We start from the raw sequence: 141,162 nt of genomic DNA on the forward strand, positions 1-141,162 counted from the left end.
ATACAATTATTGCATATTAATATTCATAAAATAGCTAAAAATACTGAAAGTGCCAATTGAAGCAATGTAGAGGTTCAGGCCATTTCTCTTTGATCACTGACACTGTATTCAGTGATGCAAATCATTTGCAATGACTTGTCATAACAGCTGTTTACCTTAAAAAAACATAGGCATTTATCTGTAAACAAAAGGGTAAACAAAAATTTTAATGTCTGTGTGACAGGACATAGAACACAAAACAAACTCCTATTCACAGAATCAACTATTTCCCATTCTTCCACTTGCTTGCAGACATGTCCCAAACTGGTCACAAACAGATTGACTCCTTGTGTTTTCAGTATACTTGAACTTCCCCCGCTGCTAGCCCTGAAGCATCCTCTGTCTTCATCCTCTGGGTGCTCCAGCTGCTCTCTAGTGCCAGTATCCACATCCCTTTGTAATCGTTTATTTCCCTTCCCAGTCAAGTTTTCTCTAGCTTGCTCTCCCTCTCATAGCCTCAGTCTTTCAGCTGTTTTTTGCTTATATTTTCTATATTTGTTAACTTCTCAATAACTTGAGGCCCACAGCTGCTCCTCATGAATATCCCCAGAATCCTTCCTTTCCCATTTCAGGCCATCACCCCCTATTTATTTTCGGAAGGCGGGGAAAAAAAAAAAAAAAAAAAGCAGCCATGTTATTCATTGTTCCAGCAGTTCATTTGAGAGAATCATATAGAAATAATTTTTACCTCAAAATCCCTGAATCAGCCTTTGAATTCTTCAGAGAGGCACTGAAAACATATCTGTTAAAAGCTTTCAAACTCAACTTACCCATGCAGAAACTTTTCCTCAATACTGCACTCTTCATAAGTGTTCATTCCACATAATAGTATCTCCTGAATGTAGGATAAAAAGATGCCACCACAACTAATGAATTACTCACCAATTGCACTGGTGCTTTCCAAAACTCTTTGTATTTCCAGACTAACAATTTACTATTTTGATTCAGTAAGTTCAGTGAATAGAAACTAAGCAAAACAACAGCAACAAAACAGCATTTTACTATGTTGCAGACTAACTTGTATGTTGATATGAAGCATGCAAGTTTCTTTACCAGTTTTCAACAATATGTAGAACCCAGAAATGAATATGAAAAAGAATTTTCTTGGAAACTATCAAAAAGTAACTAATGAAAGACATTTTAATCCAGCAGTAGCTCATCTCTACTACAAAGAAAAATTACTACTAACTCCAGTACTCATCATATTCATCCTTGTTAACTACCTAATTATGAGTCAACAAAAATCTGAACACTCAGTTATGCATAGCAAATGTCAGAGCAGATTCATATGAGCAGATTCATATTAGCATTACAGAAAGACTTGCAGCTGACTAACAGATGAGCATATACAGAAAATCTTAGGGGAAAATGCAAGACAGAACTTGTTTCAGAGAAACACAGTGTTATTTAAGAATGAATTTTCAGTTACAAACTTCAGGCAGTTACTCCAGATGATTTCTTATTTTCTGGGGGAGAAGGGGATGCTGAAGTTAAGACTAAGTTGTACATAAAATACTAGCTACAATTAAAATTCATAAGTCCTGAAATATTAATTATAGCGGTTTCATTGAATAAACAGAAAATCTCCTGAGTAGGCAAATCTAGATTTCTATAAGTTGTTTTCAAAATTAAGCAACACCAGCATTTGCACAAACATTTTTAAATGAATTATATGGGACATAACTGAACCAGGAGTAGAAGTGGATTTGCCTAGTCAGTAGGGAATAAAATGATGAAATTTCTTTTTTATTTTTTTTCTTTTGAATATGAAGGAGAAACATCTAGAACAAGTTGTTATGTCTGGCAAGATTTTCTTTGTATTTTCAGTTCCAACTTCCAAAATACAACTTCATCTCTTATATAACATAGGTAACAACTCTCTGGTTAAATTTCATCTTCGACTGCTTTCTTACTTACAGTCTAAATTTTATGCCTGCATATCACTTAGGGCTTTTGCCAAGCTAATGCAGCATGTCTGATACAGACCAAAAAAGCATCTGAGACTGCTACTAGATCTTGTATGGTGTCATGAAACAAGCTGAACAATATTTTACCACTTTTCTTGTCACATGGAATTATCCTAAGGCACTGAGAAGGACAGTAGCACTGAAATATTCTTGGCTGTTTTTAAAAGAGTCACTTAAATTTGCACACTTCTTAATTACTATTCATATAAACCACATTGATTTTTTGTCTAGTCACCCTGACATACCCTCCCAAAATCATATTTGCCATCATATAGCAGACTTGACCACAAGGTGTAATTTTTACTTTAGCAACCCTATACTTTTCAGACAATTAACTCAGTGATCAATTACGTAAGCTCCATACAATTCCATCTCCCTTTCTTAAGATCTGCCATCCAGACAAATACAATAGTCTGTCAGTAAATGCGTATCAACTATTCCCTTGTGATACAGCAGATGTTAACTACATGTTTTAGAATTTCAGCTACTAAATAATTGTTCAGTTAGAGCGATATAATAGTCCTAATGGTTTTAGTAGAATTTCAATTGCCTTGTGCTTTTACCAGTAAGAAATGTTCAAGATAATTGAATTTCATTGAATTTTTATGTATATTACTTCAATAAAATTAGTGTTTCAGCTCCTAAGACATGCTTACCATGCCTTGATTTCTTCTGCAAACATTATAAACACACAAGACAGGTCTGAATTTGAAATGTAGCTGACTGGGGTCAGAACTTAGATGTAAAGTGGTTCTCTTTCTCTTGAGGACATAATTTTTCTGTGCTAGATGTGGTTCTTCTGACAATGGGCATAATTTATAAGTCTCACATTTTGCTATGACAATATTTTCATTTTCAAATTTCAGTTTGGTAATGTTAAAAATCCTGTTTTAATATCAAAGGAACTAATAATTGCACATTTTATTTTCTGAACAATAGATTACATTTGGCATATATTTATTCTGTTATTGATAATTACAAAGAAACATTTTAGGCAAAGTCTAGTTTTATGCAAGTCTGCTATCAAAAAGAATTTCTCTACTCAACTCTTTTTCAAATTTATTTTTGTTTCACTGAAGAAATCTTTAAGAATAGAAAAGCAATCAGGTTCGGCCTACAAATGGATGTATCCACAAGGCTACACGATCCCTTATAGTCAGTATTTCTGAGCTCAGTTTAAATTTTTTTGATGCATTAGTGATCTGTCAGTATCAAAGAGCTCCAGAAAAGATACTACTGCTAAAATTTCACATCTTTGTGAACAGACAGACACATCAGCACATCATTCTTACCAGAGGACAAGATTTCTTGCTCTTTTTTCCAGAGTAATGATTTTACTGAAGGTAGACAAAAAAAATTATTTTCAAATGCATAAAAAGATTCAAGGGTGTGTTACAAAATAACATTGCATGACAATACTACCTGTGCCAACAAAACTGAGCAGAATTAAATTTCCCATGAATTTCACAGGGGACAGGAAAGAAAGACATGGCTGTTATGAATTCTAGTCTCAAAGCTCAAGGTACCTAACAATGAGGCAAGGCAGGATTTTCTGCTGGCCATTCTTGTTTCATGCATGTTCCAGATAAGGCAAGAGATAACAACATGTTGGGAAGAATTCTACTGTTCCTTCACCTTCAAAGTAATAAATCAGACTACAAAGAGAGTCACTGAAATCCTTTCCCATAAACGATGCTCTTGGTTTTCATTTAAGATACATACAGTCAGGATTTATAGAATAATAAAGTGGCTTATAAATGAAATATCCAAATATTATTAAACTATTAATATATTATTATTATATTATTAAAATAATCTTCTATTTGTAAGTTCACAGATCTCAAGTTCACCAATCAACAAAATTAGGAAGAAAAAATTTCCTGCATCTCACAACAGAAAAACTGAGTGGAAATGTTAATTTGAAAAGGTCTGACAGACCAAAGCCTTTCAGACAAATCTTAACTAGTAGTTAAGGACACCACCCTTGTGAGCTCACCCACTGCTCATAAGACTCAGTCCCTGAGTAAATGAAAATCAGGTCAACGTTTGAAATACATACACATAAATGTTTCAGAATTAAATGCAGTGAGTTCAGTTAAACTGGACTCATGGCTTTGGTTCTTAGTATTCACTGTAAATGAAGGATAAACTTTTAACTTTGTAGGACTATGTGCAGTCACTGGAGCACCCACTAATTAATGCTGCTTCACCCCATGTATGCTGCCAGGGTACAGAATCATTGACATGCATTGTTTCAGGTTATTATTATTGCTGCCAAACGTGGTCATTCCATTCCTGAGATATTCCCTCAGGTGATGATTCTATATAAGCAAAAAAAGACGATACTCTGCAGTAAAAACAGAACAGATGAATTGAGCAATGACATGGCAAAAAGAAACAAATAATATAGACCCAGGGCAACATTCAATCTGGACAAGTCCCATCTTCAGTAGCATCATAAGTAAGCATCATAAGTAAGCATCAGTAAGAAACTTTGAAAAAAGCTTCCAATGAGCTTCTGCCAGAAAAAAAGCTTTGGCTAGAGCAAAAAATAATCTTATTTACACCTTCTCATTTATAGACATCTGCTAAACACATAAGCACGCACAAACAAGAAACTTACATCAGATGATATTAAATCAGTTTTGCTCTGCATAATGAGAGTAATGTCTTCTTTGTAAGTTGTAAATTAATTTAGAAATGAGGTGTATGTGGGAAATTAGACCAAACATTCATAAAACACCTGCACATATTTCTTGCAAATATGACACACCAAACCAAAAATGCATCTTTTAAAGTCTCAAAAGTGTTCATACGAAAACCTACTCTATTTTACGTATCATTGTAAATACTTATTAATTCTAAATTCCTTTGAGTTAAGCTTCTGTAGTTATATTGGGGGAAAAAAAAAAAAAAAGTTTTAAGTCAGAATGGCATCTTTTTTTTCCCACATGAATTCTGTTTTTTTTTTTTTGTTTTTTTTTCCATTAAATATTAGGATCTCTAACCATTTTCTGCATGGTTATATTTGCATACAATGTACAGCATAACTAACTACAGTGATGTCAAATCATCTGAAGTTTTTCCTTCTACTAGCTCCTGAAATGGCCAAACAAAACTCAGTATAAATTTATCTACTAATTTGATCATTTTGACATTGCATATTAAACTCAGTTCTGAATTCATTATACATGTAGTAGAACATACTATAGTTTTAAATTATTCTGTTCTTGACCCAAGGCAACATATTTTGGCATTATTCTATAACAATTGACAAATTATATTTTCTGAAATTTCAGCTTTTCATGGAAGGCTCTGATAACTAATACAGTTCCTCATAATGTCAAGTCCCTAGTGAAGGAAAAATGCTTTAATTAAACTGAAGCTGGATATATGATCCATACTTAAACCCTCATATATCCTTACTTTTAAAATATATCTTCCAAAACACTGCTAGCATTTCTGTAGTCTGATATATTTTTTTCTAGCTTGTAACACTAGCAAATGACATCAGAGCTCTGCAATCAAGTTGCATCAATATTTTTCATCAAAACAGTAGAATACCTACTGCCAGCTGAAAATATTTTTCATTAGAATGATATAAGCATTGCAATGCTATAAAATGCCAAACCTGTTTTACTTGAGCAAGTTCAATTAAAAACAAAATCAACAAAAAACACAAACACACTCTCACTGGAATAGCTATTACATCTCTAGTATACCAAACAGCAGATGCTGAGATCTGGCTCTGCTTTCCCTTAAGAAAGGCACACTTCCAGATTTTTAAATGCAACTAAACCCATGATCCTTTTCAATTAATGCAACATAGTCATTCTTCAACTTACATATAAAGTCTATGACTCTTTCCAAATCAAATACATCTCTGAATTTCATCGGGTCTTATTCAAAACCAGTAATGTGCTCTAAGTGCCTGTCCACAGGTGCTTTGGCTTCCTGAACGTGTTACTTTGTTGAAAAGGGAGTATGCTATCTATTGGAAATATGAGGTCATCATAAATTTTCACTCATACTTTCCCTTCGTCACCCAAAATCAGGGCTGCCCTCACAAATTCATATGGTTGCAGTCAATACTAAGCATCAGTTTAAGTTATTTTTCTTGTTTATTTCTATATTAAAAATTGAGGTGTTTTAAGGAGACAAAATTGCCTGGTAATTCCATTTTTAGCTTGGAGACTTCTTCCCTAATACTAGGGGCTGAACACTAAAATTTTTCCTGCTTAATATTCAGAACACTCAAATGTGATCTGCCTTAAAAAGCAGAACTCTTCAAATGATTGTCTAATCACTGGGCACTCAGAAGACTCAAACACAATGGTAAATGTGTGAACATAAACGTATCTGAAGTTGAATTTAGTATAGACTTTCAATTATCAATCAGGAAACTTTATAATTTTGGAGAACTAATAAAACCAACTGATTAATCAGCTATTAAGATATGATTATGCCATGCCTCACCACAATACATGTCTGATAGTAGCTAGTGATTAAAACTGAAAGGAATCGTATTCTCCACCTCATATTTGCACACTCCACTGTAACTTTTAGGACAGAAAGAAAATCTGACCAAGTAAAATTACACCTACACCAACATTTACATAAAAATATACACAGCACCTGATGTGCAGTAAGATCCCAAATATCAGCTACATGTTTTATTTTTTCCTCACATATAAAACACTCCCCAAATTCTACAAGCTTATTTTCCTGGAAGATGCTCTTACCCTTAAAAAGCAAAATACTGGCAGAATGCTGCTGCTCAGTACAGAACTTTGCAGTGATTTAGTAGATGATACAAGTGATTAGAAGTCAGCTTTGTATCATTTTATGAAGATGCAGTCTCCATTTATTATATTGGATTATATACCAAAGAAGAACTGCAACAGGTTCTATTGATGAAATCTGTAGCATCCCTGAGAAACCATTCTGGATTTTGATAGTTTGTGAGGAATATCGTTCAGTAGTTAGCTAGACACCACTTAAAATGGAATTTGCTTCTCTTTTTGCATATCCACAGCATCCAGCTGGAAAAAGACCTGGTGGCAAACATTTCCATTTTTAATCTGCCTCAGAGCAAGCAATAAAACTGCTTATTCTCCTCCAATAAGAGCTTTGACCTAGCCTTGTAGCAAATCAGGTCAAAGGCAATGCAGAGAGAATATGACATTGTCAGACTGACATACAAGCTGCATTTTATAACCCATATTACAATGAAGTTCACTGTGCTGTTGCTAGTCACTTCAGATTATTTTGACGAATCAGGATAAAAGCAAATACATACACGTTTATGTCTTTCTGTTTTACTACAATGGATAACTTAATGATTCAATAAGCGTTCTAGAAACAGTTTTCAAGAGAAGAAATGCATTTATCTAACCAGAAAGGTCAGGTCAGTAGTTAGTAAGAAACCATTTCTCTCACTATCACTTATTTTTGTTGAGTATGGTAGGCACATGAGCACTGCTACAAGCAATGAAAGCATGCTTGTACAAATCTCACTGCAAAACCAACTTTCCTCCCAGGAGTAAGTATCCCTGAACTTCCTTATTAGTTTGTTTAGAAATATGTTCTATTTAATTCAAGTAGTTCTAACAACCAGATACAAAATAGGTATGATTCATTCTTTGACTCATCACCATTCCCTTCTGCACTACATTACAGCAACATAAAAAATAAGATCTTCCACCAACTTCTCTGCCTGGAAAACACTTACTGTTTGCTCTTTGTTTGCTTCCACATGTTTTTATGCTTAGGTTATCTTTTGGTCATCTCACCAATACTGCCATAATTTCATATATATCCTATTTATCTTCACACTCTACTGAGAACAAAAAGCATCCTCCACCCCTTCGGGGCCAGAAGAATCAGTCATGAATAGAACTTCTATTTCAGATGAATATGCTTAAGAAACAACAATCAAAATGACTCTTGATTGTTTTGTGTTTTATTTAAGGAAAAAATAATATACATATATATTTTTGGCTGGAAGATAATTACTGGTATCTTAGCAACAATCACTTAATGGTAGGGCTGAATTTCCTATGAATTGAGTGGTATAAACAAACATCTCATTTTCCTGTTATTCAAAGTACTTGCTCCCAAACAAAATATAACCACCAAAATTAGAGAGCTGAGAATTCATTCCTCATCTCACAGCAGGAACAGAGTGGTGCCATTGTTTAAGCCTGCTGCTTTTTGCTATTTATTTCCTCTTCTAGGTACAGTATCAAGAGAACTAACCACAGGCCATTAGTCCAGACACTTCTAACTCTGCACATTACTGGTTTTCCTCCTAAGAGTTAGGTTTTAAATTAGTAGGCCAGTAGTCAAAACAGATCTAGGAAGACAGCTCTGTAAAGGGAAATTACCCCAGCCACCCACCCCTATGGAATTCTCATTCAATGAAGCTAGTGCATACATACTTCTCTCCTGTCACTCTTCTCAAGCTGAAGGGAAACTTGAATGGGAATATCCTTTATTAAATTTCTGTTCATACCTGTTTAAATAAAGATAAAAATCACTGTTTGCCTGTGCTGTTCACACATGGAACCATGTGAACAAGAGTTCTAGTCATTACAGCTCAAGTCCAAACAAGCCATGAACTGCATACAAGTTGGCAATATAATCTGTAAAGCAGCCTATGGATAAGGAACTATTGTGAATGAATAGCCTCTCTTCAGAAAAGGGCAAATTTAGGTAAAATTAGTTTGCAAAGCCTTGTAAAGAGTTTCACATGCAAATAATATCTATAGGATTAGAAACAAGCCAGAAACCGCCATACTTCCAAACATGTATACAGACAAGTTCTGTTTATCATGACAAATGCTACTGAAAAAGTATCTTTCTGTTCACTATCTCATTGGCTAAGGCCTGATGGCCAGTTTGCCCAGGATGCATTTATTGCTTCAAGAAACAAAAGTTATTTAAATGTTAGGCTTTTTCTTTAATTAATTCAGCTTCCTAGTTACAAAGTAGCAGTTCAAGCTTCTACAAAGAAAAAGATTTTGCTACAAAACCTTTCAGCCAAAGTAGAAACAAACAAGCAAAGAAAATCACACATAAGTAAATTACTCATGTATCTTTCAGTAGGACATTCTTACATTAATCTCATTACTATCCTTTTGAATAAAACACTGTTCATTTGTTAGAATGTCATCTCCTGGGGGAAAAAACAAACAAACAAACAAAGAACAACAACTGAAAAGCTTTAAGGAAACATAAAAACAAAAAGATGACAGAAGTGTGATCACAGGAAGCATTTCCACTGGCTGTAAAAGAAGCTCCAAAATGATCTGTCTGGTCATGAAATGAACTGTCTTTGAAATTCATTAAGTCGGACACTATCAGCCCAATCCTGCAATTCTGACTCAGGCAAAACTGTCACTGACGTCAGTGAAAGCTTTGCCTTCATGAAAAAGCGAGAAGAGAATTCAGGACTGGAACCTAGTTGTGTTTCATTTCATTACCATCTTACTTCACAAGCAGAAAAACAAATAAACAAAAAAGAAACATTAAAATCAGAATGATATTCTGTTCTTGAAAAAACAAAAACAACTGTATATCCACAGAATGAACAGGATATGAACTATAGCAAAATTTCATTGTGGTTTTTATTTTGACTTTCCATTAGATGTCAGAATGGTACAGAAATCAACATATATTTACTTTATAAGTGTTGGCTTCTCTCGAGCTGATATACAAAAACAGATCTGCTACTAGAAGTGCTGTAGGGGAGACAGAAGGTTTTAAGGAAAATACCAACACACTGAAAAGGCTAAGAAAAATGGGCAAGAACAATGCATAAAATAAAACAGTGTAGGAGTAATGAAATATTCAAGAATTTCTTAATATTCTTACTAACATAGAAGATCACAAACCATTCACACTTGAAAGGAGAGGGAAGAAAACGTACATTAGATATAGTACTCCAGAGTTGTTTTTTTTGTTTTTTGTTTTTTTTTAACTTAACCCTTCTTACGCTTGGGATTGTAAAAGGAAAGATTTACAATTCCCAGTTTTGCCTTTGAGCTTAATGAGCAGTTAAACCTGATTACTGTAAAATTAATAACTCTGCAGAGGTGCAAAAGCACACTGAATGACAGTATAGAATACCTTTTTCCTTAAAAGCAGAGTTTTGCAAACTGAACTTGACAAAGCTAACATCAGCATCTTTATTTTTAGAACATAAGAGTTTCTAAAAGATTTATCTTCAATAACTTGTTCGCAATTTCTAACTCTACCTTGATTCTACCCAATCATCTCAATTTTCCTTTAGAAAAACCTGTTCCTTAATAAGAGGCTATGAGAAAATGTTCACATTGAAGTTCAGAGGTAGATCAGGTATGAGTCTGAAAATTCACATTTTCATCTCCTTTCCTAGTTGAATTTTTCACAGGTCAAGTTGATTCACATGTCAAAAGGCAGATTCCCTTCTTTTATTTCATTACTAAGATATCCTATAAAGGTAAAGGTACATATTTTAGGTACCTATGAAGGTAAACCTCTGATCCCCACATCTCAGGAATATCCAACTTCAATATTGTAATAAGTTGCTCCTTAAAGCAACCTTCAACCATCTAGTCCAACTGCCTAACTGCTTCAGTGCTAGAAAAGGGCTTGCTAAATGTTAAATCATGTTACTGAGGACATTATTCAAATGCCGTTTGAATAATGACAGGCACAGGGCATCAACCACCTCTCTTGAAAGCTAATTTCAGCATTTGAGCATCTTCATGATACAGAAGTGTTTCCTAATGCCCAGTCTGATCCTCTCATAGAACAGTTCCATGCCACTACCATCCTGCCACCAGTTCCCAGGGTTCCCAAGCCAGGCACCTCCCTCTGCTTCCCCACCTCAGGGAGGTACAGGAAGCAACAAGGTGACATCTTGGCCTCCTGCTCTCCAGACTGCTCTGGATGTGCCTCCAACCCTATTAGCAGTTTGATTATTTTTGGGGGGATGCTTTCAAGGACCTTAGCAATAGTTTTGTGTTATGGAGCCCAGAACAGCAAGCAATATGTACATAAAAGTACATATTGTGTATGCATGTGCAGTTATATTTCTATTCTTTTTCTGTCACTTTCCACCATAAGGAGATGAATATTTTTATTCATCCCAAAATCATTTATTCAGAGGTTTCCAGGTAGAGAATTTACTCAAGTGATCTTAAGCTGTAATGCCATATAAATGTATTCATGTCTATGTGACCAACATGTGACCACTAATTCTTTAAGCAGCAGTCTGCCAGATAATGTTATAAAACAGTCCAGTATTTCACTGTAGTAAGTAAAAAAAAAAGTACAAGCAGACCCTCCTCCAATAATCTTTAACCCCATTAAGCGAGTTTCATTATGTTCCACAGCAATGGGAATTACTTGGTTCCTGCTGAAGACTGTAGTTCAAGTCTCCCATTCTGAGCACAAGAAAGCAAAAAATTTCAGATGTCCAGCTGAGAATGTAGTTTATTTTTATCAATTTTACAATTAGAAACTGTCATAACATCTGCAATATGTAATCTGCCAGTTTTGTTGGTTTAACAGGTCTGATCCTGCTTCTAGTGGGAAGTGGTGGCTTCATCCACACATATTGCTAGAAAGGTTCTTTTTCTACTTAGTGTAAATGTTGCTCAGCCACCATCCTTGACCAGGCATCATGCTGAAGAAATCACATCAGATAACAACCCATCCATTTAAAGCAATTTTATATCTCTCACTCTAGCACATTAGCAGTTTTCCCTGTACTGCTACAAAATTGGCAGTTGGGCAGCATGGTATCAGTAATCTCAAGTGCAACACCATATGTCAGGACTCTGTTAGAATTAGCAATAACAACAAATAAATGCTTTCAATCTCTAACATGCATTCCTGAGTTCCTGAGTGCACAGAGTCAGAACGCATAAATTTTTACATGCTTTGAAGAAGTCTCTCCAAGACTTGGGTGAAAGTTTGTACTGAAAAAAAACTACACTATCTTGAAAAACTAAACATATATATATATATATGTGTGGCTAAGGCATTTGACTTTTTGCTTGCATTTTCACTCAGCTGAGAGACTAATGCAATTATACTGAGAATTTTCACCAGAGACATCATGAGCGCATGACAAAAGGCGGCAATGACAGCACTTTCAAAAGGGATTCAGGCATTATGAAGCAACAAATGAGGTATTTGTTACTATGAAGTAACAAAGAGGAATAATCGGCTCACAACAAACAGTAACAGCTTAAGAAGAGAACTGGGATCTCTATTCAGAGGGATGGTGTTCCTTCAGCTTCCAACCCTTAAACAAGGGTAAGGAGGGGTGGATCCAGGCTCCAGGATCAGATACTAGATCTTTTGTTTTTAGTCCTCCTAGATACCATTGCCAATTTAGACAGAGGTAAAACTCGCCCATTAGGCTTATATACTTTACTACAATCATGAAAAATACAGGAAATGAATTACAGGCAGAATACACATATATGGCAAAATAATATGATGGCAGCGCCTTTAAATAGAATACAAATCGTATGAAACAACAACAGGTTTATAAAAAAAAAGGAAAATTAGCTCACCCCTTCCAATAACAACTTGAGAGGAGTGTAATCTCAGTCTAAAGAAAGGCTGCTCCCTCAGCTGCTAACCCTTGAATGAGGATGAGGAGGTGTAGATCCTCAATCCAGCCCTTCTGGTCACTCAGGTACATTGCTTGCTGAGCTCCCTCAGTTTGCTATGCCTTCTCACCTGGTGCTCAACCATATGCACAGGATGTGACCTGGAAATTCCACTGCAATAAGCCATTAAAAATTACAGCATCATTTCCTCTTTGCATAGAGATATTTTGTGAAGACAGTAGAATTTTTGGTAATCATGTTTTATCTGATTAAAGATAATATAAATAAGGAACCAATTAACAAGATCAGTTTTCTGAGCATAAAATAATTTCTATCACTGATTAAACTTGCATTAAATTTCTTGTACATAGCATCAAGTAGACAACAGAGCTAAGAATAAAATGAACCTGTAATTATTCAAGTTTCTTTTTCTAAATACTAGAATATGTACATATCTATACATTTCATCAGTATGCTATCCTTATTTTTTCAGAAATAAAACGTATGCTCAAAACTACAAAACCTGAAAAGTACAGTCAGTACTTGGTTTCCTTTCCTCACTGGAGTAACGCTTCTAGCCAAAAAAATTGTGTTAACTTGTGCTCGAAGTAGTTTCATGCAAGAACACAGTTTAAATTTCAATAAAGAGTTTCAAAAAGATCTGGAAAACCATCTGACTCTATTTGTAAGCTAGAGAAAACAAGTGTAGCTTTAAGCTTAGTGTTAAATATCAGCATTTAATATTTTTTTATATCAAGTCCTTTACAGTCTTACACTTGAAAACATGATTTTAGAGATCTTGCTCACATCTTCTATAGTTTATTATTCTGCTTTAAAACTAGAATTCAAGACAGTTGAGAGACCAAACAGTTTGGATGATGAGGTGAGAGCAACCATCATCAGTTTTAAGAAGATATTCTTGCCTCCCAAACTAAAAAAAAAAAAAAAAAGCGCTTCAAAGAAAAAACATCATGCTAATCTGAAAAGTTCCACTACTAGCTAAAATTATATATATATCATTACAAAAGCTTTTAATATTCTATTTATTATACAAAAGAAAGAAAATGCAGAAGAAGCATATCAGAAGAGAATGAATTCAAGGGAATCTTCATATATATTTGTACAACAAATGAATACTGCTTCAGTATTTACACACTTAATATTCAAAAAATAGCTGACAGCTTTTTACTGATTGAGGACTTTAAAATTTATAAGGCGATCGCAGTCAGCATTCACTTGGCTCTTACGGAACATTAATAGAATTTATATAGGTAAAGCCTAAAGCAAGTTTTATGAAGGTAGCAAATTATCAGTCCTAAATAGTGAATGATATTATGAATAATATCTGAACACTTGGTTATGAATCCTATGGAATCCCTCACTGCTAAAAAATTTTGCTTTTCTTTAGTTCATAAGTGGCCTTGAAAGGTGACTTAAGGCTTTACCCAGATTCACCTCAACTATCACAGAATGTCTGAAGTTGGCAGAGACCTCTGGAGGCTACCTGGTCCAAGTCCTGCTCCAGGAGGGAAATCTAGAGCAGGTTGTCTTTGCCCATATTCTTTTGATGACCTCACAACCTGTCCAGGCAACTGAAGTTTCTCTATTTATTTATTTTTAATTTATTAATTATTATTTAAAATACATATATTGAAATCGGCAAGTAGGTCTAGTGAACACTGGTCTGTCAGAATGGTCCTGTCTTAGAGATTATCAACTGGGTAAACTGTATAAGCTTTTCAATAAGCAAATAAAGCTGACAATTGACAATTTGTGGCGTGTTTCACTGCCTGGGAAATAAGTAATCTCATGCAAGGTATTTCAGCCACTATTGGTCATAAATTAGAACTGATCTTGACAAGTTGCCATAAAATAAAAGTATGAAAATATTCTTCTAAGAAAAAGACAAACTCCTCTTGCCTTACCTACATATAAATAAACACAAATCCTTCAGAAGTCACTGACAATAAGCACTGATTTCTGAAAATGTTTAGCATGAGCCATAGTATGACAAAGCTATATCAAAAGCTACATATGTTATTCTAGGGTATTCATACTATGCTGAAATTCCTCCCATTTGCCCCTTTTCAACATATGAATGGCTCTTTTATGTGTTCTTTTCAATTACATAATATTTATAATACAATTAATTTTAAGAAATTGAAATGGTATGCATACTGCTTGATTCATTTACTTCTATTGGCCAAACCTTAATATATGTGCTGAAAAAACCTGGGAGGCACTGAGGCATCTTACTGACTGCACACTCATCAATGCTCCATGAGAATAGCTTACTTTCAAATAAATGTTTCAAATACATTACTTTTGCCTTTCTTACTGCAAAAAAACCTCAATTCACTGTCATAAATCTAAAGAAATTTGTTTATTGCTCAACACTAACAGTTTTTGCCAGGCTCCAAATGTCTCAAGGTTTCCAAGGGGAGTTTATTTCCCTTCCCTGGACTTCGCCAGATGTCTGCACTGTACTTAACTTCAGATGTCATTTGTATATGCATCATTTCCACAAAGGACTTTATGGCTAGTCATTGCCTATAGCCATTAAGTAGCTTTGTTATCACCTCTAATAACTCAAAACTTTTCCCGTTTTATTCCTGTTTCACCTAAAGGCCTTTGCTTATTCAAAGCAAGCTCCCACAGGTGTAAAGAAGTGCATAATAATAAAGAAACATTTTTCTGCAAGAATAAGCCAGAATGTTCTACCTTTAAGAAAGAAACTTGTGAATGCTGATTACATTGAACTGAAACTCTCTTTAAAGTATATTGCTTGATCTTATCTCTCATCAATTTTAAATACAATAATGAAGTACTACATAACAGTAAAGTCACAAGTGACAGGGTACGTCTAAATGTATTCCTAAAGTTTTTGTCTTTTCTCCACACCAGAAACAAAACTACAGAAAAAAATCTTCGCCTGGTATTTCAACATTGAAAGAAAAATAACCATAATAGTTCAAGTCTATTGTTGATAGATTTGTTCAGACATTCAGAACATAGGAAATGCTTACATCTGATTTTAAAGCAATGTCTGAGATACACACATTTCAACAACACTGGAATTACATTGCTCTAATCACTGATAATTCTTGTAAGATACAGAATTAGACTGTAAAATAAGTAAATAATTCACTATGACTAAGGAAATATAAGGTTGAACTGTTCTTAAGAAGTCAGCAGAAGTAGTTTGGGATATATAGAATGGATATATTAACCCTTCTGGACAATTATATAATTATACAATTACACAATTATACAGTCAATAAGTAAACCGGGGTTAAACAGATGCTTCATATGAAAGATTATTGCAACAAGGAGATAATCTATGATAAATGGAAGATGCTCACCAATGTTGAAGGTTCACCATAAACTCCACAATGAAGCAATCTCCAGAGAAAGAGATCCTGCCTTAGTGGTAGCCAGCCCTTAAATGAGATCTGAGAGAGGTGGAGTCAAGCTCCAACCCTTCTGGTAGCACAGCTGAATTACCTTCACCTGTGATCCCGCTGCTGACTCATAGCTTGCCTCAGATGGTTAATCAGAGGTTCAGGCTGTGATCAACAGTTTTCCTTACACACTTCTTTATGAACACAGCACTTTTGATTTTCTCTAGTTGTTCAAGCAATGCTCTTGAAAATTCGTCTGTTCTTACTGCTGCCCAATTCTGCTCAGATTAAGCTGAGGTAGCAATCCTCTTTTCCTTAAATGAATTTTATTAATTTGTCTTTCACCAAGGTGTTTTGATTAGCTTTTGTAAAAATGTAGAATGCTACTAAAAGATTTCAATACAAGAAAATTATTTTAGATCTTTCCTTAGCAGAAGGGTCTTGACATTCACGAAAAACTAGTAGCTTTTCCAGCTTGTCAAGTTTAGTTTAAATGCCCATACATTACAAATATCTCACAAACATTATTTCTTCCTTACATCCATTACTGGGGTTCTCAGCAAACTGGACTGATCTGACTTATATCTAGCCATTCAACTGTACCAGAAAAGAGAAAGGAATTATTCTGCTCCCACATTAGATTCTGAAAAGAATAAAAAAAAGTAGTTCTACTATAGGATAGATTCTAAAAATCTCTCTATATATCTTATATACATTAAAGAGTATTGCTGTATCCAAAGGATTTGCAGACATTTTCCTTCAAGGAATAAAATTGAACTCCTTTGCTGACTAGTATTTCAGCCATTTTCTTTAAAGGGGCAGGAATCAGTACCATAGAGACTGAGGCAAGAAAAGAACTGCTGACAGAATTGGTTTCAATCTGTATTCATGAAGACAGTCTTCCAACTCTACTGAGGCCCAGGAAATGCACAGCAGCTTAATTTACTTTTTGCCATTACAACCTCCATGTTCCCTTGGTAATAGACCTCATATTCTTAGTTATTCTAATTGGTGAACTGACATGCTACATTTGTAGTGCAGGGTTACTGACATTGCTATTACAGTTTTCCATTCAGTTTTGCTTATTTCAAAGAACAGTTCACAGGCTGCTTGAGCTCTGCACAGTCGCATCACCACACTGACAATATGAATCACTCTTAACATCAGTTTTGCATATAGACCAATTAATGAGAGATATGAACTTGATCCATCTGTTCCAAGATCTTATGACCAGGAGAACTACATGCATATTTCACAGAATCACAGAACTTTAGGGCTTGAAGTCCAACTTCTCGCTAAGCCAGGTTCCCTGGAGTAGTTTACACAGAATCCAGGTGGGTTTTGAATATCTCCAGAGGAGAATACACAACATATATGGGCAGCCCATTCCAGTGCTTTGTCAATCTCACAGTAAAGATGGTTTTCCTCCTCATGTTTGTATAGAACACCCTATGTTCCAGTTCGTGCCAACTGCCATTTGTCCTGCCACTGGTCATCAAGGGAAAGATCTTGGCCCCACCCTCTCTACACCTGCCTATTAGATATTTATAAGCGCTGGTAAAATCCCCCCAGAGTTCTCTTCTCCAGGCTGAACAGTCCCAGGTCTCTCAGCCTTTCCTCACAAGTGATATGCTCCAGGCCTCTCATCATCTTTGTGGCTTCCCTCTGGACTCTCACTAGAAGCTCCCAGTCTTTCTTGAACTGAGGAGCTCAGAACTGGTCACAGTACTCCAGATGTGGCCTCACCACGACAGTGTAGAGGGAGATGATCGCTTCCTTCGACCTGCTGGTGATACTTTATATAATTAACCCCACTGGCTTTCTTGGCCACAATGACATAGCTGACCCATAGCCAACTTGTTGTCCACCATGTAGATACACTAGCCTAAGTCTGGAGTTTAAATTAGAGCAGAGTGGTGAGGACTTATGGTTAAAGAGAGCTAGCTTAAGGAAGCTTCCCCTTGTCACACTCACAACCAGCTCTAATAGAAGATTTTTTTATAATTGGATGTATTTCTCAAAGTTCCTTTTTATTGGAATTTAGTAGGTTTTTACTTCAGAATGTTACTGAATTCCAAGTGGTTTGTTTGTTTTGAGCATCCTAAACTTTATTTTTACTTTGACATGATTTTTACTGAAGTTTAGGAGAGTATTATTCATCTCTAATAAACTGTGGTGGTGAATGTTTGTATGAAATCAACATTTAAGACAAGAATTATCTACACAAACTTGTTTTTATGCAATATATTTCTACATGAATACATATTTTTTTAGAATTGAAATAAAAACTACATTCATATCATATCATAGTATCATAGTATCGTGCGAGTTGGAAGGGACCTTAGAGATCATCAAGTCCAACTCCCGGGTTTCAAGCCCTCTGTGTAGCGAAGCGGCACTTCTACCCCCTGCTCCACAGGGGGGATTCGAACCCGGGCCCTTCGGTGCCGCAAGCAGCACTTTATACCACTGCGCCACCGGGGGCACACATTCTAAAATACTAATATTAAAATACTCTTAAATTTGGTCAGGCATATCAAGTTATTTAATAACTTCAGTTCTGAAAACTAGACACACTTCTATACCACTGAAGTTGATGTGAGAGGTAAAAGCCAAGGGAGAATATATTATCTGAGAGCTGTCAATGCCAGGATTTTATTTTTATTTTACTAGAAATCTTCAAAACATGGATGTGGATACAGTGAAATGTATGCAGTCATACTGAGTCTTCGTAGTCTGTCCTTTTGTAGGATCAAAGTAAGTGTAAGTTGCTGCCATATAAGAACAGGAGGTTTTTATTTTCACCTTTGAATGTATTTTTGCAGAGACTTTTCATCCTTCTAGAAACTTAGAAGATTCAAGCAACACATGCAGCAAAGTATCAAACATAGGAAATGGTGAACCATGTTCAGGGAAGGATCCAACAGGGAGGGGACTGGAGAGAAAGTTTCTTATTGTCAAAGCTATAAGATAAGCTATATAGAGATATATAAGATATATATAAGATATATAGTATCTCCTCTCTTAGAAGAAATACTAGCCTTCTCAGAGCAATGACAGAAGAAAGGTTAGATAATTTCACTGCAGAACTTATGGTCATCAAACTGTGGATCACTTTCCACACTGTGATTGCCTGAAATAGCTGTGGACTAAGCCTAATGTCCCAGAAGTTAACTTTCAGACCTGTGTTCAGCTTTACAGTACTCACAGGACCTCATTAAGTAAAGGAATTAGCATTGTGCAAACAGATGTATATCCCATTCCCTTCCCACTACCTTCCCACATGACTAATTAGGCCAAGGCAAAGCACTGCAATAGCATGTTATGGTTGCCAATTTATTTAACGTTGGCTGAAGTATCTACAATGAAACATGTAGAATCATAAGTAGTATCAAAAATTCCTTTCATTTTATTGCTCCTTGGACCACTTTGTCTGCAAACTTCACAAGGCATTCCTTCTCTCTGTCCCAGACAGTGTTTTTCTATTCACAGTCAAGATTACTGAAAGCTCTCTGAAAATAATTGATTGGAAGCTAGGATAAAAATAAGATGAGATAAAATAACTATAGACATGGCTCGTCATTCACATTTCAATGCTGTGTTATTTTTCCAGCTTTTAATGCATTGATCAGGAATTAATTGATTTACAAATTAATTGTAAAATTAATAAATAATAATAATATGTGGTAATTAATTCCACCTGTGAATTATGCCACTGCATGGCTATACTAAAACCACTGCTACAAGAAAAGCTGTTAATTGTAAAACATGCAGGTTGCAATGGAAAATTTTGAATCTCTTGCTAATACAGTTACAATCCTTTTATCTTAAAGACCTGATGTCAGAGATTAGAATGATTTATGAAAAGTCGCTTGCAATTACATATGTAATTTTAAAATAGCATGCACAATTGTTGTTGTGTATGTATATTGTACATCTGTATATTGTACAGAAGATCAGGCTTCCCAGGGTCCCATTCAAGCTGGTCTTGCACACCTCCAGGATGTGGGTGGCATCCACAGACTCTCTGGGAAGCCTGTGCCAGCACCTCACCACCCTCTCGGTGAAAAACTTTCCTCTAACATTTACTTTACTTTCTCATTTTGGAAAAAATAATAAAATAATAAAATAAAATAAAATAAAATAAAATAAAATAAAATAATAAAATAAAATAATAAAATAAATGGAAGAAATTATCTGGGATCACTAGACTGGAAGTAATTATCTCTGACTTAGAGCTTGAACAGATTTAAAATCTTGTGAGCTATAAGGGATCTTATGTTTCATGGCAATCTAATGTATAATGTGATTAAATGCTGGGTTTACAAGGATCGAAGAACATAAAAAGTGAAACTGGTTCATAAGTCCAATTTTCTTTCAGATTCTTTTTTCCAGACTCGTTGTGTAGCCAATCTGAGGGGCATGCATCTTTCTTTGGGAAATTTTTCACTGGTATTACAAAGTTCCTTAGTGAAAACACTTCAACAAGTTTAATGAAGATTCAGTTCACAATTTACCCAAATAAGAATACTCACATGAATACATTTTCCAAATCCTAAGGTATTAAGACCCTTATGGTAGAAGGAATGGAGGTTAGGATGTGTTACAGCAACACATTGTCTGTATAATTTTTCATATTAAGTCCCTTTTCTTTAATTATTGTAAATCACATTCTGCCCAAAATGGGAATGGCTAATAGATCGGTTATTACACAGCAGAATAAAGTATGATTCCATCTTGTTCTGTTTTTCAAATATTGGGATAATGCTTATTGCAATTCTTGAAAAAGCTTCCAAGTGCAGGATTGTTGGGTACTTTGGTGAAGAGGTGAGGTCAGAGAAATAGACAATTACACTTCAGTGCAAACAACCCAGGGGTCCAAGACATTATGGACAAGTCAAAACAATAAAAACATGTCTCCCAGCAAATTAATCAGCTGAAATAGCTGTTAGATGTTAAAATGAATTTCAGAAGAGCTATTCAGGAAAAAGCAGATGTAAATAGATTTGTTTTTAACCGCAGCTCTGAAAACCAGTTTTGAATAATAGAGTTTATAAAGTATCAGTGTGTTACCAAACTAAGCTACCCTGGTCTTATATATAGGAATCACTTCACCATCATAACTAATTAATCTGCAAACTATGCAGATCATACAGGAATTCAGGGAGTCAGTGAGAGTGTGGATAGCTCATAATTATCTTAATAGACTTACATCCTTTCTATATCTTCATGCTAGACATTGCAGGTACAATCAGTAAAGATACAAGAACTAAGAGAGAACAAGTAGTGGGAGATTTTCCTCTTTGGTCTATGTCTTTAGAAATCACCCTCTTCCTACATTCATACCTGTGCCTGTTATTTTCCAGAACATGCTGTAAAATCTTTATTCTCTCTAGAGGAGAATGAGAAAAACTGGTAAAATGTGTCAGGTTGAGAAAATGTGGGGTCTCAGGTTTTGTTATTATTTCCTGCATACCTGCTATCACCATGACTTTGCTGGTTTTGTTTTTGGGCACACATGCATATTTGGAGAGATTTTTTTAAACTTCTATTTAAAATATTGCAGTAGGAACAAAGGTAGCCCAGTACTAGCAGATTTTGAAAATGTCATATCTAATTTATGCTTTCAAGCACAAATATTGATGGAACCTAAACTACAAAACTCTGAGGTGTCATCATTATAATAGAAAGCCCCACAGATGTTTTCAACTGTATTATTAGATAGTTCTTAAAGAAGTCTGTTTTAGTCATGCAAACACTGATATATTTAGCAACAAAATCTATGTGATTTAATTTATGTGTAATTTTTTTCACAAAGGCTATTATTTGTATGCAACACTGTCCCACAAGTGAAAAAATACAGTGCTCAAAAGACAGAAGAAACTTAATGTTGGGAAAACTCTGGATATTTAAACATTGTCCTGCTATGATCACAATGAGTAATTACCCAGAAAAAAAAGGAGCACTCACTACCTAGTAGGCACTGTCTCCCCTGAGGCTTCAACCACCAAAATACTAATAAGGCTGCTGACTCCAGCAGAACAGCTTACTTGCTTTGAGCTAAACATGGTATTTAAGGGGTTGAAGCCTTGATTGATAAATGGAGCTACTAAAAAAGTATGAAAATAATTTGAAAATCTTTCCAATTTTGACAGGACTCTGTGTATAATGATTCACAGACATTTCTGCCTCTTTGAGATCACTTTGTCTGTTCTATTCCTTTTGGAATACAAAAAGAAAACGCTCATTTTCCATTGACTGTTATCTAACAACAAATTCTGTATTTATAAGCACACAAAGAAAAGATCAGATTCTGTTCTAACACACTATGGTGAATATAAACATTCACCTAGTTCTCAATATTATTTTTCAGTGGTGCCTATGGAGTACAAATGTGCATTCTATATATAACCTTGCATAGTCGTATGCATATACAATGCATACAGATGCACATTTGTTATGACACTGTTCTAATTATGGTGACTAATATTTAATAATAATGCTGTATTTATATATCAGACAATTTCAGAGTAGTATTTTTACATATATACATGTTAATTACAAGAATGTGGGCTTTTTGCTTGCAGTTTCCTATCTGTTCTCCATGTGCCGATTTTCCACATTCTGCTCTATATACATTTGATATTTACATATTATACATTATTACCCTAAAATATACCACTCATTAACAGTGGATAAGTGCTAGTAGTGAAAGTTAAATATAGACCATTTATTAACACTGTAATTTCTGTTACTACTGTTATCCCATCAGAGACTGGATTCTCATATCATTTAGTACAGATCTAAAGAACATGATAAAGGAACATCAGTTGTCAGTGGATCTGGGCAGCTCCATGTGCACGTGAGAATTAATGCTTAAGATGGAAGGTGTTTGAGAAGAAAAATTATCTGAACTTCTCTTGATTATTTAAATTAATTACCATAATGATTCAATTAACTAAGTAACAATTTCTTTGCTCGTCTGAAAAAGATAAATGCAATGGTCAATAGATAAGTAAAACAGACTAAAATTTTTGCTAATTTTAGTTATCCAAAGACTGGCTCTTGAGCTAAGACATCTTAAAGAATGTTATGTTTCAGCTTTGTGGTGAGCACCTATATTTCTTACAAAGAAAACTGGCAAATGCTCCTATGTAGACTCTACACTTTATTTTAAGAGAGTAGAATGTGTTGCTAAGTCTTTTGATACTTACTAAGGAACAGTAAACAACTATTTTTCTTTTTAGTGATAATTGCTACTGTAGTTTAAAGCTGTCCTTTCTATTTTAAGGTTGTGGTTCTCAAAAACACAACAACAACAACAACAAAAAACACTGTTCTATTTGTAGTTTTATGTTTAATAATAGGTCAAAGCCTCTGGGGTTTCACAGTTGAATGAGTTACATCCTGGGGAATCCTGTGTACTGAGAAAGCCAGATTAATTAACATAATCAAACATGTCTCTGTAAAACCAGGATCTAAAACAACAGTGATGTCATATCCCATCATAACACCTTCTTAAAATGTTGGAATGTACAAACTGGCAATACAAGTGTGGTAAAGACTGCACACAAGAACTATATACCTTACCGTTATGATGTATTTCTCTTTCAGGGTTGCCACTTCAGAAGCAATTCAATGTTTATAAGGTCAATTTATCACTTTTCTAAGAACATATTCACCTTGAACTTTTAGCTGAATATGTCGTGTCAAAACATTGTGGTTTTATAGAAGCATGTTTTAACACTGTAGCTATCATGTGATTTGAGCTACTGAATCACAAGACTCATCAAATTTTACCCAGAACTGTAAGTTCTGGAATTGATCCAGAACTTACAGTTGACCTGGATTTAAAGACCTTAAATGGTGACCAGCTCTGCTCCCTCTATAGCTGTTTCAAGTTTTTACTTACGCCACAGTGATATTTTTAAAATTATTCTGAATTCATATTTTGTCAATTTCAAGTCTTGCTAATTTGCCAGCTCTACTTGCTTAAAGAACTGCCTTCACCTCACAGTCTTTCATACAAGTGTATAAAGTGCATCTCAGCCTTTCTGATTTAAACAGGCTGAACTGCTTTAATTTTACCTAAGAAATCTATTCCAAATTGTAGTATTCTTCCAGCTCTTTTCAGAAACCTTTCAGGTTTGTTTGTCAGCATCCTTCTTACAGAATGATTATTTAAACATTATGAACTATAACATATTCCAGGACTGGACATAATCCAACAATAACAACAATTTCTGATGAATACAGCTACAACTACCTTGTCTTAATGTATTTTCTACAATGACTTTGTCACACCAAAAAAAGTACATTCAGTAATCCCTCAGTCTATATCTGCACATTAATTTCTCAGTATGATTATTGTAGAATAGCTGCATGATCTTGCATTCAGCTGTATAAATTGCATGTTATTAAAACAAGCTATTCTACAAAACTGACCTATGCTTATGTCTTGTTAAGCTCAAATACACAAAGCACAAAGTTTTTCAAGTATCCCGATTTTCTAGGCCAAAAAACAAACCAAACCAACCAAACAAAAAAACACCAAATGATTTCCTGTAATGATACACATGAGGGTTGTTTAAATCAAGCAACATCAAATCATTATTGACTTCTGGGCTACCATTTCTACCATCTCAAGTTCATAAATACAAATGTTTTTCCTTTAAATATACCTAAATACTTTGCACCAGAGAGTATCCATGTTGCTAATTGTGAGGAGAATCACAGGTAGACATGACTTTTTATTTTGACATGCTGGTGTTTTCCATTCATAAAGAATGTGCTTAATTAGCTTCCATTGCTACTAAAAGTGAATTACAGAGCTTGCTTTTATAAATATATGGCACATATGCACTAGATAAATTGTTGTGAATTAAGAACAATATTATATGATGATGTTATCCAGATATGTGAGGTAGATAGAAATGAATAATATTAGCATTGAAGATGGCGTAATATTATGGTCATTCTATTTTAAAAAAGAATGTTCAAATCTTTCAGTATTCTGTATCTAACAGAAGTGTCTAGAAATACCATTACCATCTTCTAGATTGGACATAGCCATGTATTCTACTTTGTATAATAGTATTCAAATTTTCCAGTAGTAATATGGAAGGAATTAAAAGATGATCATTAAAACAATAGAGTATTAAAACACTAGTTTAACTAGTTTAACACTGAGTTAAAGCTCTGACTTTTAAACAATCGGGTAATATTTTATCAAAGTGTATGATTAAATACAGAATATGCTACTAGACTTTAATCTCACTGAAGTCAGTAGTATGCTCTCAAGTGTTTTACTGAACTGGAACTTTTAATAAGTTATAGGAGAACTGTTTGAATACACATAGAAGTTAGAATTTTATTATTCAGCCCTACTTATATGGTAATTTTCTAAAGCTTGAAGACAGTATTTGTATTTAGTGGAACAAAATGATGCAACAGAAAAGTTGCTACTTATAGCACAAGCATATGTTTTTCTCACAGAAATTTCAAGAAGTTTGAACTTGACATATCTGAATCATGGCCTGTATTTATAATTTATAGAACTGCTCTTGTTGGAGAACTGGAGAATCCATGTGGGTAGCATGAGCTACTTGCATCACCAGTAAAGGCCTCTCGCCTCAGTGCAAATGACTGAAACTTAGAATCAATTCACTGTTGAAGTACACAGTGCGCAAACAGCCTTGAGGAACAACTTTATTAAATACCTATCAGAAGGGAAAGATAATAAAGAGTCAACTGTTCTGAACACACAAAGTACTCTACACTGATTCTGTAGAACACATACTTTGACAGGCTGTCCTTGAGCAACTAGAGGCATTCTTTATTTTGATTGCCACTGTTAAGGGTTTGAACAGCTTCTTTTCATGACGGCTGTTGCCATCAATGTGAGGGTAAGAGCAAAAACAAAAAGAAAATCTTTTTGCAAAGTGGATCTAGAAACTTAAGAGTACTGAGTACAAAAAAGTATATAACCACTACTTAAAAAAATCCTCTGTGAACAAAGAAAATAGATTAGAGAAAATCTATTCTTCCTTAGCCATGCACTTGACTGGTATCAACAATGAAAGCCAAACTAGATCTAAAAAGGAAGGAGGAGCTATAATTTAGTGATGTCTGCTTGAACAGCTTTGAAGAAGGAAAACTAAGGATATAGGGAGAATAGAAAACCTAAATTAAGATCTGAGTTCAAAACTACTTTTAGGATTAATTTTTTACTTTTGAAGCAGAAAAGACAATACTTGTCTCTAAAGATTTCTGATGAAATATGTGTGTCTTGCACAAACTCTAACCTTATATAAAAGGAATGAATATTTCCCACCCCAAGCAAACAAACAAAATACCCACTCTGTTTCTGATTTTACTTCATCTTATATATTTTTTTCATATTCTATGTAAAAATATTGCTCTATATTTGATTTTGTATTTCCATCTTCTATAATGAGTTTATTATATTTCCATCAAATTTCACTTTCTTTACCTAACTTCTTTTGTCTAATCTTGCTTCAGTACTTGAGCTTCCTGTGGCTTTCCCATGGTGTAAATAAGACTCTGGCCTGAGACAGTCATGTGGTTGCCAATGAAGCTGTGCAGGTAGTGGTGATCCACAAGTAGCTGGCCTGCTGCCTAGTTGCAGGAAAAAGCAAGCCAGTGAATTACATTTAGGCAGGCAGAGAGATTATGTCCAGACATATAGATTTTGCATGTGCAGAGAACTGTCCCTAAACTGCTCCCAGATTTCTCCTTCTGCTGGTTCTTCAATGTTATGTATAGGTATTCAAAGGCTTCTTATTAAAAAACCTCTTAGAGTATACCCAATCTACACTCTCAAGCATACTTTCCTTATCTGTTCCCCTACAGGTATAGCCTTCCTCATACATCTTTCATCTTCCTTCATGGACAAACCATACTGATTTTCTCAATATTTATCAGCATCAGCTTATAAATCTTTATCATTTTCTAACGCAAGCAGCTCTTGACTTTAAAAACTGAATTTGTTTAGATTTGACTATTAGACTGCTATATATTACTAGATAAGCTCTCTTTACTAATGAATGGAATAGGATAATACTTTTCTGACGTCCATTGGCATTGTAGTTGCAAAATAGAATTTCATCTGAATACGAAAGGCTTTCCCCATTTAATTTCATAAGAAAAAGAATACCAACACCCCAGCAAGCAAAGCAGAATAACCCCCCCACACACGCCATTACCCAGCCCTTTTACGGACCCAAGGCTCTCTGAATACCCCCCAGCTCCCGTTTGCAGACATCACCCCATAACCCACAGGAGGTTGCGAAAAGGGTCAAAGGCTGTTCGGAGCACAGCCCGCAGCTCTAGCCCAAGGCGAGGCCAATTCCCCTTCCAGGCAGACCCCGCGGGGTTCCCTCCCTGCCGCCGTGCCCGCTCCTTCCCAGTTGGCTTCCGCGGCGGCGGCGCACTCGGAGGGGGGGGAGGACAAGGTCCGGCCCCCACCCCGCTCCCGCCCGCCCCACCGCCGCCGGGTCCGCGGCGCCCCCCGCACCCGGGATGCGGCCGGCGGCGGGGCGCCGGCTGCTGGCAGGCACCGGGGGCAGGCGGACGGGGAGGTGGGTTCGGCGCCGCCGCCGCTCCTGGGATTAGGCTCCTGCTCGGCTGCCATGCGGAGCGGCGGGAACGGAGCGGCGTTGCACAGCGGGAGGGCGCGGGGCGCCGCTGGGCGCTAGGCGGGCGGCAGGCGCGGGGCCACCGGAGCTCTCCAGGGTCCCGGAGCGCCGCCCGCCGCGGCCGAGCTCGCCGCGTCGATGCCGCGGACACGGGCGCTCCAGGGCTCCTCGGCGGCTCCGAGCAGCATGGCACGGCTGAGGTACCTCCGCGCCGCTGTCTCGGGCTTCTATCTATGGGAAGCTGCGGTGCTGCTCAGGTGAGCGTCTTTCTTTGGGTCGCTTATTTCTCGCAGTGGAATGCTTGTCGCTGTCTCTTCCTCATCATTACTAGCGGCAGCAGCTGCACTCTGGGCACGGGAACTACGTGCATGGGGTCTGCGTCTCACGAATAGTATTGCACTGCATCGAATTTGATTAGCGTTGGGGAAAACGAGGGCTCCGTATTTCCTTTGGCTGCACACAGGTAGGGTCTCCCCTTTTTGTCCAGGAATTTTATTACTGTGTTTAGCAGGAACTGTAGCGCTATTGATTCTGAAAATTCTTCACGTGCAAATTGTCCATGTGTGAAAGTTACAGAAGGTAATCAGAGATGGAAACATATAGATGTGATCTATTGCTACCAGTTCTTTTTCAGTAAAAAGAAATTCAGGAACTGCTTTAGGTCAAAAAGTCCTATCCAGAAATAGAAGTGAGAGCTGACCAGAGAACATGATCTACAGGATTTCAATAGAGACAGAAGGCACTTGCTTTACCACACTGACAATCTAGGATGAGTATTACAAATGATAATAATCTATCCATTAATTATGTGCCATTTCAAAGATTTAGGTTCATAAGGCTCTTCTCCACTTTCTGCCCAGCACACTTCCACTGCTAAACTAATGTTATGATATCAGTGGACATTTTCTTTTGATACATAGTCTGGAAGTGTGGTGATATCAGGCTACAATAAATTTGAGTCCTCCATCTACTCAAAAGGTGAGGGGAATCTTAGCAGAATCCTACATACAAAGAAGCAGACATCTGTGTTATTGCATTTTCAGTACTGATGCTGGGTTAACTGCACTTGTTATCAACAAATGCTGTAGTGCTGGATAAAAATAAATAGATCATGGCATATCTTTTTACACTGACAGATTGTTTTTACGTACCGCATTGCTATTATACAAAAAATAAATAGAGAAACTTAAATTTGGAAAGGGGTTTGTGAATTTGTGAATTATAGATTTAAGGGGTTTATAACTATAAATTTAAATGTAGTGTGTGGTGTCTTACAATGATAGCACACCTCACAGGTGCTCACAGGGTTAGAGCCAATCTTTTGTCTCTTTTTGAAACTATCCTAATTATATTAAATACGTTCATACACAACAGATAAACAGTTTCTAATATGTTTGTGTCTGTGTATGATTTTGCATAAAGAAAGAGATTTTAAGAAATTGGGTCACATGGGATGGGATTAATAGACATTGGGAGGAAACAACAAATACATGGTAATTTAACTTTTCCAGTTGCACTGAAAATTTAATGTTCAGAGTAGATAACCAAACCCCTGTGTAGGCAGAACAAGCAGTACTCCATTCTCGTAATTTTGTTTCAACATGCTCATAGAACATATTTTTCTCGTCATGTTATTTAAATACCATCCTACTGTGGAATGATTAATCCTTAATCCTTAATCATACCAATCCTTTTATTATTATTATTATTTATTCTCATTAATAATAATAATAATAAAAACACTTCTTGTGAAGGCGTATAAGTTTTGGAAGGCAAACAGGTATTTTTCCTCATATAATCTTGGACTAACAGTGATTTGTTTCAAAACGCATACAGGCATCATATTTTGCATAAACTCAGATTATCTTCTTCAATGTCCAAAAATCCTGATGTATTAAAATAACCTCATGCTCTTAAATATTCTCATAATGACCATGATTCATGTGCACATGGATGTAGATCTTTGTGTGTGGTGTCTGAGAAAGACTTCAGAAAACTGCTCAGTCTCTCAATACAGAGACTGCTGGTCATGCAATAGGACCTGAGAACCCTGAGTCAGTTCATTAGGGTCTACAGGAGTCTCCTCCATGCCCAAGATAGATTGCTTTAAAATAGAGGAAGTGTGCGCACACAAAGCTTAAAACATTAAAAGCTACAATGTTCCCAAGCTATTAATTCCAGTTCTCTTCCAATTTAAGCCTTGTGAGATGTTTTACATCAGAGCAAAGGGAACAAGGATCAACAGGACACAGATTCCACTATAAGGCACAAAACTCCCAGCCTTAGCGCCTACGTGAAAAGGTGGATGTGCCAGGAATGCCTAGGAACAACCAAGCCTTAAGTTTTTGACTCATCAAAACACTATGGAAAAAATAACAAATCTTCTCTTACACAATACAACCCTGAAACAAATGAATCTTCTCTTACACTACACAATTCTGAAACATTTCTGCCCTTTGTTAATAAACACTGAAAGCTGTATGAGACAGAACTGTGATGGGAACCTATGAGGAAAAGCTTTTAATTCTTGCCCAACAGACATGAAGCTGACTAAACCGACTTTTAAAATGCTATGCCTATGAAACTAGTTCAGCTTTATTTTCAGGAGAGGTAAAAGCAAAAGGGCTTTTCTCACTATTATAAAGTTATGGGCATTCTACTTCAGTGAGCAAGGTCTCTGGATTTGCTTGCTTTACAGGAGAGAATTTTTTTTTATTTATTTATTATATATTTTTTTTTTTTTTGCAATAATTCATTTCTCATTCCATATTTAAAAGTTTTTCAGATCAGAATGACTGAAACAAAATGCATACTGGCCTTCATAATTATTATTTTGATCTTCAAAAGATATTGCAGAAAGATAAAAAGTCATTGTAATTCATAATTATTTTAGGATAATAGCATACTTGCTGATAATGCAACAATATATTACATATAAGCAAAACAAAAATTGAAGCAGATAGAAAACTATATGTTTTCAGTATTACATATGAGAACTGGGAGAAAAGCTATCATCAGACTCCAAACAAACAAACAAGAAATTATTAATTAAATACCAGGCCAAGTGCAGTGCTACATCAAAATGCGGGTAGAGATGTAAAAAATTAAGGTGAGAAATTAAGGGAAAAAAGAATAATGGAGACTAAGTAATAACTGTAATTCATTACCAAACAATTAAAATAAGCATTTCTAAGACAGAGTTTGACATCTTAGTTACATCTAAGACTGAATGTTCCTCTGAGTTTTCATTAAAGTAATACGGTAAACACAGATTCCTTTACATTTGCCTCAATTCCAAGAGGTCACACTGAAAGCAAGGTGCTTGTAGAGTCACACAGAGTTAATATTTTTGACCCAAGGATGTTTGCGACAGCTCTCCAACTTACATGGACCCACACATCTCTCTTAGAACTACACTGTCATGGACTTGCCAGGATTTTTTTCTTTAAGTTTCTACTTTAAGAGTACACTATATGCATTTTGTATGTAGACCTGTGAATGGGGAAAACGGTCTCAATAAATAAGTATAAAAATGCAAAATAGATTGCCTCTATATTTTTCTAGACAACCATATTAGCAGAGACTAGGAATCATGTTTGGTTATGTTATTGCCTCTTTTCTTGTACTTCTCACTGCCCCATTGGCCTTTTGTTGGAAGAAACAGTATCATAGAGACAGCTAATTGTACTTTGAAGCCAAATTCTTGTTTTAAAAAAATCTCCATGGATCCTAACTCTGGGGCATGTCTGAGCTCATAGTTAACCGATTCTGAAATTATTCTTCCACTGCATTGCAAATTGATTTCAGATGAGTAGCTTTAAGAAGTAGAAGTCAGTGTCTTTTAAGCTAGCATCAGTTTCTCTCTTATACAAATAATGAAAGAGAAACAACCCCAAAGAATTATTAAATCTGAGTTATCATCATTAACATCTTAGAAAACAGTTTTCCTGATGTTCTGGTGAGACTTCAGTAGTTTATTTAGATGTTAAGTGTTACACCTACTGTAGTATTCTAGAAATAAAATCAGAATGTTATTAAAACAGTGTTTTTAAAAAAAAAGTGATGAGAGCACTGAGTCACAGGACCTTTCCTTAGCAGCCTTGACTCAATTTGAAAAGTTTCCGTGGGATAAATCAGACTCCATACCCTAATGAAAAAGACCTGATGTGTGTCAGGAAGCAATAAGGGCATGGAAGGTGAATGGTGAGTTCAGAATCGCAGCAAGACAGGCAGGAGCAGGCTCCTGTCAGTAAGGTTTGCAGTCCCACGGAACCTGCACTAGAACAGAATAGACCCTGTCCAAACAACACTATGGATTTCCAAGCTGTGTCCACAATGATGAGGTAGGTTAAAGGTCAAGCCAAAAAGTCAGGTCAGCAGATCAGAACCAGAACAAGGAAGATACAAAGCTTGGTGCAGGTGCACCCAGTTAGCCTGAGCAGAGACCAAGAGCTACTCCCCAGCACCCCAATGGGGGAAAGCAATAACAACACACAACAAACAAACAGAAATAAACCCCAAACCAACCAATCAACCACCACCAACAGAAAGAATGAAAAAGAAACAAGCGGCTCCTGAGATTTCTCATAGCTTTTATCAAATAGCTCTGATAAAACTGGGCTTCTACATTGTCAGAGCTGGCACTATGCCCAGGTAGCCAGACTCTTGGGATGAAGGCAATGTGCTCATGGCCCTTATAAAATGTCAGGAAGAGAGCCTTGGTATTTCCTTGTAGGATAAACCCATAGGCAGGCATTGTACTTTCCAAAACTTGGACAAAGAAGGGTTTTATCTGTGAGCAAGAATACAGAATTCAAATTCTGTATATTTCAAATATGTAGGTGAAAATACTGAAGTCACTTTAAATCACATATGAGTTTTGACTCTAGTATGAATTTTACTACCTATTCTTAATTTCTATATGAAAACAAGTGTTTTCCTAAATGATTACCATGTTTATAACATTAAGAAAGAAATGCACGCAGAGTTTTTTGATATAACACAATTAGTTGTAAGAATATATAATTGAATAACAAAACAATTTCAATTACGAACATGAGTTTTTCAATTCTTACTGCACTACTGACATTTTCTTACTTTCCAGCCTCTCCTAACTCATTACAAGCCAAATGATGCTAACAGCAACTGAAAGCTAGTAATATTTTGAGATGAGTGCTGTGCTGTGCTTCAGTGTGATGAAAAATGTAATAGTTCCTCCATCAGATTAGTCTTGTCCAGCTATCCTACTGTGACAATTACAGAAAATGAAAATTTTTATAAGATTAGAGCTTCTTATTTTAACAGATTTATAATACAAGCTTCAAATGACCTTACTGAGTATTATATAATAATACCTATAGGAAATGATTCCAGTAAATCAGCTTTTCTCTAATAGTGAGCAATGAAGAGCCCTTCTGTGTGATGCTGCATCTTCTTTTTATTACTTTTCCCATGGATCTTTACAATGTATATTGGAAGAATCAGTAGAGGCAGATAGGAAGTTTTAATGTCACTAATACATAAGCAGTGTGAACAGACCAAATAAAAGGCATCCTGTTGAGGACAAATATTAGTTATCAGAAGAACAGAAATATCTCAGAGGGCAGGGAAAGACATAACCAGAAAATGTAAGTAACAAGAATGTAGGACTAAAGCATGAGAATAACAGCAGCATCAGGAAGATGAAGAATCTGCACAATAATGTAGAGAGAAAAGAAGAGGGAAGTCTTTGATACTGTACTTTTTTTTTTTTTCCTCCTATCAGGAATTACAGTTCATTATTTGTTATGACTTCTGAAGCAATAAGATCCTTCCTGACTGATGTCTCTAGGTGCTGTGTCAATATAAATGCTAACTAGTAATAACAGAAAGAATGGAGGGAAAGTGTACAAAAGTAGAAAGCACGGCATGCCATGAAATAATAAAATAATATATTTTGGTATTACTCTCCCAGCCAGCTCTCTAATGACTTTTTCCAACATTATTCAACAGCAAGCAGGGTAATGCTTGGTCCATACTTCAGTGTATTTTTTTTTTTTTTTTTTTAAACATAATCAACACTTCCTATATAATTTTCTTGCACCACATGTTACCCTGCTGTCCCTCTAGCTCTACAAATGGATGTAAAAATGAACAGCAACAGAGAGAACCATGGTTATTTCCAAATAGGAACTTCTCTAAAGAAGATCAGCCTTTTCAGTATTGTCTTTACTGAAGTTTGTATTTGGTGACATGAACTAGATAAGTGCATTTTCCAAGGGAAACAGTTTTGAGAAAATATAGAAAAGTTGAAGAAGACCCTCTAGAGCTAATTGACTACTCTGTAAAATTAATTTTGTGAAACAGTAAAGTGAGTAGAAAGCAAATATAGGATTACAAAATTTTTCTAAACTGTGGGGCTGTTAGTTGCTATTAATCTTTATGTGATTCTTGGAGGTAAAACTGATTTAGGAAGAATATAATAAGCAAAATGAGTATAGCTATTTAAAAGAGCAGGGTAGAGTTTTTTCCTCTGCCAGATTAAAAATTCAAGATGGAGTTTAACTATTTAACCTACTGTTTTAGGATTTTACCCTTTGTTGCACTCCACCTTTGATTAATATATTAGAACATGCTATGCACTTCACTGTTGTTCAAGGCTTTACAAACTATGTACGGCTTGCATAAAACTACCCTATCTAGACCTTGTCTCTAGTTTCCTATAGAACGTGCATTTCTCTCTTGCAGAATCTTGAAAGGTAAAAAATGAACATACTCAGAACCAAAATATCATCTTCAGTGATCCAAGGCTCTGGAGGTACCAGAAGACATTGTTTCCAAGATGATTTTTCTATGAGATTGGCTCTTTAGATGTCTATACGATTTTTAATACAATCACCATCAACTAACTTTAATTTTCATGACTAACCACTGAGTAAATACAGTTATGTCAGCATGGTTCTTTAAAAGGTTGTGTTTTTTTTTAAATAAAACAATTATTACAATACATCTTAGTGGGTGACTGCAGAGCTTAGGGATTCAGTGGCTTGTTTATCTTTTTTTGTAAAAAGTTGCTTAGTAATGGGATACATTGGCCTTTGATTGTTAAAAAAAATACTTGTATCTCATTCCTGAAAGGCTTTTAATTTCATAACATTTAAAAATGCACCATCGTCTGTTAAATTCAGTAATTCACAAGGAGGTCCGTGCTCTGGGCTTATATAGGCTAAAATGTATTGAGCTGCAGGAACCATCTAAACTTCCAGTCCGCTGGATAAGGGTGTCGTATGAGATAAATAAATGTAACTTTCTGAGAATGGTAGTGTAAATCTTTTTCATTTTTGAGGTCAAAACTAAAAATTATGTAATTAATAATGATTTACTGGGCTTGACTGAAAGAAAATTTTTTTAATTGTCTTTTGGGAAAAAAGAAAAAAGTCATTTGCTCTGTGAGATATTGTTCACTAGCTATATGAAGAGATATTTATATAAAGAAAATCACTATACATTACATAAACCTATGTTATATAAAATATACATAACAGCTTTATAATATCAGATCCTAGAAAGAATGGCCATAAAAAAATCCCACCCTAATCTGCCAGTATTACTTGAGTCAGCTGTTTTAAAGATGCATCTTTTAAAGCTGGGAAGTCAATCTGAAAGCTCTCTGCCAACCTTCTAACCTCCAAACAGTAACTTAGGGTGGGATAGTGACTATGGGCAGTGGTCCCTAAATGGAACAGTAGTCTACCTCAACTCTAGTCATACATTCTAAGCATTGGCTTCACATAGCTGAAACATAACTAAATGCAGTACTCTAGGGTAGATGTTAATTCAGTGTCTAAGTACCTATAAAATGCCTCCATGAAGGGATGTGCTTCTGAATGATGATTTCTCTGCTATCTCATGATATCAGATTGGATAGTTTATAGTGAAATAAATTACAGGAGTTTAAGGGAAATTACACTATTTTCTGTTCTCCTTGAAGGTAGGAGAACATTCTCTTTCACCCTGAAGATAAGATTCTGAACTATTTTGAACACAATATTGCAGACTTCTACTATATGAAATGAATATGGGATACATCCACCTGAGACAGCAATGTATGATTACAAGAGGCACAGTACAGCAGAGAACGGGAATAGCTATTTGCATCCAATTTCTCAATATACATGTTAAAATCTTATCTCTAAAACTTATCACAAAACTTTAAGACTGTGCAAGTGAATTGTAAGAACATACCTAAGTTTTAAATTCTTCTTATTGTTCCTGTACACAGGTGGATGTAAAAGTAATCAAATTTTCTTCTGTAATCACAGTGTATTTAGTTGATTGGGTTCCCTAAAATATAACTTCTCTAAGTAATGGTTGACAGAATGGTCTTTTTCATTCTTTTAAAAAGTGGCTATTCCTATGAGATCAGACTGCATTTGATTGTTGTTTGTTTTTTTGTCTTTCACTTGGGACTTTTCCATTTGTTTACAGGAAATTTAAGACCATTGAGATGACAGTCAAGCAGGTACTGGATATGTGGCATAAACAAGACTAGTGTAGCAAATACAAATACAGACTTTTTTTTTTTTAAGGATAATACTATATATTAGAGAATTTTGTATGCAAAAGAACATGCGTAAATGTAGTGAATCAGGGTAATTATGGTAAAAGTATGGAAGGCTAGCAGCACTGTATTTTAACCTTCATGTTATTCTCCCTGATTCATTCAGTAAGGAATATGCTTAAAAACATGTACTACGGACAGTGGGTGCTGTCATTATGCAGCATGTATCCTGCCATTCTCAGCATCACCCTGAAGCTCAACTCTGCTGCTGCCTTAAATAAAGTCTTAAAATGACTTATTATAGCTTTGATATGAATAGAACTAACGAAAAGAGAAAAAATAATTAGTCTGTTAACCTCACATAAATTAACAATGCTTGTCGAACATCATAAATCCTGTGTCATGGAAATTTCCAGAGTTCTGAGATTATTTTATCGCTTTTTCTATGAAAAGAATGTTAAGTTGGAAACAGGAAAAAAGCCTGGTTTCAGTTTCCTGCATACAGGGAAAAAGCCTCTTGTCAATTCCATGAGGGTCATGTTCAGAGAGATTTTTGAAAATTAGAATCTGAGATCCCACCTTCACTTCCTGTCATCATTAGGCAGCTGATTGTTACTGAGAAAACAGGCAAGAGACCTAACCAGATTCCACCCAAGCCTGCCATCTTTTCATTAAAACAGCATTAAAATAGACATGTTTCTGTAAGACACTTTAATAATAAATCCGTATTTTTCCATCTATAAATACTTAATCTTATTTGGAAATCCTTAATCAATAGTAATAACAGTGTCCACATCATAATTTGCTGACTAAGCAAAATAAGTAATTTCATAAGAGCTGTTTCAGGAATGAATTTTATACATGTTTTTATTGCTAAGTTCTTTCTTGCTTGTAGTTATCATGCCTGTTGAAACACTTTGTGCCAGGTTCAACCACTCTTTAAGCTATACTCAGCATTTCTGTAACAACTTATGTGTTATCAAACTTATTTTGGACAAAAAAGTCTCATCTTCAAAAGAGACAAATGATATATACTGTAGATACAGGACAACGCTGTTATAAGCAGAGTTTCTCAAAGTTAAATTAAACACTTTTCCATTTGATTGTTATTCAGTCTCCAAAAGTCCTGGGCATTTAATTCAAAGTCAAATTTTTATCTTGTTTTGATATTTTTCACATTTCATTCTGTTTTAAGAACTTCTTTTTTTGTGTGTGTATGAATAGTAAATATATATATTATATACACAATATACTATATATACATATATAGCATATATATATACACACACACACACACACACTATTCACACACACACAAAAAAAAAAAAATTGAGAAGAAACAGAAAAACCTGTATTCTGCTTTCAGTATCCATGAATTGGTCCTAGATTTGTGCAAAGTTTGCTTCAGGAAAGAATAATTAAGAGCATTTAGCCAGGCAAAAATTTCTTCGTACTTACTTCACCTTTTAGTCTATTGTTTCCTCACTGACATCAATTAAATTACTATTCATTAGATCAAAGATGCCAGTCATTTCTTGTACGTGTTCAGTTAGCTAGAGGAATCATTCATTAATCACAAAAATGAATTCAATTGTTCAGCTCTGACATGCATTTACAGAAGGATATCTGGTGCTGTGAAAAGATAAAATTCTGAAATTATTTTGTTTGGCACTTTTGGAAGCTGTCCATCACTCCAGTAACGTTTTTCCATTGTTCAGTTAATAGACAAATTAGTCTTTATAATGAGATAGTAATGCAAGCTCAGACTACTGTAGAGTGGGGATTAACAATGTCCATATTCAGATATTTTCCATCCATTCAAACAAAAATTAACCAACCAAAGAAAAACAAAAGATGATTTTACTTCGGAAGGGCCTATCTTTAATTTGAAGTTAACACTGTCAGAAACTTGACCCATACAGTAGGTCTCTGGAAGAGTTATAGATATCAGAATTTGAAATATTGTTCAGCTCTCTGCCCAGATACTTGACCAAGCTTTTTACTCCAAAAAAAAAGGTTAAAAACAATTAAGAAACTGGAACATGAATTTATATCACTGATGAAAAATAAGGTAAACAACATATGAGGTTACTAAGGAAAGTGTGCTTCTGGGAAAGTTAGGAATGAATATTTAATATATAGCCAGAATTCATAAAATATGTTAAGAAAAACCACATGCTGCATGGCTGAAGTTGGCAACAGTGAGCTATTCTTAGGGAGTAGAATTTACAAGTACATTGACCAGTGCCAGAGCAATGGTCAGCTGCAAAACAGGAGTAGATATGACACTGTAAAGGTATCAGAAGCTTCATGACAAAATGTAAATGTTGCCTAGACTATATAGAGCATTAAAATGCAACATTACTACAGTCACAGAACAAGAAAAATGAATACATTCCAAATTTGAAAGAAGAGATATTTTTAATAATGGAATTGAGATGCAATCCTACACATTTTTTGTTTATTTTTCTAATAAAGTGCCTAAAAAGGCACTATCATAATGAAGAATGGATCATTAGCATTCTTTTAAAAATGAAAATTCATTCTTTGCAGCAGATAAATGTTACTTTTCCTGAAAATATATCCAATGATTTCTGCTGTGACTCTAATTATCTCTGCAGCATTATATAAAAAAAATTAAGCTGACCTTTTGAACTTATTCAAAATAAGAGGATAAAAGGGTAACAAAAAAAATCTAAGAGTAAAAAAATCTGTATGAAGATCTAACCTGTCACAGAAAATATTTGAACTTCTCCTGAGTATTTCTGTTAGAAATCACCTCTTTAAAATCTTGGTGAGATACTGCTTCTGCTCCTGTTATTGGAACTGACAGTCCTTTCTCTGGTACACAGAAGTCAAGAGTTCTGTGTTCCAATCTTAGCTAATAAAAACCTTTAAAACATTTCAGGACATGAAAATCTGCATTTCTATTGCATCAGAAGGTGATGACTTCAGGACCTACAACAAATGAAAGAACTGTCATTTTTAATTAACAATACTTTATTGCTATTACTAGTATGATAGATCCTTTATTTTCAGTTTTAACAGAACAGAAAGACAACTAGAATCTCACTCTTTGAATCATGTCAAACTTAATTTTCTCCTTCATTTCATATCTTTGGGTTTAGTATATGTCATGCTCTTCTTTCACATACTCTTTCACTAGTTGCAACTTGCCTTTCTTTTTTCTTGGTCCCTCAGGATTAAATTCATTCATTCATGAATAAAGCTCAAGAAGATTTTTTTTATTATTTTTTTTTTAATTGCTAAAATAGTAAGAAGTAGGAAGAATTCCCTGACTAAGCCTTAAACAGCAGGAACATAACAGTACCTAATTCAGGTGTCCAAATTACACTGGGCAAACAGTATAAATAACGTAAAGAGACTGAGACTTTCAAAATATAATTTCTATCAGGAGTTTAATTTTGAGTCTTAGTTTTCTCCTCAGAAGAATCTGTATGGTCTGGAAAGGCACAACAGTGACTACAGATTCTTTCAGAACTAGATCCATACAGCCGTGATCCTCTGACACTTCTCAAGAGCATAAGTTTTAAGGATAGTGGCTGAGGGAACTGCGATTGTTCCGACTGGAAAAGAGGAAGCTCAGGGGAGACCTTATTGCTCTCCACTACTCCTTGAAAGGAAGTTATGGCAAGGTGAGAATTGGCTGCTTCTCCTATGTAACCAGCAATAGAATGAGAGGGAACAGCCTCAAGTCACATCATAGAGATTCAGGGTATTAGGAAACACTTGTTGTTGATGAATGGCCTGCAGTAACATAAAACTGTCTTTTTTCTTGAAGGGATTATAATTAACAGGAGAATGAAAAGATTGCTTAAAAATTTTATTGCAGTTTTAAGAAGTATTTGCTTTAAGAATATTTAACATCCTTCTCAATACCCCTTCCACAATATTTGTCTCATCTCCAAGGCTTTTGAAAGTTTAAATTTGCTGTTAAAATCCCAAACATTGAAAACCATTTCTCTTCTGATTCAGTTACTTCATGTAGCAAATCTAAACACAACACACTACAGAAGAACATGTCTGCTATGCTACAAACATATTTTAATGAAAAGCTATGCAGAAAAAAAGGAAATGCTAGATACTATAAACTCCAAAATTTTTAGTCCTTTACCTAATTTCGTTAATAGATCAGATAATTACAGAAACTCCCTTTTGAAAAAAATAAAAACCTTAAACTTCTGTTCACTTTTGTCATTAATCTTACCCAGTTCTCATATTATATAGAAGAGTATTTAAAAATTGTTTTCTTAGTAGAAAAGCTTACTACCACACTTTCTGATATGCAGCATGAAGATGAATGGTGCTACCTATTTGTGGATAACTATTTTAGCAGACCTTGTTTATTAAATGGTTAAAGAGAATACTTTTCACTTGAAAATTAATCAATTCTGTCACCATTACTTACACGTACAGAATTAAAGGACATACTCTTGAGACCAATTAATCTAACCTAACTTATTATTGTCAAGCCTCTGTAGAAGTAGAGTCAGATTAATTTCCTAAAATTCTTGTTGTGTTATGAGTATTTAATTAAATTTCATTGCACTTCTCTGCAGAAGTATTTAATGAAAAGTGCAATAAAAACATTCAAACAATGCCTGAAAATAATGGACCATAGACACAAATTGGATTGTTTCAGGGGTTTGGTGACACTTGCCGTCTCAGAGAGCAAGCTAAACAACGAAACAAAATTGCTATTGGGCCACTATAATACATGCAAAGCACCATATAATAGCTCTGTAGCATGTGTTGTAAGATGAAGAGCAAAATTTCTACTTTACTGACAGGCTAAAATAGTCTGTATTTAAAATGAAAGAAATGATTTATTACCAGATTGGAAAATCAGCAAGCCAAAAGTGACTGTAACTTGGTGTTAAGATGGGACCTTCAAGATAAAAACTACACAGGTAGTTTAGTTAGAGATGGAAGAAACTGATGAATTCAACACGAGGGTAGAAAGACTCAAGACAGCTCTTAGAATTAGGTAAATTAGTGGACTGCTCTGACTTGGACTTCATAACTTCTCTTTGATAAGTTGCTATTGGATATTGTCATTACAGCACACTATATCCTTCCTTCATCTCTCCTATCCACTTGTAGCAGCAACAGGGAAGAGAATATTTACCTCTTAAAATAAAGAATGTTTGTAAAGAAATTTCATTTGTAAAATTACTTTCCGTCATTGTTCTTTTGTAAAAACATACACAAGTTTGTGGCAGACAGAAAAGCAACAACTCATAAGTAAAAATACAGTGATTCTTCAAAACATAAATGGAAAAGCAGTCTGATTTTTACAGCTTTAGAGGAGGAGACATTTTTGGAGACTGTGAAATTCTCTTTGCAGAGTTTTTCTCAACCATTTTGTTTTGGAGAAATGGAAGAGATGGTAAGGTTTTCTCTAACAAAAATGCCTACTTTAAATAGAATTTCAGGAGCAAAATGCATGACCCACATTTCTTTTTCTTGCTAAATTGTCAGCTTCTAGAAGGACTCTCCTATTTAAATTCTGTAGATGTCAGTGCTCTCGCTGTGTAACTATGTTAACTAAATATTTTTCTGAGTTTCTGTATTAGTTACCATTTTAGTAAATTAAAAGGATCAGTAATAATACCAACATATCCTCAGTAGAGGAGTTAGAAAAGAGCTGAGTCCCATCACCTGTATGTCATACATGTCACAGCATTCTGATATCCTTATCAAGCTCCATTTCAAAAAAAGAAAAGGGTTTTTGTATCCCTGCTTAAACTTCTAGATTATTCCTGAAGTGTTTCAGTGTCTGAAAGACTTTTAATTTACAATCTAAATTTATCCCTGGCCACTTCATATCCCTTTGCTTTCATGACAATATTATCATCTAGCTTAAAATTCTTTCCTCTGTGCAGGTGCATGTCACAGATAGAATAGTAGCTCTTTCTTTTTTTTCCTAGCTGTGGTCAATCTCTGATTTTTAAGCTGGATGTAGTTAATGAACAGCTCAAGTGCATTTTCCTTTCTGGAGCTTAACTCTTTACTAAGCAGGAAGGTGGTGCCATACAATTGCTAGTTAAGTCAAGTATCCAGATGTGAAATAAATTAGTAAAATAGGCCATCGTTACCCCCATTTAACCTGCATACCAGATTACAGGCTACAGGACCAACAGCTGCAAGGCTATTACCCAGCATGAGGATAGAAAAGCACTGAAAAGGCATCATTTTCTACTTTGAACTACTTTTATTGCTTCCATTCCTTAAGCTCCTCAAGTCTATAGCATGTCTTTTGGCAATCTGAGGGTTTCTGTGTGAGACTTGGAGTGTATACACTGAATTAAGCCTTCTCTTCTACATATTTCTTTTCATTCCCTCTCAAGAGGCTATGCATACATGTAAAGCAATACCTTACATTTTGCTATTTTTTTTTTCTTCAGAGAACCTTAGATGTCACAGTTTCATATACTCTTAAATTAACTTTACCATCAAAATTGTGCATCTGAATTCCAGTTTGATTTTTTTCAACTTCTCTCTCATTAATTATACTATCCTAAGGAGAAAAAGTAAATGTCCACTGCTTTCTGCCCCTTTTCAGTCTTCTTTCTGATAAGCTAAGTAGATTAAACTTTTAATGTCTTACTGTAAGGAATTTTCCCTTCCTCTCAGATTATGATTTACTGGCCTTGTTCACTACATTTCCTAATGCTTTGATGTCCTTGTAAAACTTGGGCACAGGATCTGATGCAGTGTCCCAGGACTGTTCCCATTAATATCATATGAAATAACTGACCTTCATATTCCTACTTACTCTTTTAACCTTTCCACACTGAAGGATAACACAGTAGCACTCTTATTTATCAGGACAACTGAATTGTTCTACTTGAATTCTGAACCATCTTCTGAATCACTACTTTCTCCAACTCTGTCCACAATCCTGATTGATATACTGCTAATATTCTTTCTTCACAGTATTAAGTTGTTCTGCTTAACCTGATTTGTAAAACACAATCCATTTATCTCCTTGCCCTCATCAGAATATAACTTCCTCCCCCAATTTTGTGACGCTTTTTGATTTTAACACTAGATCATAGATGGCAGTACTGATCATTGTTACCACAATTAATTGAGTAGTCTTTTGTCTAGTATTTAGGATGGAGATGTAGATAGAGAAGCTGTGCCTCAGCTTTGACACAATGAAACTCTGTGTAACATTTACATCCCACCTAGTATAACCTAGCAGTTCCTGGTTCAAATATGACTCATGCAATTGTCACAGACTTGTAAATTCTGGATGTTTCCTAGTTTCTGTCCATGAATTTCCAACCTGACAATCTGAAAGATATGACGTAAAGCTTATATCTCTTCAAATTTTAGGTAACACCTAACTAAATGGACAAAATAGATGAAAGATAATTACAGTCCTGATGGTTCTAATTTTCTGTTCATGCCTAAGGAAGAAATGAATGAGGTTAGCTACTAAAGGAGGCTGTGGAAGCATTTTTACTGAAACATAATACTGAAGGTGATAAATTCTTCACGATTTAGGAAGATAAAACAAATCAGAAACTTATAAATAAAGTAGAAATACGTGAATCGGCTTTCACATGAAATAAAAACCAGATTAAGTTTACCAGATGAGAAATCTTTAATTCTCTTCACTTTTAGTTACTATTACAAATAAAAAAAACATAACATGAATAATCAATTATTAAAGTACCTCTAAAAGAATGAATGGAGGAGAAGAGGCCAATTCCCACCTCACCACGACCTCATGATAATGTCTCCCCTGAGCCTCCTCTTCTCCAGCCTAAAGCTTCCTTAGTCACTCCCCATAAAACTTGTACTTGAGTCCTCCACAGCTTCATTGCTCTTTTCTGGACACACTCCATGTCCTCAATGTATTTCTTGCAGTAAGGGGCCCCAAACTGAACACAGCACTTGTGGTACAGCCTCAATAGTGATAAGTACAGAGGAAGACCACCTCCCTGCTCCTTTTGGTAACTCTATTTCTGATACAAGCCAGGATGCCATTAACCTTCTTGGCTACCTGGGCACCTTGCTGACTCATCTTTATCCAGGCACTGACCAATACCTCCAGCTTCATTTCTTCTACACAGTCTTCCAGCCACTCTGCCTCCAGCCTGTAATGCTACCTAGTGCTGTTGCAGCCAAAGTGCAGGATCCAAAATCCAGGAGTGGCTTTAATTACACTATGCAAAGCTACTCAATTTTATTCATATATACTTATTTATTTATTGACTGTGTTCTTTTTATAATGACTGTCAGCTGTTAAGTAAGATTTCAGCAACAGTAAAGACCTTTCCTTCAGGTCCAAATGGCTGATCAAAATGCTGATATTCTTCTCTCCTGACATGTGCAGAACACACTTTAGAATGTCATTGGGAGTTCTGCATACATATGGAGAGGAGACTACAGGAGATGACATTTTCCATGTGGCCCTGAGATGAAAATTTTGCCCTAAGATAGTTCCTTCAGTAAGTTTTTTTTTCCACTACAGCAGTCACTTTTGCTTTAACAAAAATTGAACCTCTAAGACAATGTAAAGGAATACCATTTGCCAAGGGACTATTTGATACGTAGGTCTGTGTTTAACTATCAACACAAAACATTCACTGAAGGAAAACTAGAGATGGTAGTATTTTTCCATAAATAATCCTTAAAAAAAAAAAAGACAGGAAGTGTCATTAATCTCAATAAGTCCTGAGGAAGATGTAACAGAGTATGCAGCTTAACAAAATAACATTTGCTTATAAAATAACAAATAATAATAAAAAAAAACAATCTGTTTCTACTTCTTTGCTATTATTATTTTTTTGAAGCTTAAACTATCATGAAATGTAACTTTGCTGTTTTCCTGTTCATACACTAATGAATAAAGTGATTGATTCTGCAATATTAGTTTTCCTAACAAAATATCTAACAAAATGTTTTGTTTCTGTTGTTTGTTTTTCCCCCCCAACCTGTTCTTAGCTTGGTAGCTACAAAGGAAACAGACAGTGCAAGATCCCGTAGCATGCCAATGTCGCCATCTGATTTCTTGGATAAGCTAATGGGTAGGATGTCGGGCTACGATGCAAGGATCAGACCAAATTTCAAAGGTAATTTCAATCCTAAACTCCCAAATAATTCACAAAAAAATCTGGAGAAAAAAAAAAAAAGGAAAACCTAGAAATACACTTTTTTTTTTTAAAGTGAATTTCCTTTTCTAATACGGTTTCATTAGTATTATGCTCTATTCCTGTCATTTTCACAACTGAACTAATGCAGATTTTTGAAAATTAGTCTTATAACAATATTAGGACTGTCTAATAGTTTTCATTTTTCTCTTTCCTGAAATACTTGCTAATGGATTTGAATTCCCATCTTGCACAACAGCAGTCTCAAGTAACCTAGAGAGGAAGTTACAAGAAACACCTGCCTTATGCTGAATATAAGGAGTATATTAAGCACATAACCATTAGAATCAATCTCAAGAGTTTATCTTAGTTACGAAGTCTATCACAAAATTCTCCTGTAACATTGGATTCATCTCGTGCATCAAGAGGGACTGTATTTCCTCTTGTTCTCTACCTATTCTCAACTCTCTGCTGAAACGGCAAGTTCTTGATAACTGGAATTATCTGTCAGTATGTGCCTTATTGACATTCATCATAAAGAAGATTCAAGTAAGATTAAAAGTACAAAGTTTGCAAATGACAATATTATACCTTCTTTGGCACAAATCACACTATTCAATGAAGGCATGTTAAATCAGAATATTTAATAGAAAGATAACATACATACCTGATATTATGAAACTACACAAACAATTATACATAAAAATGCCACATATTCTAACTTTTGCAGTCTGGGAACTTCCAGTAGATTTGATACTTTTTTCAGGATACAGAATTCCAGTAATATAGCAGAACTGCACTTTGCCCCAGTCCTGAATCTACAGATCAAGCTACTAGTCTTTAAAATTCTCCAAAATACAAACACTGATAGAAAGGATAAACCTGTTGTGATTTAACTTATTACTCTTATTTTGCTTTAGTTGCCTCTTCCTCTGCCTTTGTTGCAATGAGTTCTCTCAGCAATAGCTTTTTATTATGAGTTTTCCTATATGTTTACTGCAAATTTCCCCTTTGAGCAGGCAAGCCTTCCCACTCTGAATATCTGTTGCTACCTTTACAAATTAATCCTTATCTGGCACTGATTCTTATACTTTAACATCACCATACTTTAGTAACTTAAGTAATAATGACTCTTAAGCATTTTTACCACTTTTACCAAAATTTGCCCAGAATAATTTAAAAGGACAAAGTAAGTAGTTTGTCAGCTTACTTCCTCACCAGTAAGCCATGAACAGTAGGTGGCTGCATGTATAAACTCAATATCTAGGATTTACCCCATCAGGAAATGCTTAATTTACAGTAAATCAACAGTGATGATCTTTTTGAAAAATATGCATTGGAAATTCAAACACATCACTAAAAGATTTACAACAGTGATCAATATCCCTCACGTCTATACAATAGAAGTCCCTCAGGCTATGCTTGCCTGAAGTACCCCAAGGAAAATTCCAGTGATGTGCTTTCCAGAGGGTCAGTGTATCAAACAGTATTTGCAAAGCAATGCAAAACACTCCATGTCTAAAACTGTTTGCTTATATGAACAAAAGCTTTTAATTTATTTTTGATCCTGTCTTAGTTTCAGCTGGAATGGACTTTTCTTCTGAGTGTCTGGTATGATGCGATATTTTGGTTCTAACATAACATACGTTGATAACACTGACATTCATAGCTGCTGCTAAAAAATGTTATATGTACAGAGACAAGGCCAATCACAGTGTAGTGCTCAAGGAAGTGGGAGGAAGGAGAATTAGGACAGCTGACTTACACTGGCCAATGGGATATCCCATACCACATGACATTATGTGGAAGGATTTTTGAAGGCAGTGGGAGTTCATCTGACCTTCTGCTGCTGCTCAGGGGATGGCAAACAATTGCCTGTAATATATATTTTTATATACATGTGTATATATACAGTCAATTATTATCCTTTTTTGCTGTCTTAGTAAATAGCTTTATCTCAACCCACATGTTCTACTTCTTCCCCCTCCTCCTCCACCCTCAATTCTCTCCCACATCCCAGTGGGAAAGAGACTGAGTGAACAATACGTGATACTCAGCCACCTGCCGGGTTAACCCCCTACGCATCCCTACTAAATTTATCAAGCCTTGTTCCCATATTATTTCCCCCTAGTATGTAAACTACAGGTTGATCCTAAGGTAACATTGTGAAGGACAATGAAAGAACTCAAGAAAAATCTAAACTCTGCAGTTTTTCTTCATTTTTTGGGTCTCCAGAAGTCCTACAAATAAGGGCTAAAAATTCAGAGATCACAGCTTAGGGATTGGATTTTGGAGTTCGTCATAGACACAATGCAGTCATCTGATGGGACTACACTGAAGAACAGACAGATGTTTAGAGATCAGTGAATTCAATGTAGTACTTCTTGAATATATAATTCAGAAGACTCAGAGCCTTGTTTTGTAAGTGTCGAAATTTAAAGAGACAAAACCTAATTTGACATTGTTCTTTTTCAGAAAGTGCACATTCTAAATCTTCTAGACAGCTATGCAGTTTGAACAAATCTGCCCAGAATGATTCAGATCTATCACTAAGAATAAGTGTCTCCTTAAGTGACTTCACCACTTCCTTGTTAGCTGTGTTTGTCCTAGAATAAATACTGCAGTTTCTGCTTTATGAGTTTTTAATTTGGTAACGGTTTTAAAGAAACAGGTCCAATAAGAGATACGAGATAATCTTTTTATGCTTTTTTTCTTTCAATAACATTTCTGCATGGACAAGATTTTAACTAGCATCTTTCCATCATAAGTGATCTTGGTCAATAAAATAAAATTATACCTCCTGTCTGAATTCTGTGCATTTCAGTAAGGAATTTTGAGTATGTATTATTGTTTAACAGGAATAATAGAATGAAGATGATACTGTTGCACTTATCTAGATAGGACATAAAACAGAAGAATAGATCTTGTAAAATATGCATTCAAAATACTATACTTACTAAATACTTCTATTTCCAGTAAATCCAAACTGTAGCAAGATGTTTACCTTAGATATCCCATGTCTCAAACACTTATATATGCAAAATACTTCACTTTCAAACTTGGACATAGTCATAAGATCCATTTGTAAAAACTGTCATGGACTCAAACCAGACATTCAACAACAACAACAACAAAAACAGATAGGAGATGTGTGCAGCTTGCCTGTACACAGCCAATAGGTAAACAGAGGTTAAACAAATGTTTCATATGAAAGATTATAATGATAGAAAAATAATCTATGATAAATGGTAAATGCTTACCAGCGTTGAAGGTTCACAGTAAACTCCACAAAAGACCAACTTCCAGAGAAAGAAATCCTGCCTCCATGGTAGTCAGCCCTTAAAATGAGATCTGAGAGGTAGCACAGCTGAATTACCTTCACCTGTGCTCCCACAGCTGACATATTGGTTGCTTCAGGTGGTTAATCAGAGGTTCAGTCTGTGATCAACAGTTTCCCACACAGAGGTGCTATATTTTTAACTAATACAGCACACGCTGTATTGTTTGGAACAATGTCATAAGGTGTAAACTTTTAGTTTCATAGAGGAAACTCTAAATCATTCTTTGCCTTCATTTTAACAAATAGCATTCAACAATCATTACTTTAGGAACTTCTTATGCCAGAATCTACTTGAACTTACTTTTGGCTTTTCCAGTGTTTTATGGCAATAAAATTGTGATGTTTTGCTACTGTGCGAAGCATCTCCTCTTTTTTCTTTAGTTTGAATGCAGTGGCTATTTTATTGCCCTGTGTCTTATCAAGAAATGGAGGAAATTCCTGTTCGCTTTTACAGATTTTTGTACTTATTTCTTGCTCCCTATTCCAAAGTTAAAAGCACTGTTCTACTTATGCTGTTCTCGTTCAGCAACAGATTATGGAGTTTGTCCACCTTTACTGCCTTTTTGACATCTTTTTTCTCCCTAATACATCATTTTAAAGTGGACAGAAATTTTGAAATATTCAGGATGAAAGCTCATGATTTACTTCTATGGCTGCCCATCTATACTGATGTCTACAGAACATGATTTCAGTGAACCACCCATAATGCATCTATCTACTCTTTTCTGCTCAGAAATCATTAATTTAGAACCAACTAGTATGAGGGCATAATAAAGATGGTTTTGCATTTGACTAACATTGAATGACTTCAAACAATTATTGTTTGAATCTATAAACCATTTCTAAATGGCTTTTAGTTCCCATTTACCCTATTTTTAACTAGCTATTAACTGCCTTTTTGTAATGCTGATTTTCAAATTAAACATCAGTGTTGTAGCTGTTTGGGATTTATCTCCTATATAAAAGCAACTATATCGATAAAGAAAAATTACACTTTAAAACAGTGCTATTTTAAGCAAGGTAATATTGTGCCAAATTTGAAATTACAAGAAGTGTTACAACATAGGTATTTCAGAAAGTAAAGCTGCCTTGGAATCAAATTATCTAACAATCACAGTCAGGAAATAGAGTTTTCTCTCTGACAGTTGTTAGTAGTTTCTAGTGATTCTGCCTTTGTTCACCTGCCCTGTTTTTTCCATTTTCCTTGATCATCTTCAGGAGCCCATTTCATCTATCAATAATAAACCTTTACTGAATCCTAAGATGTATCAAATATGCCTACCTGCTCTAGATAATTAACAAAGTTGCAAAATGACTGTAGTGTTAAAGTGACTGTAGAGTGATACCTCTTTACCTGAGAATTCTGCATTGCATACGCATTCTCCTGTATTAGAATGATGGAAGTACATGTAGTGATCTTTCGTTATAACTGCCATGCAGTACTTCAAAACAATTATTGCTTTGAGGAAAGAAAGCTAGATGTTTCAACGTAGGTCCTGTTGGGAGAACTTTCAATGCCAACTTCATTGGTCACATTAAGTTTTGCTAGCTGTAAAGCCCCAGCAGTGGCAGAATAGAATATTACTTCAGTGACTCTAAACAAATAAATATTACATAAGTATTTGCAAGACCAGGTATAGCTCTTCCATTACTAATGGTTGCTTACTACTGGAAAAAGAAACTAGCATTTCCAGTACTGAAATGGAATGTTGAGATATGAATACAAAGGTGCAGGAGAGTGATAGAAGAGCTTTAAGATGGAAAAGCCTTGTTTCCATTGCACATAGACATAGACTGATAGGAAATAATGGAGAAATTAGGATGCTGTGTCACAATGCCACTTTTACAGAGGCTTGAAGAGAAATAATTTAAAACCTTTCCCATGAAGAGATGGTTTATTGTTTAGTTATTGTAATGACTGCTCTACCAGTACTGATGCTTTACTAATGCAAGATAAAGAACAGTAGTTGGCAAAACAACCACTGTAACAGGAAAAATCAGCTTAAATGGATTCTTAACTATTTGTTGAGTTTAAGAGAAATGAGAATAGAATCTGTCATTCTTCCTTATTCACATTTGTTCCTGTCAGTAGCAGAGATAAGAGCAGCAATAATGTATTTCAGTTACCAGAGATGACAGATAATGTTAAAAGCTGCCTTGAGAGAAAAAGGTCACTTTTCCCCCTAACTGCTGAAAAAAATAGCATACATTTTTCACTTAAAAAACACATCAAAAATACATAAATATATTTGAAATTTAGTTGATTTTTTGCTCTCTTTTTTTTTCTTTTGTATATAATTCTCTGCGTAAGTTCATAATGAGCTCCTTGTCTTTCTTTATGCTAGAACTGGCCAGTCTGGCAGTGTGATTTTGAGAAAAATTGAATGGAATAATCTATTACACATCAGAAATCATTCAAATTTTGCATTAAATGAGTTTTGAATGTAACAGTATTTCCTTAAATCAACAAATATTATTTCATAACAGTTTATCAGTTTGTTTTACAGTCACTCAATATACATTGATTCTGGACTAGACACTGATGGATGTTTTTCTTTTTTTTCTTATTCCCCCCGTCCCCCCCCTTTTGCAGGCCCTCCAGTTAATGTCACATGCAACATATTTATAAACAGCTTTGGATCCATAGCAGAGACAACCATGGTAAGATATCTTGTCTCAAAAAATGTTTAAAGTTCAAGCTTAAGGCATTTAATAAAGTTAGAAATCAAGGTAGAACTTCTCTTAATATGGAACTAATGAAATAAATCTTCTTCAGAAAACAGAACATTTGATTTGGGAACCTGCTTTGGCAGGGGGGTTGGACTCGATGATTTCTAGAGGTCCCTTCCAACCCCTACAATTCTGTGATTCTGTGTGATTCTGTGATTTAGCAATTGATTTTTTTCTAATAATATCAAACATAAAAATAAAAGTTTTAAATTTTAGTTTACTTAATAGTTGTAATGACTTACTTTCCATTAGATGGGTATTCATTTCTATACTATTCCACCTTTCTAACCTCAAAAATCTCCATTCATTGTTAAAGGAATTCTATTTTAAATTCCACTACATATTGTGCATGTGAGGATATATACTTTATTTAAAAAGTCATCTATATATACGTAGTGCAGAGAAAGCAGAATCATAGAATGGCTTAAGCTGAAATGAACCCTAAGGATTATCTGGTTCTAACCCCCCTGTTGTGGGTAGGGTTGTTTTCTACTAGATCAGGCTGCCAAGGGCCCCATCCAGCCTGGCCTGGAACACTTCCAGGGATGGGGCATTCTCAGTTTCTCTGGCCAATCTGTGCCAGTGCCTCACTAAATAATTTCTTCCTTATCTCTAATCTAAATCTCCTTCTTTCATTTGAAAACCTTTCCTCCTTGCCCTACCACTATCGAGCAGTGTAAAATGTCAGTCTACATCTAGTTTCTTAGATCCCTTTAAATACTGAAAGGCTGCAGTGAGGTCTCTCTTCTCCAGGCAGAGTAACCCCAGTTACCTCTGCCTTTGTAAAAGCTACAGCCAACTAGCAGAGGATGGTTTCGATCCATCGACCTCTGGGTTATGGGCCCAGCACGCTCCCGCTGCGCCACTCTGCTGTTACTGTAATGCTAAAATGGGGACCCGGTGTATAAAACTTCAGCGTGAATTCTAGAAGATAAATATAAATGGATTGTACAGCTTTTGTAGGCACACAGTCTACCTGATCTTTACGTGCCATGAAACATAGTGGGAGATGATGCTGAGAGATGCAGACAAATTTTTCTAGATAGGAAATAACTTCTTTTCCACCAGACTGCAAATCCCAGATGGATATTGTGTCCAAGGAGATGTATTCAGGTTTGATCAGAGCATTAAGCACTGTTCACATGATTAGAATAGTACTCCATGGCTACTTTTGAATGACTCTGGAATAGAGCCAGTAAAGTCAAAAGAATCAGCAACAAGATCACTCTAAAAAGGGTTTTTGGAAAATTAATGTTGTTACAACTGAAAAAAAAAAAACAAAAAACAAAACAAAACCAAAAACAAACAACATTCCTGCATTTGAGATGAGGATATTTCACATTTCAACTGTATGAAATACCAAACAAGCAAAAAAACCCCACACTGATCATAAACACATTTCAACGTCAAAAGTATCTAAAGAGCAGGTATCAAATGGGTGAGGCCAGGCTCTCTTTAGTACTGTGCGGCAGCACGCTTGTAGACTACTTGCATCCTTTAGTAAAATGTTCATCTCGTTTAAGTGCCAAGACTCTTTTTATAATGTTCTCTAACAGCTCACTGCAGAACTTTTGCTTATGGTCTGCAGCTGTTGAACCCTTAGAGACTCAAATCTTGCATTTTAGAACAAGTCCCTTTATGCAGATAGGACTTTTGATTGTATGTATTATTAGTCTACTTCTCCACTGAACTGAAAAGGAACCTTAGAACCTTTCTATCTTAAAGTTATGGTTAAAAACATCTTGAATTATTTTAAAAACTGAAGTACTGCCCTGCTGAAGGAAAATAAATTCACTGCAGTTTTACTATTTTTATCTATTTTCACTATTTTACCAACAATTATTTACTGTAATCCTTATAATTCAGACATCTATATAAATCTTACACCTTCTTGATTAGTACTCCTTTTTCCAACCTGAAAACAAAAGAGCTTACAAGCAAGAGGTACAAAATAAGACCCGTTATGTGATACCTGGAAGTCTCTCTGGTGTGTAAAAGCAGCAGCTGACTAATGGGATATGCATACAGTGCATTACTTTATAGAAGCCGGAGTGTATTAGCCCCTATCCTTCACTGCCATTGTACTTGCTCTTGGTACTATCTTTTCTCTTTTCTCTTTCTGATTGTTCTCTTATTGATGAACAAAATGTTTGAGCTCCCTCTGCTGCCTTGGATACGAATAACACAATAAACAATTAGAGAATGGGGAAGGAAGAAAGGAAGGAAGGAAGGGAGGGAAGAAAAAAGTGATGTGAGGTCTAATAGTTAAGGTAGTTAAGGAGAGACAACTAGTCCAAATAATAATAATAATAATAATAATAAAAATTAAAATTGAAATAGATCTTTTTAAAATTTCCTTTTGTTTCACAGTTCTTTCTTTTCTTTAAAGCTCAGGCTATAGTTATTTCACATTCCCTTTATCTCAGAAGATAAATCAAGTACTTTTTAGGAGGTAAAATGGTATGCCACCTCTTACTAGGAAGTTGTGATTCAAATTAAATCTAAGCAATTTTAATTCAACATACAAGGAGCTTAATTTATGTCAGGAATTCTCTGAGGCAATGAAAAATAAATCATGATTTTAAATTCTCTTTAAACAAACTTTCATAATTGACACATTTTGCATCATTGAATCATCTTGGTTGAAAAAGACTTTCAACATTACCAAGTCCAATCATCACCCAAGTCCCATCATGTCTTTTAGTACAACATCCAACTGTTACTTAAATACCTCCACCACTAACCTGGGAAACCCATTCCAGTGTTTCCTGTCCTCTCCATGAAAACTGGTTTCTTTATATCTAATGTAAACTGTCCCTGACAAAACCTGAGGCCATTCCTTCACATCCTATCACTTGTCACCTGAAAAAACAGACTGACAAACTTCTCACTGTAACCTTCTTTCAAAGTAGTTGAAGAGAATGAAGAGGTCTCCCCTCAGCCTCCTCCAGGGGAAATAATCCCAGTTCCCTCAACCACTCCTCATAACTCTTGTGTTCTAGTCCCTTCACCAGCTTTGTTGCTCTTTCTGCACATGGTTGAACAACTCACTCATCATACAGTGAACCAAACACAGTATTTGAGGTGCAGTCTCACCAGTGCTACTTACAAGGGTCAAGCCTTGACAGACTTTCTGTGTTAATGAGTTGAATAGTAGTACCAGAGCTGAACATGTATTAGTGATATCCACATTCATTCTCTTGCCAAATAAACTCTTACTGATCTGCACATATAAATGACCAGGTTCAGTCCTTCACTTTTTACTTGTTGCTATTCTTTTTTTTTTTCCCCTCTTATAGATTTAGAAATCTAAGGAACAGCAAGATGTTAAGAAAACATGGAAGACCAGATTTGATTTTTTTTAATTATTATTTTTTAACATATAATTGCACAATATTATCAGCAGAAGTTTTTCTTTTAAACTTTTAAAGTTGTATGTGCAGATAAAAAGTATCTGCACATACAACTTTAAAAACCAGAGAAACCTATCAGATTGCTCGTCTACATAGGGTTAAATATATATTGGCAACATGGAAACTAAATCCTGCAGAAAAATAATTTATTTATCGTTGTACTGTAATTAAAGTTTCAACTTTTATCATAACATCCTTGGAATAGCTTAGAGTTTCTCTGTGTAGCTTGAGTTATGTTTCAAATTGCAGTGCATAAGCTAATGCTAAAAAATTTTATTGTTTGTAAGAGCAGTGTTAATATATATTGCTGGCAGCAACCAGTGAAGCAATGGTTATAAAATGCTTAAGTTATGGGATCAACTCTACAAAAATACTGCTTTTATTCCAGTAATTAAGACTTACCAAATTCCTCAAAATTTATAAGTGTTAAAGGTCATTAACACTTGATCTTGATACAGTGGTATGGCTATCTTTACTAAGTATTATTATTCTTAGGTTAACGCATATTGATTGAAAGGGACACTTGCTGAGAGAACTAATGGCAATTGACAGCAGTGCGGATAATTATCATGTTTAAAAGCATGTTTGTTATTTGTTCCTGCTATATGCCATATTCTGCCAATGGATATTTCTTGACTCAGCCTGAAAAGACACGAATGCTGTTAAGAAGGCAAATGCACATATCCCTGAGGCAGGACTTGAAAAATTCCACTGCCTGCCCTCCCATGAAAATGAAAGCTGGTCTTGGGATTGTTTAGCAATTGGAATCCTAAAAAGTGCATTTGCTAGATCCAGAACACAGAGATGTGTTTCTAATTCTCTACTTAATGTATCCATGAGAGAGGCAATCTGCAGTGTGAGTTTATTTAGTTTTCTGTAGTCTACTAATATTTGCCACATGCTTTCTGACTTCCTGACTGGCCGTATAGGGGAGTTATATGGGCTGTGTGTAGGTCTTATAATCCCTATTCTCTCCAGTTCCTGCACAGTCTCGGTGATTTCTTCTTGCCCACCCAGGAGTCTATACTGTTTTGTATTTGTGATCTGGTACATCTGCAATAAACAGATTCAGTTTTTTCATGGCCTCTTAAAATTGTCGGCACTACTAAGATACTAATACATCCTTCTCTTTTATCCATGCCCTCTTATCCGGTGCTCAGCCACTGGTTCAGGTTGTGGCCTGGCAATTACATTGTAAGACATAACTTGGAAAAAATACCCATTCACCATTATTTCTCTACTTATTTTAGTGACAAAACAGTAACTGTAGAAAGTACTTCTAATGAATCTCTGCTTATTCCCTTGCTCATAAAAAGATAAGCAATCATTACAATATCCTATCTTCTAGTCAGTAAATTTCTTTTTGAGTTAATAGATTTTCAGAATGTAATTGTATAGGAACATATGAAAGTTAGTTTATTGGCATAACAGGATTAGTTAAACAAGATTCTGGTCTACTTCCATCTATAAACATTACATGCTATAATATGTTGGATCTCACACGATCTTCTTTATAGTTGCTTTGTCTTTAAGAGACTTAAATTGAATGAGAATTTAGCTACTTGATTCCTTGAAGGATTGGATTGATAGAATACAAAAAAAAAAAAAAAGCTTTGTTTCTTGGCACTTTTCATTAGTTCTCTATTTTGAAATATTTTCCTTTACTTGTATGCAGTTTTGTGAAGCTAGCTACTCTACAGCTTCAGAAAACTGAGTACGGACTATATAATTTGTATGCCATAATATTATATACACATAATAATAATTTTGAAAGCATATTTTTGTACTTTCTGGTAGTTAAGTATTTCAATCATTTTGGATATCGTAATTTTAAAGTATTTATTTTTTCAATATCTTCTCATTCTTCCTTGGTAATCATCAAGACCCTCATTCTCTAGTTCACAAAGGTAACTTCTTCATGAAAGAAAAAAATAATAATAAATGGATACTGAGTGGAGTTTATGCCGTTTCAGATTTTATTTATTTCCCTGAAGTGTATATAGTGATTTTTTATTATTTTTATTTTTTGAGATAGGCAATTAATTTCCCAAATACATCAGGATATCTAGGATGGTAGACATATAGAGTTATTTTAGACAATGTCAAGTTTAGCTCCCAACAGATGGAATACAGAAAAGAGAGATAGTATGGAATTCCTCTTTGATCCCTTATATTTCCCTGAGGAGATTAAACAGGGGTTGATTTCAAATACACATTTTCAGTGAAGGCTTCTACTGTCATTCAGTCATTCACTGAAAACACTGGAATTCTAAGTGGTAATGTATAAAATATATTAATCACAACATGGAACATGTAGCACCAAAAGGTCATCTGAACAAGTGAGTCATCTCATATAAATGCAGTATTTCATTTAGCAAATAGACCTTCTGGTGTTATAGCAAAAGCATCTTTAGGGACACACAATTTCTCTGGAGAAGGAAGAAAATGATTTTGTTAACTGAAAACATGGCAAAGATCAACGAAGACAGAGTTTTAGAGTATGATGCTTGTTCATGTAATTGTCATGTCCATTTTCATCTAATCCCTTGTACAGCTGTTTCAAAGTGCAAACATTTTAAAAGCCCCTCAGCTGAAGCTTAACAACTCAGCTATATTGAGCAAGTCGCAAATGTGATTTTAGTGTAATATGTTAGGAGTTGGGAACACACAATTTCCATTAAGAATTCAAGATTTATATCCAGCCTGAAATTGATAAATATACTAGGACACACAGTAAGAGCTGTGACAAAGGTTATCATATGGTATGTCAACGCTGCATTTAATTTTTAGAAAGATTAAACAATCCAGATGTTTTGACTTTTGATATTACAATTATTTGTGAGCACAGAAACTTAAATCTGGACATTAATACTAACAATTAACCAGAAATTATAACAATAACAACAACAAAAATAATATTAATAAAATTGACTAAAGCTGTGCATTTGCCTAAAACCTATCAAAAAAGGTAGATTTTGAATAACAGTGTTGAATTCAACAAATATTGAATGTTTTACAATAAAGACAAGAAAGTCATCATCTAAAAATCATTGATTCCTCAGAGAAACTACTGTATATGTTTTTATTTTTATCTGTGGGTTGAATTACAATAACTGAAAGCTCTATACTAATCGGCTTCATCAAAATTACCCATCCTTTTAGTAAGGAGGAGACTGAACCAGAGTAGTGACAGAATTGCTTACTCACTCCAAACCATTAGTAGTGATGATGAAGGACATAGAAGAGAGATTCAAACCAATTGATAAATGTAGCAATAAGCTACATTTATTTGTTCCAGGTAGAACATTAACAATATTCTTAATACTTCAGAATCCAAGGATGTGAAAGCAGGTGACAAACTTAGAAAGAGTATTTAGTGCATGAGCAGTGCACTGAACATTGAATTTTAATTTTGAAAGGGAATCTTAGAGGTCTGATACTATAAGCAGCAATTCCAAAGTCCTAGTTTCAGCTAGTTCTTTGACAAGTGAGTTCTAGCTCTATTGACTTGATATAGAAGATATTATATCAAGATATAGTACTGTGGGCCCAGTATTGGAATCAAATTCTGCAAAGTATTAGACAAAAGTTATACAAAATATTTACAAAATTATGAATAGATATCCACCTGGACACTTAGTAGTTTGGATTGTAAGGAGGAAAAAAAAAAAAAGAAAAAGAAAAAAAAAATCAGAAAAATCAAAACATTAAATAGCTTAAAATCTGGTTTTATACACCTATGGATGGAGAAAGATAGAGATCGTGATCCAAAATCCATCAATAATCTTTTCTGAATAGCTAAAGCTTCCTGAGAAGCCTTCACCCAAATCCTCAAACCATCTGGCCTGTCCTACTTAATGGAGTGGGTAAGAGCACCCACCATTTTCAAATTACTGTAGGATTACAGCTTTTATCCAAGAACAGACTGCCGTTACTGCTCATCCTCAGCCCGTGAGAGCTCAGATCTAAAGAGGTGAATTGCCAACAAAGTGCTTAGCCACCTAACTCAAGGCAGGACCAGACAGGAAAGCTCTCCATCTCTGCATAAGGAACTGCATACTTGACCTCATACAGCAAATCATGAGGGCAAAGAGTCACAGTCTTGGCAAGGAAAACAGCAAGAAAGTGGCTTTCTCCTAAGGAATATGAAGACACTTCTTACTGAGGGAAGAATCCTGCAGTGCTGGAAAATTCACAGAGTTCTTATTAAGAAAGATGGAAAAATATGGCAGTTTCTGCTGGACCCAAGTTTCTGTATTGCAAGAACAGGAAAATCATCCTTATTTTTATTCATTCCCAAAATCCATTCTGGAAAGAACGTTTCCACCATGGAAATATTCTGGGACTGATAGTCAAAAAGATTCAGTGAGTCAGACAAACTATTATAATCAACAGTGTATCTACATTGCTTCTTGTAATGAATGCCCCGTAGCTATTCAGTACAGAAAAGCATGTTCTTAGGGATGTTTGACATTAGTCAGATCTTGTTCCTCTGACACAGATTTGACGTGTCAATTAAAGTTAAGTACTCAGCGATCAATTTAAATCATGGTTAATTTCTCTTTAGCTGCTATTGTAAATCTCTGACAGATTAATGGGTTGCAGTTAGTGCTGGAGCATGGAGTCTACTGCAGTTTTTTATCACTCATTAATTGAACTGCCCTACATCCATAGTTTGCTACTAGCCTTGCTGCTGCTCAGACCTGTAATACTGAAAAGACCTATTAAAAGTAGGGAGGAGTCCCATTTTTTTCAATAATAAATCATGCCAATGAAAAGATCATTGATGTTTATTAGCAGAGTAAGTTGAATTATGAACCAATTCAGACTATTCTAAATTTCACAGTATCACAGTATCACAGTATCGTGCGAGTTGGAAGGGACCTTAGAGATCATAGAGTCCAACTCCCAGGATTCGAGCCCTCTGTGTAGCAGAGCAGCATTTCTGCCACTTATGCAGAATTTGGTTATTGTAAATAACATTTTTTCCCTAAACTTAAATAGTAGAATCATAGAATTCCTCAGGTTGGAAAAGCCTTAAAGATCATCAAGTCCAACTGCAACCTAACCAAACTACCCTAACTCTAACAACCCTCTGCTAAATTATGTCTCTGAACACCACATCCAAATGGTTTTTAAACACATTCAGGTATGGTGGCTCAACTGCCTCCCTGAGGAGACTACTCCAGTGCTTAATAACACTTTCTGTAAAGTTTTTTCCTGATATCCAACCTAAACTTATCCTGGTGCAACTTAAGACCAGATATTGAAAGAGAGCAACAAGGTCTCCCCTCAGTCTCCTTTTCCCCAGACTAAACAGCCCCAGGCATATTCTGCAAGCCCTTCACAAGACTCGTTGCCCTTCTTTCGGCATGCTCCAGCACCTCAATGTCCTTTCTGCACTGCAGTGCCCAAAACTAAACATAATACTTCAGGTGAGGCCTAATCAATGCTGAGTACAGGGGCAGGATGACTTCCCTAGTCTTGCTCACCACACCATTCTTGATAAAAGCCAGGATGCCACTGGTCTTCTTGGCCACCTGAGCACACTGCTGGCTCATATTTAGCCATCAGTACACCAAAACTGATTTAAACTGTTTTAAACTGATTTCCCCCCACTAGTATTCCCTTTTCAACACATTTATGGAAGGCAAGTGAGTCTTCCGTTCATTGTTGCACTACCACTTTAGAGAAATCAAATTTTTATTTCTCCTCTCACAGTACTGGCTATTCATTACGGTCCTTATTCTTTTCTTTCAACATGCATGGCTACAGATGAGGCATCACCATAAACTCAGTAATTGTGGAATTTCAACTATTAAGAAGGAGAAAAGACAAGGGAAATCTTGAGGTTTAATACAACTGATATTTATGTTTCTCAGATGTTTGCGCAAAGGGTCTTCTCTTTTGATTTTGCAATGATATTGGTTACCTGAAAGCAAAATGACCTACCAATATGAGGGGCTTACCTAAATTTAAATACTTGTGTTTCTGTACCTGAAAAATGTCATCAAAGACATATCAAAATTATTAGCTAAATAACCATTTTCTTCTTTGTTTTCCATTTTATATGCCAGTGATGGATTTAGTCCAGTATTTCTTTTTTCACCATAATATTACATCAAAACTAGAATAACACATGGAAAAAATTCAAAAAGCTGGTAATCAACCTGTAGCAAACACACAGAACTGTTTGATCAAATAGTCTCATTCCTTACACGGTGATCCACAAGCTCAGTAAAACCATTAGCACACTGTGGTTACAAAATAAAGTTTACTATGAGTTGCTTCTTCAAAACATCGGATACATTTTTAGACAAATATTCACTTGGGTGTTATTTTCCCCAGTATTGGTTCCAATCTCATATAACATATTTTTCAATGATTTAGCTCATTCCCTGCTTTACTGTGGCTTTACCAGTTCCCTCTTGTTCTCCCTTCTCACTGCAGCTCATCCTGCTAAAGTTTGTTCCTCTCTTCAGCTTTAATGGGAGCAGCTCTATTTAGATCTGCAATAAATTCTTAGGTACTAAGGATCATATTCAGCATCTATTATAACAAAGTAAATTTTAATCCACTATATTATGTGCAAAAAGCTCTTCCAGTGTTATGACTGAACTGTTAGCAACAGATGTAGAAACCTAGAAAGGCAGAAATATGACCATTGCAACCTACAGCCCTATGCATGTACATAACTTAGAAAGATTGGGCCTTGATGGAGCTTGAGTTTCAAGCATTTGCAACACATGTCATTAATTAATTTAGTAAAAACATATTCTAATGGGACTTTACATATTATATTTTATTCTTTAGCGAATACATCAGTTTTGTATATGATTTTTATGACACTCAAGTATTTTTTAAGGCAGAACTTTAATAGACATGAATTGAAATTCATAATATTGATCAGTCAAAATTTAAATATTATTCAAAAGAGTGGTGTTTCACATAGGGCAATTGCATTTACTCTTAGCAACTTTTTTGGAAAGTCCAGATTTCCATGTTAAATTCCATAGTGAACTAGAACAAATAAAGCAAGTATCAACTGACTTCATTATGCAAAAGACAAATCTAGGTTTTACATAGTATGAAAATGTGATGATTTTGTCCAAATGACAGCATACAAAAATTACAAGAGCAGGTAATCTGAAGCATTCAGATAAAGTGCATATTTTGGAAATTTGTAACTCTTCTTTATCAGTATAAAGAAAAAATCAGCATACTCTGTAAATGTTTTAGATTTCACTGTGTGCTGGAATTTGCTAATCAAACACTAGTACTGGAGCCAATAGCAATCTGCAAAGAGCAGCTACTTGATGTCTGAGTGTAAATTTTCTTGTGCCCTATGAAGCAGATGACCAATATCTTACCCTCTAAGAAAGTTCATTCTGTGACTGCGAGTTCTGAAAGACGGTGGAGCAAGTTCTTGAACAACCAGGGCACAGCAGCTGTTTGATAATGGCAGCCTTGAGGTCATGAGGAAATCACACAGCTTAAATGATGATTTCTCTCCCCCCACAAAGGAACCTTCTCAGAACAGAGTAATTTGAGTTAGGAGTCACCCTTCTGTGCAAGTAGCACACAGCTGTAGTAATCCTCTTGCAGGAAAGCAAATCAATTTGAGCAGTTTAATTCTGTTCTCTGTGTTGGCATCAAACAACCCTACTTGTTTAAAGCAAGTTGGTACTGTGCTCACAAGGTATAACTACAAGTTGAGGAAACAAATGTTTGTTCTTCATGCAATAGTATTCGAATGTATATTTTTTGATAGATAAAAATTATTATTTAAGGCAGACTTTTCAGGGAAGAAGGAAAGAAAAATTGCTTCAGTACAACTTAGATTTCTTTTTTTTTCCACCTTAATGTCTGGAAGCAATTTAAATCAATTTATTTTGACTCACTTTAGGCAAATTGACAGACAATGTAACATAACATGGAGCAGATTCCTCCATTTATCTTTCTCCATTTTCCTTTTTTTTCTATGATTTCATCTATTCTGTCTTACCCTTAGTAAGTGGCCCCTAATTGTGAGAAATCTGTTCATTCCACTATTGCTGTCACAACTGCTGAAACACACCACCAACCACCTCACTGTTCTCACATTCACTGTTTGGTCTCCATGAACATTCAGCAAGTGTCAGTGGATGTCAGTGGGTGCCATTTCTGCCTGGAGGAATTCAGTGACACACCTTTGTTTCATACACACTTTCATGTCAGACACCATTCTGTCAGACTGCCATGGGCCAACTTGAAGAAATAGGAAGCATTGCTTTTTGAGTAGCCCTTCTAAATTCTCTACCACATTTGAGCAGATGAGGAACAAATACATCCTCCTCATACAACAGCAAAGAAATGTACTACTCTCACAGAATTTTTCAGTAGGGAGCTGAGAGAAAGACTTAAGTGGTATGTCTAAAATATGTAAGGATTAGAGAGAGAAGAAAGATGTGAACTGAAATTCCCTTACAATGGAATAGACTCTCACTAACTAGGAGAGGGAAGTTGAGCAGGAAAAGGTTATGCCATTAAACTTTCTGCATGCTTCTCTTCTTTCCATTTCAAGAAAACGCTGTTGAAGGGTTAGAGTTATGTGGAGATATATAGACTACATAGGGATTGGATTTCCTTATCTTCGGATTTTTTCAATTACCTTGAAATTATGCTTATCCATTATGCCCCCACTAATATAAATAGGTATCATGCTGGCAATCAGCTGAGTAATTCTTTTGTCATCCACAGATGGACAGGGGATTACATGGCTAAGAAATGAAATAAAAGCTAAATCCCTATGCTTGATAAAGATTTGCTTGTTTTCTCTTTCATTCAGGATTATCGAGTGAACATCTTTCTCCGTCAGAATTGGAATGATCCACGTCTTGCATATAGTGAATATCCAGATGACTCTTTAGACTTAGATCCATCCATGCTGGATTCAATCTGGAAACCAGATTTGTTCTTTGCTAATGAAAAAGGTGCCAACTTTCATGAAGTTACAACGGATAATAAATTGTTGAGAATTTTCAAAAATGGAAATGTACTTTATTCCATCAGGTGAGTCTCTAATCATGTGATTTTTTTCAGATAGAAGTTTGTAAGTGTATCTAGGAATTGTTAACAGCTATTTTCAGTTGCTAAGGTCATGCAGTTCAATTACTAAAGTAAAGGTGAACTTTGAATATTGAATTTCATCATAATTACTATTCATTTTTAATGAATAGAAAGTGATATCATAGAAAGTGATCTCTCATTTGAAGTATTCTTAGTAAAAATAATAAGAAAAGCATCATTCCCAATTTAAATTACAGATACTGAGCCTAGAGGAACTCAGACTCTTGCACATGACATATAAGCTTGGAGTATTACAGTCTGAACAGATCTATGTATGAGCTTTACATACTGTGGCCTCTAATGTCATAACAATCCAATGTAATTTCTCTTTCACTTTTTTTTGGATATTGCAGTCACAGTCCAACATGGAAACACGAGCCATTTGAGGAAGCATGAGATTTTAAGAATAGCTCACTTACTGCTTGCTGGAGGTGGGGAGAAAAGTGGAAAGTAAAGTTTTGAAAAGTTTTAAGAAGCTGTAAGCAGCAGTCACAACTAAGTATTTACAAGATTGTTTCAATTCTTTTCTCTTCTCCCCACTTTGCTTTTATTAATACAGACATCGTTAGAAGGTAACAGTAGTAAAATCATTCTAACAGTTACCTTCAAATATGTAATCAAATAAGAAATGATTTTGATATAGGTATACTAATGTTATAGTAATTATATAGATTTGGTATTAATTTAGTGACTTACTTGAGAAAAATGTTACATTTTTCAAAATGAATTTATCTCTTTCCCACTTTGCATTTGGTTTTGCATCTTACTGCATCAAAGGGTAATTGAAACTTTTTGAGACATCAGGACTTCGAAGAACAATTTGTATACTAGGACAAAAAATAAAATAAAATAAAATAAAATAAGATAAAATAAAATAAAATAAAATAAAATAAAATAAATAAAAAGTAGTGTTTGTGACTTGTGTGAATATACCAGTGACAAGGAGTCCCCTTCTTCCTATCTTTCAGTGCAAGTGAACAGCATGCTGTCAAGCTTACACTGGAAGAAAGGGTTTGGTTAAAACTCCTACACTCATTTCATGTCCAAAGCGAGCCTAGCATGCCAGTCTGAGAACATAACCATTCTTCAGTGTATTCTGTCACCAGGAACATATTGAAAGCAAGCAAAAAAGGATTCCTTCCCTCAACAAAAGCAAAATATATGGTTAAATCAATTATCTCCCGACTCAGTCAGTCTGAGAGATGCTGGCAGTTTGAATGAATGACCCTTCCTCCTTGCCCTACTTTCTCCAAATACATTCAACACATAGACTATAAACACAAGCACCCTGCTGAAGCAAGCTCAGATAGCAGCTTTAATAGATTTCTGACCAAGTTCACAGCCTCGTGAAATGTGAGGAAAAAAACCACCATTATAATACTAGAGCTATAAGAGCAAATGTTTACCATGATGCTTGTGGATACCATATCCTTGTGGAACTAGAATGCTTAAGCAGTCTAGGAAATACAGGAAATATGACAGCTAATGTAAAACACAACCATGTTTCAAACACATAGGAATACGTCAGTCTACCACTAACATCATAAAAAGTTATAATGAATCTTTGTGTTGACAGTTTATTTTAGAGCATTAACAAATTATTTTGCTAGCATAGTTTGCAACTGATACCTGAGATGATATTCTTGCAGTTCTGGGTAAAATTTATGTCAAGGATTTGAAATACTGTAATAATATAATAGTAAGTCTCCTGTAGCATGAAAAAGCATGCAGTTGTTGCATTCCCTTATATGTAAGTTAGGAAACTCTACTGAGAAGGCTGTAACAAATTTTGGCATTCTATTGTTTGTTTTTTTTTTCCACACTGTCATCATTCTAGACTGAGAGGGTCACATGGATTCTGCTAATACAGATCCCTTCTGAGAGCTATCTAATGAAAAAATGTGTTTTCTTCTATTTCTGATGACTTCCTCTGCTTTTATGCACTCCACCTGTGAAATTATATGGTATTTTTGTGTTCTTTCAGATTGACTTTAATACTGTCTTGCCCGATGGATCTCAAAAATTTTCCAATGGATGTGCAAACATGTATAATGCAGTTGGAAAGCTGTAAGTTTGTGCAATGTACCATCTTTCAAATACTTTTCTAGAGATTACAGCAGTTGTGCAGAGAGTAGAAATACTCCTTTCTAATAACATATGGAGAAAGAAACAAATCACCTATTTTAACGTGGGAAACGTTGATAAATTTCAAGGGAGAAGATTTTTTCATTCTTACTTTTACAGACAATCAAGTTCATGTATATCTAAATTTATTGCTAAACTTATATGGGAGAGCATAAAGAAAATAGGAGAATAAATTAAGGAAGTGGTTTATGTGATTTACGTGAAAAACTTGAAATTGAAAATTACTAGGTGTATTTAAGTGATGGGAACAAGATAATTTATACCGAGACCCTGCTCTTCAGATTCCTTCATCAGATCTTCATCTTATCTACACGTTAGAGCTACATATCTGTAGTTTTTACCTAATTATCCTAGAAATAACTAGAGAAAAGGCTTACTGTAAGGAGGAACTGTAAAAGGTTACACTACATGTATATATATATATATATATTCATGATCCTATATAGAGTATGCCACCTACACAGTGTTCTCAGCTTCTCTACTGGGGCAGGACCTTAACTCAGAGGAATATCCCTTAGAAAATCTTGGAAATGTCTGTGGACTTTCTAGGGTACAAATAGGAAGACCATACAAAGTATCATCCAGCAAGGAAGCAAAAGTGAACATGACATGATCACCAGCCACAACAGTGTAAGAAATCCTAGAAATAAGAAGGCTGCTGGGACTTGAAGTAATTCGTAGTAGAACGAGAAGGCTGACACTGAAAACACCAAGGAAAACACAGAAGACCTACTTAATGGTCTTCTTACAACAGAGAAGATCTGATGGTTTGCCTAAGCCAGGTGTTACATCAGAACTTGGAAAAAACAAACTTAACAACTGTATGTGTTTTGAATAGTCTCTTCATAAAATCAGATACCTTTCAGTTCCCATGAACTGTACTATAGGGAACAAACACTTGTTAGTTGAATGCCTCTTTGGACGCCTTGCTGTGTTTTCCAGCAGAATATTTTTCACTAACATCTTGTTTTTAATCATTCAGTAGCAGGCATGAATTCCCTGCTGCACATCCAGGTAGTACAGAGTAGTATAATGCACATAAAAGAACAGCTGAACAAAACACAGATGGCTGCTTCACTTTGAGATGTACAAAATCTTTTAATTACAGAGAAAGTTCAAACCTGATTTCACAAGGAAGAGTTGCTTTATCTATCTCTATGTTACCTGTAACTCAGACATTGAAAAATTGGGACTACGGCCAAATTACCTGGCCTGGGGCAAAAAATCTTTCAGTGAGTCAACTTTGGCTACACTTAGATAACTACTAGATCAGTGTGTTAGGTTTTCATGATCAAGCCAATAATTCCCTGAAACTGAGAGAAATGTCTCTAGGACAGATTAAAAGGAAGTGGGCACAGTAACACAATTTCCAACCTCCTACACATTTAAGAGCAGGAGGCCATCTGTCTCAAAATGATTTCCCTATCCCAGAGTACAGGAAGAGACTCAGACACTTTGGGGAAATTTACAAAAATGATCTCCTTGTTGGGTAGGAGTCTGAAAAAGTGCTTCACATGAGTCTGGACTCTGAGCAATTTTGAAAATTTAGGGAAAGATGAACAGAAGCATCCTAATTCCAGAGCATTTTAGCTAAGAGTAGGCATCCATTCCTCTTTAGAATTACAAAAGAAAAGAGGAAGATGGCTGCATATAGCATTTTCTTATGCCTTACATAAAATACCCTGAATAAAGAACTGAAATTAGATCCAAGACCATAAAGTCATCTGAGAATCTCTAACTTCTCTATTCTTTGGTGCACAGTAAAACAGCTCAAAAAGGGGCACTGAAGCAAATGTCTTGATGTTTGATGCACTGTCCAGGGATGAGGAAGTTGTGGATTTCAAAACTGAGAACAAACTTGTCATGTCCAGAGTAAATTATCCGATCACCAGGCTGTTTTATAAAAGGAAAAACAGTGACTTCAACCAAAGAGCAGCAACTGTGCTTCCAGAGGTTTCTTTCTAAAATAAACATCACTTCTGTCCTTCCCACTGAGTGTCAAGTTGGGTAGGATTTGGTACAACTTTCAATTTACAACGTTTATTAATTCCAGAATTTTTTTTAAACTGTGCCTGACCTTGCAAGCCTGGATGTGACACTAAGCAAACTGGACAATTTCTAATGAATCACTCAGTTTTCTCTTGCTCATCTTGCCACCACACAAGGACACAAAGAAAGTCTGACAGTTACTTATAAAGAACAAATAGTAGATTTTTCCTCCGCTATTAAGAAAAAAAAAAAATAAATCTAATTTTATTCAGTAATAGATATTTTCCATCAATATTGATACCATTGCTCCAGCACAAAAAGCCCTAAGAGGGAAAGATGTATAGCTTTTTTCCACAAATGGTAGTTGTACTTTGATGCAGCTTTTGTAATGGTTTTTTCCAAGGTCAGTATCTGCATCTCCATTTGCCCCTTCACTCATATCCTGAAGCACATAAAAAGTATTTAAGCGAGAGTGTATTCTATTTCAAAAGTATTTATTTTACCAAAAGATTTATCAAAAACTAGAATGAGCTGCTTTTGTATCTTTCAAAAGAAGCAAATGAAAATGCAGTTAGGATATAATCCCTTCCACATTTCTATGGTTCATGCTGGGGCAGCCTACAGGCATGTGAGATAATTTTAGTTTTATTCTGCTTGAATAAGACACAAAGAAATGTCAGCAAGATATTTATTTTTGAGGCTTATTTCACAGGAAAGATTATTATTATTTTTTTTTCTTTCATGTGCTAGATCTTCTTGTCTCTATCTTAGGTTTTGTTTTTATCTCCTGGCATTCTTTGATTCATATATTACAATTATATATATGTTGTATTATAACTTTGTCTGAAAATCAATATTCTTAAATCATCAACCAGTAGTACCATTAAAATACTACCTTAGTAATAAAAGGGAGAAATATGCCATGAAAAGCAGTATATGTAAGGGATAAAAATCATTTTACTTCAATGCTTTGTCTCTTTAAAAATCACCTTCCACTCCTTTTGATTTATAGGAGCTTTTTTGTCTTTCTAAGTAATCATCTCCCATTTTGGGGGATTTCAGAAAAAAAATTGACTCTATACTGCATAATGCTATTGCCTGAGCAGTATAATTTCTTTCTTCCCAGCCTCAACATTGGAGGGACAGGGATTGCTGAAATAGAAAGATGTGTAGGCAAGCCAATAGGTAGTCTGCATCATGGGAAATGTTGAGCACATTATTCCTCCTATAAAAACACAGATGACAAATAAAAGACCAGGGCTGTATTTCTTACCTGCCAGTGATCCTAGGGTATGTACTTGTTTGAGTATATGGCTTTTATTCTGTAGCAGGGTGACTCAACCCACTGTGTATATCATAAAGTGAGACCTCATGCACAGCTACCAAGAGACAGATATCCATACTCCTCTGTTCCCAGCTAATACAGGATGAAAGGGCAGGAGCAATTGCTGCTGAACCTACAACTGATGCTGAAGCCACAGAAACTAATATAAAAGCGACATCTGAAAACTTACAGACTTTAGCACATGGTAGGTTTGAAAGAGGTGGGAGAGGGTTGCATGTGAAATGCTGCTCTTTTCTCAAAATCTAATAAGGATAAAACTATCACAGGGAGATTCCATCAGAGGGCAATCCCTTTGGAATGTGGTGCAGAAATACTTAGAATAATGTTTTCTTGGTAATCCAGAATAAATTTAGCCTACAATCACAATACAGTTGATTTTCAGAGCTAATATTCTGAGTGGGTAACTTAAACTAGAAGAATTTATACTCACTCCAAGCCAGAAGCCAGACTGGCTAGATTTTCCAAATCCTCCCTGTGTTTTGATGCTTGAAATTTAGGGTGCAGTCCAGAACTCTACCATATTCTTTGCAGCAGTAATCTGTAGGCAGCCTGTCCTGTAGGCACGCTGTTGGGATGCCTAATGGAGAAGCAATGAAATTACTCTAGTCAACATGACTGTTGTACTTTTCTCAGATGGATGCCTACAGAACTGCTCAGTTTGCTGAATAAGTCCAATGTTACTCTTGTATCTTACAAAACCCTAAAAAAAAAAAAAAAAAAAAAAAAGAGTTTAGGTTTAAAAGAAACATAAAATAAAACCTCTAGTCAAACCAAACTCTCTAGTACAAAAATGCTAGATATTCAGGGTTTTTTTGTTTTGTTTTGCTTTTAAATGTTATTAATGTGATTGTTTATTGAAGAAGAGAAATAGAACTAATTTTAAATGTGTATATGTGTATTTTAAAAAGATGTATGAGAAGCAAAGTCTTTGAAGAATAGAACAGAATTAGCAGAAAATTTACAAGACATACCAATATTCAGGTGGATCAAAAATTAGCTCAAAAATATTCTTCATGCTTTGGAATGGTAATTTAAAAAAGGTTAGAAGGAAAGAAATTAGCAAGTAAGACAGCTGTCAGGTATTTTGGAATTGTCAAGAGAATTTTCATTTGAAGTATATGTGGACTACTGAGGACTCATGGGAATTACTTCTCTTAAATACCAAGCTTTGTTTTTCCTCTGGTGAAGTAATCCTTGAACAGCCTCAATGAAAGATGTCCATACTTTCAAGACACGTTATTAATAATTAATTTATTAATAATTTTTCAAGACAAATTTGGATGTTCACCACTCTTTTACTTATGAAAAAATAGGCTCTTATTGCACAAAGATGATATTGAATCAACTAAATTAAAATCTTCATACTCTCAACCTGTATACAGCTGTCACAAATTGCTTGATTCTATTAAAATACATTCTGTATAGCTCTATAGAACTATACATGAAGGTCGAATTGAATCTTATTTAAGGTTGGTTTGGATTTCAGAATTGAATGAATGCAGAAGTTACATGGGTTACTAAAATTGATAATAGCAAGGAAGAAAGGAAGGGAACAGATTCAAATGGCATTTTGTTCCAAGGACTTCACTTTTCTTTACAAGCATTGGTAACAACTTGTCAGTACATTTTTGAAAAAAATCATGTTTTCTGGGAAAGATCACCAAGCCCAAGAGAGCAGTCTGGTTTTCTCTCTTGTAGGCACTATGATTGCCCTTGCTACTTGGAAATATTTCAGTAAGATTGCATTCTTTTTCCCTTGAATCTTTCCTGAAGAATGTAACTGCGCACGCTGAAAATTTTCAATTTAACTAGAAAATCTTCAGTCCAGGCTAAAGATTAGAGTTTATTGGTCTTGTCTGTCTTCTGCTGAAAAGTTCTGTACAGATAATGAAGATAAATTAAATAGACTGTCACTACAGTTTCATATTATTTGATGCTTAGGTTATTCAAATAGCTACACCAAATGTTCCAAGCAGAAGTTCTGATAACCACTTTTCATCTCCTGTCTTATCTTTTCCACTTCCTCCCACGGTACAGAGTTTTGCTTTCATTTTCCCACATTTATCACAAGCTCTGTAATAGATATAAAGATTTAAAGAAAAACTTCTGTAGGCCAAATCCAACTTTACTAATTGTTTCAGACACTCTACAATGAAAATTAAGTCAAAATTCTACTTAGTCTTACAGTTTTTCATATTCATCTCAGGTAGAGGTCTGCCAGTACAATCTTCAGTAGCTTCTAAAAATCACATCAGGATCCAGAAAGTGAGTTACCTCTTTAAAAAGCTGTTTTTCTGAAAGGCCGCAGTTCTTGACTGTTCCTGAGAACTTCATCATCTGGCAACAGTCTCCTTCTGAGATTATAGTCTTGTCATATAATTACCAACAACTGACCATCTGCTTTTGCATTACAGATGTGCAGGACCTCAGACTTTGCGTTAACATAGTCAGTATTGATGCAACCTAAGCAGTCCTGTTGAACTGCTATTCAATAAAGCAATGTGGCTTTTTTCTTCCTTTTCCTACATTGATATACTTTTAGCAACTTGAGACTTCCTGACCCAGAAGTGATGTCTTTAAGGTTTGTGTCTTATATGTGTCTTATTTTTTTTTCTACCAAACTATTTATGAACAACAAAAAAATCTAATGGCCCTCTTTCCATTTACTGGTGAGGAGGCTGCAGCATCTGCAGTGCTATTATCATGCCTCTTAAGTCAGATATCAGTAGGATCTTAAAATGATAATGATCCTCCTCAACCTTATATGATGGTCATTACTGCCCTTCTATGTTACCTAGCATCATAGAAGACTGTACTGGGAAATTAAAGAAAAATAGTTTATTCAGATTTCTGGGGGAAGGGAGATAACATGCAGTTAATCTAGGAAGAAACCGATGCCAGTTACATCAGACTGCCTCTAAGTATAGAAGGCCGCATCATAGCATTTTTACACAGAATCTAGTAGTGTACTTCTATAGGTTTGTTGATTTCTGGTTCATCCTTTAACTTGCCATTAGAGGCCTACTGGTCTATTTTCTCCTCCTTTCCCTTGTATCCAAGTGGCACACCTGAAAATAAAATCTTACCTATTCTCGCAGCACCTGATTCTCTTTCACACACTTTCATTCTGCCAAGTTAAATGCATTTTACTTATCCAGAGCCTCAGTCAACACTGTTGGTCAGTCACTATAGCTGTTTCTTATTTCTTGAACATGCTCTTTCTTCCATTTGTAAAAGAGTAGTGCAGACTAGAAAGGAAACTCACCGAAAGGAAGTGAAACAAGCTGTACATCAGTGATATCAAATGTAGAAGCTAACAGACCTTCTTCCAACAATGCCCTACTTTTTCATTCTTAGAACATTACAAGACACAGACAAAAAGCATAACTAATGTGCCCTTTCCTCTCCTAGCAAGAGCATCAGCCAGAAAATAAGACCACGCAGAGAAGGTATCTGTCTTGTTGAATTATACTATTCAATGTAGCCACATTCAGATCAATTATTTTTAATTGCAGTTGTGTTTCAGAAACACTTAGCTCTAATTATAAGCTTGATCAGTGTAGATGGTGCTGCATAAACCCAGCACAAGGAGAGCTCGTTACTCACTTCAGTCATCCATTTTTGCTCAGCTAGGAGTAGCTGATCTTATACAGGCAGTGAACTACTTTATTCACCTTCATTTTTATTTCTGTACAAGTTATTTCAGCAGCAGATGGATGAGTGTACTTTTTATTCTGCAGCTGAGTAAAGTAAATGCAGACCTGCTTTGTTACAGTATCTAATCAGATTTCCATTTTGCAAATGTAGGCCTCAGTTTGCCACATACATATGCATGAATGATATATATAGCCCCACAGAACTCAAGTGGTGGCTTCAGGATTTTAAATTTATCCACATAATTTCAATATTGTAAACATTCATGACTGGCAATTGTAGGATCCTGAATCTAAAACATAACACTCTGACCTTGACACTCCAAAATTTTCCTTTCCAAAGCTCCCTATGTTTTTTTAACTTGCTGTGCACACAATCCCCACATTTGATGGTACTAAATGCTTTGGTGCCTTATTCATATCAAGACCATAAGTCTCAGCTTGTCAATGTTGCTGAGACTGAACCTCATGGTAACTTCAAAATATGCTACAATGTCTTCACGATGCTAGGCCACTTCAATAGGAAACATAAATTACCTTATTCAATAGAGTTCACAAAACTTACATGCTCCATATCTGATCTTTAGGCTTCTTGTTCACATAATACCATGCACTTAAATTGTTATTGTATTTAAACCACAGTATAATAACTACTAATCTTCATTTTAAAAAGTATTTCCATAGATATTCTCCTGTTCCCCAACATGCCCCATGCACACAATACCCACCAGCACTAAGTGCTAACTACTGTGCTATGCAGCAGGTTTTCTTCATGAAAGCAGTTAAGAAACAAACATATTTACCTGTTTTGCTCAGAGTATCTGGGGAGTTCCAGTGTGTTCTTGCACTTCTTTCTTACAAGTTCTCTGATTTTGTTTCATGTCTACAAATAACAAGATACTTTCCACTGTATTCTTCCTTTTTCTCATGCAGGCATGAAAGAATGATGTGATAGGTGGAAAAACATATTCATCAAATTGTTTGGAACCGTATCAAACACTAAAATATTTTAATTTAGAAAAGCAAGGATACCTGTGATAGGTAACAGTGCCCAATAAAGAAAATCCAGGGACAAATTAGTGTCATTGGGCACATTTGTTTGGTTTGTTTGTATTTCATATTGAATAAAGGGAGAAAAATTTAATAGAGACTAAGTCAATATATCTAATAGAAGTAAGATATACAATATACCATTTGTTTGTTTTGGAATAACATAAAATTGTATCTCCATTTTGTTCTTCTATATACATTTACTGATTCAATACAGTCTTACAAAACTAGAGTTACAGTATTGAATGATAAAGCTGTATTTGAGTATTTAAAATGTAGACTATTAAACTATTATATCAGTACTTTGTCTATACTTACCATTTTTCTTATATTACATTATTGAAGAATTAGTGGACAAAGTAGATATTCAAAGTTAAAAATACATTAGAGATGAATGAATTTGATTTAGTGAAATACCGTTTGACGCGGCAGTTGTTTCTTGTCAGTTCAATGAGTTTTACTCAGGAGATATAACTTCTGGCCATAATCTACATGCTTCAAATGCTAATCTTTACACACAACCACTTTTTGTCTGAATACACGCAAAGCCGGGTAAGAGCTATATTTTTGAATTTTTCTTGTTTATGACATTTTATATTGAATTTTAAATTGGTGTTTATAGTGTCATGCGTGCAAGCATAGATGAAAAATATACATTTAATTCATGCACTTATTTAAAAGGATATGGTTTGTTTTTATTATTTTCATCTAGTCCCAACAAAATACCAAAGAAGATAAACCAGTGTCATTCTAAATGCTTGTGAAAACCTTAGTATTAAGGGTACTCTCCAGAAGAAACAACAAATCTGAATGTGTTGCAAACTGTTTTAAATTAAGAATCAGTGACTATAAATGTGCAGAAACATTCAACAAAGACAGATCAGAAAGAATGAAGCATGTTTCAGATCTGAGGCCAGTATATCAAAACAGCATGTCTGAATAGTATTTGTAGATATATTCGAAGAGTAATAAAGTCATTGAACACAACAAGGGAAAGATTTATGTATGCATAACAAAGCGTTAATTTCCCTCACTAGAATTCAAAATTTCAGTATTTTCTGAACACTATATTTAAACACTAAATTGTTACTGAAAGGTTAAAAGATAATTTGATTTATCAGCAGGTTATTCTTAACAGCTCATTGGCTTTGGAGTAAAGTGGAAAAGAAATGTTGCAAAGAAGCTAAATGGATGAAAGCTGTATAATTTAGATGTAAAAATGACTCCATTCTTTTCCTCATGCTTCAATCTATTATATATGAGCCAAGTGTACCCTTTTGGGTCAAGCTATTTCAACAATAGAAGCCATTTAGTTTTAGATTTCAGTCTTAAAATCTCACATTGTCTGATTTCATTAAATCCTGAGAAAAAATAAATAAAACCTTAATGAGAATAGGAAGCTTTTTTTTTTTTCTTTTTGAGTTGTCACAAACAGACAACATAAACAGAAAAACATTGGAATAAAATGCCAAGGTTATATTTTATGACATATACAGTGGATATGATATATAATAAGTTTTCCCCATTGAAAGTCCACGCACATATTCAGCTGAGAGACAGATATAAATACAAGGAAAAACTATTTACTTTATACAAGGTCTGCCCATTGGTAAATACTTCAGCTACTGTTAAGATTTTTATTTAATTGTACATCCATGAGGTAAGAATAAATACAGGAATCTGAGTATTTAGTGCCAGCTCGTTCTTCACAGTCTGCTAGTATGAGATTACGATCAATTGTTTTTCCACATTTTCCACTAGAGTTAGAGAAAAGTATTTTTTCAGTTCAAATAACACCTCACTGCTGGATAAGTTTTCATTGCTTCCTTTCAAGAATTTGTATCTAAATTAATACAAATTGACATAAGCCCATAAATATAACTTCGACAGTCTGACATTTCATTCCATATAGAATGAGAGGGAAATATGATGGGGCAAGGGAGAATAAATACATAAAAATGAGCCAAACATAGCTGACCTTGATGCTACCTAACTATTAAGATTTCAAAGAAGAAAACTTTACTTTTTCCTAGCTCAGTGTGTCTGAGAATGGCAAATAATACTTTTTCACTAAATAGCCCAAAGAGATCTGTTGCATTTTCTACTTTAATAGCATTTGCTGAAGTCATCACTACTTGGTATGTCCCTGCTTTTCAAAGTTTGCCACTGACTTAGAGTGTATTTTTTTTTTTTTTTTTTAGTTGGATACACAATGAATGATCTCATTTTTGAATGGCAAGAAAAAGGAGCAGTTCAAGTAGCAGAAGGCCTCACCCTGCCACAGTTTCTGTTGAAAGAAGAAAAGGATTTGTGTTACTGCACAAAGCATTACAATACAGGTAGGAAAGCATATTAGTGATGAAAACCAAAAAGCCATCATTTTACATTATTGTTATTTTGGATAAGTTTATTTGTTTATTTAATATTCTCAGTGAACTCACAAGATTGAAACATACAGGTACATTTTTCAGGACAAGGTAGTTTTAAACAATTGACACTATGAAACAAAAGCTCCTGGTGGCTGAGAAAACTTCTATCTCAATAAGCTTAAGAAAATATATATTTGAAAGAATAAAGAAGTAATTCAGTCAGGAGTTGGATTTATTTATTTATTTATTTATTGTGAGAGCTAAGACTACATACACACTTCAGGATCTGAAGCACTGCCAAGACCAAAGAGTCCGTATGATGTGCACTAGGCTCTGCCTGGCTACATCAGGAAAAGACTCTATTACTTCTTCTAAGCCCATATGGGCTTCTAAGCTATCCCTGCCTTGTTTCTTAATAGCAAGGAAAAAATGCAGACCAGCTGAAAGTATCCTTGCTGTACCATAGATGAGTGTACAAACTAGATGAGGCTTTCCAGAGTGGAGACCTTTGACTGTGATGTTATGTTTAGCTTATCACCTCTAGGATACTGGAAAAACAAAGTTTTATCATTACTAATTTAGTCATTCTGTTTCTAATTGTAAACAAAGCTGCCTTTGGATTATCACAAGCATAATAATCCTCTAAAAATATATATATAGCAAATTCTAAGAGTACACAGCTTTCATCTTCATCAAGTTAAAAACAAACAAAGCACTTAGGATTCTTTCATTCATCCATTCTTTCAAAGTCTGCTCTCTATTGTGATTATTGATATGCTAAACATAACTTGAAATTTAAGTTTCAAACTAGCTTATTCATATTTTGCTGAATTGATAGAAGGGAGAAAATTCAGCAGGCAGCATTCATAAAGAACATCCTGTTGCAGTGAAAATAAAAGTGCTTTTCCACACTGAATGTATCACAGCTGCCCTGATACCCTAAGGGCAGAGAACTGAAGGTTCTCTAACGATTTCTATTTAGATTGGTGAAACAGTGTGTAAGGTGGAATGATACAAAGATGATAACAGATATTCAAAAGGCTATTTATAAGGAAAAACTCACCAATACAGACACCTTCACCAGGAAATACTGAGGCAATCCCCACCAGGGAGCAATCTCCAAGAGATGCTTCCTTAGTGGTGGCCAGCCCTTAAATGAGGTCTAGAGGAATGTGGACTCAAGCTCCACCCCTTCCGGGAGCACAGCTAAATTACTCTCACCTGTGCTCCCACAACTGACCCAACACTTGCCTCAGCTGATTAATCAGAGGTTCAGGCTGTGATTACTAATTTCCCATACACAGTGAAAGTCATAATGGCCAGTAGCTACCTTGCATCAGTTCCTACAAGCAGTCAAATAGCATCTTGAGGCTTATTCCAGAGTCTACTTGTTCTGATTCTCCCTCTAGGACTACCACCAAAGTACAATAGAAAAGTCATTAAATTCTCCAGTATGGAAGTAGAACTGCAGATAGATCTTGCAGGGTATGTGTTCCCCCATGGTCTACCCAGGGATGTTTTGTTTTGTTTTGAACAAACATTATCTGGATGTTTTATTTCATCCATATAAAAATCAGGTTTAGTGTCTATAAAACCATTGTACAGAACAGAATCTTACTTTACGTTCTACTAGCAGATCTAAATCTAAGTCAGCCATTTAGGCTGAGTGCATTCTAGTCACTGAAGAAGTCTCAGCCTCTTTCCTGTTCTCTATCAGAACTCAATCTTATGCTGAATCTGAGCCGCTAGCTGTTCTTCAGGGGGGAAATTGCAGTGCTGGAAGAAAGGACCATGATAACAGTTGAATTGCCCCAAATGATGTTAGCAAATATTCACAGCTAGCAAAATTCTGGCCCATTGACTGGCTGGTTGTTAGGCCTTAGTTTGTCTGCATCCAACATTTGACATGTGTTGGATATTTTATATTTTGAACTAGTGCTCACCTCTAATGTACTGAGAATGAATTATTTGTGCAGTGCTCCTAGCTGATGGTCTCTCTTTCGCAGGCTGAGATCACTGCATGAGTGTGTCTCTTCTGATCCATCCAAGCACCCAGGCAAACACTAAACCACAGCTAACCTGACTTTGAATTTGAAATGGACTACAGGAAAAAAACAGGAGATCACAGCTGGATGATGGCTTCAGCTAGGAAAAAACAGCACAGCTTCTGCTGGCTGCTTCCTAGCTGAAGCTTGCATCTGCTAGTGCGTATGTTGCTTTTTTATTCTGCTTCAGCCAAGTTTATGCAGGTGGTTCTGATTTTAGCCAGGAAGGGCAAAAACTAACAACACCCTTTCTACAGTTAGACCAAGAACTGCTGCAAATAGTCTCTGCTAAGACTGACTTCTGTTTGCTGCCTTTTTCCTCTGATGTATCCTATAGACAAGAAAGACTAGTAATCTGTGCAAAAACAGAGGGGTTTCTATTTGGGTAGGCACCTGTCTCCCTGGGAAGTTGCTGCCTATTAAGTTCAGCACTAATGGGAACAGAGGAGAGGAGGAACACAGCAGTGTTGGCTGGGAAGCAGACTACAGCTGAGGGGAAAATCCCAATGTCAATGTAACTCCATCTGCTCTTATGTGGACTGGCAGGTGCAAAAACTCACTGGGCCTAAGAGGAAGGCAGGAATATTAAGTCACACATTCAGTGGAGTTAAAAAGATTTACAACATGTACATTTAGCATGTACATTTTATAACTAATGCCTTTGTAAATATGGTAGTTTGATTTTATTATTTATTTATTTATTTAGTGTCCTTTGGCAGAATAAAGGTTTGACACAATGGAATTTACTATAGCACTGTAGAAATAACTAGTGGCCTGTTAAAAGAAATACTATGAAAACAACAAAATTCAGAATATAATTCCAAGCACTTATAATGCATTTGTGTTTCACTTTATGTAGTATTCATTTCCTTATGGCTAATGTTAGAGCATAACATAGTATACCAAGTAAAGAACAAGCTTGTTCTTTGAATCTTTCATAAATCTGATACATAAATGTCATTAGGATGATAAATATTAATGCACTGTTAATGGAACCATTTCTTATAAAACAGCATTTTGGCAGATGAAGCTGAAATAGGAAAATGCTATCAAAAGCTACTTGAAAGCATATCAAGAAAGAAAACCCTCATATCAATTAAGAAATAAATAACTAAAAGTCTTTCCATATTAAATTTGGAATTAAGAAATGCAATTATTCAAATAAGCAGGAAATCTGTCAAATATATATTTCTTGCTATGATAAAAACTTTCACATATACAGTATTTATAGTAATAACATTGCCTTCAGCACAGTTTATGCCTGATTAATGTAAGCATTGAGTAGAATTAGAAAATATAATGAGATCAGGTCAGGATCTCTGAAAAAAAATCTACAATTTACAGAGTAAAATGCCTAGATCAGAGAAAACCCTGATCACACGTTTTGGCCCTTCTATGTGCAGACAGATTTTTTTTGTTCTAGTTCTTTTAAATCAGTAGAAGTTGCTTGATGCTCAGTATTCAGAAAAATAAGGCTACTCAATCTGTTTCTTGAAGTAGCCCATTCGTAAGTCTGTTTCTGTTTTTAAGTTGAAACAATTTGAATGGAGGTAAAGGGAAATACTTTAGGGGATCTCTTGTTGATGACCTAGCACCTGCACTGTTGTCACTACATTTTCTTCCAATTCATTGGAATAAAGAAAAAATAATGTAAGCTTAAAATTGAACCAAAACATAATGGGAGTACAAGGTTTTTCTTTGCAGCCAATAATACTTCCAAACATTAAGTGGGATAAAAAAAAAATGTGATCACACAGAGTAATTTTTCTATGTCACAATGATCTGTGTCTCTAACACCTCATTGCTTTTATAAGGAAATAAGTGTTCCAGAACTTATTTAATTTTTAAATTTACAGTTTTTCAGACCACTTTCTTTCCACAGTTAATCTTTTTGCAATGGCGTAATGAGAATTAAAACACCATTCATTAAAGAAGAAATATATTTGATGCAGCATACACTCTAGATAACTACGTATTTCTATTGAATATTTATTCTTTGTTATAAAAAGGAAAGTTCACATGTATTGAAGTCCGATTTCACCTCGAAAGACAGATGGGTTACTATCTCATCCAGATGTACATACCAAGTCTTTTGATCGTGATTCTCTCCTGGGTGTCATTTTGGATCAATATGGATGCAGCTCCAGCCAGAGTGGCTTTAGGCATAACGACTGTACTGACCATGACAACACAAAGCTCAGGCTCACGAGCATCACTTCCAAAGGTAGGTGGAATTTCCTGCATGTGTACCGCATTAATACAAAGTAAAACATTATGTGGCAAATAAACTCCTTAAGTCAATCCTATACATTTTGATCAATAACACTTATTATTCTGAAGGAGGTAAATAGCTTTGAAATATTTATCCAATTGCATGCTAAATACCATAGACCTCAACAAGCGATGAAAACAATGTTTGTCTGTACCAAATGAGTGCTACTTGAGATCAGTTAACTAGCTTGTCCTTTTCTAGATCCCAATATCTAGCAATGTGCTACCAAATATGACTGAATTTCTAAAGGGAATTGCTTTAAAGGCTGTTTTTCCTTTGAGTTGTTATTCCCTTACCATCTTCATTGTAGTTAGTGGTGAAAAAAAATGTACACAATAAAAACTAATTCCACTTCTGTATTAGTTTTAATATGGATTTTTACAGTAAGTTTGCTGCTTACATTTTTCTACATTTTTTTGTATATGGATCTTAATCTGCCGGAGTGTAGCATCAGTGGATGAGAAAATGAAACACTGTAAAAACTCTGAAAAGCAAGAAAGTAAGGGGTTACCAAAGGGAGATGCAGACATATTTTTCACATTCTTGAGGCCTGATGCTAGCTCTGCTGTCTTAAATGATAAAACTCTTGTAAATCTCTACACAGAGAATGTTCCATATTTGCAGTCCAGATTATGTCCTGGAGCTGAGCTTGGCAACGAAGGACTGCAGTGAGTTCATCAGTTCTGTAACTCATTTTCAGTGCTTCTACTGAATTTAAATCTATATCTTTAATTTACTCTGACTGTATTAGTAGAAAAAATGAACATATCAGAGTTTTGCATCTCACATCTATCACCTAATTTCTAGTCTGGGAACATTAAATAAGTATAAGAGAATAATTCTTAGCTTCATTGACTGGGAGAAATGGAGCAAGAGCATGTGATCATTGTGGATTACTTGGTTTATAATAAGATATAGAGTACATTAAGAGAACCTGTTAGGAAGAAAAACAGTAAACACATTTGTGAAAGATGACACTTAAAAATAATCATTAAAATATAAGTAATCTACTGTTTTCTCTCTTATTATTGAACTTTCATGTGAAAAATTGTTTCAAAAAAGATTGTTAGCATTTGGAGATATTAATGAGCTTCTTCCTCACATGAAATGATAAACTTTACATCTTTGCTTTGAAAATATTTAGTCTTCTTCTCTATTTTCTTCTTAGGTGTCATATGTCAAAGCAATTGACATCTGGATGGCTGTTTGTCTGCTCTTTGTATTTTCTGCGCTTTTGGAATATGCAGCTGTAAATTTTGTGTCAAGGCAGCATAAAGAACTCCTGAGATTCCGGCGGAAGAGGAAGAAGAACAAGGTAAACCTAACAGTATTCGCAGTTTGGAAGGGACTAATTTATGCTGGGATATGGGCTCAGTTTGGTAAACACACTGCTGCTTAAAGTGGCAATATAAATAAAATGGCGGCACAAAATGAAATCCACTCTCGGCAGAGGGTCACTACAAGGACTATGTGCTGCATAAATCCAACTTGAATTCTCAAAAGGAGGATTAAGAGGGCTTTAAATGAGGCATGGGCCATGTGGGAGCCATCTGCACAGACACGAATTTGCTGCGTTAGAAGAGTCAGATTATACTTCAGTGGATCAATATGACTAGTACTTGCAGCACTTTGTACAGAATTAAGATTCAACAAATATTGTTCCTTATTTCACTCTAGTAGGCAGTTCAAAGATTTAACAGCTGTATTTCATGTATTTTTAACATAGAAATTAATTCTTGAATTGATTTTATTTGTGGGATATACATTTTTTAAGGGGCCAAGAAGAGTATTTTCCCATGAGTCAATTTAGTGTAAATGGTTCATGCAATTAGCAAAGAGCTTTAATAGAGCAATGGCTACTTATATTTATTTTATGGCAGAAGCATCTCAACTACTTTTAAAGGAAGTCACTGCTAATGTGTAAAGTCTAGCAAGTAAGGTTACAAGTTTAAATTTGTGATAAGCAAAATGTTTTACAACAGCATCCAAAAATGCCTACTTCTGATTTTTCAAAGAGAAAATACTTCTTCTGCCTTCTCATTCAAAGAGTACCCACCACTGCTGTCATGCAGAGCTTTTTCACTGGCATTCAGTCAACACCTACAGTGTGGATGGAAGTCTGACTGTAGCAACATGACAAGTTCAGGCATCTTTCATTCCTGAAGACTAAACTCAATTTATTCCTTACATCACAAGAAGTTCATTTCCAAGTTGTTTTATTTTTAAACTTTTTACTTAGATGATATTGAAAATCTGTAACTTTGGAAAGCATATCTAAGCAGTGTCAACTAGCAAGAGTCCCCATTAAAAGACAGGCTAGACATTCATATAAAAAAAGACATTTTTGTATGTTTGCCTCTTCCTGTGTGCTCAGACTTGTTCAGGTGCATACAGAAGCTCATTTACCATTGCTTAGAGGGTGATTCAGACTGTGTGTGTCTGCTTTCTGAATTTGTCCCCATTAAATATATATATATTATTATTTTTTTATTTGTTTGCTGACAGCAGCAGAAAAATGTTCTTTCTGTGACACAAATGAGGAAGGCAAGATTTTTTATTTTATATTTTTTTTATTTTATTTTTGTTTGCTTGTTTATTTTTCCTTGTGGCAGGGTGTTTACTTGAAAATATGGCAGCTCTCTAAAAGCTGCTTGAAGATTTGGACTGTGGGGGATAGGCTGGGCAGATACAGACTACTGGGCAGGTGGGCCATGATAGATGTGCCCCATGTCAGATATAAACAACTGTGTTGAGTGATATTTCTTGTGAGTGTACTTTCAGTCTATTTTTAATGGAATTAAGTGTTTTGCTGGACTAGTTTGTACAATCCTTTCCCTCAGGGCATGTTCCCACACTTTAGCTTACTGTCATCCTCCTTCCCTGGAAATCCTGTAAGCCACATAGTTTCTAAAAATCATATTTTCAGTATTAGGAGTAGCCAGTAACAGCTGCAAACAGCCAAAGGATCAAATCCTGCAAGTAATATACACATGATTATGCAAAACAATTTGCTACTTGACTTTTTAACAACAGCATAAGATTCATCCATATCAAGACTGTGAACTTCCATAAATTCCAGATCTTTTTCCAGAACTACTGCAGAACTATTTTCTTTCATGAAATTGATTATTCTGTGCTAAATGTAGTACCTTGCTCATACACCTACTGATTATGGCCCTATATTTTTTGGACTCTCTGTTCAAATTGTTGGATTAATTTTGGTTAAAAACATATGCTCAAATAGATTTGCTTTATTCTCCAAGCTTGGTGTCTTTCATAAATCTAATCAAAATAATTGGTTATTCTTTCTTACTAATGATTAAAAACATAGGAGATATAAATACTCTTAAAAACTATATGATCAGAATCTGAGGAAAATAATTGAATTTCAAGAAAAACTATACAGTTGTACACAATACAACGTACAGAGATGTATCAAGAGGTTTTGGCACCTAAAGCTCATCTGTCTTTGCCATTTTCCTTTTGCTATTTTATTTTTTTTTCTTACCACTGCTTCCTTCTTACCCACTTTAATACAATACTTGCTGCCTCTCTTCCTGGGCAACAGTAGCTGAAACATCAAAGATGATTCTTAGGTATAACTGCACCCTCTGGCTACCATTTTTATCGTTGTAACTATGGACCTCATTAATGAGTCCAAATAACTGAAAGGCATATTGCTTTTTAGAAGCCCAATACAATTCCTACAGAAGTGACAAAAATTTGTAGATGCTTTGAGCAAGTCTGGGATTTTGTTATAAACACACAAATAAAAACATAAAAGCAGTTATTGCACCATAATATGCAATCTATCCATTGCTTTTTTGTCCAGTAGGTGTCACAATAGGAGATTATTTTCTTGTTTCTTTATGATTACAGAAATGGCAAAATACATCTTGAGAATATGTAAATTTTTACTCCCAGTTTAAAACGTCATTTGGTAGTCAGCATCTGATCTATTGTGCTTTAATTCTGTCTGAGAAGGAAATCTATCTAATGAAGACAAGTTTCACAAATATTATATTGCTGATGTGATGAAAACACTTTCAGAATGAATGAATATGAATTGTTTATTTAAATGTACCCTTCTTTAGGTCTTGAGAAACAAAAGAAAAAAAAAGTCAAAATTAGAAGAACTGTATAGGACCACCAAAACATACCTATAATCAGTGCTTATACTTAGTTGCATTTATTCTGTATGGGGAAAAAAGCATGAACTGTGTACCTATGTTAAATACCAGTAATTTTAGATTAGCTTTTAAAATATTTAGTTTTCAAGAACAGTCAATCTTTGAATTCTATTTTCCAAAATCTAAAGATCACAGGTATCTTTAGTGAGGAAAATAGACATGCAAACTAGATTGTCTTTAATGGTAATCATACCTCTTTTCTTTTGTTTTCTTTTTGGTCAACCCATCCATTTTGCTGAAAGTATTTTGAGGGAATTCTTGATGGAAATGAAATCAATGAATCATTACAGCATAGCAATGGCTTGAGATGTGCAGGACCTATAGACGGGACTTTGCCTCAAATCTACAGTACAAATTTAAGGGTAAACTATGAAGAAGATGTCCCATTTGTCAAAATGTGATATCCAGTCATTAACAGAGGCCCTGTCCTTTTGTCTGAAATAATGTCTTCCCATGTGGATTCCATTCATTGCTACTTGTATGTGATGACGTGAAATGTTAAGAAAGGTATCTGTCTCATTAATTTTGTAATCTATTCTGAGCTGTTTAAATCTGGATTAAAACATATTAAAATTTTGTTGTCTGCAATTGCAAAGAATCAGTGACATCAGTTCAAGGGGAAATCAATTGGTACCAGATTAGCAATTAAAACCAAGCCGTTTGCAGTGTAGAACAGTTAAGTCATAAACAATAGTGTTCAAATAACCAAAGCCACAGCTGCAAATAAATCCTCAAACTCTTACCAGAACCTGCAGTCAAAAGGCCACACAGATATTTTTAGTATTTACATACTATTCCTCAGGAGATATGTATTATTAAATATGCAAAGAGAAAGAGCACAGTCACATGGCCACAGAAAGTGAAAGCATTCTAGTACTTTATAGCTGAGTACTCTGCAGTAATATGTTGGTAAGAAAATAAACTAATCACTAAGATTTCCTTGGGCCTTCAAAAATTTCTACTTTTTAAATTAAAATACATTATCTAAAATTATCATTCTTTGATTACAGCAATTCAGAGGTAATAACATATTTACATATAACTTTCAAATTGCTAGTACCAAAGCAGTATTTGTGAAAAGCACATTCGTGCCAAAGCTTTATTGAAGTTCATTTGCATTTAAACTTTAGAAGTTTTATCTAAAATTAAAAAACATTATTTTTAAACAATTATGCACTAAAATGAATACATGCACACACAGAAAACAGCTTCATTATTACATTTTGAAAGAAAAAAACACCCCAAATGCAATAGACTTCTCCAAGAAGACCCACTGTCAAGATATTCCACAAAAATGTGCAGGGCATCCATTAGATGACTTCAACAGCTGTGACAGCTGTGGTTAACACATGGACTATCAGAAACATTTCTAGTTTAAAAAAAAAAAAAAAAAAAAAAAAAGGGCTGTAGCCAAGTCAATTTATAAAAGCACATGGAGTACTGCTGTCATTTTATATTAATGCTCTCAAAAAAGCACTCAGATGTTATTATCAACAATAATAGTAACTGCAACTTTCCCGTTTAAGAGTGCTCTTAGATATGAACCTATTCCCAAATTAATGCTTTTTATACACTACAAACCTGCTAGAAAACTTCAAGAACTACATCTTAGATATTCCAGCTGGTACACCAGAAAACAGTTATGGTAGTACCCAGTGTTCCATAAGGTGCCCTTTCCTGTGTATGCTTTATAGCCCCACCACTTGAGTCTGACTTGTCAGGCTTCAACCACCCTGCCTGCCATCGTGGAGACACCATCCATCCAGCATCACTGGGATAGAATTCTAGAAGAATCTTAACATTAACTCCTCAACAGCAAAGAGTACTTCTGATCATCCTGCTTGTAGATTAAGTTCAGAATGTCTACAAGTAAAAAATAAGCGGGAATCTGGCCTTTAAACTATTTTTAGAGGATTGCTCAACTTGGATAGATGTAGAACAGAGACAGTAAAGAGAAAACAGAATGCCTCATCCTGAAAACATAGCCAACTGAAATCTGCTACTCAGCAGAATTATTTTATAATCATTTTGAGCAGATGCAATCATAAACATTATCTTCTGGAGAACCAATTTACAGATTTTTGTTTGTGTAAAGTTCCTGAAATAGCAAGTACAGCATAAATTCTCACATCTACCATATTTGTAACTTCTGATAACTGGAATACATCACTACAACACTTCTGGAATACAATTATGGGCACTGTTTTATGGGCTGGTTCGGCCCAGTTCCATGACTAGCAGGACAGGGAAACCCATGGATCCAAGCCCCAGGAAAGGGGAAAGGGAAAAAAGGGGAAAAGGTAGAGAGAGACTGCCTAAAATCAAAACAGTGGCAACGATCTGAGGAGAAACAAAGTGATTTACCAAATAAGATATCAGAATGCAAGATAACACACTATAGTACAAGATACTTCAATATCATTAGAATTAGAGTAAAAAATCAAGTAAAATGAGAGAGAGCATCCAATAGCCAAAGGCTTCAAATAATGTGATGAGACAGCACCTGCAATAGATAGGAGCTGGACAACTGAAAGGGGAATCTCAGTTATCCAGGAATCCTATAAGTGAAGCCTGAAGTCAAAAAGTTTGGAAACAGGAGTAGTATCACATGCTAAAGAGGCCCCACCATACAATGAACTATCAGAAAATGAAAAGAACTTTGCCCTGTTCACAGATGGATCATGTCATACTGTGGGGAAGTATCTTAGATGGAAAAAAAAAAAAAACCAACTAAACCATGTCACTTTTTTCTGACAGGAGCGGAACACTACTGTAGTAATTAGTTTTATCACGTCATCAAAATTCATCCTAACATTTTGTATTTCTGTTATTCATCTCCATATGGAAGTGAATCAATGATTTTTTTTCCTCATCCTTTGCTTTCATGTTAATTTTCCTTTTTTTTTTTTTTTTTTTTTTTTTTTTTGTTAGTGTTTTTATATGAGAAGTATGTTACAGATTCAAAGTATGGCAGCTTCAGTGAATTGTAGTCATCTAACAGTTTATTCAGCTTAAATATACAAGAAAGTACTGTAATTAGATTACAACTACAGCAGTTGTGTGATTCAGCCATGCTGAATGTTCATGCTGTTCACTTCAAACTTACTAATTTATATACATTCTCTTGCCAATAACTGATTCAACTAATATTGCTAACAAAGTTAACTGGTAGTTTTCTAAATGAAGAATTTTATTCTTCTACCAAGTACTATTTAATCAAAACTTTAATATGTTCAGAATTAATCATCCATTGAAAAACATTTTCAAATACACTGACATTTTCAAAACTGAGAGTTTTGAAGTTGAGATTTAAGCTAAGCTAAGTGAGAAGTTGGCACAAAAAAAAAAAAAAAAAAAAAAAAAAAAAAAAAAGAGGTTTACCTAAAACACAAAAGCTTCAGAATTATTGAACCAAAACACTAATTACTTTACTTACTGTGGTAAATGTAAAGTTCATATCATTTTCTTTTAAGCAGTTTCAAAATATCAAAATTTTTCTATCAACAGAAAAAAAAAGACTGCTTCTTCCTCTTATTTGAATACTTACTTTCCAAAAAAGAAATAAAATGCTAAGAAATTCTTAATAAGAATTTTTAGAAGAAATAAAATGTTATATTTTGTCATGCTTTACAGAATTCTAGATTGTTAAACCAAGTAGGTTAAATTAGACATAAAAAATAGGAAAAGATTTTTTTAACTTGCAAATGCCATCAAAATCATAGAACTATCCTTGAGTACCGCATACACTAGAAAGATATGTTGAAATGTATTTCAAAATGAAATTTGGTGCTGGCTTTGCAGTCTGGTTATTATTTATCACTCCGCACTTGTACCTCCTTTATAGAGAATATTTATAACCAGATAAAGAAACATAGTTTCCAGACAGAAGCAACATTCCTGAAACCTATGCTATGAAAATATATATATCTTCAAGATCATTTACTTTTGTGTTCTTATCTTGTGATTTAAAACCACTTTCACTCACAGCTACCTGAATTCAGAATGTTTTTTACAATTTTCACCTTAATTGTCAGAATTAAAATTCTGGCCTTCAGCTTTTATTTATTTTATTTTAAAATTTACTCTATATATTTTTAAGATACTAATTCTATTTTTAAGTATTTTATATTATTTCTATTCTAAACTAAGATACTTTACATACTGTTTGCTTTATTTGACACACAGGCAACAGCAGAAATAAAAAAAACACAAAGATAAAATAGCCAGAATTCTCATTGATGAGCACTGTTACTGCTTGTGTGGCAGGTTATCACTAGAAGCCATCTCATCCTTTTAAGCAACATAGAGTTAAGAGTTAAGAGTGCTGTCTGAAAGAACTGTCTTCCCAGTTGAAGATTGCAGGCATTTATCATAAATGCAGAAAATCAAAACAAATAAGAAGATGTGTGCCTCATTATGACTAGTTTCCTAAGCCAGTAAACTTGTTTACTAAGCTTTCTCTTTTCTCTAAATAGATTACAAAGTCAAACAAGTAGAAAAATTCTGCACTCAGTGGAGCTGCTGCAGTATTTTGACATGAACTTTGGGCTGAAATTTCAACCACTTAAACAGTGGATTCAAAAATGTCACTGAGGTAGAAATGTAGTAAATGATATTTAGTAACTGGCAAGGTTTCTGTAAAATCTTGTTTGTTTCTTTTTTCCATTCAACAGGATGATGATGCACGGGAAAGTCAGTTCAGCTTTACAGCATATGGAGTGGGGCCATGTCTGCAAGCAAAAGATGGAGTGGCACAAAAGGGGCCAAATAATCCTGCTCAAGCTGCACCTAAAAGCCCTGATGAGATGAGAAAGGTATTCATTGACAGAGCCAAGAAGATAGACACAATTTCCAGAGCTTGTTTCCCATTAGCCTTTCTGATTTTCAACATTTTTTACTGGGTAATTTACAAAATCATACGGCATGAAGACATTCACCAATAACAAGACTGAGGCGTGAGATCCATAGAGATCTGTCTGCCGTGGCAGGCTTTCTGTAAGAACCATGCATGTGAAGAGTGAATGGGAAAGCAAAAAGAGCTGAAGAGGGGAAAGCAAAATGCGAGTAGGATCCTGCCTACTTTGAAATGCCCATTCACAGTGGAATGGAAGAATGACACAAGAAAAGACACCTGCAACTGCAAAGTTTCTAGATCAAACTAAACATTAGCAACTCATCGTAAATCACTCTCTACTCAAGCTTTTCTGCCAAGTGTTTATACATACTGTTACATATTAGTATAATTGTACAGTACTATTTAATGTTCCTTAATGATTTTTTAAACTCTCATGTATTTTAAATCAAAAAAAAAAAAAAAAAAAAAAAAAAAAAAATCCAGTATCCAGAATAGTCTATGTAAATCCCATAGTACTAGAGAATATATTAGTATTTGCTACTTTATTTCAGTTTTACAAAATAATGATAAATTACTTGAGATTAGATTTTTAAGGACTCCTTCTTGTCCAAAGGACAGGATCTGTGGTTTTGCAATGTGCACAGTTGAAACATTTAATTAATATAATTTATTCAGTATGCTTTTTGTCAATCTCCTGGGAAGTATGAGTTGAAATATTCTCAGCTAGCACAAAATATTTATAGCTAAATGGTCTATATATCACCTGGAAAATACATCAATGTTTGTAAAGTATTGACTCCTGTAAAAGACTTTTTTTTTTTCTTTTAATTACCTATACTTTGAAAATTTAAACTTAAAATGTTTTTAAATCCTTTTTATAAATTCAGAATTTTTTCTTAATTGACAAAATTCATGCAATATTTGAGATAGACAAACTACATCCACATTTTGCAAAGCTTCATTTTAATTCTGTGCAAAGAGATATTGGATCAAAACTAAAAGCAAATAAGTGCTTTACTGAAGTATTACAAGGATGAGTACAGCTATGTTTATCCATATGTATTTTCTACATGTTATGTATATCACAAGAAGGTTAATGTAGGAATAGATCATATAGTAGTTTTCTGTAGCATTCTTTCATTATGTTGATATGATTGAGGCATTGATTACTTAATACTTAACAATTTTGGAGAAAAGAAAAAAGTAACTATTCTAAAACATGAAAGTGATCTAAGCATTTTTTACATTTATTATGTTTCATGTAATAAATATGAAACCTATTAATACTCAGAGATGTTTTCCTTCTTTGGGACTAAATAAGTCAATAGTTTCCTCTTTAAGTTGTAAGAAAATAGGTCATATTTATGACATAGCTTGTAGACAGATGTTCAGTCTTGCCATTCCTGTCTGTTGAAAAACAACAGTATGATAAGATATAAATCTAATATTTAGAATTACTCATTACATAAAAGTCCAGTAAATGAGGCCGTTTCTCTTTGCAAAATATTTTTGTTTTGAACATGTTTTGAATTTTTGCTTTATTATTGCTCAGAATGTGTATACAAAAGCAAAATACAGCTGGAGGCAAACATCTGGTGCACTGCCAAAGGCACGTTGCCTATGAAGTAATGGAAGCAATGTAACTCTGCACTGAGGATTATAACATAGCAACCTTGGGTTTGGTTGAATCTGTTGTCCATTTGCTCCAAGGATTAGTTAGAGAGATTCTAAAATAGTTGCTCTCAGATTTTATTCAGTCATATCAGAAAATTTATACTTTGCCTTCATTTTAAATTCTATTTTTAAAATAATATTTGTAAACATTATTTTTTTAGTTTTTCTCCTTTTTTTCTGTTACTTCTTGATATTTGATTTATAAAAACTCCATTCATTTGTGAACACAGGTGCCCATCCATGTACTGTGAACTTACATAACTAGTTGGGTTATATATTTCTCCCTTTAAGTTGTCACGAACTGTGTCAGGCAAAAAGGGATATTAATTTATTTCGTCTAGTCAACAGTCAAGTCAACATGATCTTTTTAAGAACCATTTGAAGTACTGGACTTGACTCATAATCAATAAGCAATCATATTAAAAATTGGTTTATATCAATTCTTTCCCTACAAAACAGCTGACTTCTCTTCAATAAAGAATTCTTAATTGAAGAGGTAAGTGCATAAGTCTAGATCAGAATAACTGCTAGTAATCCTATTTTCTAATTCTTAGTTATTCTGTTTTCTAGCCATTACATTGGGAAGCAAAGCAGAAAACTTACATGTAACGTTCAGTCTTCTAACAAGGCATACTGAAAATAAAGAGATTTAAATATTTTTATAGCATAAAAATTCTACAGCATTGCTGAATTTTATTTTAAGTAATATATTAGTAAGAAAAGTATTAAAAGTATTTCAAATAGGAGAGAAAAGAAAAAATGGCTCCATGATGATGTGTTCAAATGTAAATACATTTGGCATGTAATCTGCTGTCCTGGCGTAAATAAAGATTTTCCATTTTACTGTAATGGAACCAGGATCTCTCCGCTGATTTTATTTATTTATTTATTTTTATACAGGGGCTATAACATTTGCCAACATAATGGAAGCCTTTACATTATACTAAATACTAGGTATAGCAAAATAAATTTAAACTTCATTTAGATTATTCCTAAATGATTTAGGGTAAAGTTACTTAGTAGAGAAAGAAAGAAATGTCAGTTGAGTTTATAAAAAAATTCAAGGCAAGAATGGCTGTTACTCACCACTGACTATGAGAAAAGTCCAAAAAACACAGGTAGGCATGCCAGCTCTCTACCAAAAACAGTATCAACTACTACTGTCTTCAGGTAAGATTATTCAGGTAAGATTAGCAAGGGAACTAATTCCTTTTTAACTGTACAATGAAGTACAGGGGATTAGATTTCAAAGGTGCAAGAATGAAAGTGTGCTCTTCCATGTTCTTTAGACTACAACTGATAGAGTCCTGCAAAATAACCTGTTGAGAGGCAGAAAAAGAATCAAGATGCTACTTCATAGAACTTCTACATCTAAAATAGACCCCATTCATTAACTTGAAGTAGATTTTACCCCATGGTAAATGAATTTGGGCTTAAGAGATTTTTAGAAAAGCCAGACAAAAAGGCTGCTTGTATACACAATTCCTATGCAATAGGCTACACCCAACACAGCTCTGCTCTAGGTAATTACTCACCATAGGTACAAACTGTGTTGTTCAGGTTATTCTTCTGTGGTACCTAAATCAACCCTGTATTTCAAAAATGAAATTGTGGCACTAGAAAATCCATGCAATGCAGTGAAATTCACAACAGAGAGAGCCCAGAGCATCTGGAATCTCACTTGAGGTGGTCTTTTATTCCTGTGCTAGAGATATACCAAAACCATGTAACCCTCAATAAAGCGAAAGGCTTCAGGTCCTCAAAAGGATAATAAAAGTCACTCAGAGGTACAGCAGATATATTTGAATACCAAACTCACACTTAAATTCCACATAGCAAAATGCATTTTGTTTTTAAAACAATATTCAAATATCAGAGAAATAGAGTTACTTAGAGGGTTGTCTTTTTTTCCTCAATAATGTCATTAAATTAGAGGTGGTTTGAGTGAGAAAGAAAAGAAATGATAGTGTTATACTATTTTGAATTTAGTTACTTTTAAAGAAAGTACGTATTCCTTTTAAGGAATTTTGACAGCAAGTATTACTACTTAATTAGGTTAGAGGAACCCAGGAGGAACATGGGATTTAATTATCATTTTCTGTTTAAGAACATATTAGTTTTCTTTCTGTTTTCTTTATTAGAGTTGGTTCCATAAACTTTGTTATAGACTCCTGTATAACAAGTCCATTGTAATGTGTGAGAAATGATTCTCTTTGATCTCTAGAAAGTATTATATTTAGGTGGTTTAGCTGTGCACTTTACATTAAAGAAATGAGGTATTCCACTTTGTACTATAACCTATTAGAGAACTGTAGGTTGCTAATGTAGATAAGATAAAATGTACAAAAACTTATATTTTTGATAGGAGGGAAAGTCTTCCTTATCCTTAAAAAAAAATAGATTCATTATTTTTAGCAATAATTTTATATTACACGGAAATGGACTTATTTATACAGTACCCAGCCCAAACTGAAATGTTTTGTTGCAAAAAGTAGATATATTTTATATATAACTTCTGCTCTCCTTTGAGCTTTCATAGGAATTAATACAATACAACAGAGCAGAATTTGGCCTTATACTGTGAAACTGCTGAGTGAGCTATTAATTCTGGCAGTACCCCTGTAAGGTAATAAAATAACTTTTTCCACATCTCACTATACAATCAGAATAGTATCATGTTTGTTTGTTGTTGGTTTTTGTTTGTTTTTGTTTTTTTTTGTTTGTTTTCCCCCTTTTTGAGAAAACTAATAAGAAAAAGAAATAAATCTCAAGCTAAGCTTCTTGTTTATAATAAAATAGGTGTTTTATTTTTAAGTGGTTATGGAAAAGGTGCCTTCAGGCAACACACATCACCTACAGTAGTTACTGAAATGCAGTTTAGAAGGCTTGTGGAAACAGGTTAGATTGCTAGAAGCAGTGGGTTAAATGCCAGAAAAATGTTGGCTTATCCTGTATTCTTGACATTCTTGAATATTACTGCACTTCTTCACTTTTATCTTTGTGAAATATGCAAGAAACATTTATTATGTTTATATTTTGTTGCATAACAGAGTGATGTTGATAGACAAAATGGACTGAAGTAGTTACTGATGTTCCAGGAATGTGTAATTGTGAGCTGTATTAGAGGAAATTGTGCCATAAGCTTTTGCCACAAAGTTTTAACATTATATATATATTATTTTATGTGCTAGTGACCCCAGATTTTCAAAGGATACAGGAAAAAAAAAAATAAAGGGAAAAAAAAAAAAAAAAAAAAAAGGAAAAATATATAGTGTATTAATAACTTGTCTGTGAGTTTTAAACATTTGCCTGTGAATTCTGTCTAGTAACATCCAATGGCAATTTCATCTCAAATGCTTCCTCTTTGGTAAAACTATTAATATGTTATGCATGGATTTGATTAAAGTTCTTTTCATTGTATTACAGTATCATATTGCACTTAAACTGACATTCTCTGTAGACAGACATCTTAAAATATGTGAAATTTATGGTGTCACCACATCACTGTAGATATTTTGTTCAAAAATAATAAAAAACATTTTTTCAGAAAATGCAACTATTTTTATGCCATTCCAGGCAGCATGTTTAAAAATACAAGAGGAACTATCAATACCATTTGAAAAATAAATTGAAGCCCTCACCAGTAGTTAAGGTGCATTACCATTTAAGTATATCATGACTGAAAATGTGAGAGAAAAATCATGGCAGAATTGAATAATAATAATTAAAAAAATAAAAATAAAAAAAAAAAAATAGCCCACTGTGAAACCTTAGAGAAAGTTCTATTGGTAAATGCCTACTGAAATACGTCCAGCCATACAAAAGCTTCCTGCTGATACTATTAGAAATGCAAAGTATTTTGCTTGCAGAAAAATAGTCTGATGGGCCCACGGACAGGTCTATGGGATCTGCTAATTATTTCTTGGTAGAAAATTGTTTCAAGAAAATTGAACTAAAGTTAACGCATAAGAGGTCTTTTGAGAATAGCTCAAATTATGTTAATCTCATTATAACAGTCTTTATATAAAGAGCATACAAATGGCTGTCTCAGTAACAGACACATGTCACTGTGATGCCATGTAGGCTAAAAGTTCTTAGCCGCTTCAGTGCAGATGCTTAGTCATGTCCACCTTTATATGACTTATATGACAAAGCACATCAGCTTGACACTGTTAGCAGGATGTGTTCACACACTATCTTCTACAGATGCAGCTGCTTTCACATTGAGATGCATAGTTCTCAGAGCCTGAAAGCTACACATACATAGTATCAGGTAAGCAACAAGCAATTAAACAAGAACATAATAGCCAGGTAATGGAGACTGGAGAGTCAAAGAAGTATAAAGAAATATACACACACACACAATACATAGATATATTGTCATTTATGGAAAATAAACATTTCAATATTTACTTTACAGAACCAAGAAATCACAGAATGGTGAAAGCTGAAGGGACCTCTGGGTCCCTCTGCACCAAACTCTGCTCCAGCAGGGCCACCCAGATCAGGATGCCAGGCCCATGCCTAGGTGGCTTTGGAGGATCTCCAATGAGAAGACTCCACAGTCTCTCTGGACAGCTTGTGCCAGCACTTAGTAACATATCCTGGTGTTCAGAGGGAATCTCTTGTATGTCGAATTGTGCATAATGCCTCTTGTCTTGGCATCAGGCACCATCTGAAAAGGGTCTGTCTATTTATACCTTCCCATCACATATTTGCAGACATTTTTGAGATTGACCCTGAGTCTTCTGTTTTCTAGGGTGAACAGGCTGACACAATCTTTCCTTACAAGAGATGTGCTGCAGTCTCTTAGTTATCTTAGTGGTCCTTTGATGGACTCACTCTACAAACTCTTGTACTGAAGAGCTCAGATCTGGAGCCAGTACCGCAGGTGTAGCCTCACCACTGCTGAGCAGATTCACCTTTTCCAGCCTCCTGGCAGCACTCTTCCTAAATCCATGGTAGCATTAGTTGTCATTCCCACAAGTGCACCATGGCTTAAGTTCAGTTTGGTGCCCAGCAGGACTTGCAAGTCCTTTTCTGCAAAGTTGCAGGGTAGCACAAGCACACAGTGTATGGGGGTAGTTCTTCCCCAGGTGGAAGGTTTTGGAATTCCCTTCATAAAACTGAAAAAAAAACATTATTGTAATCTCACATGCTATTTAGGTAATAGCCATTTAAAATATCTACTGACATAATGAGCTCAGCCTAAAGCACAGTTATGTCGCATTTTAATTCTTTTATTAAAATGCCAAATAGAACACCTCACCTATCTGAAAATCACTGTGTTACTACATTTATGTTTAGCTCTATATAAAGCTACTCTCATTAGGTATGTTCGATAGGTACAGAAGTAGGAATAAATAACTTTTGTAATTATATTAGAACAGAGCAAGTCCACATAGGACTTTAATTAGGCTGAAATTATTTAAAGAGAATTTCAGAAAATCAGTGGAACCACAAGATGGCTCCCTCTCGCACAAATTGAGGGATGACAAGGGTGCATTTTTTTCAAGCGAGCAGACTTTAGCAGAACTATTACTTTGTGCAGAAACTCCAAACACTAACACTCATAAAAAGGAAAATATACAAGGTAATCAGCATTTGTGATGCAAATCACACTTCAGTTTGAAAGTGATACAAATGTTTTGAGTCGATGTTATCTTAGAAAGAAAAATGCTAATATGTTAATTTCTTAGGTCCAGAAGCCATGTGTTCATTCATGTCTAGGGACATACAAAAATGTAATTCTATGTGTACCTGGACATTATATTTAACCAGTACTTTTGAACAGAAAACATTCTGCTTTTTTAAACTGTCTGTTGATTTTCAACTGCTTATTGCTAAAGATAATTTTGTTACACAGGAAATAAATGGCTAATCTGTTTTTCAAGCTGTCTTTAAAAAACTAAAGAAGATAATAATTTAGATGATTCTCCCAGAACTATTATAGCTAAACGCTCTTTGGAGTAGCTTACACATGTTAAAGTCAAGTCCTGTTGATATAAAACAGCCTCTTTCTGAGAGTTTCTTGTTTAATGGACTAAGTTGATTTCACCTCTACATTGACATTTTTATTTTTTAATGACATCCTGAGAATGCTACCTTGATTTAAAAGTACGTTCCAACATCAATTTCTGACATAGATTTAAGTGTATTAAAGTGTTTTTTTTAATTCCAGTCCCCCTTATTATTTCTCCCCTTGGAGCATCAACATCTTACCCAGCTTCTCCCCTTGTAGTGCATTTGCAGTATCTTTCAGACTATAAATTCTCTAATACTTCTACAAGTACCCATGCTCAGGTTCACACTCTGGCTCCCCCTGTAGAGGACTGTATGGACCCAGCTTGACATGAAACTCAAATCTCTCATATGAAAACTCCAGCAATCACTTGCACTTATTGTCACAAGAAAATGTAAATGCTTCATTGTCTTGCCTTTCTTTTCAACCTAAATCAGGAAGAAGTACAAACTTATTAATTTTAACTTGCCTGAAGTGACTGGAAAATTTAATTGTTTAAAAGCACCATACTCACAATGTGTTTGATAAGTATCAAACCTATATCTAAATCCTATCATAATTTACAGAATCGACCCATTCATATCCTGTTTTCTTCTGAGGGCACAGTTGCATTGGGTATCCCAAACAGATTGCTGCACACACTCAATAAGCCCATAAAACATCAAATGTGCTATGTTTTGTGGAATTTCTTTACTAGGAGAGTGGTGAGGTCCTGGAACAGGCTGCCCAGGGAGGTTGTGGATGCCCTGTCCCTGGAGGTGTTCAAGGCCAGGTTGGATGGGACCCTGGGCAATCTGATCTAGTAAATGTGGAAGTTTGGTGGCCCTGCCAGGCAGGGGGGTTGGTGCTTCACGATCCTTGTGGTCCCTTCCAACCCGTGATTCTGTGATTCTGTGATCTCCTGACCCTACTCATAATTTCTCCTGATCTTGAACTAGCTCTTATAGAATCCTATCACCTATTCTAATGCTTAAAAGACAAGTCTAGATTAATTGCAAGGCAGAGCCAGTATTTGTTTATCAGTGAATTTTTAGATTACTTAACCTTCTTTAAAATTAAGGCAGAATATTTCATTTGTACAAATGGATGCAACATACCCTGTCTGTTTATTCTGACAAGTGCAAAGCCATCCAAAACAAAAATATTGTTTTCATTATAATAGAGTGTTTTCCATTATTTGTTCCATCCATAGTAGTTTTTTTGATTCAGTGCCTAATTCAAGTGCCTTTAAGCACAAGTCCATCCTGCTGTTAGTTTGTTTGCCCCTGTGAGGTTCTACATACTTTAGTAACAATTTTCATATGCATTCATTTTGCAACACCAGAAAAAGTAGATGTTCACAAAATTGAGTTGAGCGCTTAAATTCACAAGCTATGTTTACATAACTGTCTTGAAGAAAACAGGGTAAAATGCTGTTCTATCACTGATTTTCATGCAAGACTATCTTACCACAGCATGATCTAATTATTATGAAAGCAAGTGTTAATATTCTTACTCAGCCAAAAGAAAATTATTGTCGGAAGGCTTATTTGCATCTTTCTTACCTCTCCTTGCACCTTGCACGTGCTCACCCAGATGTACAATGTCAAACAGTGCTTGGCTGCTCATAAGCACACCAAAATACAGATATTCCACAAGGTTCCCATTGATTTGTCCACAGAATATTTTTACAGAAATATATGAAAACGTGTCACAAATCCGTGGTTCTACCGCTTTTCTTTCCAAATAGCAGCAAATAATCTCAAACAATTTTAAAATAAGTTCTGCCAGAGGAAAATGCTGGTAGGCTCCCATTGAAAAGTACAGAAATGTATCATTAAAACAGTAGATTATTTTCTCTTGATATATAGCCTTCCAGAGAAGAAAAGACATTTTATTACTGTATGAGACATTTCCAAGGTATCCAAGAAGAAAACAAGATGACAGGCCGTTTAATATGGCATATTCTTACTCTCATAATCTCAGTACAGTGTGGCTATGAGAGTACTCTGAACTGTCTTCCTAAAATCACCTCTAAGGAAAACAGTCACAAAGAATATAAAAATCTTACATTTTTTTCAGAATGTGCATTCCACTGTAAATTATATAAGCCCAAAAAGAAAGATACAGTCCATTTTCCAAATTGTCTAGTCAACAGCTTAATATCAGTGAGTGACAGTATTAGTACTGATGTTACAATGTTCCAAACACAGTATCCTTGATACTGTTTTAGTGGCTGAAGTTTCTATGAATATGGTTTGAATAAGAATTTGCTGTCAAGCCTGCTTGGGTAGTACCAGATAACTCTGTTCTATGGATCTGAAGTAAATGAAAAAATGTCTAAGGAAATTGGATCAGATTGACATACATGCTTATAAAAGGCAATGGTTATACATCTCATTGCAGCTGGAAATTTAATTTTTACTTTACCAAAGGAAATTGAATCACAACCTTTGTCATCATCATTCCAAAGATTTCAGTTTGCTTCAAACCTTTAACAAATATTTTGAACTCAATGTGTTAAGCAACTTATGAGTCTTTTGTGGTGTTTAAGCGCTGCATGTCTGCAAATTAGTCAGATGTTTTAAAAATATTCTGTTCATAAAAATAATATGCAACAAAATCTAAATCAAATTTGAACATCTGAACACAACTTGAACATTGAATCTCTTAATTCTGCTGCAATCCAGTACTGTTCTGTTCGAAGTTTAAATATTTCTACTGATCTCAACAGTAGCTGGAGAATGCTTAAGATTCATGCATGTGTAATACCAATAGTTTCAATTATACTATAATATTTAAAATAGTAGAGTGAGTCTATAAAATACTCTTAGAGATAAAATTGTAGTTATGCAACATCCAGAAACATTAAACAACCCCTGTCTATGGTACATATCTTCACATCCTTATCCAACTCCACTTATCAATTTTAAAAAATAAAAATCTGAGGGTAAACATGGAAACAGTCTGCATACATTTGTTTGCATCCTTTGCACCCCGACAGAAAATAAATACCACAGAAGCTTGAACACAGAAACTAGCAGTTAAATCTCCTAGCTTTAGATAACTTACATGATCACCTAAGCAGTCTAGAAAAAGATCACTTTATTTCTTTTTGTTCATTCTGTTTTTAGAGAAGTCCTGCAACTACACTGAACAGCTTAGGACTATTACTCCATTCCTGTTTGAAAGCCTGACTTGTATTTTTTCCTACTGGCATTTTTTCATCTGGAAGAATCTAGCATCATCTCTGCTGAAGAATCACTCAAATGCCACTAATCTTTCTTAGAAAAAAAATACAAAACTTGGAGAGCTTCAATAAACTATTCCACTGCTCTGTTCCCACTTGGAATATATTGAATTAATTAAATGTATGGATTCTACTTGGAAATTTATGAAAGCCATTCAACTGCATCGCTATAATATCTCAAAAGTTAACTACACAGGCAAAAAGCTGAATCTGGCAGATTTACTACTCCACAGTCAGATTATGGGAAGAAGTTGGACTCCTGCTGTTCTTCTTTTATAAGACAGTTGATTTTAGAATAGGTAAAATAAAAATGAGTACATATAGATGTGGAATGCTACCATGACACAAGTACATCAGTGATTACAGTTGTTAAAAGTTTATAATGATTCATCTTGCTCAGGATCTAAACCACATATATGGATTTTCATCAAAATGCTCCCATCAGTACAGTGAATAGCAGCCATTCTCCCTTTCCACTTCATCAGTTTGCCAATAGGAGGCAATTAATTGTCCTTCCATTTCTTCCACCCAAATCCTCAGACTATTGTCTTGAGGTTACAATGCATAAAGTTCATGCATTTAGTATACCCATGCACACATAGAGATCATCTGGTTTAGTCACCTGATGAACTACAGAATATTTGGGAGGTTGTTACTCAACGTGAAACAGATCTGTCTGCCAAACATAACAGAAAAATCACCCTGATGGTTGTTTTTAATCAAATGAAAAATTATTACTTATGTCAAGTGAGAATTTCCCTTTAAAACAAAGTAATTTTTTAATTAAATTGAGTAAAATTCTAAATTAAAATTTAAATAAGGAGTATTTTAATGCAAGAAGTTAAAAGTTCCAGTTTAAATAATATTGTGATTCAATATATCTGAAGCAAACTGACACATTCACTATGGAAAATTTAATGATAGAATCAGCTGTGTAAGAATGAACAGATACTTGTTTTTAGAGAACTTAAATAATTGCATCTCCACAGTTCCCTAGGAGTTTATTCCAGGACTACTTTTTTTTCCACTCTACAAATTTTTCTGAATATCTTACAGAACCCCTTATTGCAATTTAAGGTCATTTCTCAATTCATCTGCATTATTCTCTTCTTTGCTGCTAATATATTATTCACCACATTCCTTTTCCACACTTTCTTCCTCTAGTGTCTCCTCTTTAGGACAAAAAGTTGAAGTATTTTGGAACACACTTGTTTTTTTTCCTCACAGTTAAAGATTTCCAGATTTCAAACCACTGTGACAGTTTCACAGCTCTCCTCTATGTGCTTTTCAGCCTGCACTCTACCTTGGAGATCAAAACGTAGAACTGAGCAAAGCATACTATCTAAAGTCTTATTGTTACTGAGCTGAGCAGAGGGATTACTTCACATATTTTGGATTTCTGCATATATGGAGTTCTGCTTATAAGTTTCCCTTTTTCATAGCAATAGGCCTCTGTTAATTTGCGCTCAGAATGTAAGACATATTAATCCATATTCTCTTTTCTGCACAAATACTAGTTAAATCAGTTGTTTTGCTTACTTGAGCAAAACATTTACTTTTACTGTGAAGCGACATGAAAACAATGTATTTTGAATATATTCCAAGGAATGAGAGGCCCTTATAAAATTCTTTCCCCAGCTTCAAAAGACTTTTCAAAATGCTCTAAGACTGTCTGTGCTGGTAGAGTTGCTCCCATCATGCAAAACTAATGAAATATCCATGCCACAGCCAAGTTACATATTATTTGCATGCTGTAATAACAGGGCTTTTAGGGAAGAAAATATAAAGATGAAAACATTGAGTAAATATTTATTTGATGCTGTTTTTCTTTCTGAAAATAAAAAACAGATTTTTTCATTCTTTCCATTCTGACCTAACAAGAGAGCTGTTAGAATACGTTCAGTATATCACAATTGCCTGGAAAATGGGTCTTTCTGTTGCTGAATAGAAAATGTTTGCGATAAAATATTCCTCTTGATTTTAAGATGGAATTTTCCAAAGTATTTCAGCTACAGGATTACAGCGCTTTTGGAGGGAAATAAAAATCTTTAACAGCAGCTGAAACACATGTTTAGGTCCTAGTCTTAAAGCAAGAGACACATGCAGAGACCCATTTTAAGTGAGTCACAAGGGGTCACAGGGGATTAGAGCTCAGTGAAACAATTATTGTATTATTTCAAAAATAACTTGATTATACAACATATGTCAATTCAATTTATTTGTCTTAGAAGTACTAGTGGCTTAATATATACATATTTTTTTAACCTCTGACTACTTTTGATAATTGTTTGAGAAATACAGAGTAAACAGATAACTGAAAAAATTTACTGAGTGGCTTCTATGGATTACTTGTTCAGTTTCTTTGTTTTGCTGCTGCCAGATCAACTATGTTATTTCTCAAGAATGACAGTTCAAGGTCACAGTGAAGCCAAACTAATAGTCTTGTAGCAACTATGCTATTATATAAAAACTACAAGGAACACTTTCTCAAAGCACGTTCATCTGCCTCTGAGTCTTTCATTTGACTTTTCCTTTTCTCAGCAGACAAACTTACAGCTTTTTATCGTGAGTTATTAATGCTACAGCTAATAACTAAGGGGAAAACAAAACAAAACAGTTTCTGAAGAATGCCTTCCAAACATCAAATGACAGAAATTACATATAGGCAGATATATGAATGAGTGCTCCCCAAAAGTAATGCCTTCTGGTTTATTATGTTGGCCCCTAATGTTGAAGGTGGACATTAGTGGTAATGCAGCAGAGTTGTATATTGTTGCCATGTGCCAGATGACAGCAGAAAGGCAGTGTGGCAAACTGGGAGTGCATCTGAAGCAAAGGTGTGCCATAGAGCTCTGTTCACAAAAAAAGAAACCATCCCCATTGATACTCACTGAAATTTGCTGAACATTTTTGACAACCAAGCAGTGAGTATGAGCACAGTTAGGCGGCAAGTGGTGCCTTTAAGCAGTGGCAACAGCAATATGAAAGGCAAATCATTTTCTGGACAGCCATACACAGCCAGCTCAGCTGTGTAGATAGACTAATGATAGTGACTACGTTGGAAAATAGTATTTCATGGCTGAGAATTTGCACTATCAAACATTGATGTTTTTATTTTTATTTTTTAAATATTATTTTTAAAGGATTTTCCTCCGGACTTGCATGTAAAGAGTTATTACACAGTGTTGCCAGGTTGTTGGTTTTTTTTGTTTGTTTTTTCTTCCCCCCCCTCCCCCCCAGAGAATATATGGGAAAAAAATAAATTAAAAATTATTTAAAAAGATAAACTCTAGGGAGCCTACAAAAATCCTGAAATACTAGTGAATCCAAATGTTTACTTCAATGTAATTTCAAGCATCTCAAGAAGGATTCTTTTTATATCGGTGAAGAGAGAAGATGAGAGACCTGATTCTAATTCCCTTTACCTCTAAAATAGTTGTTAGTTGTGCAAAATACATATGCAAAAGGATACTGATTTTAAAATTGAGTGGGATTGCAGTGAAGTATTTATTTATAAGTGAAGAATTTTTTCCTAAGTGGATGTAGTTGATTAAATTGTTTAACAGCTAGAACCCTGTCAATTGTTGTTCAATTATTTGAACAATAAAGTACAAAGCACAGTGCCAGATCAGCATTACCAGTACACATGTTCCAGCCACTTCAGTACACCATGTTTCAGTACACAGCCACTTCTGTAATTCCTTCCATTAGAGCGTGGGTTAAAATACTATTTCACAACTTCACAGCTGTTTAGACACCATCATTTGGAAATATGTAAAACAATTCCCCAAAATATCTAAGAAAAAAAAAAAAGTAAAACAAAGACTTCACAGGAATGAGAAGACAGCAGATTAGGAATGAAAACATGAGATCCCTACTTTAGTGGTAGAAAGGAGGCAAGACAGATGTATAAATCAAAACAGCAGCATATCTTACAATGGGAAGTTAAGTACATACCAAATGTTTGTCAGATATGTACATACTTGAAGACAGATGTATAAAGAGATCAATATAAAATTAGAGATTAGGAAAATCTTAAACATTTCACATTAAAAATGTTGCTAGCCTATGTTTTTGGTATGGAAGATATAATAGACTATAAAATTAATGTAGGTGATAGAAGTTCATAGAATTATTGAAACGTATCTCCATTCTTAAAGTAGCTTGGATTTTTACATTTGAACACTTAAAGAAACAAAACTTAAGCAATTACATAAAATCCTACTCCAAGCCGGAATCTAGACAGTTCCATCCAAAATTCAGGAAAGAGCTGCCATAAGAAACTGAATTTATAATAGACAACTTTAAAAAAAAAAAAAAGGTATGAAACATAGCCTAGAAAATTGCTTGTGTGCAATATTGTGGAAAGCACACATACCTCTAAAGTAGATTCCCTAAAGAAGGAAAGTAAAGCAATAGAAATAAGGACTCACAATGAAGTGCACTCCAGCACAGGTGAACAAAGATAATTCATATTGGGAGTTCTGATATATTCATTTGATGAGATACACTAAGCAAAGATGAAGCAGATCTCACCTATCTTGACTTTCACACAGGGGTGCTGTACAGATCAGTATTTGCTGAAATGGGTATAGCAAAACTGTACAGTAAATATGTAGTATATGACTACGAAGAAACTGGTGGAATTCAAAGTCCTCAAATAACATGGATAAAATATATACTGATGAAATTAGTTTCTATCAGAACTACTTAAGGAGTTGCTGATTTTATATTCAACAATTTATTTGAGCATATCATCATAATTCCCCTACCAAAATAGGTATCATCCCCTTAAAAGCAACAGGCTGATGTTAGTCACTGACAGTATCCTTCTCCATTTCAACTTACTGGACAGAGCTATGCATAGCAAGATTTTTTAAAACTTATTATCAAAATTTTAATAACTACATGTCTAACAACAAACATGAGAGAACTGTTGCAGTAGTTTGCAAATACTCTATTTTTTATACTGTATATAATTGTACTGTAAAAGTTCTTATGGAATTGATCTGAAATTATGATTGTTTTGTTTCAAATAATTACTGACAAATGCAGAACTAAATCTTTATGTGTACTGAAAAGGATGTAAGGGTACTAGAGCTGTGCCAGCTTAGACCAAATGTTCACTGGGTCCAACAATCTGCTAGTGAAAAGAGCTTATATATACTAATATACACTTCCATAAAATAAAAGGACAGGAAAAGCATATGACATGCCTTCTGAATTTCCTTGATTGGCAATTGTCTACAGTTATCTACACGCTGTAGGATTTATTTAGGCATTTCAAAGTTCCTAATAGCATTTCATCCTGTGTACTTTTTCAAGGTTCCCTTGAACAGGACAAAAAGTATTCATATATCTACAAGATCTGTACAACAGAATTTCATGGTTTAATTAAGCATTGTATGATTGAAATTCAGGAATTATGACTGATTATGAGCCAAGGAATTTCTTCTACTGTGAAAACACTCCATATCTAATGTGGATTCTTATTTTGTTGCTCTGCATTCATACATGCAAAAAAATCTTGCATACCTTCTTTAAGTGTTACTTACTTCATAAACATTCCTAAATGTCAGGAGTACTAAATTACCTTAAAGTCTGAATTTTAGCATAACTATCATATTTCTTTGTATACCAGTAACAGATCCGTCCTGCATGAGCAAACTGCAACAAACATATAACAGATAGAACCAGATAGAACCATAGATAACATATTTTGCACTACCTAAAAATACCCATAACAAGCATATAAAAAGCTCACGACTGCTTATTCTTAAGAATGTCTGCAGCTCACACCTGATGTATTATCTTTAAAAAAGGCAAAACAATAATGGCAGTTTCATACCAACATACTGAAATTACTGCTTGATTTCTTTTGTGAGCTTTTCTACATTTGAAAAAGACAACATGGGAAGATGCTGTTTTTCATCTTCAAATGTACATTTGCCTACCGTGACTCCGCATTTATAAAGATCGCCTTGCCATTAGGGCATGTCTTATTTTGTAAGGCAGAGTTAAGTAAAACAGTGCTATGGAATACCACTTGTTTGTTCTACCACCTCATTCTTTCTTTTGCAATCAGTTCTTAAATCTGATTTAACCTCTCAAACCAGAACCTACAATTTATGTCTGCGTACCAAGAAAGAGCATTTAAGAACAGAACATAGCAAAAACAAACAAACAAACCACTGTTCATTCACTATGACAAAGTCACTATTGACTGAATTTACTAGTCATGCTACAGATTATAAAATTATTTTCTACAAAACTTCCAAAAACATGTACAGATTCCATCACAATCAATCCTCAAATTTTCTTCAGCAGTGTCACTGTTACACAGGTAGTAGTATATAAAACCTCAGGTAACTTCTACCATCTGTACAACATAATAAAAATCTGAGTACCACATACCTATTTTCTTACGTTGGCTTATATTATCACAAACCAGCTAAGAAAAGTCTCAAGTCTTTTCCTGAAATTTTAAAAGAAGCATCGCTAAAAGCAAAAACTTTCTCCAAATCTTTAATTTAAAAAACAACTCAAAAAAGCACAGCGGTATCTACAGAACACCAGGCAAACAAATAAGTCAACTCATAACCACATCAGACCCCTTACAAATCCATCTGTTTTACTTGCTGGATGAACAGCAGGGATGAGGCTTCACCCTGTATGCAATTTTGTTTCAGTTCTTTCATTTCCCAGAGACTCCATGCTTTTTATGAATCATGTCTCTAAATGAAATTACTAGGAATCATATGATCTATATTTGTTACAAGTTTTTAATTTAGTACATTGGCTTCATTTCAGAAATAATATGAAATAACACTTAACAAGATAATTACTCTGCATGTTTCCAACCTGGAATGACAGTGTGAATATAAACATAGAATCTTGCACAGAAGGGCCCTGTTTTTTGGACAGTTTGACCCAAGAAGGAGAAATGTAACTGTAGAAAGGCTTAGCATTTTAAACAAACACTTCCATTCTCAAATCATAAAAATGATACAGTCTTGCAGTTTAAAAGAAATTCAGAGTCAAAATAATTTAAATTTGTGCAGAAAGTGTAAATCTTTACCACAAAGTTAAAACCAAAATGGGGAAGAACATCCTTATTTCTCTACAAGGAGTGATTCACAACACATCAGCATGGAACAACACAGCATCTGAAGTAAAATGAATAATAAAATGTTTTGGTTCTAGATGGAGGATAGGTAAATAGTTTTAAATTAGAGAGTTGGATTCTGCATGTCTTGCCTTGTTGTACAAGCATCCTCCAAGAGCTAACATGAAGCATGGTGATTCTTCATGATTCTACCAACAGAGAAACTGAGATAAGCTAGAGATACTGCTAACAGCTTGTTACAGCCTACACATGTCAAAGTAGAACAAGCAACTTAGCCTGACCATGTTTTACTATCACCAGAACTAAATGACCTTCGCTTTACTGTCTTGTTTTAAAACACCTTCTGCTCAAGGAACAAACTTCCTTTAATTGAGTATGCAAAGGAAAAGGTTTTATAACTTCACGGGTATAAAAAAAAAAGCTCTCTATTGCTACCCGAATACGCACATGCATATAAAATGTAACATGTATATTAACTACTTGAAATCTTTGTTATTCCCATAAGCCTTTGGGAAACTTATTTAGTCAGAAGCCAAGAATTCAACTTTGTATTACTAGAGACTGGAAACATGATGTGGTCAAGCTATGGGCAAGTTACCAATATATGATTGACATAGTCATAACAGAAGATGTCAATTCAATTACACCTTTTCTCTCTGCCCTAGCTGAAGTAGAAGCATCTCACAGAAGTATTCATTTTCTGCATCTACTGCTTTCTCAATGTCATAACAGGGATAGCAAGACAAAGTCTCCCCTAGTTATTGTCTCTCATAACAAAAGAGAAAGATAGAAATCATTCACTGTATTACATAGTTATTTCAAAATGTGAAACATCAGACAAAAAATACAAAATTAATTACAACATGTCCTAGCCACAGCATTTGGAAGTTTGCCATTTACCAAATTTGTTTCAAATTACACTCCTTGAAAATAAGGAGAAATCCACTGCTTGTTGTTTAGATATTTGTTTCTTCCACTTTTAAAGAGCACCTGAGGCTGTTACCTGCCCTGTAGTGTAATTAACATTTAAGTTTCCACATAAACTTTGCAGCACAACATGAACATATTCTCAAGTACATAGACAAAAGCAAGTCTGAAACTAACAAAAAAGCTAAGAAGCAAAAGAAAAAAAAAACACACAACACATTAGTTATCTAAATTCAAAAAAGCCTGCTCTATTAAGATTTCTAAGCAAATTTTAACAGATGAGACACCATGCATACCCATAAAGGTAAAAATGTTTACTTACAACTATGTAGAGAATATTCAGGTGATTTTTATCATCTATGTCACAAAATAAGGAAGTTTTTCCATTTGCTCTAATACAAATCATTCATGACGACACTTGGAGAATTGGTTGGTTGAGTAAGTAGATAATAGTGTGGACTTCATCCAGAGAGTATGTGGATGCTCCATCCCTGGAGGCATTCAGGGTCATGTTAGGTGTGTCTCTGGGAAGCCTGGTCCAGTTGTTGGCAACCCTACACATAGCAGGGGATTGAAACTGGACTATCATTGTGGTCCCCTTCAACCCAGGCCTTTCTATGATTCTATGACTACTCTTGGTTAAATACTGTAGAATTCTCTTAAAGAAAATGATGCTTTCTGGAAGCTTATATTCTTTTAAAAACCTAAGCCAGAGTGCTAGTGATTGTCTGATTTCCCAAAAACTAACACATACATGTAATACTCCTAGAATCCCATTTTAGTTTCTTGTGGCTCTTAGTTTTTGTTTCTTTTTGCTTTGTGTGCTTTTGGGTAGTTTTTTCTTTTCAATTGTTGTTTTTGTGGGGTTTTGTTTTCTGTTAGTTTCCTTTTTATTTCTTTATAAAACAAAAACTTTGGATGGTTTAGGTTATTCTGTTGTTTTTCCTTCTATTTTACATCTAACATTACAGGCCTAGTCTGAAATAAAAAGGTTCAGTGGAGGCAAGATTATTCAGTTTTGTCTCTAGGTAAAATAGATTAGGTCTTCAGTGTCTTTTTTTTTTTTTTTTTTTTTTTTTAAGTATTTATTTACCTGGTGGAAACTGCAGTTAGTTGTTACTGCATGCATTTTGCTTGTAGTAATTATCCTGAGGTAAAAGCTTACTTAATGAAAGCCAGTTTAAGGTTTTTATAATTATGTTCTGTGGTGTGGTGGTTGCACAGAATCGTTAAGAGGATAAACCCTGATGCATGTTCTGGTGGTAGTCTGAAGTTACACTGTTTAGTAAATACTAACAAGTTCTCTTTTTCCTTTCCAAGAAGATCTGACATGAAATATTGTTAACTTCAGCACTACTTACAAGTAACAAAAAATTTTCTCAGCTCACACCTTTAGATACGTTTTTCCTGAATGTTTATAGCAACTCTGTACTATATCCTACAGTACCATACTTTGATCATAGCTCTTGAGCCAAGCAGGCAAGCCTACAAGAAAAAACATTGCACATAGAAATTCATACATAATCATTACTAGATTGACTTTTTTTTTTTTCCTGTGAGTAAATTTAACTAGCCTAGTTAAAAGGCAGTAATCTCCAGCGTGTAAGCACAAGGTTGTTGGTTGTTGTTTTTTTTCTCCTGCATGTAGTCACATTAATAATGTTCTTAGACACTTTACTCCTCTTAAAAATTCAGTGGAGATGTTGGTATCTTGCTTGTGTCTAAGAATAACATTTTGTTAAGAATGGATTTAAATAGATGTATTTACACTGGAAGTAACTAACTACTGGTGTGTAGTTTATATTCATGCATACACACACATAAACTGCATATACTCATATATACGAGTTGATGATGTAAGTACTGAAGTGCAGAAAACTCAAACAACATGGGTTCAGAGCAATCCTTACCCTATCAGGGGAAAGAAGCACTTTCATTTCATTTAATTCTTTTCTGGCCTCAACTATTTTCAGTTTATGGAATTTCTTTTCTTGAGAGAAGTTATTAAATGAACTACATGAAGTAATTGCATCACATTTATAGGTATCTTTATAGCTGTCTGCTTGATCTCATAATATTTCTTGCATCTAAAACACGCCTTGAAGAATTTTTGGTAGATGTACAACTCCACTGCATGACTGACCACATCCTTCATTTTTTTTTGAACTTGATCCATACAAGCTTCACTTATTTTTTCCTATTTCTTATCCTGGAAAAGACAGCTTATAGATTAACTGCCCAGACTTTCCAAGATAGCTGCTCCTATCCAATCCTAGTTTTAACAATCTAAAATTATTTAGTTCAATCACACTTAATGTTGCAGCTATTTCACATCTTAGATAATGTTGTTGTTTGTTTCTGTTGATTTACAACTGCTACTATAGGCCTATATTCTGCTATATTCTGCTATAATGAGAAGAGCATTCACAGTGTTTTTGAACATGAACACTTATTTACACAGGGGTATAATTATTTACTCAATTTTTACTATTTCTTCCATTTGTAAAAATTAACATTCCTATTTGTTCACTGTTGAAAGTGAAGCCAATGTGCTGGCAGAACTAATTATCATAACACTGGTAGACAGCTTGTAATGGCAAACAGACTACCAGTTCACATGTGAAGTCAGGATTTTTTGTCCTCATATTGTATATACCTACAATCCGTTACATAGTCACTTAGTCACCTAAACAATTCTCAAATATAGTGGCAAATTCCATTTGAAAGTGGTCTTGCACACTGACAATATTCTTTTTCTACATCACTTACAGAGATATGATTACAGCTTCAATGGAACTACAGTTGTACCCTCTTTCTCTTCTGAGAAAAAACAATGAAACCACCTTGTTTTTATTTATGTAATTTTTTCTCCCAGATACCTACCAAAAGTTTAAGACCATCCTCTTAGTCCATGACTGCTTAGTTACCTTATAAGTCTTTGCATAAATAGATATAAGTTATCTGCCAGATCATTCTTAACTATGTATTTGATAATTCTCTGAATGTCTCCAAGAGGTTTTAGGTTAACACAAGTGTCCTATACTGCACAGATGCTTTATCATGAGTCATTTCTCATCAAGGGCAAATCATGCCTGACAAATTTGGGGGCCTTTTTATTATAGAGTTATCATGGGAGACATTACTATATCATATAAAGTTTAGGTGCATGTGTGACAAATTTTGCTCAGCCTTAGAAGTAGCATTTTGAAATTATAAAATTGAATATTTACACTTCTGTAAGCACAGAACTAGGATTACATATACAGGAATACTTAAAGCAGATGGATGAGGTCAAATTTGATTAAACCTATACTTAGAGAAATGCTGAGCACAAAAATATTTCCATTATGTCCAGCAAATCTCAGTTTCTCATATTTTATGAATCAAGACTGAGCCTAAAGCCAAGTTTTTCCACAGCTCATCTATAGAATCAGATGCCACATCCTATCTACTCTGGTATTTCACGTGTAACAGACAGCGATTGCAAACTAAGTTTCTTTAATGCTAGTTTAGGCTTAAGCCATCAGGTCTTTGTCTCTCATGTACCAACATTACAACAATTGGAACAAAAAGCCACAATACCTTGAAACCTAATCTATTTAATAGAAGTGTTGAGTATTAATGCAGCCAGAACACACACAAGAAATCTGATCTCATGATTGAAAAGGTCTTTGAAAGCCTATAAATATGCTAGCAGGCTGCATATATCATTCAGCCACTCTTAGCAAGCTTGATCAGAAGAATAGCCTATTTGCAGGAGGGAGACTCCAGTCTGTACCCAGACATCTAGTAAACAAAGGTCAAAGCCAGAATAAACACACCCACAGCCTTATAATTTAGTCATAACTAATAAAAAGTTGCCATTTATCTTAACCCTAGATTATGTAACAGGTCTTAAAATGCTTAAAGTACTCCACTTGCTCACTAGCAGATACTCCAGCACAGACTACTTGATGAAAACATACTTATTTTTTCAGATTAAAGAAAAAGAGAAATATTTACAGCGGCAAGCTTGTTTAAATGAGGAGCTATCTAGACTATGGAACTCCCAAAATAGCAAGAAGTTCAATGATACCCAGTTTTTTGAATAATAGCGATAAGGAAATTGTTTTCTAAAAGCAACAGTGGAGCTATTACAGATATCCACATAAAAACACCAAGGACATGATAATTACTGTGTATAGGTAAAGACAACAGCAGATAATCAGTTCTAAATTACCCAAAAAAGGGTAACACTCACAATGAAGTTAAAGAAAGAAAGATTTTCATACCTGTCTTAGGGATCACGGCTAACAATCCAAAAAGAGGAATCTTCAGGTAGAGATCCTTCTTTTAAGGCAGCCAGCCCCTAAATGAGGCTTAGGGAGGGGAGGAACCAGGTTTCATCCTTCCAGTCACACAGGTGAATTGCTTTCAGCTGTGCTCCCAGGGCTGCCTGTGTCCCTTCACAGGGCATTCAATTATTGGTTCAGGTCGTGACTTAGAAATTCCCATACACATGGTCAGAAAAAGAGGAAAATGAAGCTAAAGATCTAATTAGAAAGTATTAATTTAATTCAAATGAAGGTTTAATACATCAAATAAAAATAAGTCTGGGTAGATGGCAGCCCAGATGAAGACTTCAGCAGTAGTAAATATGAGGATTTAATTGTACAAAAAGACTAACTACAGAGGGTACCCAAGGGAAGAACACTCTGCTGAGACAACAGCTGAATAAAGGATAACTTCATGTGACAAAGTTGTGCATCAACTAGAAACAGTGGGACTGTTCCATGGACTCCCTGCAGTGCCTGCTTTTCAAAAATTGGACATAAACCCATAACATTAACACTCTTAAATTCTGATTATCCTATCATCATTTAAATTATAGTGTGCTCTATACACATCTCCCTGGCACAGTCATCATGTAGTTGGACATGTGAAGACAGCATAGGAGCTTCTTTAACATAAGAACAGAACATTATGACTCCTCATTAAACACAACAAATCTTTCTTGAAACTAAGAAAACCTGGTTGTCATGTTTGCCAATAGGAACAATAACACAGTACTTCAATAGCAGGAAATAGGGCAGGCGTAGTGCTTTGCTGTTGCATTATCGTTAACTGCATCTAATGGAATACTTTACAGAATGGTAAGAACACTGTTAACTTCTCCTCTACATGAGAATACAAATCAGTGGAATATACAAAAAGGCACATACAAAAAAAACCCTGTATTTTTAATCTTAAAGAAAACTGAGGCCAGATTACAGAGTAGAGGTGCACAAATTACCATGGCCTGTAGAAAATACTATTTTTTTTACAACACAAATTGTAAGCAGCAAATGACAATGTGCTGCTAAATTTTCTTAAAGATTTCTAAACACAGTAACTTGTACTGAGAAGATAATGTTTTAATTATAAATCAACAAGTAAATCAATTTATTGCTCTATCAGAAGTAGAGGGTAATTTACCAAGTCAATTATGTAATGATTAAATTTACAATTAGCAACTAAAAAAAGCAGGACACTTTTCTAACAGTAATAACATATACGGTTATCTCTTGTGAAGCCTGAGAATCTCTTCCACATTTTTCTGAGTCCATATTCTGTTGCACAATTGAATATATCCTATCATTATTGTAAAATGTATTTAAAAGATAAGGAATAGCTCAGGCTCACACTGAGTCAACCTTCACAGATAGGTAAAACACTGCAGTTTGATGGACTGAGGCCAATGGAATGAAGTTCAACAGCTGCTGTGTATTGCACTTTGGTCACAACAGCCCCGTGCAGTGCTACAGGCTAAGGGCAGAGAGACAGAAAAGCTGAAAGACTGTACAGATGAAAGACCTGAGGGTGTTGGTCAATGCTCATCTGAACACAAAGCGATAGCGTGCCCAGGTAGCCAAGAAAGCTAATGGTATCCTGGTTTGTTCAGAGATGTTCAGGTTGGATATTAGGATAAACTTCTTCTCCAAAACAGACGCTGGAATGGACTGCCCAGGGAACTGACTGAGTCACTATCCCTGGACACGTTCAAGAAACATGCAGTTTTAGTACTAAGGAACTAGGCAATATTGGTGGTAGGTGAATGGTTGGTTTAGAGGACCTTGGAGGTCCAACCTTAGTGATTCTATGATTCTATGTCTGTGCATAATCTGTAGTTCACATTCAAACAGATAAATCTGCAAAGTGATAAGGGATTAAATATCTTGAATGGCTGTCTTGACAATGATAATCCATAAAATATAGTTCACACATCAGAGCCGATGCTTCCTGAAACATATGCACAATATAAGCATTTTTAAAGCAGAGGACTATGTTCCTAACAGATACTTATCACTTTTCTGAAAGCTTTTACACAAGCAAAACAGAAAGAATATCTTTTTCTTCTTAGCACATACTGTATTATTTACAAAGTCTTAGTGAATTCACAGGAGTAGAATGTCCAGAAGAATAAAGAAGGTATTATGAAATAAAGAATCAGCTGTATTTTTTATATGACACAATATGAAGCCTGCATGAAAATTTTAGGCATGGCATTCACATCCAGTCTGAGTCAGTGATAATTATCAACAGGTATCACCAACAGATTGTCAGAAGTATGCCTCAGGCCTAATGGCGAGGATTTCATTTATCCAAGATATTTTTTAACGGGAAATGGCAGAGATATTGTACTGTGATTCTATCTTTTTAAGTCAGTTATGTATAATCATCTGAAAATTTCCATTTGGAAGAGATGTCTCACATGAGGCAGAAACAAGCTCTGAGTCCGTAAGACTGGAATACCTGTACATGTCACTGTCAAACAAAATCTCATTAGAAGAGCTCTAGCTGGAACATTACATTCTTGATCCCACTGTATCTCTGACAGTGCAACAGCTATGAAGAGCATTTAAAAGGTATAGAGAACAGTGGATCATATCCCATAACCCATGAAGCTGAATTACAAAATATGGTGGACTGAACTTGGAGCAAGCAATGACAGCTAAAGTGGGAGTGGATGGAAATCAAAAGCAATCAATGATACCAATCCAAAGCTTGAATCTAAACTAAAATCACAAGAACAGATTCTGTGCCTCTTACTCAGCATCAGAAATCTCTATCAGATTTTGTGTGCTTTCCTTTCGCAATTATTTCTAACAATAAAAGTAAAGCTATGTAATTATGATCCTATTATGATATGTGCTGTGTTTGGTACAACTTGTATATATTCTTGTATTCATTGTTTTAGGTCATATTGTCTCAAAGTGTTTTTGTTTATTTGATAAAACATGAATTTTACATTTATAATATATTTCATCAAATTGGACATATATTGTGTCTCTTAATAAGAAAAAATCAAAAGAGAGTTTTACTTTATTTCTTTAGTGTTTTTGTTTATGTAAAAAGGAGAGAAGGAAGGATGTTCAGGGTTGGAGTCAGGAAAGCCAAGACACAGATGGAATTGAACTTGGCAAGGAATGTGAAAAACAACAAGGAGGGATTCTTTAGATGTAAGGGGCAGAAAAGACAAGCAAAGGAGAGTGTTTCCCCCTCTGATAAACAAACAAAAAGGAGATCTGGCCTTCTCAGATGTGGAGAAGACTGAGATACTTACTGAGTTCTTCTCCTTGGTCTTCTCAGCCAGTCAGACTTCTCACCTTTCATATCCCTAAACCTGTCAGCTGGGGTAAGGGGAGCAAAATCCCTCCCACAGTAAGTGCAGAGCAAGTCCAAGATCACCTCAAGACTGAGTGTGTACAAGTAGCTGGATTTTTTATTTTGATATGTTTCATATAAAAATAATATATCTTAAAACATCTGTATTATTCTCATTTGTTTCACATACAAAGTCCTTTGCTTTTCTTGCGGTAAGCTAAAGAAAGGGAGATCCAATAATTATGCTCTGTTTTGGCGCAATTTTTATTTCATTTTGTCATTATTGTCTTTAAATAAAACTGATCTATTTAAAAGAGACTTAGAATATTTATTTTAAAAATTAACAAAGCCTTTAGAATATTTGCTTTCAAGGATCCCAATTAAAAATACAATAATAATAAAAATAATAATAATAATTTAAAAATGTAATAGAATATAAATATATATAATCTAAATAAAAAACAGGCTAGAAGAACAGTTTTGCTGTATATTTATTTACGCACTCATACAGGATGAAGAAGTTAGCTATTTAAAATAATAAATATCTCTATTATTTTACTGTGCTACATATTGTTTTATTTCATTTCTATTTCTACATATTATTCTTAAGAAATAAGGGTGCATTGTTTATACATCTACATTTCCTCTTTTGTGACACAAATTTTATAAATCATAACATCGGAAATAAGTATAGTTTTTAACCACTGAAGTAAATTGAAAGCACACTTTGAAAGTACCATTCCTAAACTCTATGTTGGCTTGAGTGAAGTTTTAAAGAATGAGTTCAGGATAGCTGGTATGACCACAGTAAAAGGTGATTAACTGAAATTTTTTGTTAATGTTTAGATATTTCATATGAACATTATTCATCTTTTTGCAGCATGTCTTGTGTGCATATGTAGTTTAGATGAATTCTAAGAAAGGTAGTGCGAGAAACATATGAAATCTTTATGGCATTGCTACTGAAAGAGGAAAACGGTTAGCATGTTTTGAAAACAGTTCTGCATACTGAATTTCCTGTTTTTTAGTTCCCTGAATAAGCTCATTTCCATCCTGCATCTGCTGGAAATAAGCTGATAAATAAAACATAGAGGGATCAGAAAAGATTTATTTTAAAGACCAGCAATTAGATCAAAACAGGCACATATTAAAAAGAAGTAAGATTGTTGTAAATCCTGAAGTCTGTTTCCACTTTTTATAGACACAGCTAACAGTGTGCAAACTGTTATAGTTCTATGTCACAGGTATGATCTACTTTTTTCTCACTCTAATGGATTTCAAACCCACATTACCTAGCATATGCCTTTTTCAAGTAAGGCATTTGTCCACACCTGAGATTAGAATTCAGAATTCTGACCATCTAGACTAGAGTTCAAATCATTAAGAATTAATACAAATGTAATATTTGCTCATTTCATCCAGTATAAAAACATCTTAAGATTTTATCTGCTTATCTTTCACGTGTCTGAAGAGGGACACGACAAAATTGTCATATCTCCTTCTTACACAAATAAGGACAGCGCTCTGGCATTTTCATTTTATATGAGTTAAAATAGATAATTTATGTCACATAGCATTATGTTGTTGTCTTAAAAATGTTAAGAGAATAAAATTCCACTGTTGTATGTTATAGATTCAATGGGTCAGAATACCTGCTGTTTAGATCCAGGCATGAAGTACATTGGTTGGTTTTCTATTTAACTGGTGATAGTAATCATATAATCGTGAATTTACAGAAAATGGAAGAAACAATATCATTAAAAGATCTAGTAAAATACTTCTGATACGTTTAGAACGAATACAAACTAAATGGCAAGTACATCAATATAATACTTCCAACTCAGTCCGTACAGAATAGTGACACATATAGCATACTCAGAAAAAATTTACCTTATAAATTAATGATCGCACACACAAATCAATACTTGGTATTAACTAACATAGGACAATTATGCTACAGTTCATAGATTTTCTCTCTTTCACATCTTTTCTGTCTGCATAACACAAAATATTTCCCTGCAAGTTTATTGGCCTTCAGAGAACTGTTGTAACTTCATACTAATTTTTACCTTATTTATTCTGCAGATGTTTAGACAATGATCCTGTATTTTCATTATCCATAAGGCTGTGTTAGTTACAGACCAGCACACACATGAAAATGGTACTAACTCAGGCACTTCACAAATAATGGTACAAAGAGACAAAAAGAGAAGTAATATATTCTCAAAGAACTTCAATTTACAAGTAAATATTATGCAGAAGATATGCAATTGAACCAAATAGAAACTGCTTATTTATTAAAGCATATGTTTACATGTTTGGAAGGTTTGATCTTTAAAAGATTTCAAAGAGTTTTGTGTATCCAAAGTATATTAAGATCCCCAAGGTTTCTTCTGAGGCAAACTAGTCACAGTTCTCCAGGAGAAGAGAATACTCTCTGGTTTATTTTCATACCATTTTCCTTTGGAAGCAAATATTTATGGCTGTCCCTTGATACGCTGTCAGCTGGGAAAAGAATGGTCATTATTATTCTTACCTTTGCAAAATTAGGCCGATAACTTCACCACATTGGAGGAACGCAAAGCTGAGTCACAGTTACAGTATACTGGGTGTGGCTGCAAATGAAAGAAATACTCTTTACCTTGACAATATCTGTTGTTACTTTTTTTTAGTGGGGCTGGTAGAGGGAGGAATATGGATATTTTTATCTGTGAACAAGTCTGTTCCCAGAAAAATTAGCTGGGCATTTTAATAGAGTTCTCTACAGATGTTTGGTACCAGGAGCACTGAAGCAAAATCAAACAAATAATCTGACAGGAAATCTTGATGATTTATAGGAAAATCCCTAGAACATATGCAAAAATCTGAAAGTCCCTAAGACATCCCAAAGGGGGATTCTGTTTTCACAACAAACATTTTCCAGCTTTCTAACTGCCAAGCTGCTGAATGATTCCAAAAATCTACTGCTGTTCAGTGGTGGCTAAACCACATATAAGCAGTTCATATTTTTGCCCATCTGTAACTTCCAGCTTACTCATTTAAATCCATAGATGAGTCTGGTTTGGCAGCAGTAGTCACTCAGACCAGGTCCTGAAGGTAGGCTCTGGCCTACAATGACTCCTGGGCACCAAGTCCTGTGGTGGCCTCCCCAAGGATCATTGAGGTCTCCTCTCCTCCGTGGCCCCATCAGTACAAGATCAGGTCAATGGTGCAGGTCACACATCTGGCCTGGGTTCTGCAGCCAGACCCCAGAGAGAAAGATCTGACACACAAGGGACTGCCTGGGGTCTCAAAGGGTGCTCCTCACTACCTCCCATGTCTTAAAAACATAGTCTGTTGGTGCAAAAACAGCATCAGAATAGAGTCAACAGATCCCAAAGGCATATGAAAATACAGTAGGTTTGAAAAATGGTTTCTACCTTGAAAGCAAATCAATTTTTTTGAAAGAGGTTTTCCCTTTTAGGCTCATATCCTTTCCTTCCCACAGCATTCAGTGAGCGGGATTTATTATCAATGTGGACACCTGCTTTGGGCTGTCTCATCAGTAAGTTCTAATGGCAGCCAGCCGACTTGGTGGTGACTACTTATTCTGTTGGGTTTTTCTGCTCCAAATAGTGCTATTAATCCATCCAACATATCTGACACAGAACTATATATATATGTATATATTACCTATTTTAACATTTACACTATTCTGGACCTTTGTAATATTGACGCTGATTAATTTATTTGGCTAAATGTGTTTGTTGACGGTGCTAAGGAATGTTTGACAGATTTTGCATTCTTATCTGAACAGTGCGATCTGGATTAAAGTGCCTTTTAATAATGTTGGAAATATGAAACTGCAATGCAGCCCTGTAAACACTGTTGCAGGCCCGAAAGTGTTTGTTCTGCTTCGGGGCTTAACTGAAGGGAAGTATGCTGTGATGACACACAGAGCACAAAGCAGGTGTCAGAGTTACAGCTTGTTCTTCCAGATCTCAGAGCACAGGAAGCTCTGAAAGTTTCTCTTTCTCATGTTCCCATACTAGCATGCTTGTCCAGTGTCTGTTTAGCATTTGACACTGCCAGTAAACACCTTTTAATACAACCCCAGTGATAAATCACCTTATGATTCAAAGTGCTTAGGATGCATTTTAAAGTGGAAGCTGCCATTCACTGACTCATATGAAGATAATATACACCTCATGTAGTCAACATAATCCAGAGCATTATCTGCATGCCAGAATTCAGACCTGATGCCTTCCAGCTTAAGTTCTGTAATTTAGTTCCCCTACAAAGCTCCTCACTTTTCACACAAGGATGTGTAAAGGCACAGTCAAGAGGAACCTCAGGCTAAGAAGACTTCAGGTTTCTCTCATTTCTTTAAATTCAGGTTAACTTTTAGGAGGAAATTCTTTACTCAGAGGGTGGTGAGACATGGGAACAGGTTGCCCAGAGAAGCTCTGTATGCCCCATGCCTCATGGTGCTCAAAGCTGGGTTGGGTGGGGTCCAGGGCAGCCTGATCTTGTGGCTGTCAACTCTGCCCATGACAGGGGGATTGGAGCTCAGTGGTCCTTATGTCCCTTTCAACCAAAACCATTCTATGATTCTATAATTATACAACAAAACACTTCAGTACAATAAGAAATTAAATTAATTCTGGAGCCTCGAAAATAATTGCCAGGAACACAGTTCATGTTCTGCTTCTACGGTAAGTCAGGACTATAACATGGCAAGTACCACAAATTAGTTGAATATTTCACATGCTACCAGTGTAGCAGACAAGTTATTCTGGACTACTCTCACACTCTGTTTCAGACTATATGTCTTTCGAGTTTCACTTGCTTTCCTTTCTGCCCTGAATATCCCTTCTGGACACATTTTAAGAACAATGTCAAAATTTAATGATTAAAATTCCAAATTTTCTAAAATAGCATCTCCACTGAGGTCCGTGGGAATGCTGTACTTTTTGATGTCTGATAAATGCTCAGTGTACTACAGCTAACTGGAAGAACATGCATGGGTAAGCATCTGCATTAAAATAATAACAATTCTTCAAGAATTCAGCAATGATGGAGGCGATGCTATGGTCCTCGGGGCAGTACCAGATGGAGAAGTCATAGGTAAAGCTGTGCTGTGTGGACATGGTGCTGGCAGGGAGCAGAGCTGTGGGCTGCTGCTACAGAAACGTGGTGTTGTGGGTGTGCTGTTAAGTTATTATAATCATAATGATAAATAAAGAAAAAATAATAAAATAAACTTTTAAAAATCATTTATGTCTTCAAGGGCTTAAATGAAGAGGGAAAGGAGTTCTATGAATACTGTCTTCTGTTCTATATTAAACAATGCTGACTGATGATGAAAAATGAATTAGTATATAACCACTATTAGGATGTGCTGCCAGAAGAAAGCAGGACAACAGAGCATAATTTCAGCATGTTCACATTAAGTTTTAATACAATATTCCATGGAAACAAAACTGTGATGAATGTGCTGTCAGGGTACCTTTCTTCTGACTGTCTTGTTTCTCCTAATAGACTGTGAACAATTTGGCAGAAACTGAAGAAATTTCATAGAAGGATGATGATCAGACAGAAAATACTGGCCATGCATTTTATTTATTTCTTTATTTATTATTTTTTAACTTTGAGAAAAGATGCAGAGTGAGCTTGTGCATTATTAAACTCTACCAGATCTGTATGGATAAAAATACTTCTGCCATGGGAAAAGTTTCTGTCATTTCTAGAAATCAAAACAAGTCAAATGTGAGGCCCAGAGCTCTAACAAATAGACTAGTCCTTGTGATCAGAAATCTACCTAGCCCAAGAAACGGCAACTTAATTTAAAGAAAGTAGAAGTTAAAAATCTACCACTTCTTTTTCTGAACAGTTTTGTTGGTTTGATTTGATTTGAATGAATTCCTCCACGCAGAAAAAAACCTGCACCAATTCATTGATGTTTGCTTAACATTTACAGAGATCCAACTGTGGAAGTGAGCACTGTCAGGCAGTGGGTGCTGTTTCAGCAGTGGTGGCATGCATACTGTTATTAGTGTGGCATGCAGGCTCTTTTTCATCTCAGTGAAAATGTGTAGCTAATGGTGGCAACTACATTGAAACATAGATTTTTATAGTTGAGACTCAGCTCTACCAAACAATGTTATTTTTCTCTTTGTAGCTGTTATAGTTTCCATGGAAATAAATAGGAGGAATTATTTTTGGAGCAACTTACGTAATTTAGGAAGAGCTTGTAATTAAATGGCTTTAACTTTTATTTTCTTCTGGAATAATGTTTGATTTTCTTTTATCTAATGATATCTATGCAGTTCTCAATAGAACTTTGTGCTTTTTATGCCTAGTGTCTGCCTCTGTCTTACCTATAAAGGTGAAGAAATCATAGAAAGTCTTCAGAAGCTGGATTTACTTTTTCCAGCATAAAGCTATCAGCAACACAGAGGCTTTACCATCAAGGAAAACCTACAGCACAAGAAAGTACATCTGTTATTAGCTTTCTATATAAAACAAGGTGCTTTTAAGTTTATAACTCCTAACATGCAAAACAACTAGGGTAGAGCTCTAAGTCTTTCATTAGCGACAGCCAAAAGTAAATAATCTATTGTAAATGATGCAATTTTCAAAGCTGCTCTACTTTGTCTCTGTGGATGTCATAACAATGCTTGATGGCAGCTTTCATGACTGACACCTTAGAGAATCCCTTTTAGAAAAATTAATCTACTGTGTTTTAAAAAGTTCCTTCTATCTATACATAGCAATGAAACCACAGGAAGATTCCCTTGGGTTCCAGTGTACTTTGGGTCAGGTCACCCACAGATTAATGGACTTTATAACTAGAAGGGATTATTAAAATCATTTGGTATGAATGTCTCCAAGAACAACCTCTCTGTGCAACCTGTGCCAGTGCTTCACTACCCTTATTATAAAAATCTCTTTTGTGTGTGTCCTGTCTAAATCTTCCCTGTTAGTATGAAACTATTTCCCCTTGTCTTACCATAACAGACCCTGCTAAAGAGTTCCTCTTCTTCTTTGTTGTAAATCCTTTTAGATGCCAAAAGGCTGCTATCAGGTCCCCCTGAAACTTTCTCTTCTCCAGCCTAAATAGCCTCAGCTTTCTCAACCTGTCCACATAGATGATCCTGGATCATTTCTGTGGCCCTCCGGATGTGCTCCAAAAGGTCTATGTATCTCCTGTACTGAGGAGTCCACACCTGGACAGGTGCAAAACCTTGCACTTTGTTTTGTTGATCCTCATGAATTTCCTCCAGACCGCTGCTGAGCCTGACTAGATCTGTTCCTCAGGAGAGTCAACCACACCACAGAGCTTGGTGCCATCCTCAAACTTGTTGAGGATGTACTTAATCCCACTGCCAGTGTCACTGATGAAGATACTAAAGAACACTGGTCCCAGTACTGACCCCTGAGGGACAGCACTCATAACTGGACACTGAGCCATTGATCACCACTCTCTGAGTACAGTCTCACAACCATTTCCTTGTCAATAGAACAGTCCACCAATCAAATCCATCTTTCCAATCTGGAGAGAAGGATGTCATGAGGAACAGTTTCACAAACCTTACTAAAGTCCAGATAGATTATATCAGTGGTTCTTCCCTTGTCCATTTCAAACCTCTTTATTTCAGGTCTACACTGGTCATCCTTGGTGAGTGGCTGTGACAACTTGAAGAAAACATTTTTAATAGTCAGAAATTTTCTTTTAACATCCAACACAAGATTGTTCAGGGTCAACCTATATCTATTTGTTCTCGTGCCAACATTGTTCTTTTACTTAAACAGTCCAGTTCCCTTAGGAGAGAAATCTTATCCCCTTTCAGCCTTCCTTTTGCAAAGTTAAACAAGTCACACCCTTCCATATCTCATTTGTCAGGTTCTCTGCATGTATTTGACCAGAGTTGTGACTGTTCCAGACGACTCCACACCAAGGCCTAGCACCATCAGCTGACTCCTCGGCTGTCCTCCTGAAACTGTTCTGGTGAAGAATTTTTCAAAGCTACATTTGATTTTTACAAGACTCCATGGTAATCCATAGGCATGCTGTGATTGTTAATAACACCTTGTATTTCTTAAATATTTCCCACTGAGAAGATGCAATTTTACAGCAGACCATTTTTTATATCTGACCCCAAATCTTATCTTCCTAAAAATACTGTTACATACAGATGATGTTCTGGACTAAATCTCTTCTGAATAGATCAAACAGTAGCAAGAGGCACACGTGCATGGGTAGAGCAGTTAGTTAAAGATGAAAGCGTGGAGTGAAATTGCTAAATCTTCTCATTTAACCACAATAGGATTAAGTGTAAGGCTTGCTCATACAATAATAAGCATTAAGCAAGAGAGAGAAGAAAAAGAAACAAACTCAATACTTAGTAGCACCCAAGTGCAGAGAAATAAAAATGAATATTGTAAATCAATTCACAACGACTAGACTTTATTGGGTAAAATATTTTACATTTGGTGGGGTTTTTGTTAAGCATCAAAATAGTGAATACAGTGAACTTAATGCTTTCGTAACATACATATAAGCACTAAAAGAATATTTTTTGTTTTGTCTACAAACCAGCCTGTGTAGAAAAGGCTGTCTCAGATTAAAATCACAGAAAATGATTTCACAACTAACTGGCTGTTCTTATCTCCCAACTTGCAAATGAACATCTTTAGCAGTGAAAAGTACAGTCTCTACTTGCACCCCATATTAACTAAATGCTGCACTGAAATGGGAGACAAGGCTTCCTATTTCAATAGTGAATGCCCCAGTACCCAAATACAGGCACCCTTTTCTTTCACGTTTAACATGTCTTGATGCCAGCATTTTTTTAATTTTTATTTATTTCTTTTTGTCCCCTGCATTTTCCACAGACTGGATGGTTAAGTAGTTAGGATTACTTTAGAAAGCCATTCATCATCCATGTAGTCAGGATACTCTGAGGTAAAGGACATGATTTCAAAATATTTCTAAAGAAAGAAAACTCCCCAAACTGTGAATTTGCTATATTTTAAAATGTCTGATTCAGTATCCATAACAGAGAACATGTTTTCTGTTTCTTTTCCCAAATCTTCATCACTGCACCTTCTTGCAGCTGTGTGTTTTGACATTTTGACAGAAAATCCAACGGCTGTCCAATGGGTAAGGAGGAATGATTCTCTCATTTACAAGTACTATGTGAGGCATGGGGATACATAACTTTTTTAAGGATAACTGTGAAGCCGAGACTGCACAGTTTTCCCTGACCTTTTAGATCCTTCTCTGTATGACAGGTAAAGAACAACTCTCCAATTACTCATACCAAAATATTTGCAGTTACCACCAGAGAATACTGGCCTTTTGGCCTGATTGTGAATAGAATTTTTTATATTATATTACCTATTACTGAGTTATACCTCAGGCACTTCCTTCAGCCCGCTCAAAAACTGCAGCTGCCCAGATAGGATTTTCCCAACAATTTCAAAAAAAAATGAGATAGTTTTCTTGTGCCTTTATGCAAATTTAAGGATAAAATATTACCTCATAAGGATAACTCATTTTGACAGTTTACTCAAGATGAAGTTTACACTTCACACTTCAGTCTCCTAGTTCACATATTGAGACTTCTTTTTAATTTATATATTCTAAAGAGATCACTGAAGAAGCGTTCTGCATTTACGAAGACATTGACCTGTCACTGTGGTCACTGTGGCTTTGTTTTAAGACTTTTTATCCAGAATTACAAAACCACCTTCTCTGGTTGCTTTAATAGGTAATTCTTTGCTCTCTTCAGCTGTGGTCTGAGATGTCTTCAACTCAAAGCATGTCCTCTGGCAGACTTTGAACGTCTTCACCAGACTACCCCCAGATACTTGCTGGTAACTTCCTCAGAGAGGGCCACTGCGTTCTCTTTTGAAATGTTCATTGTGAACATTTTATCAAGCAGTAAGAACTGTGTTTTTGGTATCAGATAGTTTAGTTCCTGTTATTTTCTGTATACTTCTGTGAGGTCTTTGAGGTTATCTGTCCTTTGTCCTAGTTTAAAGAATATGCTTTTGTAAGCAAGTATGTTTGGCTAGAGGTGTAAAGCTGCAGTCCTTTCAGCCTTTTTAAGAATGTGGGATGTATGTAATTTTTAATTCCTACTCATTACATATTAAATATAAATTCTCAAAGTAATTCCATATTCTCAAAGTATTGACTAAATCTGTATTGGCAGAAAGTTTGCTTTCCATAAAACAATGTTTCACATGGTTATATTTGTTTCAGAGCAAATCATTCCTTTGGTTTTTATAAGAGGAAAGTAAGCATGAAGAATAGTTCTTAGTTATACCATTCAGCAGGGATTTTTAATGATATTTTTGCTTACTTAAGATTTCTATTTCCTGAAACATTTTTGTAATTGTAGTTATTTTTGATTTCACAATTATAGGGTAGCACACAAATTTCCCTTGACTTGACAGTATTTAATTATAAGATGCAGTCAGTATGATATATTTAAGTCAGAACTAGAAAAATATCTTCAGTTTTAGCAGTTGGAAAATGTTTTTATACCCTTTTCCTAATCTTTCCTTCCTTGTTTGTTTTGTTTCTTTTCTTTTTACTAGAGTGTTGAGGTGCTGGAACAAGTTGCCCAGAGAGACTGTGGATGCCCCATCCCTGGAGGTATTCAAGACCAGGTTGGATGGGGCTCTGAGCAACCTGACCTAGTTCTTGATTTAGGCAGTTGGCAATACTGCCCTCAGCAGGGACACAGGAACCTGATGATCCTTGAGGTCCTTTCCAATCCAAGCCATCCTATGATTCCTTCTTTTATCTTTCTGTCCCTTCCTTGCTATGATCTACAGAAGGCCAGTTGTCTCCCCTGCCACATTCAGAGTGTATATTTTAGGAGGCAGATGTAATAAAGCCTCTCCAGATTACTGTCAAGAGAGCATCTGAGAGTATGGTACTTACAACATGTCCTTATATACATGTTACATGATAAGCAGAGATACAGACAACCATCACATTATACAACTCTTCCTTCAGCTACCAACTAAGAGTTCCTAAGTAAAGTACAGATATTTCCCTCTCCCTTTTCCTTTCCCTTTCTTCCTGCAGCAGTGGCAGTAAGCTAAAACTCCTACAGATGAGAAGAAGTAACTGGCAAATCATGCCTTATTCTGTGTGACAGAAAGAATGGTCATCAGTAACAGCAGAACCTGTTCTGGTAGTTCCTTTCCCTATATCCTTCTTGCACTCCTGCTGTGATTCTGACAAAAAAAGCTAATACTTTCCTGAAAGCGTAGATTTCAGCGATGCCTGTCAAGTTTTCTGAACTTCTTTTCCTTGCACAGTAAATAATGCATCAGTGTTCTGACTCATGAAAGCTCAGAAATGCCAGTTTTCTACAAAAGTAAACATCACTATTCATTTTTACATTTTAAGTTACATAATCCACCTGGAAAAGAGGTCTACATTCATTTTGGGAAACTCCTCATTTGTCATGTTAAAAGTTATCATTTTGTGTTACATCTGAAGATTTATTGCCAGATTTCAAATCCCCACCAGCATTTTTGCAGGCCCACTCATTTATGACATTGTACTTTTCCATAGAAGCTTTCAAGAGCATGTTATTCTTCATCTGATATGAATGTACAACTCGGTAGGCTGTTCTTGTAAGACCTGTTCTTCTTACAATATGTTTTCATTTGATCCATGAGCCAGCTCTATTCTACAGACAGTTGTTAGCATCTCTGCCAACATCCTCTCTGTGCAGCAGTGCTCTTCTTGTGGGACCAAAGGGCAAGTGCCCTTTTTAACAAAACAGCCTATGAGAAACCTGTCAATGGAAACAGCAGCAACCACAAAACATCAAATATCTTTTCTATTCTCAAGAGGAAAACATAATTACAATCAGTATCTACACATTACATGGCCAAGTTCACGTCTCCAGAGTGTTTTCAATCATGTATTTGCTGCCTCTGAAAAGACATGCTAAAGTCTGTTGAGCTACTTTGCTGGAATGAGCTGATGAAACCATAAGAAGCAACAGTGAATGCTGTTCAGATTACTAGTACAGAGCTTGCCTATTCTCCTGAAGTAACCCTCTGGGGCATATTTGTTCTATGATTTTTTTCAATGTGTTTTATCATGTTGAATGTCCCCACCCTTTTGGGACAGCAGCCAAAACCGCCAACATCTGCATTGTTGGAAAATGGCCAGTGTACCATTCATTAGTATTGGTGTGAAAAGCTGACAGAGTTTAGCAATTATAAGAGGAGATTGTTCCTCCCAATATGTCACTTGGTCCTCTAATAGGGACCTGGTCTTCTAGCTGGCTGCTATGGAGAGGAAAAAAAAAAAAAAAAAAAAAAAAAAAAGCAGCAGACCACTGTTACAGAATGAATTTGATTTGTAATCTCTGGGAAATGGATGGCAGTGGGACTGAAAAGAAGTGATCTACTCAAAGTGATGAGCTGTGCCTCAAGGTCAGAGTTTAGGCTATCTCATACTCACCAGTTCCTGGGATTTATGTTGCAAAACTTACAGATTAGTGGAACAGCTTCCTCTTCTTTCATAAGAGCACTTCTTTCTGTTTCTCCTGAAGTACTGCTCAGAGGAATGCTGCCTGTGAACAGCTTGTACTGCTGTTCCACAGCTTGTGGTTTTGGAAACTGTGAGGCTGCCAGACCAAGCAGCAATATTACATTATCAGAGGTAGTTTTCTCCCTCCAGTGAGACAATAAGAATTAACAATACCCAATACATTTTTCATCATTCAAAATTATAATTATTTATGCAACTAGCCTGCTTTTGTGTGGCTTCTATTTATGCTCCTCTGGGCAGTCTCTTCCCTTCCCAACTGCAGACAGGCCCAGTTTCAAAATTTCAGTTACAATGAGGATCAGACTGCAAGTGTGATTAGAATTTGTTACAGCAAAACAAGAGCACCACCCGTATAATCTCAGGGGGCCAACAAACACATAAAGTAGAGGGTAACAGAAGTAGAACTCCAAACTTAATTGACATGGTACAGCCAAAGCAGTATAGATAAACATTTTTTCAATTATCTCGAGCGCATTACTGTATATCTTGCTGAAGACTATACAACTCATGTCTTCAGTTTACCAGTTTTTTTTTTTTGTTGTTTTTAATCAAACTGAGGAGCTAAAATCCTTCTAAGGACATACAAGTGAATAATCAGTTGGTTTTCCTGTGCAGTAAATAGTCTATATAGCAGCTATTGGCATACAGTTACCACAGCTAAATTAAATGCTAGTGATAAATCTACTCAGCAAACCAAAACGAATAACAGGCTCAGATGTGCTAGAGGCAACATTTTTTTTTTTTTTTCCATCTATCAAATAAAAAGGTGATATTTTCTTGGAGTCATCCTGATTTAATAACTCATTTCATACTCTGTAGCTGTAAACATCCTGGTATGACCGGCAAAGTATTTAAATTATTGTTTGATTTATCACCTTATTTTCTTCCATGACTAGAATGACTCTGGCATGAGTCTCTATGAGGTGAGAGAGCATTAGGCTTAATCTAAAATCACTTCACAAGTGATTGATAATTAATCATTTACGTGATCTCAAACATTTTACAGTACCACAAACTCATTAACTCCTTGTCTCCACCTATGCGTATGTATGACACACACAGGCAAACGTATGTTCTGTCACTTCAGCATAGTCCTTAGATTCCATGATTGTTAAGACTCTCAGTAGAATACGACCATCTATATTCCACAGAGAAACTCACCTACTAATAGTATATCGCCACTTGTTGCATTTGTGCAGAGTTGCATCTATAGAGTATATAATTCACTACTGTGTTATTCACTGCTGCTCCAAGAAATCTGGGTTTCTTGTATGCCATGTCATATTTGTCAGGGGGTGTCTGAGATCCGTTTAAGAAATTAAGATGACCTTGGATGTCTATGTTTAAGCAATAGCACACTTCTCATTGTAGTTTCTAAATTGAAGTAAATCATATGCCATGGAGTAGAGAGTGGCTCAAAGATTTTGTTTGTTGTTTGACCTCTGAGCATTAACTGTTTTACTGCTTAGTTCTTAGGGAACAGAAGTTCTTACCAGAATAGTCACAGTTCAAAAGTCAGGATACTCAACTTCTATTTTAGAATGTATAGACAGACAAGATTTATGAATAATTTGTCATCTACAAACTGAAGGAAAACACTCAGTAATGAGGGGGCAAAACACATTTTTGTTGATTACTGCTAATTTTCCAGTGACTATACTGAGGAATCCATAAATACAAAAACAGAATTCATAATACTTCAAAATGAAGTTGACATTTTTTTGACCGGTTTGAAAAGTCTACTTTTTCAAGCATCTGGGTCTATTTCTCTTTGGAAATTTGGAAGAAAGATAAATTTGCAACCAAACACTCTATCTGCCCTGCCTTCGTGATTTACTAGACTACGGTTACCACATACTGAGTATTTCCTCATTTTCTGTCTGTTTCCTCCTAGTTCTGTTTTTCTTATTCTACACAGGTTCTTACTCTACATGACTTTCGTAATTACAACACTGAAAATTCACCTGGATTATGTAATTAAAAAAAATGCTATCTGATTCCAGGTAAACAGAATATTCAAAATGAGACTGTAATCAAGATCTGAACCAAAGCAATTCTACAGCTACAACGAACTGGAGAATTTTACCACTGGAAAGATGCTACTAACTTTCACCAGCTTGTTATCTGCAGTGAGGCCTGCCAAGAGTTACTAGAGCTAATAGTACTCTATCAGCTCCCATTAGGACTGGTAATGATAGCTGAAAGATGTTGAATAAAAAGCTAGTACATAATCTTTGATTCTTTGGGCTGGTTACCTGTTCTCAATTATAGCAATATTAGAAAATTATACAATGAGTTTTTGTAATAAATTAAAGAAGTTAAGCAAAGAGTTTTCCCAGTTACTGGTATTTCTTTCCAACTAGGCTAATTTCTCCAGCTCTTTCTCTCTTTTGAGTTTGCCACCACTTTATCTCTGATTAATCATACACATAAGTGATTAAAAATGAAATAATATAAATGTCATTTGGTAATTCATTCAAGTTACTCTCAAAATTTCTGGAACACTTCTCTGGCTGTTGAGAGATTTTGCCTTGAACTTTCTGTGCTCCAGATGTGGTTAATAACTTTGAGCTAGAGCCCAGAAACTAAAAAGAAAAAAAAAAAAAAAAAAAGAAAGAAAAAAAGAAAAGAAAAAAAAAGCCAAAAGCCAAAACAGACCTGGAATAAGAACCTACAGTGCTGCCAAGATCCATCCTCACTTTTCATGCGTACTCTGAAAACTTTATGCAAACAAACGCTCCATCCGCAGGCCCAAAGCTGCAGAGAATATCTTCAGAAAAAAAACTGCCAAAAGAAATCTGAGGGCTCTAGCCTAGCAGCACAGTAATATTTGGTAGTTGCATTTCAACCCAACACAGATTTGACTCCTGCACACTATACCCAGAGAGCTTTTGCATAATTAGCTTCAAGATGCACATTTCAATGCTGCAGATGCTAGATAGTAATAAAAAGGAATAATCAGGCTTACTTGTAAAGGCAAAAAGTCCAAAATAAAAAATATGCATGTGTATTTAGGAATGCACTACACTATGATATTAAAAGATATTGTGCTATCAGTCTTTGTGAAAATCTCATTCCTTTATTTGATTCAAAAAGTTTGGTAGACTTTACAGACACTGTGAAAGTTTTTAGCCTACTTTAGTATCTTCTAACTTCATAATTTGCAAAAATAATGCATTTCTGAAAGTCTGTTTTAACACATCTATTTTTTCCTTTCACTTTCCACCAAATACTGTCCATTTGGGTTTTTTTAAACCTATTACAATTACAAATTATGTGTCTTTAGGATGTGGGATCGTGATCAAGTATATTCTCAACTCTTAGAAATTTAGGAGGCACAGCCTGTATGAAATTAATTTAGATTCATACAGAAGTGAAACAAGAACTTAATGCCTGACCACCTCAGCAAGTCCAGTAGGAAGAACAAAAAAACCCACCAAAACTATACTATAAAAATGCTTGATACTTTGCATATCAGACTTTCTCATTTAAACTTTTTTTTTTTTTTTTTTTTTTTGAGGCATTGAATTAGGTAAGTTCATTAAGAGTCCACTTTGAGACACATATGTATGCTTCCCTTGGCACTGAACTATATCAGACCCACCTAATGTCAGCCAAGCCAGGAAGAAAACCATAAGCTCAGTCTGTAAACACTGTTTAAATACTGCTGCCATTTTTCCAGGTTGTACCAGGGAGTTTGTAATGGTTTAATTTACCTTTCAAACAGAAATTGGTGACATAGAGTACAAGACAATTTTCTAGGTTTAAAAAAGTATTCAGGCTACGTGTATATATAGCAAACATGAATGTGTTTTGATTACTGAATGTATGTTGATATATCAAGGGACAGAATAGCATATACCTAAATTGAAACAAACAAAAAAAAAACCTTCAAACCTGCTTCTAGAATTAACTTTATTATTTTCTGAATCCTCTTGTGACAGTGAGCTTCACAGTCTAACTGCATTATGCATGTTGTGGTAATCTGACACCATTAACACATCTGTGCTTTAGATATACAAATATTCCCTTCTAGTTAAACATTGATAAACAGAAGCAGAGCTGGAGCCAAATGGAAACACCCAAAGCACACAGCTCAGACTTATGCAGTGTAATACCTATGTTTACTCACAGGCTCAAAGCAACTCACCAGAAAAGTTCCCTCTTTAGGTCACCCACACTCAGGAACATGATCTAGCAGAGGATTGTTAAAGCTGGGGTAGCATGGTTAGGTTGCAGTTGAATCTGATAATCTTTAAAGTCTTTTCCAGCCTGAGCAACTCTATGGTTCTATGATTCTCTCCAAGAACTGTATTGGAAAAAGAAAATAACTAGGTGCCTCACTTAAGTGATCTGAATCTAACAGTCAGGACCAGGTGCCTCATATCTTGGCATTACATCACTTACTTGGGAGTGGTTGAAAAACCATTCCATATTTTGGTCATTAAATGTAGATTTATACACATGATACATATATACACATAGCAATGCCATCTGGCATCATGAGCCTGAGAAAAAGTTCTGTTGATGTGGACTTCTTTAATTCCAGTGCTAAATTATGAGTATCTTCAGATCACCAAAGCATTTTAATTAAACTCTGTTGAAGACTTCTACTGCATTACTGTAAATTACCTTACAGATTTTGCTGTCTCAACTGCTAAGAAATGGATTACGTAGTCCTCTGCACCGAGGCTGTGATTCCCAAGCCAGCACAAAATTTCCCTCCAAAAACAGTAGGATGTTTTTCTTACATCCTTGTGTACCTAATTAAAGTCTGAATACCACGTACATCTATATCTTGTGGGAAATTCATGATTTGAAGCAAAAAGCAATAAATCAGATGACAATAAAAACTATGAAGGGAAGGTGTCACTCATGGGAATGCAGTCAAGTAATACTGAGACACTGGAGTTTATATCTATTTAGGTAGACAATCCATCTCAACACACTTGTCTAATAAGTCTTAAACCATGACTGGAATGGCATAGAATTTAAAATTCAATTCTATGGAAAATTCCCATATTTCACTGTTGGTTTTGTTACTGGAAAGGAATTTGCAATCATAAAATCTCACAATGATTCTTGGTATGTAAATACAGGGGAAAAAGAATAAAACTGATGGGAAAATGAAAAATATAAAGAAATAATTATGTATAATAGACACTATACTATGGTATAATGACTCTGCCCATAGAACAGTGTTGGAACTACACGGTCCTCAAGGTCCCTTCTGGCCCAGGTCATTCTGTAGTAATACAACTGGTACAATGTAAGAGCTTAAATGAACAACAAAAAACAAATTCAAAACTGAACATTTATTTTGCAAAAAAAAAAAAAAAGTGTGATTATTAAAGAAATAACAGACTTATTCTAGAGATTATTTTTAAAAAAAACTTGTCAAAATAAGTGTGTTTGCCATAAGAGATTTGGGATTTCCTAATAAAGAAACATTGGATGTCTTTATTTATTTATTTACAAGGAATAGCAGCCTGAGACATCATGTAGTGCAGGGAGCAGGAAAAAATGACCTAGTCTGATGCCCTTTACTCTTACAAAATAGCATGTCACTGAAAAACATTCTGGTTTTAGGGGCATCACAAATTATTAGGAGTATTTCTCTACATTCCTTCTCGCACTTTTATTTGGATTTTAACTTCATAGTTTTCAGGACTTTTTTTTTTTTTCTTACCATTTGAACAGACTAAGAACTGATCATTTATGTACCATATATTCTGCTGTTATTCAGAAATAATTAAAATAGGAGCAATATTTCTTCCTTAACTGATAAAGTGTTCAACAAATTATGAAAAATATATTGTCATAGTACTGACAATTGACAATCAAGAAGTGCAATCCAGACATTTATAAGTCAGAATCACAAAATCATTAAGGTTGGTGTAGTGGCTGAAGCTTGTTCAGAACCATACATTCATTAACTCACTTCCCCCTTTCCCAGTGGACTGAGGGAGATAATCAGGAAAAAAAAAAAAAAAAAGCCCCAACATGGTAGAAGTCAATACCTCACCACTCTTTCTGAGAAGAAATTTTTTCCAGTATCCAACCTGAACCTCCCTTGCTGCAACTAGAGGGCATTCCCTCTTGTATAATCTCTGTTATCTAGAGAAGAAGCAACACCCACCTCACCACAACTTCCTCTCTGGTAGTCTTGGAGGGCAACAAGGTCACCCCTGAGCCTCCTCTTCTCCAGACTAAACAACTCCAGTTGCCTCAGCCACTTCTCACAAGACAGATGCTCCAGACCCCTCTTCAACTTCATCACTCCTTTCTGGACATGCTCCAGGGCTACAGTGTCTTTCTTGTAGACAAGGGCCCAGACTGAATACAGAATTGGACACAGTACTTGAGGTGTGCAGATCCATAAAACTATGTCTGTAACTCACCAATCATGAAAAAGTTTCACTTATATAGATGTGATAACTGTATCAACAGCAGTGGATTATGAAATACATGAGGGGAATTAGGTATCCCAATAAATGATCTGCCTGTTTCAACACTAGACTGTTCAGCTCATACACTGGGTGCATTTCTAAATTTAAGTCAATAAGTTGGAAACAATAAAAGGGGGGCATCTGTTATACCTTCACTTTTTTTTCTTTCTTTTTTTTTTTTTTTTTTTTTTTTTTTTACTTTTTGTCTGACCTACAGAAGTTAGCATTGTCCTGTACAAAAAAGTCAAAAGCACTACTTGAGTGCTTGAGAATCTTGAATTTAGGTGGATAAACAACACTCCTCAAATGAAAGATGTGTGGATTTGTACCTTACCCTCCCCCTTCTATTAAAGGAAAAAGAGGCAGGACTAAGTATGCACAGACTAAGCAAATATTGTACCATGGAATTATTTTGACAAGTAGGAGTTGCACAACAGGCAAATCACCACCACAGTATTTTATACAGAGACCAGTTTAGTCTGTGCATATCCCTCCTTGTGCCAGAGCTCATAGGAGCAGTTCGGGGACTGGTAGGCTATGCACAGATGTCTTTATGCACATACTAGAGAAGGATTAACACAGTCAGTGAGACAGTTATCCTGGTAAAAAGAAAAACATCAAACAAGTGCAGTAGCTGAACACATGTTTAAAAGCTGCTGAAGTCCTTTGGCAGCCAGAACTCTGCATGACATTGCCAAAGTACACAAGGAGTATGCAGCTGAGTGACTCCATGTTTCAGTCTGTGAAAGGTCATAATATGTTTAGTTCATATAGAAATCACTAGCAATGTTCTTACCTATTCTTGTGTATTCGTCTCCTCCAAGGCAACCACTGCTTCATAATCCTAGTGGTGACATACTCCTTCCTTAATCCCACCAGTGACTGTATTTCAATGAAAAATAAAGCCTATTCAAACATCTTGCATACCTTAGTCCCATCTTCAACTTATCCCATCCTAAATTTTTTTGGAGGGAAATATATTAAATAATTCTTCTCTAGGCCTTGGCTTTTTAATATATGCCTAAATATGCAGTTTTAACATTAACCGTGGCCTTCAGATTGTTAAAGAAAAAGCTTAGGAAACTGAATACTGTTACATCAGAGCATTTATCCTCAAAAGAGATTTTACTGATTTATTTGTTCAGACTCATCCAGATTTCTCAAAACTGTAGTGATACAATAACTAGAACAAAACAGAACTGGAAAAACAGCAACATTCAAAAAATAAATTGATACTCTATCAGAAACTGAAATATTTTTTATCAGATTTAATAAATACCAGACTTTTTCAAGTTAATTGTTATAAAATGGACCTTTGAAAGATATCCTTTGTAAGATGTTAATTATAATCCCTGTAATTTTGTACAGCAGCTTAAGCATGGAATGGTATAGCTATTATTGGGGGATCAGAGAAAAGAATGGGCAGTAAAATAAAGCCACTATTCCGCAGAAATATTTTTAGTTTTGGAACATTAGTTGTTCGAAAACAATAGAGTCATGTGGTCTTTTAATCTGCCAAGACTTCTGGTCCCCTTTTTATGGGAGCTCTATAGCAGACCAGAACTAACCCAAATGCCTGACTACTCTCTTCAATAGACTTAAATATTCTCAGTCCTTGATTAACTTGTTTTTATCTGTATATTACCACTTCAAAGGAAATATCCTATGTGAAAATTTCTTACTTGTGACATGATAGAATTATAAAGAATTTTAAATGGATTATTTCTAAGAGAGGTAAGAATTTACTGGATCGTACTACAAATCATGTTTATGCCCATGTAATAATTTCCAGCAATTGTTTGTTGTTGTCTTCTATGAAGATCCATAACCTCATAAAAAATAGAAAACTCTACATTTGAAGAAAGTAGTTTGTGCACTATAGCACATAGGGAAAATTATACACATTCTGGAAATCTTTTATACCATACTCAGCAGTTGGATGAATGTGACACTATCTGCATGCCATTCTATCAACACATTCATAGAAAGGAGTCAGAATAAATTGAAACCACTTTTGCTGTCAGCTGCTGTCTGATTTAACTCTGAACTAATCCTCTTTTATTTTTCCCTTTTTTGTGATAGTAGGGTTTCATATTATTTTATGTTATACTATGTCTAGAATTGGGAAAATACTGTAATGTCAGAAACTAGCAGTCTAATTGTGTGGATACACAGCATATGTCACATATCTGGATAATACTCGCATTGCAAAATTCAACAGCTCCCTAACTGAGGAAACTTATGGACATTTTATGTAATATAGCATCTTTTGTCATTAGTAGTGTTTCTTCACATTTTTAAATATAGAAAATTAACTGATTATAGAAGTACAATATTTTGCTGAACATATTGTTTTTTTACACTTATGTATTTTTCAATGGCTTTTTTTTGTTTTTGTTTTTTTTTTTTTCACAGTTTGTGCCCATTACTTCTTGTCCTGTCACTGGACACTACAGAGTCTGACTGTATCTTCTTTGCATCACTCCATCAGGAATTTATGCATACTGTTGAGGTCCTCATCAGCCTTCTCTTCTCTGGGTTGAAAAGTCTCAGCCCTCCATGCCTCTCCCTCATATATCAAAAATAAGATTTTCAACTTATGTATTGATTTCATCTTAATGTTTTAAGCCTGAAACTGGCAGCAATATATGAAGCACCATTTGCTCAAAGACTTTGGGCATTAAGAATGCGTTAGGCTTCTTAGATTTAAGAATAAATATGTAAGGTTATAGAGATATATTCTGAAATTTGCTAAAGAATTATTTCTTGTGAATATTCGGCTGCCTGGTGTTAGCATATACCTTATTATTCAACATTATTAATTAATATTATTATACATCTTATAAAAATGAATTTTTTGTGCAGTCACTAACCTTCTGAAGGTATTTCCATCAATCTACTATTTTTATTTTTTCCTGCTGGAATTTTCAGCAGTTTGTTTTATCCTCGGATGCTCCAGACACCTCTTGAAAACCAATGAAGTTATAATCAATATAATATAATGGGTTGTTTTTTTTCTATGTCAGAATACCTTATGCTTTGGATTACCAGAATATCTAGTCATTTCCTTTCCATTCCAAACAGAGTTAAATTAAATAAAACAAAAACAACAACAAAAAACACACACAAATTTGATCCAGAGTCATCACCTCTAAACATTTGTATTTATAACTTATGTAATGTTTTCTTAGTCCTGCTCTTTCTTGAAAAACTGAAGTAACAAAACATTCTGCCATTGCCAGAAAGAGGGGGAAAAAAAAAAAAAATTAATAAGGGAACTTTCCACTTTCATTTTGTGATGTTCTACGGTATTGCTCTTGGCTCTCCTGTGAAGAAACAACACAAGACTGCAATGCAGAACACCCTTTTTACTGACTCTGTGATGAGAGGAAGACCACAGAAAGTGTCATTTCCAGTAAGTACATCTCTTATTACTTTATTCCTTATAATATCTTCTGTTTCAGATTTGGCTCACTTCCCATATTATTTCTGTACAGCTCTGACTAGATAGTTCAGCTGACTGGATAACAATCACCTACTTTACACTGTTCATATATAGACTTCCAGGTTTCTGCCCACAAAACAGTTGCAAAGTTCTCTAATTTCCACAAAGCTTAAAACTAACAATCACTTTGCACAGCAAGATTTAGTTTTGTTGCTCTGCAACCACCTCAAAAATATATGTATATGTTGCTGTAATATGATGGAAAGCACAGCAATGACAGGAGAGCAGCAAGGTCCCAAGCTTCAGAAAATGAGGATCTGCCCAGTTGCAATGACTATAGGCACAGAAATAAAGGAAAGAAGCTACTTGCCTTTGGAATGCCTTCAGAAGGCCTCAGACATGCAGGGATCTCCAGCAAAAAGCCTCTACAAGCATTGCCAACCCTTAAATGAGGTCTGGAAAGGGGTGGATCCTGGCTCCACCCCTTCTGGTCACTCAGACACATTACATGCACCTGAGATCCCCTGGGTTGTCCCTACCTTCTCACCAGGTGCTCAACTGCTGCTCAGTATTTTCACTATAGATACCTTTTACTAAAACAAACCTGCCGAAAATTGAGGTACCTAAATAGAGATTGCATGTAGAGAAAAATAGAACAACAACAGTAGTGTTGAAGACAATTATATCTGTCTGACCTAACAGAAATTTGGAAAATAGAATAATGAGAATTCATTAGATCTGTGTATCTCTGCTAATTCATTATTTTTTTGAAGTTGAAGTAAATGCTTTCTTGGAATTCTGTCACTCTTTCTTTTTTTGTGAAGTTCTTACTTGTTTGAAGTTAAATCGTCATCAGAAACATATGCCATCTCTCCTCAACTGCATGCTTGTCAAAGAAAGCACATTAGTACCAATAAATATTAAGAGAATCATAGGATCACAGAATGGCCTCTGTTGAAAAGGACCACAATGATCATCCATTTTCAACCCACCCCTCTTGCAATGCGCAGAGTCACCAACCACCAGACCAGACTGCCCAGAGCCACATCCAGCCTGGCTTTGAGTGCCTCCAGGAATGGGGCATCCACAGCCTCCTTGGATAACCTGTTCCAGATATCAACCAGTACCTAAGATAATGTGTCTTATCTAATAGTAACAATCCTTTAAGGAGACAGACTATCCTGGGCTACACAACAGGTGTACAGTTCTAAGAATCACAAGCTCCTTTATTGCATGGTTGGTCTGATTTTAATCAATCACATTAACTTTTTAAGAAACCTTGCACTTTAGGCATGCAACCATTTCCTTCCAAATATTTAGATATTTGCATTGCTTAATGAGCTGGTAATCAAATGAATAGGGTATACAGTCCTTTGCATGGTGTGTTGCCAAAGCTGCAGGAGGCATGGGAGGGGTTCACATATTTTTGTTTTGTTTTTATTGCCAGCTGCCATGCTGCTGTGGTGTTTAAAGACACTGCCAAATACAGGGTTTTAAAGGTCCTCCTATAATTATATCAGCTAGAGAGAGGGCAGGGCATGCTTTAGCACTCAATCTTGCTTCAGTCATTTAGAACCTGGCTACAGCCTCAAGAAGCTTGAGGTCTGGCAGAGCTGCCTGCAGGCAAGGCCTTATGTGGCATTGGCAGGGTGTTCTCACACTCAGTCACACTCCTCCAGGAGCCAATCCAAACTGTATTCTCATTGTGCCTAAAGAACTGACTGTGATAGTGTTGAGCGTAAAATCAGGATGCTGGCATTGAACGAAAAGCATGCTGGAGTGCTTGAAAGTCTCTTACCATGATGGGATCCCTAAATTCCCGTGTCTATAACTTGCTGACCAATTATCACCAAATAGTTTCCACTGTATAATTTTCTTTACCACAGAACTTTTCTTGCAATTATAATAAATACATCCACCGTCTTCTTGCTGCTTCAGCTAAGTGACGGAAGGCTCTCTCTCATCATCTATTCTATCATGTCAGTTCAAGGCCATCTAAAAACCAGTCACTACTTCCCTTTCCTCTTATTTTCTGTAACATCTTCCTCACATGGTCTGACAAATCTTTTCATACAAACTGCATACTTTCTAGGCTTTCTTACAAATCAGGAAATGTACAAATTTTCATTCCTTTTTTGAATGTTTTCAGTGACTTCCCTTTTTCACTTTATAAAGCAAATGAACTAAGTCCTCAATTTCTGACCCTCTTTCTGCTGATAAACCAAGCCTTCTTATTCTCACATTCTGA

At 35.2% G+C, this 141,162-nt stretch overlaps 1 protein-coding gene and 1 non-coding gene across 4 annotated transcripts; one reads left to right on the forward strand and one right to left on the reverse strand.

Annotated features, from left to right (window-relative positions):
* The first annotated feature begins 27,558 nt into the window (after positions 1–27,558).
* On the forward strand, positions 27,559–90,293 carry GLRA3 (glycine receptor alpha 3). 3 transcript variants are annotated; one of them, XM_072335478.1, is made up of 10 exons: positions 27,559–27,931; positions 45,196–45,323; positions 51,275–51,342; positions 63,652–63,875; positions 65,917–65,999; positions 76,316–76,453; positions 80,538–80,752; positions 81,969–82,115; positions 85,233–85,352; positions 89,664–90,292. In XM_072335478.1, the coding sequence occupies exons 1-10, from the start codon at positions 27,813–27,815 to the stop codon at positions 89,931–89,933; spliced, it is 1,512 nt and encodes a 503-aa protein (XP_072191579.1). In that variant the 5' UTR covers positions 27,559–27,812; the 3' UTR covers positions 89,934–90,292. The 3 variants fall into 3 exon arrangements, with proteins under 3 accessions (XP_072191579.1, XP_072191580.1, XP_072191581.1); XM_072335480.1 differs by lacking the exon at positions 27,559–27,931 and adding an exon at positions 44,582–44,699; XM_072335479.1 differs by lacking the exon at positions 85,233–85,352 and having other exon boundaries at positions 89,664–90,293.
* TRNAM-CAU (transfer RNA methionine (anticodon CAU)) lies at positions 52,212–52,283 on the reverse strand. The gene has a single exon. It is a non-coding gene; the product is annotated as a tRNA-Met (tRNA).
* Positions 90,294–141,162: the final 50,869 nt, after the last annotated feature.

Source organism: Excalfactoria chinensis, chromosome 4, assembly GCF_039878825.1.
Source record: "Excalfactoria chinensis isolate bCotChi1 chromosome 4, bCotChi1.hap2, whole genome shotgun sequence".
Lineage (NCBI taxonomy): Eukaryota > Metazoa > Chordata > Aves > Galliformes > Phasianidae > Excalfactoria > Excalfactoria chinensis.

Coding starts and splice junctions, on each gene's coding strand:
- GLRA3 (XM_072335478.1), top strand. CDS start 27,813: ATGCCGCGGACACGGGCGCTCCAGGGCTCCTCGGCGGCTCCGAGCAGC. Junction 27,932..45,195: donor GAAGCTGCGGTGCTGCTCAG/GTGAGCGTCTTT, acceptor ACCTGTTCTTAG/CTTGGTAGCTACAAAGGAAA. Junction 51,343..63,651: donor CCATAGCAGAGACAACCATG/GTAAGATATCTT, acceptor TCTTTCATTCAG/GATTATCGAGTGAACATCTT.